General features: G+C 44.6%; 1 protein-coding gene and 1 pseudogene across 1 annotated transcript; one reads left to right on the top strand and one right to left on the bottom strand.

Moving 5' to 3' along the window:
• Nucleotides 1-18186: 18186 nt before the first annotated feature.
• LOC126458718 (U2 spliceosomal RNA) lies at nucleotides 18187-18315 on the top strand (annotated as a pseudogene).
• Nucleotides 18316-35129: 16814 nt separating this feature from the next.
• Nucleotides 35130-142229, bottom strand: LOC126455431 (odorant receptor Or2-like). Its single transcript, XM_050091180.1, has 5 exons — nucleotides 141418-142229; nucleotides 139729-139828; nucleotides 105626-105727; nucleotides 99725-99880; nucleotides 35130-35265 (listed from the first exon to the last, which is right to left on the bottom strand). Exons 1-5 carry the CDS (start codon nucleotides 142227-142229, stop codon nucleotides 35209-35211), a joined length of 1227 nt encoding a protein of 408 aa, XP_049947137.1. The 3' UTR covers nucleotides 35130-35208.
• Nucleotides 142230-144179: the final 1950 nt, after the last annotated feature.

The raw sequence follows: 144179 nt of genomic DNA, 5'->3' as shown, positions 1-144179 counted from the left end.
CACCTCGTCATCCAAATTACTGCCTCCTTTTCCCCACCCATCTCCCACAACGACAGCCCAGAAGTGGGAATTCCTTTGCTGTTTGTGTTCAGTCGCTTCTTACTGAACTGTGCTCTTCCCCTCTACCACCTTTCCTGTGGGTCCATCCTCCTTACACCTCCATGGTCCATACCTCAGCCATGGCTTCAGCTGGACATATTGCAAAACTCAAAAGACCCAGTTCCACCTGAGGCATTCTGCTGGCGATTTTTCTCTGTTCCCGGCGACTTCCAGGGCTCAGAAATAGTTTACACCGATGGATCAATGGTCGATGGTCTTGTTGGTTTCGCTTACATTCACGTTGGACATACTGAACAGCGCTCGTTGCCAGATGGCTGCAGTGTTTTCACTGCTGAGTTGGTAGCCATCTGTCGCTCTCTTGAACATATCCACTCCTGCGCCGGTGAGTCCTTCGTCATCTGTAGTAACTCCTTAAATAGCCTACAAGCTCTCGACCAGTGCTTCCCGCGAAATCCTTTGGTAATGACTATCCAGGAGTCTCTTTATGCCCTTGGCAACGGTGGACGTTCAGTGACCTCCATTTGGACCCCAGAACATGTTCGGACACTGGGATATGAACTTGCTGACTGCCTGTCCAAACAGGCCACCAGTAAACCAACTCTGGCCTGCCACAGACTGATTTGTGATCGGTCTTCTGCATCAGAGTTTTCGCGACTTTGGATACTGAATGGTGCACCCTCAGAACACAGAAGGAGACGACGACTGTGTGGCAGTCATCCATGCGAGCCACTTGCAGGGACTCTGTTGTCCTTTGGCAGCTCTGCATCAATCATACGTGGCAAACACATGATCACGTCCTCAGTCGCAATGACCCACCTCGGTGTCGCTGTGGCTCCGCTATGACTCTCATCCACATCTTGTTGGACTACCCAATTTTAGCCACTCTACGGTGGACTTTAACCTTCCCAGCACCCTACCTACAGTGCTGGGCGACAATGTCTCATGGCCGATTTAGATTTACATTCTATCCCTCAGGGTTTTTTTAACATACAACCTAAAGGTGGTTCCCGGCGGGGTCAGGGATTTTCTCTGCCTCGTGATGACTGGGTGTTGTGTGCTGTCCTTAGGTTAGTTAGGTTTAAGTAGTTGTAAGTTCTAGGGGACTGATGACCCTAGATGTTAAGTCCCATAGTGCTCAGAGCCATTTGAACCTAAAGGTGGGCGTCTCGCCTCCTCTCCACTGTCACCATTTTACCTCTTCTTCACTCTTTCTTTGCATTTTGTTTTCCTTGATATTTTTCCTATGTGTTCATCTCCACGTATCGTTTAGGCTCGACATTTTAGTGTGTTGCAGAGTGGCTGGCTCATCCCTTTTTATTCTTGTGATCAGCCAGCCCAAGCCAGCTGCTCTATAATTTTAATATCTTCATCTACTTTTCCTTGTGGTGTACGTTTTACCCTTTTTTGTTCGCTTCCTTCGTTTTCTCTTTGAGTGTGGTTCAATATTACTTTTATGCCCTATTACTTTCCCAAACTAATTGTAGGAGATGTTTTATTCTGAGAATTGTTTACACGAGGAAAAAGGGACTGGTGAACCTGTAGTTTGGTACACCCTTCATACCCCAAACCAACCATCCAACCAATGTGGAACGTCGACGAACGTATCCTGTAGGACGGTGCGGCGAAATCTGGCGTTAATGGGCTCTGGCAGCGGACGACCAATGCGAGTACCTTTGGTAACGAGCACGACATCGCTTGCAGGGCCTCTCCTGGGCTCGTGACCAATCACTTGGACCCTAGACGACTGTAAAAGTGTGTCCCAGTCAGATAAGTCCCGATTTCAGTTAGTAAGAATTGATGGTAGGATTCAAGTGTGGTGCAGACCCCACAAGCCATGGACCCAAGTTGTCAATGACGCATTGTGGAAGCTGGTGGTGGCTGCTTAGTAGTGTAGGCTGTGTTTACATGGAATGGACTGGGTCCTCTGGTCCAAACTGAACAGATCATTGACTGTAAATGGTTATGTTCGGCTACTTAGAGACCATCTGCAGATATTCATGGGCTTCATGTTAGCAAAAAGTGGAATTTTTGTGAGTGACGCTACGCCATGTCACCAGTTAGCGATTCGTTTGAAGTACACTCTAGATCATTCGAGCGAATGGTCTGTCCACCCAGATCGTCCAATATGAATTCCATCGAACATTTACGGGACATAATCGACACGTCAGTTCATGCACAAAATCCTGCACTGCAACTGTTGTAACTGCGACCGGGACGGTTGCACGGTAGCAATGAGGGAAAGCGCGGCGGAACCCGCAGAGAGGCCCGCGCGCAACAACACAACGGGAGAGGACGGACACGGCCAACGAAGGAAAGAACGGACAACAACAACAAGATGGAACAACGGAGTCACAAGCAAACAAACATGTCCACTCGTACACAGAATAAGGACGTAAACTGTCTAACGTGAGGCGAGGTGTCAACCGACGTACACGTGATTAGACTGGCTGGCTGAGCGAGAAGCAGGCGCTTAAGTACGCTATCGGGGGGCCGCTATTGGCCGCTGGAACCACGTGTTCCACTGTGGCGCCCTCACTCTAAATGCAGGCCAGGAGGTGCGCGCCACCACAGCTTACGGCGCGATGGTGCAGAGACCTTTATGGGTCTTCGACGTCCATGACGTCTGGCGCGGATTCAAATTCCGCGGCGCGTGGTACCAGATCCCTCCTCCCAGAAACTTGCACGTAGGGCCGGAAACGCCCCGGACGGTGAGGAGAACGGACGCCCGAGGTATCCATGACAGCTGATCCAGAGTCCAGGGCGGGGCAGGGAGCCACCGAACCACCCGGAGACGGAGAGGGCCAGCGGCAGGCCCACGGGGTGACGGCAACCGGGGGCTGGGACGGTGACTCGAGGACCACGTCCGTACCCGAAGGAGGTAGGGAGAGAGGCGGCGGCGCGAGTCCCACGGCAGCACGAGGACGGAGCTGATTATGATGGCGGTGCTCCAACCCTTTCGACGTCTGCACCGACGTCACACGCCGCCCATGGGCCGGGACGACCGTGGTGGGTGTCCAAGTCGCCTTGCGCCCGTACTCGCGGGCCCACACGGCCGTGCCAGGGGCATACATCTGCGAGGGCCGGGAGTGGGGGTGGGAGGAGGATGGCAGCAGCAAATGGAGCAGGGTCCGCAGCTGCCGTCCATGAAGGAGCTCCGCTGGACTGCGACCGTCAAGTAGCATAGTGCGATATGTGCTCACAAACAGGGTGAGAGCCGACGTGGTTGGAGATGTGTCGACCGCCTTAGTCAACTGGTGTTTAAATGTGCGGACAAGCCTCTCCGCCGCGCCATTGGACAAAGGGTGGAAAGGGGGACCACGGATATGTCTGATACCGTTGGCCCGATAGAAGTAGTGGAAGGAGGACGCTGTGAATTGCGGACCATTATCGGAGACCAACGTGTGGGGCATTCCCTAAATGGCTAGAACCTGGGCCAGGGCCATGAGTGTAGCCTCCGTGGTGGTGGATGCCATGCGGACAACATATGGGTATTTGGAGTAGGCATCAACGATGAGTAATCACTTGCACCCCAAAAATGGACCCACTAAATCGATATGGATGCGATCCCAGGGCCGAAGAGGCACAGGTGCAAACGACTGAGGGGGGCTTGCCTGGTAACACGCACAGACAGTGAACCCACGGACCAGGCGCTCAATATCGCCATTGATGCCAGGCCAATACACATGCCAGCGAGCCAAAACTTTCATACGGGACATACCCCAGTGCCCACGGTGTAACAAACTGAGCACCTGAAGCCGCAATTCCAGAGGTATGACCACCCGGTGGACATCCGACTCCATGGCCAACAGAAGGACATCATCAACCACAGAGAGCCTGTGGGACAGGTGGCGCCAGGGGCTGAAATTGGACTGCATCCGACGAGTAAGATAGGATGGCCACCCGTGGACCACGTAGTTGAGATCCTGCCCCAATACAGGGTAGTGGCGGGTAGCCGCAGCAACGTGAGCAACCATAAGAGGCCGTCTGTCCAGCGCATCCTGGCAGGCGAAATCAATGTGAAAGCAGAGGACCTACTGTTGGTCAAAGGCAGGATCGGGGTTGGCTGGGAGACGTGACAAAGCATCCTCATTAGCGTGGTGGGTGGTGGGTTTATTCCGGATGGTGTAAGCGCAGTTACGTAAAAACAATGCCTAGCGCTGGAGATGCTTAGCTGTCTGCTCGGGAAGGTGAGAGTGGGGTCCAAAAAGTGTAACCAAGGGTTTATGGTCCATCAGGAGGGTGAGATTTGCTCCAAAGAGATAAATGTGGAATTTTTGGACGGCGATCACGATCGCCAGGGCCTCCTTTTCAATCTAGGAGTAAATCCATTGTGCTGGGGTCGACGTCTTACAGGCATAAATGATGGGCTGTTCAGAGCCATCGGCATCCCGGTGTGCCAGGACGGCCCCAATGCCTTATGCCTACGCATCAGCTGCCACAACCAAAGGGCAGTCCGGAGAGAAGGGAGTAAAGCAAGGGGCGGACTTCAGCATCGCCTTTAAACGGAGAAAAGCCTGGCCACAGGCAGGAGTCCAAACAAAAGGTACCCCCTTGCGACGCAAGGGATTGAGGGGATGAGCAATGGAGGCAGCCTGGGGCAAGAACTTTAAGTAATAATTAACCTTTCCCAAAAACACCTGCAGTTCAGATAAGTCCTCGGGAGGAGGCAGGGCATCAATGGCTGCGACATTATGACCCAAAGGGCAAATGCCACCTTTGCTAAGCCAGTGGCCTAAGTATTCCACTTCCGGTTGAAAAAAACAACACTTGTCCAGTCGACATCGGAGACCAGCAGACTGCAGAACATGAAATAAGGCGCTGAGGTTTTGCAAATGTTCCTGGCGGGAACGCCCGGTGACCAAAATGTCATCCAGATAATTCACACATGCAGGGATAGGCTGTGTAAGCTGCTCCAGGAATCGCTGGAAAATGGCCGGTGCCGAAAAGACACCAAAGGGAAGGCACTTGTACTTACACAATCGGAAAGGCGTGTTGATAACCCTGATGTTCTGAGATTCAGCATCCAAAGCCAACTGGTGGTATGCCTCAGCCAGATCGATCTTGGAAAAATATTCTCACCCGGCAAGCTTGGCAAGAAGGTCTTCCTGTCAGGGAATGGGGTAAGTGTCAATGAGGGACTGAGCATTGACTGTAGAGCCGAAGTCCCCACACAGCCAAAGGGACCCATTGGGTTTCCGTATGACCACCAGTGGTGTCTCCCATGCACTGTAAGTTATAGGTTCCAGCACGACAGCGGCCTGGAGCTGATCAAGTTCCTGCTTGACCGCAGGGCGTAGGACCACCGGAAGGGGCCGGGCTGGGATAAAGCGAGGCTGTGCATCTGGCCGTAGGGTGATGTCCACCTGAAAGCCTGAAGCACATCCGGGATCAGTGCAAACAACGACAGAAAAGCGGAGCACAGATCGTCCAAGTCCTGAAAGGGAACAGCATTGGAAACCAGCTTAATTTCGTCGGAAATTGAAAACCCAAACAGTTGAAACGCATCCAGGCCAAAAATATTCGAAGCCGACGGATGGTCGACGACAAAGAGGGTAAGGAGCCAGGGAACACGCTTGTACATCGCCTGGACGATGAACTGCCCACGAAGGGGAGTGGAACCGTCTCCGTAGGCGACCAAACGGCGAGAGGGAGGCGACAACGCAGGAGAGCCCAGCCGAGTATATGTCGCCATATTCATCAGGGATACGGTGGCCCCAGTGTCGATCTGAAAACTGACATCCTCTGTGAAAATGCGGAGCGTGAGGAAAAGCTTCCACGCTGACGGGTCATCCCGTGGGACGACCGACTGCAGAGCATGGACGGTATCTTGAGGCCCAGGAGGGGCAGGACTGGATAGAGTCGAGGGACTACGACAAACCGATCGGATGTGGCCCTCCTTGTTACACAGCGTGCAGGTTTTCCAGCGGTGGGGATAATCAGCACACGAATGTGCAGTAAAGCACTGTGGGCAAGATGGAAGTGGGCCGCGCGACCGGCGACGAGGGCCGACCGAAGGCGCCGACGCCATAGAAACGTCGGAACACGAGGAGTTCTGACGGCGCTGGCCTCTGTCGGCCGGGCCACGTCGACGTCGCAAGGGCGGAACCCGCCGCGACAAGGAGGGGTTGTCGAGTTTCAACGCCGCAGTACGGAATTCCGAGTCGGGAGCCAGCTGAACCACCACATCCCGGATCAGGGAGTCCGCATACAAGGCCTTACGCTGCTGATTGGTGCACACAAAATCGCATCGACAGCTGAGACCCTGCAAGTCCGTGACCCAGGAACGATACGATTGACCAGGCTGTTTATGGTACTGGTGGAACTCCAGCCGAGAGGCGACCACATGGTAGCGTTGCCAATAATAGTTTGTCAGCAAAAGGCAGATCTCCTGGAAAGAGAGAGCGACAGGATCGGACAACGGTGCCAACTTGAGGAGAAGAAAGAACGCGTCCGGAGAGGCCCAAGACAAAAACGACAGCTGCAAGGAGTCGTCCGTGACTTGAAAAGCCGTGAAATGTTGTTTCAGCCGATGTAAGTAGGTTTCCCAGTCCTCTTTAGCGTCATTAAAGGGCGGAAACGACGGCGGACGCGGGAAATCATCGGACATCCGAGGACTCTGAAGCTGTTGCGGTAACGCGTCCCGGGCATCTATTTTGTCCGTTAGCAACTGCAGCGACTTTTGTAAGATGTCTCAAACTGGAGCTGCTGGTGCTGCATAAGCTGCTGCTGTTGCTCCAGCAGACAGAATAACTTCGCCTCCATACCAACAACGACCACCGTTTACCTCGTCGCCAAAATGTTGAAACTGCAACCGGGACGGTCGCGCGGTAGCAAAGACGGAAAGCGCGGTAGGAGCCGCGGAGAGGCCCGTGAGCAACAACACAACGGGAGAGGACGGACACGGCCAACGGAGGACACAACGAATACAAGACCGAACAACAGAGTCACAAGCAAACAAACACGTCCACTCGTACACAGAACGAGGAAGTAAACTGTATAACGTGAGACGAGGTGTCAACCGACGTACGCGTGATTTAGACTGGCCGGCTGAGCTTTTTTTTTTTTTTTTTTTTTTTACTTTATTGTTATTTTAAAACCTGTACAACAGGCAGGCTGTCAGCAGCACACTACGCTGCTCTTCAGCCATAGAAGACACAAGCAGCAAAAACAGTGAGAAGACACATAAGTCACAGAGCGGTGGGCAATAAAACAGGAGACACATAGAGACAATCACGGAGCCGTTCACACTCGTCGATAATCCACACTGCTAGCTGATGAGACGACGCACAACCACTGAAGATGATGATGGCACTGGTGAACGATGGAGGGGACGGTGAACACTAAACACTAAACACACAAAACACTGATGGCGGCGACCTCCGGCGCGCGAATGTCCACGTAACGTGTGCGAGTCCGGGGACCTGCCAAGAGGGGTAGAAGGGGGAGGTGGGGGAGAGGGGAGAAAAAGGATGCCAATGGCTGAGGAGTCGGGGGCAGGAGGAGAGGAACAGGGGAGGGGAGGCCCGGGGGAGGAGGGGGGGAGAAAAGGAGGAGGGAGGGAAAAGGGAGAGGAGGGAGGGAGGGCGCACGGAGGAATAAGTACAGGAGGAGGGCGGGAGGATCAAAGTTGGTAGGAGGGGTAGATGGAAGGGAGGAGGGCATCATCAGGGAGGGGGAGCTGGCGGAAGCCACCTTGGGAGAGGGTAAGGAGGGTGGAGAGGTGGAGACCGGGTGGGATGTGCGAATACAGGCGCGGCAGCGGGCGGGGGTGGGAGAGGATCGGGGAGACGAGCGGGTGAGGAGGATCGAGTTTGCGGGAGGTGTACAGGATCCGTATCCTTTCAAGGAAAAGGAGGAGGTGGGGGAAGGGGATGAGATCGTAGAGGATCCGCGTGGGGGAGGGGAGACGGATGCGATAGGCGAGGCGGAGAGCATGGCGTTCAAGGATTTGGAGGGATTTATAAAAGGTAGGGGGAGCGGAGATCCACGCTGGATGGGCATAACAAAGGATAGGGCGGATGAGGGATTTATAGGTGTGGAGGATGGTGGAGGGGTCCAGACCCCACGTACGGCCGGAAAGGAGCTTGAGGAGACGGAGGCAGGAACGTGCCTTGGCTTGGATTGTCTGGAGACTGGAGATGGGGAGTCCAGGAGAGGCGACGATCGAGGGTGACGCCAAGGTACTTAAGGGTGGGAGTGAGGGCGATGGGACGGCCATAGACGGTGAGACAGAAATCAAGGAGGCGGAAGGAAGGGGTGGTTTTGCCTACAATGATCGCCTGGGTTTTGGAAGGATTGACCTTGAGCAACCACTGGTTGCCCCAAGCAGTGAACCGGTCAAGATGGGATTGGAGAAGGCGTTGGGAGCGCTGTAGGGTGGGGGCAAGGGCAAGGAAGGCGGTGTCATCGGCAAACTGGAGAAGGTGGACGGGGGGTGACGGCGGCGGCATGTCCGCCGTGTACAACAGGTACAGAAGGGGGGAGAGGACGGAGCCTTGGGGCACACCGGCGGAGGGGAAAAAGGTGTAGGAATCGGTGTTATGGATGGTGACATAGGAAGGACGGCGGGAGAGAAAGGAGCCGATCAGACGGACGTAGTTAATGGGAAGGGCGAAGGTTTGGAGCTTGAAGAGGAGACCGGAATGCCATACGCGGTCATATGCACGTTCGAGGTCCAGGGAGAGGAAGATTGCGGAGCGACGGGAATTAAGCTGTTCAGAAAGGAGATGAGTGAGGTGAAGGAGAAGGTCGTCGGAAGAGAAGGACGGCCGAAAGCCACACTGGGTGACGGGAAGGAGGCGGTGCTGGCAGAGATGCTGGTGGATGCGACGGGTGAGGATAGATTCCAGGACCTTGCTGAAGACCGAGGTAAGGCTGATGGGACGGTAGGAGGAGACGGCGGACGGTGGTTTGCCAGGTTTAAGAAACATGAGGATACGGGAGGTTTTCCACAGGTCGGGGTAGTAACCGGTGGACAGGACGACATTGTAGAGCCTGGCCAGGGTGGAGAGGAAAGAGACAGGAGCTTCACGAAGGTGACGGTAGGTGACACGATCGTGACCACGAGCGGTGTTGCGTTTGGTGCGGAGTGTAACAATGAGATCCTGTGTAGTGATAGGGGCATTGAGTTCCGTGTGTGTAATGTTGTCCAAGTACTGGAAACCAGGAGCGAGGGGAGGGACAGAGGTGTCAGTTCGATCGCGGATATCCGGGAAGAGGGAGTAATCGAACTGGGGATCGTCGGGGATGGAGAAGACATCGGAGAGGTAGGAGGCAAAGTGATTGGCCCTACTAAGGGTGTCAGGGAAGGGGTGATCATCGTGGAGAAGAGGATAGTAGGGGGAGGGTTTAGTTCCGGTAAGGCGACGGAAGGCCGTCCAGAACTTGGACGAGTTGATTGGTAGGGTTGCATTTAAACGGGTGCATGTCTGTCGCCAGTCCCGGCGTTTCTTAGCCGCGAGCAAATTACGAACGTGTCGCTGGAGTTGCCGGTGGCGTCGTAGTGTGTCCGGGTCACGCGTGCGGAGGAAGGCACGGTAGAGACGACGGGATTCACGGAGGAGGAGAACGGCCTGTGGGGGTAAGGTAGGACGGTGGGGGTGGATGGCGACAGTAGGAACGTGGGCCTCCACGGCCTCAGACAAGGTCTGCTGGAGAAAGGAGGCGGCATGGGTGACATCGTCAGGGCGGTGGTAGGTGAGAGGGTGGCTATCGACCTGGGTGGAAAGGGTATCCCGGTAGGCATTCCAGTCGGCTCGGGAATAGTCGTGGACATACTTAGGGGGAGGGTCAGTACGAGGGTCGGGGCGAGGTCGACGACCGTCTGAAACGGTGAGGAGGACAGGGAGATGGTCGCTACCAATAGGCTCCAGGACATCCACCGTTATGCGGCCAAGGAGGTTGGGGGAGGATAGGACAACATCAGGAGTGGAGTTGGATTCAGGACGGGTATGCCGGGGGATGGGGACGAGGTCACCTTGAAGGGTGGAGAGGAACCGATGCCATCGCCGTAACTGGGCAGCGGAACGACTATGGATGTTGAGGTCGGCGGCCATCACGTAGGAGGAAAAGGTACGATCGACGTGGGAGAGGAAGTCGAAGGGAATAGGAGCGTTGGGGCGGACATAGATGGTGGGACAGGTAACGGTAAGGCCGGGGAAGAAGAGACTAAGGATCAGGTGTTCGGTGGCGTCGGGAAGGAGAGGTTGGAGCCGAACGGGGATCTGGCGGTGGTGACCAATGGCAACTCCGCCACGCGCAATTGGGAGGGGATTATCGGAGCGGTGGAGGAGGTAGGGCGAAGTGTGAATGGTGTGGTGGGGTTGGAGGAAGGTTTCATTAAGGAGGAAGGTATCCACGCGGTGGGTGGCAAGGGTGTGCAGGAAGAGGTTCCTGTTGGCGGGTAGGGAGCGGATGTTGTTGAAAAGGATACGTTGCTGTCGCGCCATGATAGGGATTTAGACGAGGGTGTCGAGGCGGGAGAAGGTGAAATGGGCCTGGTTGTTGGAGTAGGTGGCGTACATCTTGAGTTGGAATATGGAACGGGCGGCGAGGGAGATCTGTTGGAGGGTGTGTGGGCGCTGAAAGGGATGAACATTCTGGAGGACGATGGTAAGGAACCTGATGATGTCCTCAGCGGTGGGGGGGGGGGGACGAAGGGAATTGCCAGGAGGGGTGGGGGCTTCCAGGGGACGGACAGGGACGGTGAGTTCAGGAGTGGTTGGAGGGGGTCGGGCTTTACACTTTTGGGAGTAGGTGGGATGGGGGAGATTGCAGGTATTGCAGGAAGGAGGGGATTGGAGGTTGGGGCACTGCCTGAGGAAGTGCGTTTGCCGACAATGCGGGCAGGTGGGGGCCTCGTGGCACTCAGCTGTGGGGTGCGCGTTATAGCGCAGACACCTCTGGCAGCGCAGGGATTGAGGAGGGGAACGGGAGGGGTCGACCTTGTACCGCTGGTTAAAAAGGAGGGCACCCTCCTTCAGGAGACGGTCAATGGAGGGGGCGTGCTCAGAAAAAACCCGCATAAGGCGGGTGGGGCCGGCAGCGTTATGTATGCGGCGAACCGCACGCACCTCCAAATGGGGATGCACCTGGAGCTCCGCCAACACCTCCTCCTCCGTGATCACTGGACTAGGCCGAGTGATCACGGCGGTGAGAGTTGGCGGGCGACGCGGAGGTTGGGGTTGGCGGGAGGGAGGTGGTGAAGGAGCAGGGGTGAGAGAGGCATGAGGGCCAAAGCGGGTGACAGGGATGCGGGAAAGGAGGTAGGTGTGGAGGGTTGGGCTGGGGGAGGAGATGAGGACCGAATCTCGGCGAGGAGTGAGGAGGGAGATGGGGGCACCAGGACAATGCTGGCAAAGGAAGAGGGTGAGGTTCCGGGCTTCAAGGAGAGAGGGATCAGGACGGGAGAGGAGGTAGCGGTAGGAGGAAGGGGGAGAGGAGGAGGATGAGGGGGCAGGGACAGGCGGGGAGACTTCCATGGCATCATGGGTGGGGGAAGGAGGACGAGGCGCAGCCTTTTTGGAAGCAGAGGAAGCAGGAGTGCCACCGGGGCGCTTGACGGCGGTGGAGGAGGTGTGGGGGATGGGAACAACGGGAATGTGGCGGGGAGGGGCAGGTCCCGGGGCCGGAGTCGGCGCCGGAGATGGTGACGGTGACGGTGAAGGCGAAGGCGACGGCGACGATGACGATGAAGATGACGGTGGCAGTGGCGGCGGTGATGGCGAAGGTGACGGGGAGAGCTGGGCGTGGGCAGTGGCCCGACGGGCCACCACCCGAGCCGGAGCTGCAGTGACAGGCTGGGGGAGTGGGGGGAAGGGATCAGAACGAGAGGAGCGGGAGGAAGAAGCGGGAGAGGGGGCGACAAAGATAGAGGGTGAAGGGAGAGTGAGGAGAGGTGGAATGGAAGGAGGGGGGTGGGACTGGGCACACCAAGTTATAGTGGTGGAGGCGGCGGAAGGGGAGGTATAGACAATGGCGGTGGTGGTAGTAGTGACAGTGGTGGTGGGGGCGGACATGACGGGAGAGAGAAACAAGAACGAACAGAACGAAGAGGAGAGGACAGAAACTGGGGACAGACAAAGACGAAGACGGATGAAGACGAAGACGGCCGGAGACCAGGGTCAGGACGGCGGCGATGGCGGCGACCAGGCGGCACCGGACGGCGGCGGCGGCAGGCACCGGATGGCGGCGGCTGCGGCGGGCACCGGCGGCGGCGGCTGCGAGCCCCGGCAGGCGGCGACGGCGGCGGCGGCGGCGGCGGTGATCAGCAGGCGGCGGCGGCGGCGGCGGCGGCGGCGGCGGCGGCGGCGAGCACCGGCAGGCGGCGACCAGGCGGGGGCGGCGAGCCCCGGCAGGCGGCGACGGCGGCGGCGGCGGCGAGGACCGGAAGGCGGCGACCAAGCGGCGGCGGCGAGCACCGGCAGGCAGTATGAACGGCAAGCAGACGACACGGCAGGGATCTTCCACGTCGAAGGCGCACCCTGAGAGTAGCCCAGGCAGTGAAACTCTTCGATGAAGAAGAGAGGGAATCCAACCCTCGAATGGCCGGCTGAGCGAGAGGCAGGCGCTTAAGTACGCTATCGGGGGCACCGCTATTGGCCGCAGGAACCACGTGTTCCACTGTGAGTGCCCTCACACTAAAAGCGGGCCAAGAGGCGCCCGCCGCCACAGCTTAAGGCGCGATGGTGCAGAGACCTCTATGGGTCTTCGACGTCCATGACGCGTGGCGCGGATTCAAATTCCGCGGGGCGCGGTACCAGAGCAACACCTTCAAAATTATGGATGTCTATAAAGGTGTAATATTTCTGGCTTTCCAGCCATCATATTTAGCTACAATAAGCTCTTTTAAAATCAACTGAGAAGGCATCAGTTGCGAGATAATTAATGTGTTGTGAGGTACCGATGACAGGTGGTTTGCTACGTACGGGTGTTGTAAGAAAGTCCGCCTAAATTGTGCTCCTTCTCAGCGATTGTTTGCTGCGTTCAGTGGTTGGGCGCGAAATGTTAACTTTCTATTATTAGTATTGGACAAACTACGTAGCGCATTTACTTGGATTTCATATTTAAAGCATCTCTCAATAGCGTGCTATCTTTCCATTATTTCGCAAGTATTAATATCTTGCAGAATAATAAACAACTGTAAAACGAAAAGGCAGACGAAGCACTTCGATGATCTTCGGATCGCGCTTAACTTGGATGGCTGTAAGACAAGAGATCGTTTATAAGTCTCGGAGGACGGATCTGTTGTCCGCCGCGGTATCAGTTAAGCCTTAGTTAGCAATGCCGAATGTTTAAATCAGAGCTGATTCTGCAGTGTGGCAGTGTTAGATAAGACTTTATTAGCAATGTACAGTTATTTGGACATATAGGTGAGAACAGTGTGATACTAATTAAGGAAATATACAGTTAATTAATTTGCTGAAGAATAAAAATCAATTGTTGCTCTAAAAAGGACTGTAACTGTGCAATTTCTCGTGTTCTGCCAATTAAAAGCGAGTGGCATCCCGTATAAACTAACTGAATGGAAATTTAATCATCTCTCAAAGAACAGTTCCTCTCTAAGAGTTTCTTACAACCTCAAGATTACGGATTTACGACCCATGTGCTGTTTTCTTCGCTGAGGACAACGACTATAGAAGTCTGCATGTTGGTGAACATTGGTTAGAACTTTTGTATTCCGCTCAGGGCGGTGGAAGGAAATAAGCAAATGGTTCAAAATGGCTCTAAGCACTATGGGACTTTGCATTGTATTAAGCCGGGGACCTAGAAACGACGGCGACGCTTCGTCCCGCCGCAGCCCTCAGTGGTTCACAACCCCACAACAGGCCACAGCAGTCCGTCCACCCTACTGCCGCCCCACATCGAACCCAGGGGCCGGCCGGGACGGCCGAGTGGTCCTAGGCACTATAGTATGAAACCGCACGACCGCTACGGTCGCAGGTTCGAGTCCTGCCTCGGGCATGGATGTGTGTGATGCCCTTAGGTTGGTTAGGTTTAAGTAGTTCTAGGGGACTGGGGACTGATGACCTCAGAAGGTAAGTCCCATAGTGCTCAGAGCCATTTTTCTGAACCCACGGTTATGGTGCGGTTCGGCCTTCAGTGGACCCTCCACCATTCCCCGGGAACGTCTCATACCAGACGATTGTAACCTCAAGTGTTTGCGTGGTAGATTAATTATGGTGTACGCGTACGTGGAAACGGTGTTTGCGCAGCAATCGGCGACACAGTGTAACTGAGGCTGAATAAGGGGAACCAGCGCGCTTTCGCCGAGGCAGATGGGAAACCGCCTTAAAAGCAATCCACACGCTGGCCGGCACACCGGACCTCTACACTAATCCGCCGGGCGGATTCGCGCCGGGGTCCGGTACCCCTTCCCGCTCTGGAAGCAGCGCGTTAGACCGTGCGGCCAGTCAGCCGGGCTAGACCCACAATACTGATATGGAAATGTCATAAAAGACATAAACGTAATAAATAAGGTTTCTTAGAACGCCACAATATGAAGTACAGAGGGTCGAACACACACTGGTTTTAGATGTGTAACGAATGTGGAATACAGGTTCAGCTAAGAATAAGATAATTAGCCCCTACATATTACAAAGTCACACCATATTCGTATATGAAACTCAGTAAACATTTTTGCTAAAGCCCGAGGACGTTCTTGGTTCACTTTATAGGAAATACAAAAAGGTAGTTATATGTGGTGACTTCAATATTAATTGTATAAGTGATTGTGCAACGAAAAGGATGCTGGTAGACCTCCTTAATTCATATAATCTTACGTAAACCGTATTCTTTCCAACGAGAGTACAAGAGAACAGTAAACCAACCATCGACAACATTTTTGTTCATTCCTCATTACTAGAAGGCATTCTGTTAGCAAAAAAGTGAATGGCCTTTCAGATCATGATGCACAAGTTTTAACTCTAAAAGATTTTTGTGCTGCAACTCATGTTAAATATAGTTATCAACTTTTTAGGAAACCTGATCCAGTTGCTGTAGAGACCTTTGTAAACCTTAACAAGGAACAAGAGTGGCAAGATGTTTACAGTGCTGTTACAGTAGACGATAAATATAATGCTTTCCTCAAGACTTTTCTCGTGCTCTTTGAAAGTTGCTTTCCGTTAGAACTTTCAAAACAGGGTACTAGCACAAACAGGCAGCCTGGGTGGCTGACTAGAGGGATAAGAATATCCTGTAGAACAAAGTGGCAATTATATCAAAACGTTAGTAACAGTCAGAATCTAAATGCGGCAGCCCATTACAAACAGTATTGTAAGATGCTTAAAAATGTTATTAGGAAGGCAAAAAGTATGTGGTATGCAGATAGAATAGCTAAGTCTCAGGATAAAATTAAAACCATATAGTCAGTCGTAAAGGAAGTTGCTGGTCTGCAGAGACAGGTCGAGGATATAGAATCAGTGTGTAGTGGGAATGTACTTGTTACTGATAAGTCGCATATATGTAGAGTATTTAAAAATCACTCTCTGAATATAGCAGGTGAACTAAATAGAAACCTAGTCCCAACAGGGAATCATATAGCGCTCTTAGAAAAAAGTGTTCGGAGACTGTTACCTGAAATGCTCCTCCATGATACTGACAAGAGGGAGATTGAGATAATAAATAAATCACTAAAGACCAAGAACTCTCATGGATATGACGGGGTATCTAGCAGAATACTGAAGTATTGTTCTATGTATGTTAGCCCAGTTCTCAGCCATATCTGTAACTTTTCCTTTAGGAGTGGTCGGTTTCCTGACCGATTAAAGCACTCGGTAGTGAAGCCACTTTATAAAAAGGGAGACATTGATAATGTTGACAATTTTAGACCTATTTCTATGCCATCGGTGCTTGCTGAAGTTATCGAGAGGGTTGTATATACAAGGTTACTGGAGCATTTAAAATTCACATAATTTGCTGTCAAATGTACAGTTTGGTTTTAGAAATGGTTTAACAACTGAAAATGCCATGTTCTCTTTTCTCTGTGAGGTTTTGGACGGATTAAATAAAAGGTTGCGAACGCTAGGTGTTTTCTTGGATTTAACGAAGGCTTTTGACTGTGTTGACCACAAAATATTACTGCAGAAGTTGGACCATTATGGAGTAACGGGAGTAGCTCATAATTGGTTCGCGTCTTACTTTAAGTACAGAAAGCAGAAGGTAATTCTCCGCAATATTGAGAGTGGTAGTGATGTTCAGTCCCAATGGGGCACTGTTAAGTGGGGCGTTCCCCAAGGGTCGGTGCTGGAACCACTGCTGTTTCTTATTTATACACTCCTGGAAATGGAAAAAAGAACACTTTGACACCGGTGTGTCAGACCCACCATACTTGCTCCGGACACTGCGAGAGGGCTGTACAAGCAATGATCACACGCACGGCACAGCGGACACACCAGGAACCGCGGTGTTGGCCGTCGAATGGCGCTAGCTGCGCAGCATTTGTGCACCGCCGCCGTCAGTGTCAGCCAGTTTGCCGTGGCATACGGAGCTCCATCGCAGTCTTTAACACTGGTAGCATGCCGCGACAGCGTGGACGTGAACCGTATGTGCAGTTGACGGACTTTGAGCGAGGGCGTATAGTGGGCATGCGGGAGGCCGGGTGGACGTACCGCCGAATTGCTTAACACGTGGGGCGTGAGGTCTCCACAGTACATCGATGTTGTCGCCAGTGGTCGGCGGAAGGTGCACGTGCCCGTCGACCTGGGACCGGACCGCAGCGACGCACGGATGCACGCCAAGACCGTAGGATCCTACGCAGTGCCGTAGGGGACCGCACCGCCACTTCCCAGCAAATTAGGGACACTGTTGCTCCTGGGGTATCGGCGAGGACCATTCGCAACCGTCTCCATGAAGCTGGGCTACGGTCCCGCACACCGTTAGGCCATCTTCCGCTCACGCCCCAACATCGTGCAGCCCGCCTCCAGTGGTGTCGCGATAGGCGTGAATGGAGGGACGAATGGAGACGCGTCGTCTTCAGCGATGAGAGTCGCTTCTGCCTTGGTGCCAATGATGGTCGTATGCGTGTTTGGCGCCGTGCAGGTGAGCGCCACAATCAGGACTGCATACGACCGAGGCACACAGGGCCAACACCCGGCATCATGGTGTGGGGAGCGATCTCCTACACTGGCCGTACACCACTGGTGATCGTCGAGGGGACACTGAATAGTGCACAGTACATCCAAACCGTCATCGAACCCATCGTTCTACCATTCCTAGACCAGCAAGGGAACTTGCTGTTCCAACAGGACAATGCACGTCCGCATGTATCCCGTGCCACCCAACGTGCTCTAGAAGGTGTAAGTCAACTACCCTGGCCAGCAAGATCTCCGGATCTGTCCCCCATTGAGCATGTTTGGGACTGGATGAAGCGTCGTCTCACGCGGTCTGCACGTCCAGCACGAACGCTGGTCCAACTGAGGCGCCAGGTGGAAATGGCATGGCAAGCCGTTCCACAGGACTACATCCAGCATCTCTACGATCGTCGCCATGGGAGAATAGCAGCCTGCATTGCTGCGAAAGGTGGATATACACTGTACTAGTGCCGACATTGTGCATGCTCTGTTGCCTGTGTCTATGTGCCTGTGGTTCTGTCAGTGTGATCATGTGATGTATCTGACCCCAGGAATGTGTCAATAAAGTTTCCCCTTCCTGGGACAATGAATTCACGGTGTTCTTATTTCAATTTCCAGGAGTGTATAAATGATATGCCTTCTAGTATTACAGGTTTGCTGATGACACCAGCTTGGTAGTGAAGGATCTTGTGTGTAATATTTTTGTTGAATGTCAGTTAGAAACTGTAAAAATGAGTCTTACTGTGATTTAGCATCAAATTATTTTCCACAAGCCACGAACTTATTTCATGAACTACATTATTTGATAATGTTTCAAAATTTTATTTTCAGAGATAATTCTTAATATACATTATTACGAAGTATAAATTTAGGAAAAATATTCAAGACTCTATACAATTCGAGTGTTACAAATTTAAAGAGAGTTTAAGTTAATATATATTAAGAATTATCTCTGAAAATAAAATATTGAAACATTATCAAATAATGTAGTTCATGAAATAAGTTCGTGGCTTGTGGAAAATAATTTGATGCTAAATCACAGTAAGACTCAGTTTTTACAGTTTCTCGGCCTTTTGGCTAAGATCAAAGTGTAGTATCTGTTCTTATCAGCTTAATATGGGCTAATATGATTTCTGCACCGGGAAGCGGTCGCGCTTATTTTCCTGTTTCAGGTCCACGACCTGAACAATGGAGCTCGTGGTGACGCTGCCGGCGGAGGTCTTCCGCTGCCGGATCTGCTTTGTCACCAAGGCTGCTGGGAGGCCAACTTTTGGCGAGTACAAGGACCACGCGGCCCCTCTCCGCCAGTACGGGAGGCTGCACGACCCGGAAACGGTCCCCGTTTTCGAGTGTCAGTTTTGCGGCCGACGCGGCCCGCGGCTGAAGACGCTGCGGCTACACCAGCGGCTCTGCAATGCAGAGTCCGCAACCCCCGGCGCTGCCAGTCGGGGGAGAGTGAGTATGGGACACGATGCCGTGTCTGGCTCTCTGGGGCACCCAGAGAGGTCGGCCGGCGGGAGGTCACAGGCGAGGGCCCCCGAAGCTAGTAGGACAGGCCCTTCGTCCTTAGTTAGTGCTGGGCGAAAGCCACAGGCGAAAGCGGCCCGGGAAGCTAGTACCACAGGCGGCCTAGCCTTAGATAATAGAGAGGGGCTATGGCCACAGCCCAGTCCGGTCCCCGAAGCTAGTAGGACAGACCGGCTGGACTTAGGTTTAACTTACGCGGCGGTACTGACCCGCAGCAGCGTGGTGGGCTCACAGGCTGCCTTGCCCTCACCTTGTGTGAGTGTGCAGGCGTCTGCGACGCCCAGGACGGCGGTGGTTGCTACCCCCGCGTCGTGCGTACTGTGTGTGCGCACGCCGAGGAGGTCTGGCATCCCCCTGCCGATACGCTCCGCGACGTCAACCGCGTCGCCACGAGTGCCGAGCGCAAGTTCGGGAGGCGAAGGCAGCACGCTGCCGACGCCTGCCGCCGAACGCGTCGCTCCGGCCAGAGGCGCAGTGTCCGGCAAAGGCCGCGGCTCGCCGCTGCCCGCGCCGGCCATTGCACCCAGTGGCGTACGCTGGCCACGTCGTGCGGGATCCCCAGTCGAGTTCGCGATGCCGACGAGCGAGGACGATGCGCGCGCGGCCGGGGCAGCCGCCTCGGACGAGCCGGAGTCGGCCGCTGGTCGGTCGGTTGGGCCTGGCCCGCCGGACGTTCCAGCGGCCGCTCCACACTGGACGGATCCCAGGTTGACGACCCAGGCTACGGCACCGGTTCATGACAGGATCGAACGACGATCGACAGGCGCTATTCGACCGCAGAAGACTACACACCACACGACGAAACCGTATTCGGACGTCGGACATACGTCACATCACGACGGACGCAGCAATGAAGACGACCGCCAGGACTACGCCAGAAGACTCGATATATGTCGGGAGGAGGACAAAGAAACGCTGAAGGACATACAACGCCTAATCCGCTATTCACGGGACACGCAAGAGCAGGATAACGACACCTGTCTGGCATCTCCATCTGTGGACTCAGATGTCGAATCACAGCACTCCCACCAAACGGTCGACGACGCGGAGATGGCAGCGGCCTTTCCAGCAGAAAACGACAACGACTCCCCACACGCAGAGGGGGACTTTACGCTCGTATACAACAAACGGCGCAGAAGCAACGCATTAGCCAAGGACTTAGCCCACCCGGCTAAGAGACGAACGGAGACCATCCCCACAACGAACCGATTCGCCCCACTGGCACCTCAAGCTGCGCCTCCATCAACCACCAACAAGCCGCAGGCACAGACTTCTAATGCCGCAGAAGCCGTGGACAGAGACAAGAATGTGCTTCGCAAAGTGCCCCCAGTCACAATTTATTACACAAAGGATTACGTTCACCTCAATGAAACGCTCAACGGACTTCTAGAGGGCAACCTTAAAGCTATATACCAAAAGGACCGCATCAAATACCACTTTGAGTCCTTCGAAGACCAAAGGCGTGCAATAAAATTTTTCACGAACCACAGCTTCTCCTATTTTACGCATCAAGCACCAGACGACAGGGAACTGAAAGTAGTTGTCAAACGCCTTCCGGCGGAAGTTACCGAAGAACAACTTTACTATGCCCTCAAGGAAAAAGGCTTCAAAGTGCTACAAGTCTACCAATTTAAGGACCGCGACGAGAAGACGAAACAATTGATACCGCAACCTGTGTACCGAGTCACCCTCCCATCCGGAAAAGACAGTGACAAGATCTATGACGTCAAATACCTGCTCTACACACGAGTGATAATAGAAACCTATAACAGTAAAGAAGGACCAGTCCAGTGCCGACATTGCCAACGTTTCGAGCATACAGCGAACTACTGCAGCATGCCAGCACGCTGCGTCCGCTGCGGTGGATCCCATAAATCATCGAATTGTACCCATCCTAGGACGGCGCCCCCAAAGTGCGCCAATTGTGATCAAGAACATCCAGCGACCTTCCGTGGCTGCCCCAAATTTCAAGAACTCCTACGGAAATATACTAGAAGGACACCAAAGAAGTCGACCCCACAACGGCCTATAATTGTTAAGAGCTCGGCCATGGCAGCGATTCCGGCCACCCAACAACAAGCGGCACCTCTCCCTGTGGAAACAATCGCCTCTCGACCACAACCGGCACCCAGAGTGACTCTACGACAGACAAGACAACAGCGCTCGTACTCCGAAGCACTACATGCCCATCCGCCGACGCCAACACCAGCGGAGACATCATCTGCCTGGTCGACCACCTTTACACCAGCGTTAACAGATATTCTTCAACTACTCACCGCCCTCCAGCAGAAGCTGGCGTCTATCCTCTCGCTTGTCGAAAGCGTACTGACAGCTTTTCAAACACCCTAAATGGATAGACGGCATCACACGAGGAATCTTAACTTCTGCATTTGGAATGCCAACGGCCTGAAACTGAAGAAAATAGAATTCACGGACTTCTTACATCGCCACAAGATAGACGTAGCATTTGTCTCCGAAACACATCTCCGTGAGTCAACCGACCTCCGCTTGAGGAACATGCACATCTACCGGACGGACAGACGGGACCGCAGTTCTGATCAAAAAATGCATTCGTCATCACCAAGAACGTTTACCCCAACTCCAGACTTTAGAGGCCACGGCAGTAACAATCCACACGACGCTCGGAAACATTACCTGTATTGCGGCTTACCTTAGCCCAAAGAAGCCTCTCCATCCCGAAGATCTTTACGCCGTTACAGAGGGTTACGACAAGATCCTCCTTGGAGGGGATCTTAATAGTAAACATGTTGCCTGGAATTCCCGTAAGACTAACCCAAAAGGACATATGTTGTTTGCACTGGCTGAGAATTTACATGTTTCCGTCCATGGACCACGGGAACCGACGAGGATACCTTACGTCCAGACACAAGACCCTGATGTTCTAGACATCGCCATAATCAAGAACATCAACCCGAATCTCCAACTGCGGACGCTGGATGATCTTTCGTCGGACCACAGACCGGTGTCAGGACTCATAGAGAGGGCTACTTTGCAACTCCCACTGCCGACGACATGAACTTACGACTGGCAGCAGTTCCAAGCGTACCTCAACAACAATGTGCGACCAACCCAGGTTGTTACTACCAGCGAAGCGATTGATGTGGCAGTCGCAGTACTCACGAAGAAGATTAACAATGCGAAACAACGAGCACTCATGGAGCACCTGCAACCAGAAGTCAATTATGACGAGTTTCCACCACCACTGCAGGAACTTAAGACAAGGCGCAAGCGATTTCGGAAACGATGAGTCCATTACCGCCATCCGGATGATAGACGGGAGACTCACAGACTAACCCGAGAACTCCGGCGGAAGGTTCAGGACTGGAAGCAACACACGTGGGAACTCAAAATGGACAACTTTCTATTACGCACCAAAGATGAATGGCGAATAGTTAAAAGTCTCAGACAGCAACAGCCCCCCAAAAGGGCAATTCGAGGACCCCATGGCCTCTTGTACGACTCACTGGCGCAGGCGGAGCTGTATGCGGATACATACCAACAACAGATGACTACGCCCCCCACAGAGGATGGAGATGATGCACTCCACCGTGCAGAGGAGGACACAGCGGCGGAATGGGAAGCTATTCGGGACGCCCCGATCAACACTATGCCCCGGCTGACAACGCCGGAGGAAATTCGGAGGATTATCAAGTATAGCAAACACACCTCACCTAGAGCAGATAGAATCAGCAATACGGAATTGAAACACCTCCCGAGAAAGCCTGTTGTGCTTCTCACCCGGATAGTGAACAGCTGCCTCAGGACTGGATACTTCCCAGAGGCATGGAAGATTGCCAGAATAGTGCCAATACCAAAACCGGGCAAGGATCTCTCACACCCTGACAGCTACAGACCCATAAGTTTACTGCCAACGCTGGGAAAGGTCCTGGAACGTGTCCTACTGAAACGCATGCTGGACATCCTTGTGCACACAACATCATCCGACCAGAGCAGTTTGGCTTCCAGGCGAAGCTATCGGCTGAGTTACAACTACTGCGCATCACGGAATCTATCCAAGACAATTTCAACAAGAAACGACATACTATTGGAGTATTTCTCGATATAGAGAAGGCTTACGATAAAGTATGGCGACGCAACTTGATCGTCAAGCTCCGACGTACCACTCCCCTACCAGACTGCTACTTAAAACTTCTCGATAATTTTCTTCAGGATCGCAGATTATATGTTCACATTGACGACAAGAATTCAACAACACGGCCTGTCCTTGAAGGACTTCCACAAGGATCGGTCATATCTCCACTGGTGTTTAATTTATATATTAACGACCTCCCGACGGTGCCACATGTTACTGCCAGTTTCTATGCCGATGACACAGCGCTCCTGACTGCAGGCACCAGAATGGACCACCTCGTCACACGGATGCAGCGCCAACTAGATTTAGTGGACCACTGGACCCACATGAACAAAATAACGGTCAATGCAGAGAAAACCAAAGTTATTGTCTACACACGTCGGGGACCCATCGTCAATGCACCCCTACGGATATCAGACCAGCCACTCCCCTGGGCAACAACTGTAAAATACCTGGGAGTGCATCTGGACGCCAAACTGTTGTATAGTCATCACATTATGGAGAAGAAGACGTCTGGCCTCAAAATGCTGGGAGCTCTCCTCCCATTTCTGAAGAGCTTATACCTCAGCCAACGCACGAAACTCCAGTTGTACCATGCCACAGTCGAACCATCTATTTTGTATGGATCGACCTCTTGGGGTACTACGTGTGCCACTAACTACAAGAAGCTACAGGTTGTACAAAGCAGATGCCTACGATGGATCACAGGAGCCCAATGGTGGATCCGAAATCATGACATTCATCGAGCCTTAAGCGAATCTTACCTCTCAGGCAAGGTCAAGGAGAAGGCACGAACCTTATTTCGGAAGTTGGACATGACACGTGACAGTACACCGCAACTCACCACAGTAGGTGTGGTAGAACCATTACACAACCACAAATATAAAGTACCGAAGGCGATAGTATTTGAGCCGCCGTAAATGATATCCCTACGTAATTCTCCATAATTTAAGGACATATCGTTCTTTAGCACTTCTACACACGTTTTCAAACACACACCGAAAGCAGCGAGTTAAAGGACCCTTTTGTGTGCCCAAACTAAAGCTGAAAGAAGGATAAATAAATAAAGAGAAAATTTTTACCCCTTCCATTCCCTACAGAAGTAAAAATCAACGAAGTTGATCAGACTTCAGCACCACAAAGAAAAAAAAAAAAACGTCGTGCGGCTGCCGCAGGCGTCTCCCGCCCGCCATCTGTCGGGAGCGTGGGTACCGGCCTGGGGCTGCCGCCCGCATTCGCTACGCCGCCAACAGGTGGCTCTGCGATGCGGGTGGACAGTGGCAGGCAGGCTGCCTCGCTCGCCGCGGCCGGTGGTGTTGTCACTCACGGCGCAGCCGCGCCGTTGGCTGACGCACCAAAGGCCGCGCGCTCGGCGGATGCACCGGACGGTGTGACGCTTGTGCGGTCGCAGACGTATACGCGCCGCGTTTCCTCTGCCCTGGCGGCGGCTACGTCGATCCCCGCTCAGGCAGGGAGTGCTATTAAACAAAAAGCTCCTGTTTCAGACAATGAGTGGCACGTAGTCACCCCACGGAGGGACAGACGCCGTGCTGCAGGACGCAGACCACCGCCTCCGGACCGACGGCGCATTATACCGCCCAGTCCGCGTAGCAGCGGTCCGGCGCGAGTCAACGCGGCTGAGCGGCCGGCGCGAGCTACACCTCGTGTTTCACGCGCCGGCGGCAGGGCGCGGGCGACCGCTGGGCCATCTGTTGGCGGCGTGGCAAACAACAGCCGCGGGGCGCCGGGCCCGAGAGGCAGGTCTTCGCGAGCTACACCTGGAGGCGCCCGGCCGGCGCGGGCTAGCTACACCAGCCACCTCAGCGCCATCTGGTAGCGATCGTCGGGCACCCAGTCCGCGTAACAGCCGTCCGGGGCGAGCCGGCGCGTCCGGTCTGTCGGCGCGAGCTACACCTCGTGTTTCTTGCGCCGGCGGCGGGCCGCTGGCGACCGCCGGGCCATCTGTTGAAGGCGCGGCGAACACCAGCCGCGGTGCGCCCTACCCGAGCGCCAGGCCAGCGCAAGCTACACCGGCCCCTGCTGCTACCGCTGCGCTACCTGTCAACGGCGCGGCGACCGAAAGCAGCACTGCGCGGCCCACGCCAGATGGCAGCACGGCACCACCACCGACGCAGACGACGGAGCGGCGCGACGTGAATGGAAGGGCTGCAGCTGCATCTCCGAGACATGGCAGCAAGAAGAGGAGATGCCGACGCCGTAACAACCGTCCCAGTCCCAACCCTCCGCCGCAAAACTCCTGTCCTCCACCAGACTTGACCAACCCTCCTGTACCCTCCGAACAGGGCACAACCGAGGCAGCTCCGCCCTCCCCTCGCCCGGCCGACGCTCGGCTAACGGAGAGGCAGCGGCGCTGGCTGGCGGCCCCGGAGAGCGTCCACAACCAGCCGTGGGACGCATTCGTCGCGGCCGTCGGGGACTTCATCTCCGAGATCGCCGAGACGAAGCCACAACGCCAGGCAGCCGGAGATCGACAGGATGGGCCACCTGCAGCAGCGCACCGCGGCCAGGGCCGCGCCGACGCTGCTGCCAATCCCCCTCCCCCTGCCCTACACGCGGCCGCGGTGGGCAGCGCGGTGGGCGTGGCGCACGGCGCGCGGCGGCCGCCGAGCGTCGGTACGACGCGAGTGCAGCGTCTGAGATTCAGAAGCTGTACCGCGCGGACCGGCGCAAGGCGATGCAGCGCGTCCTGGGCGAGACGTCGCCGTACTGCCAAATCGGTGGCAACGTGCTCACGGAGCACTTTAAGGAAGTATATTCTAAATCCGACTTTTCTGTTTCAGATGCACCAGCTGCTGTCCCGGACTTTGCCGCCACCACGCCTCCTGATGTCATCGAGGAGGTCCTGCCGCCGATCACCCCTTCAGAGGTGCAACAGCGGCTCCAGAAGGCGAGCAATACTGTTCCTGGGGCAGACGGAGTCACCTACTCGGACTTGCGACGTGAGGATCCTGGCTGCCATGTGCTAGCTAAGATCTTCTCGCGCTGCTGGAATGAGCGGAAGACTCCGGTGCAGTGGAAAGTATCCACTACCGTCCTCATCCACAAAAAAGGGGACGTCTCGGACGTGACGAACTGGCGGCCTTTAGCATTGAGCTCCACCATCTCTAAGCTCTTTGCTGCAATTGTGGCGGATCGTACTACCCTCTGGGCAGAGCGCTTGAACCTGCTCTCCCCAGAACAGAAGGGTTTCCGCACTTTTGAAGGCTGCTATGAGCACAACTTCATTGTACAGACGGCGATTGATGATGCAAGGCGCAGGGGAGGCCAAGCATGCTTTGCTTGGCTTGATCTGGCGAATGCTTTCGGTTCAGTGCCTCACGCTCACCTCCTTGGAGTACTGAGCAGGATGGGACTGCCAGAGCAATTGCACCACCTAATTACCGATATGTACAATGGTTGCTCCACCCGCGTCCGTACATCTGACGGACTAACGGAGGAGATTGAGATCCAGGCGGGGGTCAAGCAGGGCTGTCCACTGTCGCCCATCGTCTTTAACCTCGCGCTCGAGCCGGTACTTCGCGCCGCAACCTCGCTCAGAAATGAGTGTGGTATTCCGCTTAGCGGCGTCAGTGTGAGCGCACTGGCGTATGCGGACGATATCGTGCTTCTGGCGCGGGATTCAGAGGCGATGCAGACGCTCCTCAATGTTGTGGGTGAGGCGGCGACGTGGGCCGGGCTTACCTTCAAGCCGTCGAAGTGTGCCACGCTTCACATCCGCCGTCGGCAGACACTAGGCTCGGTATTCGCCCTGCAAGGCGGAGAACCAGCCGTGCTCGGTGCGGGTGACGCCTACCTCCATCTTGGCGTTCCCACCGGGTACAAAGTCTCGCAGACGCGAACGGATGCGATCGCGGCAATTCGACGCGACTTGCAGCACCTGGACGCTTCCCTGCTGGCTCCCTGGCAGAAGATTGACGCTGTGCGTGTCTTCCTCCTCCCTAGGCTTGACTTTGTCATGCGGGGCGGAGCGGTACGCAAGGGGCCGCTATCTGGACTCGACAAGGCAGTGAAAGCGGCTGTCAAATCGTGGCTGTTCCTTCCACAGCGTGCGTCCACCGAACAGCTGTACCTCGCGCTGGGAGAGGGAGGATGCGGCCTGACGTCGCTCGCGGACGCTGCAGACACCTCCACCATCGTCCACGGCTTCCGCATGCTGCACTGCGACGACGCCACCGTCCGCGACATCGCCTGGGCCACTCTATCCACGGCCGCGCGCCGCCGGCTGGGGAGGGAGCCGAGTCGACCCGACTTGGCCACCTACCTTGGCGGCAGCACTGAGGGTGACCTCGCACGTGACGGAGGTGACATCCAGTCACTGTGGACGCGCGTCAGGAACGCCACAAGGCGCCTAGCGCCGCGTGGCGTCACCTGGCGCTGGAGTGAACTGCTCTCTGAGTGGCAGGTGGAGGTCAACGGCCGGCCCGCCATCGCTGACGACGCGGAACACGGCGGCATCGGAGGGGTGACGCAGCCGGCCACGGGAGGGGGCGGCGCCTGGGACTACACGACACCTCGAGGATGGCGGCGATGGACCGCAGCACGATGATGACAGCGTGGGACGCACCGCCAACACTGGCGTCGAGCATGTCCGGGTGGGAGGCGGCGCCAAACGTCTTCTCTCGCGGACGCTCCGCGAGTGTCTGAGGCAGCGCCTGCGCAACATCCTACTCAGGAAACCGGACCAGGGGAAGGTGTTCGAGTGCACCAGGGAGTCCACAGCGTCCAACCACTTCATAGCGAGAGGCAAATACACGCGCTTCGCAGACTGGCGCTTCATCCATCGCGCCAGGCTCGGAGTCGTGCCTCTCACCGGCTGCCGCCGTTTTGATGGGCGGGCAAACAACAACAAAGCCTGCCGACGCTGTGGCCACGACAACGAGACGCTCCCACACGTGATTAACGCGTGTATGGTGCACTCAGCAGCCCTGCAGTATCGCCACAACGCGGTCCTCAACCGCCTCGCGACAGCAGTCGCTGGGCGGCCAAGGAGAGGAAACACTGCTGCTCCTGACATCAGGATCAACCAAGCCGTCATAGGGGACAGCAGTGGGCTGCGTCCGGACCTCGTAATAACTGACGAGGCCGCGAAGACTGTGACCATCGTCGATGTGACGATCCCCTTCGAGAATAGGCGGATTGCGCTCGACAACGCTCGGCAACTGAAGAAGGTAAAGTACGCCGACGTTGCGCGCGGATTAGCCGCTCGCGGCTATTCCGTCACTGTCGACGCCCTGGTTGTCGGCAGTCTGGGGGCGTGGGACCGCCAGAACGATGCAGTGCTTCGGCACCTAGGCATCGCCAGCCGCTATTGCCAACTGATGCGGCGACTGATGGTGTCCGACACCATCAAGTGGTCCCGCGACATTTACGTGGAACACTTTACTGGCCACCGCCAGTATGTGTCCCCCTAGACTGTGGCATGCTCTGACGTCAGGCTGTGAGACCCTCGAGACTGCAGTCGTCGGAGAACTTCGAGGTCGGTGCCTTCGTGACGTCGGTGTCGAGATTCTCCTCCACGACGCGGGACCTGTGGCGCTACACCATCTTCGCGCCGCATTGCAGCAGTGCCGAGTCAGTAGCGGTGCGTGCGGCGCTGCCTGGCGCCCCTCCCTCCGTGGTGACCGCCGAATATGGCCGCCACCTCGGTTGGCGCGGTGCTGGGCGGCGCCAAACGTGTGCCTACTGCCCGGCAGTCTCCAGCCAGCGTGGGCAGCAACGCCCTCCTGCCACGACACCCCAGTGACGTCTGCCGCAAGGCGGACAGAGGGGAGGAGTCCGGCTGTGCGTGGCACACCTGCCGCTGGCAGCTGTGCATGTGCAGTGTGCTGTCAGGGCATGGAGAAGAATGGAATAAAACAAAATGGATCCTAAAACTAGCTCCAAACCTTCCCCGGTCTGAAATAACTAAGGCCGCGCCTTCCAATATTTAAGTAGTGGGCTTAACCCACGAGTTAGAATAAGACTCAACTACTTAAGTGCGGTTTGAACCGCTTACTATATATTAACTTAAACTCTCTTTAAATTTGTAACACTCGAATTGTATAGAGTCTTGAATATTTTTCCTAAATTTATACTTCGTAATAATGTATATTAAGAATTATCTCTGAAAATAAAATATTGAAACATTATCAAATAATGTAGTTCATGAAATAAGTTCGTGGCTTGTGGAAAATAATTTGATGCTAAATCACAGTAAGACTCAGTTTTTACAGTTTCTAACTCACATTCAACAAAAACTGATATTTTGATCAGACAGAATGGGCATATTATAAGCGAGACGTGACAGTTCAAGCTCCTAGGCGTTCGGATAGATACAGAGCTGCTGTGGAAAGCCCATGTTCAGGATCTTGTTCAGAAACTAAACGATGCTTTATTTACCATTAGAACAGTATCTGAAATAAGCGACAGTTCAACACGAAAAGTAGTCTACTTCGCATATTTTCATACGCTTATGTCATATGGTATTATTTTTTGGGGTAATTCTTCTGATTCAAAAAGGGTATTTTTGACTCAAAAACGGGCTGTTCGAGCTACATGTGGTGTAAGTTCGAGAGCCTCTTGTCGACCCCTATTCAACAGTCTGAGAATTCTGACATTGCCCTTACAGTATATATTTTCTTTAATGTCGTTTGTTGTTAGCAATATTAGCTTATTCCCAAAAGTTAGCAGCTTTCACTCAGTTAATACTAGGCAGAAATCAAATCTGCATGTGGAATGCACTTCCTTGACTCTTGTGCAGAAAGGAGTGCACTATTCTGCTGCATCCATTTTTAATAAGCTACCACAAGAACTCAAAATCTTAGCAGTAGCCCAAACGCTTTTAAAGTCTAAACTGAAGAGTTTCCTCATGCCTCACTCCTTCTATTCTGTCGAGGAGCTCCTGGAAGAGCTGAAAAATTAAGCAAATTCCAGTGTTACATTGTTGATTTTCTTTATTTAAACTTGCGAATTGTTGCCTGAATAGGTTTCTTGTATTTCATTTTATCTGTATCTACTATCGTGTTATAATTTCATGTATTGACTCGTTCCATGACCATGGAGACTTCTCCTTAATTTGGTCCCACGGAACAATAAAAACATAAAAAAAAAAAAAAAATAAAGTAAAAGGTACACTGTCATTACATGAATAGAATTTCACTAGTAGTTTTTGCTGCAACAATGAGAAACAAATGTAGAAAGAATGATGCCTGGTAGTGTGGAATGAAGCAATGATTTGGTAAATGGATGTTTGTGCATTATGTTTGAAGCAAGAACTTGAAAGGTTCTCTCGACGTGCTTGAAAAACGCAATTGTAAGCCTCCGTAGGAAAATTTAAGGACAGGTGACCCCCGCTGACGGCGTGACTCGTTAGGGAGCTGGGTCGGTAGCAGCAGATAGTGCGAGCAGGCACAGAGCTCACTAAGAATGCGAAGGGCAATGACCTAGCTTCGTGTAGCTACAGCTGTGACCAAATCAGAAACACTGATGATCCACTTTCGTGGTACGGTGTAAATAGTGGCATTGTTCACAGCACAAAATCAAAACAAAACAATACGTACTATGTATTCATATTGTAACAGTGTATGGAAATATGTTTACCTAAAATTTATTTAAAATTATTAGGAATTTAATTTAAGGTATTTTGTATTGTTTCATGGAATTGTACTGAAGCTGTATGCTGAGGTTGGAGATGTCTGGAGTTTCACAATGCAAGATCTCATAATGGACAACAGTATGGGTAGCTGTTGTGGGCTGCTTGCGTATGTTCTGGTAAAAGGTGTGAGTGCAAAGTTTGTCCGTCTCCATGTATTTGTGAAATGAGTAGGTGTTGTGTTTATTTCATTTGTAACCGTGTGAAGCGGACGTCTTTACGGCGCTTTCATATAAATAAGTGCAGAACGGCATGGTGTCGACATAACACTAAAAAAACGTAAAGTGTAGAGAATGGTTGCATCGAATTTAATGGACGGCGCGCCGATAGTAATTGTGTAGGACTGTAACAGGTCGAGAAATATTTTGTTGAATTTAATGGACGGCAATGCGCTGATAGTAGTGGCGCAGCAGTAGGTGAGTTTAAAGAACAGCAGTGTGCCAGAAGTTAAAATATAACTTCTTACAATATATTTCAGATAGATTATATAGTATAATGGTAAGACAGAGATTTAGGATCCAGGTTTTAAATTGTAAGACATTTCCAGGGACAGATGTGGACTCTGACCACAATCTATTGGTTATGAACTGTAGATTAAAACTGAAGAAACTGCAAAAAGGTGGGAATTTAAGGAGATGGGACCTGGATAAACTGAAAGAACCAGAGGTTGTACATTGTTTCAGGGAGAGCATAAGGGAACAACTCACAAGAATGGGGGAAAGAAATATAGTAGAAGAAGAATGGGTAGCTTTGAGGGATGAAATAGTGAAGGCAGCAGAGGATCAAGTAGGTAAAAAGACGAGGGCTAGTAGAAATCCTTGGGTAACAGAAGAAATATTGAATTTAATTGATGAAAGGAGAAAATATAAAAATGCAGTAAATGAAGCAGGCAGAAAGGAAAACAAACGTCTCAAAAATGAGATCGACAGGAAGTGTAAAATGGCTAAGCAGGCATGGCTAGAGGACAAATGTAAGGATGTAGAGGCCTATCTCACTAGGGGTAAGATAGATACTGCCTAGGGGAAAATTAAAGAGACCTTTGGAGAAAAGAGAACCACTTGTATGAATATCAAGAGCTCAAATGGAAACCCAGTTCTAAGCAAAGAACGGAAAGAAGAAAGGTGGAAGAAGTATATAGAGGGACTATACAAGGGCGATGTACTTGAGGGCAATGTTATAGAAAGGGAAGAGGATGTAGATGAAGATGAGATGGGAGATATGATACTGCGTGAAGAGTTTGATAGAGCGCTGAAAGACCTATCCCGGGAGTAGACATCATTCCATTAGAACTACTGACAGCCTTGGGAGAGCTAGCCCTGACAAAACTCTACCATCAGGTGAGCAAGATGTGTGAGACAGGCGAAATACCCTCAGACTTCAAGAAGAATATAATAACTCCAATCTCAAAAAAAGCAGGTGTTGACAGATGTGAAAATTACCGAACTATCAGTTTAATAAGCCACGGCTGCAAAATACTAACACGAATTCTTTACAGACGAATAGAAAAACTGGCAGAAGCAGACCTTGGGGAAGGTCAGTTTGGATTCCGTAGAAATGTTGGAACACGTGAGACAATACTGACCCTACGACTTATCTTAGAGAGTAGATTAAGGAAAGGGAAACCTACGTTTCTAGCGTTTGTAGACTTAGAGAAAGCTTTTGACAACGTTGACTGGAATACTCTCTTTCAAATTATGAAGCTGGCAGGGGTAAAATACAGGGAGAGAAAGGCTATTTACAATTTGTACAGAAACCAGATGGCAGTTATAAGAGTCGAGGGGCACGAAAGGGAATAAGTGGTTGGGAAGGGAGTGAGACAGGTTTGTAGCCTATCCCCGATGTTGCTAAATCTGCATATTGAGCAAGTAGTAAAGGAAACAAAAGAAAAATTCGGAGTAGGGATTTAAATCCATGGAAAAGAAATAAAAACTTTGAGGTTCGCCGATGACGTTGTAATTCTGTCAGTGACAGCAAAGGACCAGGAGGAGTAGCTGAACGGAATGGACAGTGTCTTGAAAGGAGGATATAAGATGAACATCAACAAAAGCAAAACGAGGACAATGGAATGTAGTCGAATTAAATCGGGTGATGCTGAGGGAATCAGATTAGGAAATGAGACGCTTAAAGCAGTAAATGAATTTTGCTATTTGGAGAGCAAAATAACTAATGATGGTCGAAGTAGAGAGGATATAAAATGTAGACTGGCAATGGCAAGGAAAACGTTTCTGAAGAAGAGAAATTTGTTAACATCGAGTATAGATTTAAGTGTCAGGAAGTCGTTTCTCAAAGTATTTGTATGGAGTGTAGGCATGTATGGAAGTGAAACGTGGACGATAAATAGTTTAGACAAGAAGAGAATAGAAGCTTTCGAGATGTGGTGCTACAGAAGAATACTGAAGATTAGATGGATAGATCACATAACTAATGAGGAGGTATTGAAAAGAATTTGGGAGAAGAGAAATTTGTGGCACAACTTGACTAGAAGAAGGGATCGGTTGGTAGGACATATTCTGAGGCACCAAGGGATCACCAATTTAGTATTGGAGGGCAGCGAGGGGGGTAAAAATCGAAGAGGAAGGCCAAGAGATGAATACACTAAACAGATTCAGAAGGATGTGGTTGCAGTTGGTACTGGTAGATGAAGAAGCTTACACAGGATAGAGTAGCATGGAGAGCTGCATCAAAGAAGTCTCTGGATTGAAGACCACAACAAAAATGGAATCTTTTAATGTTGCTTGATTGTAGCTGCTAGATTCGAAACAATACGAGCTGTGACCAAAACATACGGTGAATGAGTTCTTTCAGCAGCAAACTTCTTCCCAGACTTTTGAGTGGTGAACGCAAGGAAAATCATGTCATTTTCCACGGTGTTGAAGGATCGTCTTCATTCAGATCCGCATTTGATATCAAAATTTGTAACTGGGGATGAAACTTGGGTCTATACGTATGACACTGAGGCGAAAAGTCAAGAGTTCCTAATGGAAAACCAATGAATCTCCTAGCCTTAAAAAGACATGTCCAGTCAAAATGGAACATCAGTGACATGTTCACTGATATTCTTCTTTTTTTTTCTCGATGTTGAGGGCATAGTACGACCAGATTTCATTCCAAGGGGAACAACTGTACACGCCGAATTTTACAAGGGCTTCTGGCAGTGTTTGCGATGCGATATACGAACGAGGAGTCCATAAAAATGAACCGCTGTCTTACTTCTTCATCGTGACAAAGTGCCGTGCCCATGTCGGTTTTGATTCATAAGTTTTTGACCGAAAAATGTGTTACTGTCTCTCCAAATCTGCTTTTAGAGTTTTAGCACCGTGCAACTTCTGGCTCTTCGCAAAAATAGAAAACGTGCTCAAAAGAAAACGTTTTGACATCATTCCTGACATTAAGAGGGCAACGACACAGCAGCTGAACGCCCCTCCAAAACATCCATGTAAGCTTACTACTTTGTTTCTAATAAAATTATTCACAGTATTTTTTCATCCTAATCATATCTAGCATTAAGTCTCAAAAACTGGATGAACGACAGCAAGGCCGACCCATCTGCATGCTCACAACACTGCTTTCACAATGCAGCCTTCGTTGAAGTGTTAAAAATATTAGTATGTGTATAAATTAATTTGAAATTACCATATTTAATATTTTCTCGCTTAAGCACATAATACTATAGTTATCCTTAATTTTCTAGAGTTTGCTCTAAAACAGCTCTTCAGCAAGATGTGAAACCTGCAACATTTTTGTACGCATGGTAAATAATAGATTAAGATTGTGTGCCTAGTAAAATCCCCTTTTAGATACAATAGCACTTCGTTTTAACTGTGACCAACTCTGTAAAATATCTTCAATAAGGAAGTAAAGTTGATCCTTCAAACTACGCCATGTTTCATAATTTTAATCCATGTTCATCACTGAATAAACTATTTGTGCATAAAAAGTAATATTTGGAACGCTACTGACCAATGTCGTAACTCATACTGTGAAAGATGCAAGAAAACTAAATCAACGTTACTCCTGGCAGAAAAAGAATGATACTGATTATTTAAGAAGAATTATACCAGTAATAATATTTTTATCTACAGGATAAGAGTAATTAATGTGATTAGAAGTTGGACATAACCGATACATTTTTCTTACTTAATTTTATTTGAACTACAAATTTACTATCCGACTAAAATATGTTACTAAACAACTATGAACTGCTATATTATGAAATCTGATATAATACTTTTGAACAAAAAAAATGGAAAGTAATTAGACTCAAAGTACTAAATAAGGAAATCCTAGTAACGGAAATGAGTAAGGTATCAGTTGACCTATTCTTGATAGTATGGTCATTCAAGGTTTTGCACACATTCGGTTGTACAAAGATGGGGAAGAAACCCAGCTGCGTCCTGTTTAAATGTAAGAAATTGAGCCTGTTTCGAATTTAATTACAATATATTCATGACTGGCTGATTTGCTAAATAAATTGTGAGGCATTTGGCAGTGACAAGTTACAATTCTGTAGATATAAATGAAAGATATATTGTCTAAGTTTGTGGTGCTACAATGTAATTTTTATTTTACAGATTTATTTCTTAGGGTCAGAGTAGCCAACAAATGTGAGAGTGCTGCCATGTTTATGAGGCCGTCTTTCCCGTCTTGCAGTGAACTCTGTGCTGAGAGTGTTGGACAGCGCTGCCACCATCAGAGAGGTGGGCTACAAGCTGGACTCTATGCCGGTGTGTTTTGTGAACAGTGCTCTGTCTGCATCTTGGTCGTGCCACTCTCCCTGCATCTTTCTTTCAGTCGCCGTCCAGTTGTCTCAACAGCGTGTAGTACGAGTAGGACGCCTTCATCAGCTGCAACACAGCACAACGGCAAGGGTTAAACGGTTAAACACGAGAGCAAGTTTACTACTCTGGGTCACTCTGCATTTGAGGATGATACCACTAGAGCAAAGTGTTACGTCGATACATAAAACCATCACGTCATACTTTCCGTACAAAATTACGCAAAAAAATTTTAGATTGTTTAGAAGAGATAAAAGGAAATATTTTTTACGCAACAAAAATGTCACAAATGGCCCGTTTCTCTCTAGGGATACATGAAGAATTTGAAGATATGATGAGACTGTGTTCAAACTGCCGTTTGACGAATATTGTTTTAGAGATGTTGATGAAAATGTCGTCCGTTTACATCAATGCTCAACTTGCAGCTGTGTGCTAATGATTTTCTAACACAATACAGTACTTTTCACGGCCATCTGGCAGGATCAGACCCTTCGTTTCTGTAACGCGTTCAGATGAGGATATTGTCCTACCTGTCAACCACCAGTCGAGCAGAGATAAGGTTCCAACATGACGAGGTCCTACCACACATTGCTGTTGACGTGAGAGAACATTTAGACATGTCTTCCCCAATTATTGTGTGTCTGGGAGAGGTGAGCCAGTACCGCGTCCACCACCACGTTCTTCAGACTGCACTCTTATATCTTTATTTTTGCACGGTGGGGGGTGGGGGTGGGGGGAAGAAAGGGGAGAGGAGCAGACGACCTGTTTTCGTATGAGACAGCAATAGATTCTCTAAAAACTCTGGTAGCCATTTAGCTGAAGCCGCAGCCATTATTCGTGGACCACCTGCTTGTTTTGAGCTTGTTAAACAATCATGAGGACGCAGGTGCCATAACGTACATCCACATGCAAACGGACGACATTTTCAGCAACATCTCTAAAACAATATTCGCCCCAAGGCAGTCCGAACACCATCTCTGAGCATAACTCTCGTCAAAATTTTCTTCGACCGCTTGCGATGAAACGGTGCACCTGTGACATTTTTATCACATAAAAATGTGTGTTTCTGAGGGTATTTTTACAACTTCAAGAAATGCGTTTTTTTTCTTTTTCTCTAGCTTTGTTCAGGTAAAACATCGTCAGTTAAAGATATTTACAATTTGATTTGATTTGTTTTCTAAATCGTCGGCCGGTGTGGCTGAGCGCTTCTAGGCGCTTCAGTCTGGTACCGCGCGACTGCTACGGTCGCAGGTTAGAATCCTGCCTCGGGCATGAATGTGTGTGATGTCCTTAGGTTAGTTAGGTTTAAGTAGCTCTAAGTTCTAGGGGACTGATGACCTGGGATGTTAAGTCCCATTGTGCTCAAAACCATTTTTTTGTTTGTTTTCTAGATCGAAAAACAGTTCGTTGACAAATTGTTCGTTTTTTCGCCAACATTAGGAAGTGCCGTCTGCTAGCGCGTTTTTGGTTTCTTTCTTCGTTAGGGACTGATAATTGTGATCTAATTTTGCGCTGCTTTTCAGAACTAAGTGTTTCTGAAGTTTAACACATCACAATTTCGTACATCACTGTTCACTGTTTATTTGTATACTTCTAAGTGTATCCCGGATTTGGTAGTTTAGCCAACATTACCACTGGTCTTTTTGTGATCTATGTTTGTTCCTCCCTCTGTAGTCATTATATGTGTTTTATTCTGTTTCATGCGGGAGGGAGAGGAGCGAACATGAGTGGATAGTAAGTCATCAAGTGCATAGTAGTGTCATGAAGACTGACTTACAAGAAAAAGATGAAGGACTACAGGTGAAAAGATACTTTCGGTAGGAAGGGGGGGGGGCAGTGATTACTTCATTTATGTTATATAGCGACTGGTTTCCAATATTTGTTTAGGCATTAAGTGACTGTCTTTTAGTTTTCATGCGTTCTGTATACGCAATTCTGTTTGGAAAGGGAGAAGGTGCCTGCATTTACTGATTCTTATGATGTTTCTACCTTTTTCAGTAGTGCTTGGTCTGCTGCCATTCCCACTTAAGATGATCTACAAATGATGAATGGTCTGATGTGTTCTTTATATCTTGCGTCAAGTGTCCTGCCACTCATCCCAATGTACGTTTTCTTCCAGTCTCTGCAACTGAGCTGATACATACCAGATTATTGGTATCTGTCTGGAGTTGATTTCAGTTTCAGGATGCGTTTTTGTATTGAGTTGTTGTTTTGCGAGCAACGTTTATGTCTAGTTCTTTGAATATGTTATCTATTTTATGTGCGAATTCGTTATGCTGGATCACTGTATGCCATTCTTTTGTGGTTAAGCAGGTTGTAGGTGTTGCTGCGGTTTGGATAGTTTTTTCATTATTTATATCTTTATTTTTCTGAGTAGTTTGTCCTCCAGTCTTACTTAGTGCCTGTTTTTAATGCTGTTTGTTTTTGTAATGTCCAGCTCTTTTTGTAATCAAAAGTGTTTAGGGGGATACTGTTCAGTCTGTTTAATACGTATTTGATTGCGACCTATTACTGATCCTGCAGGTGGTTTGAGGATACATTTAAAAGAGTTTCACTTGCTGTGGGTTTTCTGCATGTGTCAAATATTCAAATAAAAGTGTCACAGACACTTATAAACATTGGAAGCCAGACACTGTATAAAATAATTTAAGTAATCACGTTTAAAAAGGTCTTTCCCTTCCTTCGCCCTCTCTCACTCAATCTCCCCCCCCCCACACACACACCACACAAAAATTTGAACTCAAATCACTACTCCTTCATTTCTCTTACACAGTATATAAATACACAATAACATAATGAAATAGACTAAAACACATAAAATGAACTACGGAGGGAGGAACAAATGTTGATCAAAGAAAGACCAGTGGCAATGTTGGCAACACTACGAAACCCGATACAGACTTAGAAGTACAGAAATAAACAGTGAACAGTGGTGTACGAAATTGTGCTGTATTAAACGTCAAAAACGCTTAGTTCTGCAAAGCAGCGTAAATTTGGCGGAAAACCGAGCAGAAATTACCGTAAATAAAACCAATAATTTGTTAAATAACTGTTTTTCGATCTAGATAACAAATCAATATCTTTAATTACACACCACCGATGATGCTTCACTTGAAAAAGCGAAATGTGCATTGGGAGACAAACACGCAATTTCTTGTAGTTGTAACGATGGAAATACCCTCAGAAATTGTAAAGCAACTACGGACAATACGGCCACAGAAATGAAGAAAAAAGTATATATTTTTTATTCTTCTTAACACACTAACATTTTGCGTTTTTAGCTTCACTTTACGACATTTAAAAGCAAAACGGCCTATAGTCATACAATGAAACAGTGTCATCTGCAGACCCATTAAATCATATTATCTGTTGAAAATCAGTGTTCAACGTTAGAATGAAACCATTTTCTTGCATAGGTTGCTACTTTACTTGGAACAAACTATCACTTTACATGAGTGGCCAATTTCCACATTTAATCCATCTTGCAAGCAACAAAAATGAAAGTTTGATTATATGGATCAAAAATATGATTTAGTACCAAAACATTGATTATTTCATAAAGCCTAACCTTACTATTTTCGATCCATCTTTCATGTTTAACTTCAGCCAGATCAGTAGATGCTCCGAACCCATGCAACCTCGCCGGATATTATCAAATTCTTTACTGTTAGAAATACGCCACCACCACTGGCGACTAACCTACGCTTACAATAAATATTACAATATGAATTTAGGATTTCACTGCCATTCATTTCCGTTTTCCATCTGCGTCCTGTTCTTAATACTATGAAGGTTACAATGTCTACATAGTATTAGGAACAGAATGTTGATTGAAACCGGAAGTGAGAAGCAACGAAATCCTAAATTCAGATTGGAATATTTATCGTAAGCATCGGTTGGCCGCTAATTTGATATCTAGCGAGGTTATCAAGGTCTCCGAACTTGAATTAATCTACGTGAAGCTAAATATCAAAAGTTGGTTGAAAATTGTAATCGGATGCCGCCTTTATAGATCACATGCGTGAGGGGTTGTAGTGGTAGAGCACTTCAAAGAGAACATTTCAGAATTTCGTGAGTAAGTTTCCTGATCATGCTACTGTAATTGGAGATGACTTTAACATAACTGGTATAGATTGGGAGAGTCATGCTATCAACTGTGGTGTCAGACACAGGGATTCATGTGACTTCATTGTGAATGTCTTGTCCGAAAATGACTTCGAGAGTATGTCTAGAGAACCAATTCCTGAAGGTAACGTCTTAGATCTCCTAGCAATAAATAGGCCTGAACCTATCAACTCACTTGACGGAGAGGAAGATGTGAGTCATTATAAGGCTCTGATATCATCTATAACTACAATTATTACAAGGAATGTTAAGAAAGGCAGGAAACTATTTTTTCTTAGCAAGAGTGAGAGGATACAAATTGCAGAGTATTTGAGTAGTCAGTGACAAATATTCAGCGCTGGGGACGAAGACGTGGAGCAAAAATTCAAAAACATTGTTCAATATTCCTTAGACAAATACGTTCCGAGGAAAGGCTTTAGGTATGGAAAAGTCTCACAGTGGTCTAATATTCGTGTCAGAAAATTGTTCATAAAAAAGAGAACTTCATTTCAGATTAAAGAGAAGTCAAAACGTAGCTGAACCAAACAAAATGACAGTAAGAAGAGCAATGACAGAAGCGTTCGACTTTGAAAGAAAAATTTTGTCAACTCATCTGATAAAAAACCGTAAGAGATTTCGGTCTTACGTAAAATCAGTAAGCGGTCCGAAATCATCTGCTCAGTCACTCAATGATCACAATGGCCCCGAAACGGAAAAAGAGAGAGAGAGAAGATCGAATTACTCAATTCAGTCTTCCGAAATTGTTTCACCGCGGAAGATCGCAACGGTCATCGTACGAACTTCAAAATGGCATATATTGAGATAATTGACCTCACAATACAATAAACAACTACAATCGCTTTGTAATAGAACGGCACCTGGACCAGATGAGATATCTGTGAGATTCTGCAGAGATTATGCGAAAGAACTTGCTCCCCTTCAATCAACTGTTTATCGTAGGTCGCTGAAGTAACGAAGGGTACCTATCGATTGTAAATAAGCGCAGATTCCCGTTTTCAAGAAGCGCCGTAGAACAAATGGACATAATTTTAGGCCTAAGTCGTTGATGTCAAACTGTTGTAGGATAATGGAACATGTTGTATGCCCATGTATTATGACGTTTTCGGAGAACGAAAATCTACTCTATAAAAATCAAAATGGATTTCGGAGACAGAGATCTTTCGAAACTCAGCTCGCCCTGTTCTTCTATGAAATTCGCAGCGCTGTTAATATCAGTTCTCAGGGTGATGTCGTGTTTCGCGACTTCAGGAAGGCATTTGACGTTGTCCCGCACTGCTGTTTAGAGAAAATCATTCGAGCTTACCGAGTATTGGATCATTTTTTGGCTGTATCCAAGACTTCCTTGCAAATAGATTTCAACACGTCGCTTTTAACAGAACAAAATCGACAGGTGTAAAGGTAATTTCAGAGTACCCCAAGGAATCGCTACTGTTTACAGTGTACATAAGTGATCTAGTAGAATGCGTCGAAAGCTCTTTAAGGATGTTCGAAGTGATGCGGCTGTCTCTTAAGACAGCAGGTATTTGCAGAAAGGACTTACAGATGATTCATGAATGGTGCAGGCTCTGGCAGTTAACCCTGACCGTAAACAAATGAAACATGTTGCGCATACAGGGAAGAAGAAATCCACTAGCGTACAACTACACTATTGACGACCAGTTGCTAGAAACAGTAACCATCGTAACATATCTTGGAGTATCTAGCCGGCCGGCCGGCGTGGCCGAGCGGTTCTAGGCGCTACAGTCTGGAACCGCGCGACCGCTACGGTTGCAGGTTCGAATCCTGCCTCGGGCATGGATGTGTGTGATGTCCTTAGGTTAGTTAGGTTTAAGTTCTAGGGGACTGATGACCTCAGATGTTAAGTCCCATAGTGCTGAGAGCCATTTGAACCATTTATCTAGCCAGAATGATCTTAAGTGGAATGACAATATAAACAAAATACGTAGTAGGAAAAGCAGATGGCAGACAGAGATTCATAGGAAGAATCTTAAGGAAATACAATTTATCTAGTAAAGAAGCGACTTACAAGGTGCATGTTCGACACATTTTTGATTGTTGTTCATCATTCTAGGATCCTTACAAGGTAGGACCGACAGTAGAGAAAGAGAAGTCCAACGAAGAGAGGCGAGTTTGGTCAAGGGATCGTTTACTCGGCGCGACAGCATTACAGAGATGCTCAACAAAGTCGCAGACGCTACAAAAGAAGTCCTGTGCTTCACAGATAGGATTACTATTCAGCTGTCGAGAGAATACTTTCCGGGAAGAGTCGGATAATATAGTAGTTCCTCTCATATACGCCTCGCGAAATGACCACAACGAGAAATTCGAGCAATCAGAGCTAATACAGAGGTTTTCCGGCAGTCGGTCTTCCTACGTACCATTCGCGAATGGAACAAGGAAGGGGGAGGGGGTGAGTTAATGGTACCAGAAGCACCCTTGGCCATGCACCATCAGATTGCATTTAAAGAATTGATGTAGATGTAGATTTCAGAGTAAATCGACTATTGTGAGCTACAGTTGCCAGTCCTGCAGATTTTGGTAGAAATACTTTGTTAGGAAAATTTTTGACCTTACTTGCTGTGTAGGAAGTGAAGTGGTTAGTACGTTATTTCTGTACTCTTCTTTTTACTATCCAGTTTCTCCTAAATAAGTGTTCGAAAGTGCGATATCGATCTAAGAATAGTCTTATCAAATCGACTGATGTGTTTCGTGTGTATTATCATTGTCATCCTGAGTTCCATGTATTATCATTGTCATCCTGAGTTCCATGCAGTTACTTCAGCATCAGTGTATATTGTAAATTTTAGCTGTTTTAGAGTTTGCTAGGTGAGTTTGCTCGTGAGTATACCCTTGAGAAAAGAAAAATTCTACATTATGAGTAGTTTCCGAATATTAGTGCATTTCATCCCAGGTTTTTCTTTTTTATAACACAATACACATTCTTGTGACGTGTTGGCGTCATTTCGTAAAGGAGAACTGTAATAATTGCAGCGTAACAGAATCTGAAGTTAAAAAGGAATCAGTTAGGTTAATTTTAAGTTATTCGTTTGTTGTTCAGGAAAACGTTGCATCGGACTCTCTGGAGACCAACTGGTGTATCGCATCTGTTACTTACTGTTCACGTTGTTGTTGTTGTTGCTGTTGTGGTCTTCAGTTTGAAGACAGCTTTCATGCAGGTACCTACGCCAATCTATCCTGTGCAACCTTCTTCACCTCTGAATAACTACTGCAACCTACATCCATTTGAACTTGCTTATTGCATTCATACCTTGGTCTCCCTCTACAATTTTTAGCCACCATAATTCTCTCTATTACGAAGACGACGCTTCCTTGATCCCTCAGGTTGTGTCCTATCAACTGATCCCTTATTTTATTAACTTGTGCTAAGGTTTATTTTTCCCCCTATCATTCAGTACCTGCTCGTCAGCTACTCGACCTATTTGTAACACGAAGTAAGTTTGTATATTATGTAACTGTGTATCTGCAATTATGGAGAGTGTATTCATTGTTAGTTAAAGTCCTTGATTTGTGACAGGAAATTAGTGTCTCGAAATGTACAGTCGTGCTCAAAAGTATCCGAACGACCTAAATTGCATTTCGCCTAATTCACATGCAACCCACATATCGCAGCTGTCTAGCAGGTGCTCTAATCGCCCCTCGGTACAGTCGTTTGACTATTGAAAATGGTACTAAAAAGTCACCACTAGAAAACATTGCTCTATATTGCAATAACTCAAGATGTAAAGTAATACCACGAAGCTTTGCGTTGGACAGGGATTCGCACACAGGTCCTAATCGGATTGATATCGAAGCACAATCAATTGTGACATATCGGATTTTCTCGGCAGTAGCTAGATGTTTTCACTGAAATGACGAGACGAAACATTAATTTTTTCTTTCCCAGGATTCCCACCCGGCACCAATCATTGTTATATTCTAGACAAAACGAACGTCAAATATGGGTTTGTTACGCCAGCAGCGACATATGAGCATGTTTGAACTAGAAATAATGTGACGAAGAGTTCAGTGTTGACTGGGAATCGAACCCCACACATATCGTTGTTGACTATACACAAAGAAACATCAGCTACCGAATTTTTCTCCACCAGCACCTCGGAATAACATCCTTGAACTTATAGTGATCTCGCAGAGAGTTCTGTGTCTCACTGGGAGTCAAAAACGTGACATATCATTAGTCTTGACAACGAATGAAAATACATTGAAAAACAAAATTACTATCCACCAGCAGATAGGTATTCTCATGCTAGAGCGTGATAATACATAATGAAAACTTTAGTGCCGTGCCAGGATTCGAACCCATTCTTGCGCAATATGTGGAGATGTTGAGGAATCTGCAGTTTTGAACAAACAACAAATTGTAGTCGAGCTGTATTGTCCCGAACGGATCTGACGGTCTGACTTGCATTCCCAGGTCAGAACCAATTATATCGACACACAGAAGCTCAAATAAAAGATGGGATACGTGTTCTGTGACCATACATAGCGTTTGTTTCGTCCCTAGAAATAAATAACTAGTGTAAGAAAGGTTACTGGTGATAGAGGTTCTACATGTCGCCACTCCTAACGTCTACTTCGTAGAGAAGGAATATCTCGTTTAATGTGAAATACAGACCACAATGCCATTAGAACGTCTTCACTTGGACTTCTTCACTTGGCGTAGCCAGTAGAGAATAGAATCTGTCTCTACTTATAAAAAATCATCGGCAGATGTTGACATCGAACCCAGACCGCAGAAATGCGAACCTTACATCAATCCAACAGACCACCGAACCATTTTCCCTGCGACTCATTCTTCTACCATAACGCCGTTGTGCCACAGTGGATGAGAATTCTGATACGCAGACTTGCTGTAGTTGTTTGCAGCATGTTCAATAAATTCATTTACTTGGTTGACCGAATCGCCATGACCTAGCTGCCTCGGCTACCAACTGCATACATTCGACTCTATTTTGTAATCACCCAAATAAAATTATTTAACTGCCACCTACACAGAGCTGCCAACAGTGTAGGATGCAGAAATTTAATTAGGAAGTGTTCCTTTCCACTAGAGCTATTCTATTGCGCTATCTGTTTGTTGAAAAAATCATGCAGCGCAAATGAAAAGCTGTAACTGTCTGTCTCTCAGAAGTCTAGATCTGGCTATAAGCATTATCTGACAGCACTATGGAATGCAGAAGTTCTGAAGGAACTGTTGTTGACTTCAGGGGCTGCTGCAACTGCAAGTAAGCTAGTTGGTAAGGATAAGTGTCGTACACTGTATATACGCTGACGCGAGTTCGAGTACACTCACTGCTGCATTTTTTAAAACGCGATTCTGCTGCCCGCTGATGTAATCAATCTAATGGAACTTTGAACATAATTCCCTTCACTTCTCAAACCAAAATAGTCGCATGTGGAAAAATGGCTAACGTCTGCGACATTTTGTTCTTTTCAGGTTTAATAGACGGCCAGGCAGCAGAAGCATCTCGAAACTTTTGTGTTATGTATGGGGAGAGCGCATCGTGCCAAAATACCTTAGAAAAGTATTTTCTACATTAGCCGTCGTGTGGTAGTGCCTTTTATTCTTAACTGCATGTGCAGTGTCAGGCTGTTATAGATAATATCAGAGAAATCGCATGTATCGTTGATGATTAATTTCTCTCTCATGTTTACCATTGTTTCAACAACACTAAAAAAAACTTACGAAAACTGTAGACTGTATTATAAGAAATAAAATAAAAGTACCCACGTTAATCTCATGACGAATGTCTGTTTTAATAAAACTTAGTATCTGTACACAAGCGTGCCTCTATCGGCACGAATTAGTGAAATACTACTCACTTAGATTTCGATTGGGTCTGTGTTTAATTGGTATGCTGTGTCATACTCAAGAGATATGCAAATGTGGCATTTCATAAATGAAGTTATGCATTCCTAGAAACCAAAATTTACTTGCCAGCAGCTGAAAAAGGCGTTACATGTTGTGCAGCATTGTAAGTTTTTCACCATTTCACTATTAGCCGAAAGTATTTTCTTGCAATTTTACTATCGATGTTTGATCTGACTGCTTGCAGCTCTTTCACGGAAGGGAAAGTCACATATACTGGAACTGCGAACCATAGCAGAAACTTTTCAGCAGGTCAGCACATTACCACAGAGCTAGCAACGACATTTAAGGCTTGGCTTCGTCTTATGAGACAAATAGTGGCTAGAACTCGTAAACCGCTATTTAAAGAACGAGATTAGTTGCGATTTCCACGTGCAACGACTTTCCTGACCTGAAAACCGTGAATTTACAATCTTTTGCTACACCTCAAGCAATAACAACTCAGATTATTCAATGAAAATGACATGAAAAATCAAGTGAACTTTGAGGCTTAATTCCGTCCACACCAGGAAGTAACTCGTCGATCACAGCGATGAGTTACAATACCAGCAGGAAGAAGACGAACCGATGTGATCCTACAGCGGGCCGGGAAGTGACCATAGCTGATGTCTCAAAGACGCGGCTGCTACGGCCTGGAATACGTACTCCGTCTGATTCATACTGCTGTAACTGGGTTTAGGGACTGGAGCGTAGTTACTAATAATACTCAGAACTGACTGCAAACTAAGCTTCATAAATCAGTAACTCTCATAGTTGTTTTTATATTTCTTTCATAAGTGTACTCAAAACCAAGAAACTCATTCACTGGCGTTTTCGTGCCTCGCCGATAGTCAAGGAAAACAAACAAATCAAAATAAAAAAAGAGTGTGTGTGTGTGTGTATGTGTGTGTGTGTGAGAGAGAGAGAGAGAGAGAGAGAGAGAGAGAGATAAAAATAAAAAAAAAATGAGTAAGAGAGTAAAAAATTGTTGTAAAGAAATTGAATCATGGTATGTAAAGAAATCTTTCATTAAAATGAAACTTTCCACATCATTACGAAATGTCCTACTGTGGAACAAGTACTAATCTAATTAAATCTAATCTAATCATATCATATTGCTGACTAGCCATTAAGAGTCACGTATTACCGAAATTTTCGCCAATATCAGTAACCAAATATAAACTTGAAAATAAAAGACGACGGGTTTTGTAATAAACCGGGACTCCCATAAAGACCCTTTTGTCCCTGTTAACTAACCACGAAAGATGTCTGATATACTACCATTCAGAAGTAACAGAGATGCAGCGCATGATGTGAACTTCTGTGACGGAGATACAAAACCAACACGTAATCGGATTGTTAACTAAGGAAAATCGAATGTTACGTACCGGTTTTTCTTACCAGCTGCTATGTGTTTGGATCTAAAATATGGATACAAATTTTTGTGCCTGAGCGACAGTCGTACAGCACACCTCCTTTATCATCCACGAATATAAATTAAGTATGAGTTACATACTCACCAACAGTAAGACGATTGCGTGTTTGACCAAAATAACAACAACAATTGCTATTGTTGGGAACACATGAACACACATTAAAAACGCACGTTAATTTTCACTAGCAGGCCGGTGTGCACTTGATGGGGCTTGAAATGAAATTATGAATATTTTTGTACTGGATCAGGATTCGGACCCACATACTTACATTTGGAGGAGACCTAGAGAAGATTGCAGTCTTGGGAAAAGGAACGAAATTATTGAACTATACTGTTCCGAGAGATTGAGATCCTCGAAAGAGGAGATACGAATTCTAATCACAGTCCAGCACCAAATTGTTCAATGTCTATAGTCCAAACAAGTACAAGTAAAATAAGAGCCCTCTTCTCTTAAATGGTTATCGGTTCATCAAATAAAATAAAATTTTCTAATGTATGTAAGTTTACTGGCGACAGAATTCTGTTTACCATGACTTCCGCCTATGTCATTTGCCAACGTAAACCGGCTCTGCCTACTTGGTAATGAAGGAATGTGATGTTTAATGCGGATTCTGGATTATAACGTCTTTGTCTTGAGGTTACCAGTGGTAAAGTAAATCTGTTTGTGCTTCTTAAAAGTAAATGCCTGAACCCGCGCATTGCACCTGTGATAGTTCGTTCCCTCAGACCACTGTGGCCACATTTCCCAGCCCCAGGAGTGTGCTGTAACTGATTATGTGCTTAGCTTACAAAATTAGTCACGGTGGAAAAAATGCGAGTCTATTAAGTGGTCAAGAAAAAGCAAGCCTCGGACGCGGAGATTATGCTATTCTCATGTCAGCAGGATGTAAGGACTCTTCTAGGCATCATAGCCTCGATGTGAAGCCATTTTGAAATTTTCACTAATTCAGCTAATTTCTTAGTTCGAGAACATCTACTGTAAATGTGAAGTTACCGGATAATTCGATTATTACCGTCATTATTACTATCATTTTCTTCATACTGCTGCTGGAACACATGTGCTTGAAGATCATTTAATGTCTTTTGGTTATTATAGAAGCAGTTGCGCAAGAATAGGTTCTTTCCCTGTCTATGGAATCCTTTTCACGTTAATATCAAACATAAGCAATTACTCGTAGATTACATTAAAACTAAAGTAATTGTTGAAGACGTTGCCTGATAACAAAAACGCGCTGCCTTTCTTAATTTACTTGCGCCTAGAAATGGCTGTCGAATACTGCCAAACCAAAAGCCAGGGGGTTTTACTGCCTTCCGATATACGTCCTTCCATATGAATTGTTCGACGCGACCTGTTTCAAGTTGTGTATGACAGAATGTTTTAGAAGATCAATTGTTTTCTTTTGCAATAAACAGAAGGATTTTCATTCCAAGCTATTCAACTTCAAAATTTTCGCAATATAAATTCAAATTCAATACATTTGCTTCTATAATGTAGGAAAGTATTTCGCAGTTGGAAAACCCGCATCCGACTCATTGACCTTACACTTAGTCGCTGACCATAAATTCTAGCTCAGAGTGACACCAATTTAAATAACCTAATGTATTTTTGGTCGGCAAGAGTGGCCGAGCGGTTGTAGGCGCTACAGTCTGGAACCGTGCGACCGCTACGGTCGCAGGTTCGAATCCTGTCTCGGGCATGGATGTGTGTGATGTCCTTAGGTTAGTCAGGTTTAAGTAGTTCTAAGTTCTAGGGGACTGATGACCTCAGAAGTTAAGTACTTAGAGCTCACAGCCATTTTTGAAGACTGTTTGCCAGTGCTCTTTCTCACCGGAAAATACTCAATTCACTCACTGAGCTCCATAATTGTACTGTAACAGTATTTTATGTGTGTATACAATGAATACGGATGGTAGAATTTAGTGGTGCTCTCTCTTACACTTCTTTATACAATATTCCTGACCTAAACGGGCCCTTTATCAGTCAGATTGATCTTTTCGTCTGATAGCACTGCGTAAGCGTTTTGTCTAAGAGGTATCACAAGTAGTGTTCCTGTAGTTATGGAAATCATTGATTGAAAATGAGTTTAACACCAATGGGTACAGAACTCCTAAATATTCCAAATGGTTATGAACCTGAGTTCATCCACAAACTTAGGCGTATTTATAATATTGAGGCTAGACTGTGTATCCTTATCTTCCTTGACTGGGCATTGGAAGGTGTTTACACACACATACACAATACTATGAATACTTCGAACGCTATAGTTAACGTTGCTGTCATAAAGTAATTTTGTTTTCTTAATTCATCTGTGTCTTCAGTGTGCAATAGGTGTTGTAGATACAGTCTTAGACAAAAATTTGTCCCGGCGGAGGTTCGAGTTCTCCCTCGGGCTTGGTTGTGTGTGTTTGTCCTTAGGATGATTTAGGTTAAGTAGTGTGTAAGCTTAGGGACTGATGACCTTAGCAGTTAACTCCCATAAGATTTCACAAGCATTTGAACGTTTTTTGAACAAAAAATTTGACCGCCGAGGAGTTCACGTAGACAATACGGTCGTGCTCCCCTCAGAAATCTATGTCCGGCAATATGGTCCATCTGGCAACATTGTAGACTGCAGCACTTCCCAGAGGAGTTCTTTACTGAAGTCTGAGTACATCACTCTTGAATACGACCTTAGGTTTGAGGTAAAACGCGAGACTAGCTAATACGACGTCAGGCAACCGAAAGCACACATCGACAAAATTTTTGTCTCCCCTTTCCTCTCGGTGCTGAAGCTAGGAGTGTAATTGAAGTGATTCTACAATATATTTAGCTTTCTGTCACATTGGTCATTACCCATATTTGAAGCTACCCAGAGAAAAAGTAAGTTGCCAGAATCGCTGTTAGCGAATGTCTACAGAGAGTTCCTAATTGCTGTTGTGGAAATTTAGCATACAGGTCTAATAGTAATCAAGAGGTTCATTTGCTTGATAGTTATCACCCTGGCATATCAGTCTTAAGTGAAGAACAATATTGAAATTCGTATCGTTGACAGTAGTTTCGAACTTCTTCAAAGCCGCTTGTATTGTGAAGTACCTTGGCAGACAGAGAGCCGAGATCTATGACCATTAACACAACTTACTGAGTCGAGCTACCAAGAGGACTTGATGTGTAAAGGTTTTCTTCCGATTTCGTTACAGAATTTTTTCTGGAAATTCTCAGCTCCATCAAATTAATAATAATAATAGAAAAAGCTCGCACACGCTGGCCTCTACCACGGTTAGAACAGACGACTCTTTGAGCCATTGCAACGCGAGACACGGGAGGTACCACGGGTCTACGGACACACTTCTGCCAGCACGCCACTCTCATTATGATGTTGGTCGCTCAGCCTCATACTGCATCGTGAAAGATAATAAAAGTCATCACCTACGTGAAGAATAGCATTTCTTTAGCCAAAAAATTAAATTTCCTGTCACAGTGCCTCAGTTTACATAAGGATTATACAGCATGAGTCATTCAAATGGAAGTGGAATATCAAGTGAGTTTTGCGAGTCAATTCAGTACCATACGCGGAAGTGAATGTACTGTCAAAGTGTTGCAAATGTTTGTAACGATGTTGCCAATTCTCAGCTGTGCTAGGAACAGCTCTGTAGCAGTATGCGAGGAGAATCCCGTGCTCGTGTCATAGGAGGATACGGATAGGAGTAGCGGGGTTTGGTTAATATGCAGCATTTTCTCCTACCAGTTGTGTCAAACATTTATGTGCATAGTCTTCCATCACGATTACAGCTTTCCACAAAATACATACGAGTAAAACACTTTCCTTGTTACTTTGTGACAAAATATTATTTCAGTACAATAGTAAGTCTTTGGAAATCAACTTTGCCTACCTGTCACGAAAAGTAAGATAGCAAACACTTCGCACCTCAAAATCGTTTGCATCTATGTGCAGTCTTGTGAAAGTACAAGTAGAATTTAAGGAATTGCATGAGAATGTAGAAAAATGTTGGTGCGAATGGAAGCTACACAGTTAACTAATTATTATGTGTTACATAACAGCCGGCCGAAGTGGCCGTGCGGTTAAAGGCGCTGCAGTCTGGAACCGCAAGACCGCTACGGTCGCAGGTTCGAATCTTGCCTCGGGCATGGATGTTTGTGATGTCCTTAGGTTAGTTAGGTTTAACTAGTTCTAAGTTCTAGGGGACTAATGACCTCAGCAGTTGAGTCCCATAGTGCTCAGAGCCATTTGAACCGTTTTTTTTGTTACATAACAATCAATTCATCTGAAAACTCAGAAGAGAAGAAACTATAAATTATGCCCATTAAGACAGATACTAAAGCGCAGATGCGGGCACTGTGCAGATCTGCGCTTTTTCATCTTCAGATCTACACAAATAATCCATACTAAGCAGCTTACTCATTGCTTTCGTAATGGGTCCCTCTTGTTTAGTCTTCCAATGATGAACTGGATCCACACCCATGAATCTGATTTTTTCTTTGTATCCTTCTATCTACTATCTTTGTATGTTATTGCTCATTGTTCAAAAAGCAAAATATCATGTCTGCTCCCACGAGGTATTAGAACGAGGTCGCAAGACGGCTAACGAATTCTAATCAAAATACACTGAGACGCCAGTTGTCATGGTGTTAAGTCACCAGAAATAGTTGAGTATTATTACCTGCATCACCGGCATCCCATTGTCGTCTTCTCTTACTGAGATTTAAGTATTACCCTGAATACAAGACACCGAGATAAATGTGTATACTCTCCGTGACGAAACATCCCACATTCCATTCATCCTGATCCATTCGTTAAGTGCATCGGCAGCAATAAGTGATAGGATAGCTGTTTTGACGAGACGAATAACAATGGTAGTAATAACAAATCAGTAATCAAGGATGGTTACTGTATTACAGACAATTGTTAACTATTAACAAAATATTCAAGAAAGGTTGAGTGTTTAATTGGCGCACTGCATAGGTGTTCTTACCACTTTGTTACTGAATTCTGTTCTGATTGTTTGCAGAGAAAAAAGAAAGAACCCTGTAGCTATACATATCGCTAGTATAACGAGATATTACCTGTGGTGTCACCGCCAGACACCACACTTGCTAGGTGGTAGCATTTAAATCGGCCGCGGTCCGGTAGTATACATCGGACCCGCGTGTCGCCACTGTCAGTGATTGCAGACCGAGCGCCGCCACACGGCAGGTCTGGAGAGACGTCCTAGCACTCGCCCCAGTTGTACAGCCGACTTTGCTAGCGATGCTACACTGACAAATACGCTCTCATTTGCCGAGATAATAGTTAGCATAGCCTTCAGCTACGTCATTTGCTACGACCTAGCAAGGCGCCATTACCAGTTTATATTGATATTATTATTAATGTACCGTCAAGAGAGATGTACACCGATTATGGATTAAAGTTAAGTATTCCAGCAACAGCGTACCTTATTAGCTATATTAATTACATTTAACTGTTCCAGACCTCACGCCAGTCTGCGTGTAATTAAACGCGTGCATTTCGGCCTCCTCTAGCAACACGGTGTTGGCTCTTCTGCCAACACAGCATTACCTATCAACTATCCTTGCTTTTCATCACTAGACAAACATGGCGTCACCGAGCTGATATTTGAAATACATTTCTGTTTTGTAGAATGAAGGCTTTCACGACCGGATGACATAGCTGTTGATATACTTTTCGGGATGTGAGGTCGTGGTCCAAGAACTTTTCTGCTCCTTACGTTTCGTCCAGGCTGCGCTGGACTTCCTCAGAGGCGCTGCTCCGCTGAGTCTTGCCGACTGACTGGTCGGGTGTCTGAGAGCGACTTATATATTGTAAGAAAGGGGGCGTGGTTCAGGTGACACGTGATGAGCAGTGAAAATCCACAGCAAAGATAAGGTTGACTATCGATTACCACCTTGTCAAAGATAAAAATTGTTAGCAATTTTGTAGAGCCACTGTCCATATATCGCTAAGTTTCATAGCCTCCTCTTTCCTATTAAAATTATCGTGATATTTATAAATTTCAATAGCTTCTCTATATAGCCGTGGATAGTAATTTAACGTTGTAGATAAAACTTCGTTATCCGAAAACTTCACTTGGTGGTTGCCTGGTTGAAGAGCATGCTCCGCTACAGCTGATTTTTCTATTTTTCCAAGTCGACAAAGACTTTTATGCTCTTTCAGTCGTGTGTTTACGCTTCTTTTGGTAGTACCAATATAAACTTTACCACAGGTACATGGAATTTTATACACACCACATGTCGACAGGGGAGGGCGTTTATCTTTCACAGATCGTAGTACTTGACCTATTTTCATTGTTGGTTTAAAGACAGGTTTTATGTCACATTTTCGTAAAATCTTACCGATCCGATCTGTTACTTTTTTAATAAAAGGGAGAACTACTGTATTTTTCTGTCGGTGTGGTTGATTCTTATCTTTTAGTCTTCTATTCCTTGGACGCAAAATTCTATTTATCTCTTTTCTTGAGTAGCTCTGAGGAAGTCCAGCGCAGCCTGGACGAAACGTAAGGAGCAGAAAAGTTCTTGGACCACGACCTCACATCCCGAAAAGTATATCAACAGCCATTTCTGTTTTCTCCCTCTGTCTCTCTCTCTCTTTTTCTCTTTCTTTTTATTTTTTGAGAAAATCATCGAGAAGCGCGGGTAATAGCAAGTAGGCATATAATCTATTTACATTTATTTTCACTGGAATACACAGTGCAAAAATAGATCTTTTATGTGTATTATTGCGTAATTCCAATTATTGACAGTCTGTTCGTGAGCTTGTTCGCGTTCAGTGGGGTAAAACCTATCACAGAAACAACCAAAACACAAATATTTCTTGCACCATGCGCAACACACAAAAGGAATCTCGCTGCCCTGACATGTTGTCCGATATATTGCTCGGAAAATATATCTGATTCATGTTGCTAAATACAACTCTATCAGATATCAATTTGGATGCGTACGAAGTGTATAAATGTATATCTTGAAATACACAGAAAGGCACAAAGAGGTATTCGACTGAAACATAGCCATGACCAAGATTGTAAATGGGGTCGACAGCATCGTCATCTACCAGCTTGACAACTCGAACGGTGACAGTGCTCCGCCGGTTACCTACGTTTACTGGTATCAAAGTTACAGCATGAAAACACAAAAATGTTAATAACCCGAAGATCATTAACTTTGGAACCCGTAGTAAATTAGTCATCAGTCGGAAGACTGGTTTGAACCCCACAGTGCTTTAATAGGCACGGTCGTGTTGGAGGTGGCATGCCGTTGCTTTCCTCCGACCTTTGAGTTGACTTACCTAGCCAGTTTAACGTGGCTTTCGGACCACAGTGCAACTCGGTATTTTTCACATCAACAAACAATGCCCGAGGGGAAATAAGTGTAAAATGCCACATAAAAATAGTGTGACTGACCAGGGATCGAACGCGATACCTTTGTGTGCGTAGTCTTCGTCTTTGGCACTTTGCCACAACGTAACAGATAGAACCGACAACGGACTAATAAAATGTTTTAGTTGTAGTCGCTCTTTAGGTGTACAACATTGCAAATAAGATTGTCCAGCCTCAGTTTTGGCCTGGATTTTTTCAAAAGCTCTAAGGAGTGTCAAGCTGAAAGCTAGAAGGTCCATGCAATATTTGATCAAAATCGGTAGCGCACATGTCAGAATCTCTCCTTGTGAGACTTATTTACAAATCGTAAGTTTGTGGTGACTGTTTCCCCCCAGTTCCCCACAATGCGCGTTCTAAGCGACATACAGCAATGTATGCAAAATTAGTTTCTGAGAGCAACGTTAACTATAGCGATCGAAGTATTCATAGTATTGTATACGTGTCTGTAAACGCCTTCCAATGCCCACTCAAGGCAGACAAGGATACACAGTCTAGCTTAAATATTGGCTTGCTCTGAGCACTATGCGACTTAACTTCTGAGGTCACAAATCGCCTATAACCTAGAACTAATTAAACCTAACTAAGCTAAAGACATCACACACATCCATGCCCGAGGCAGGATTCAAATCTGCGACCGTAGCTCGGTTCCAGACTGTAGCGCCTAGAACCGCACGGCCACTTCGGCCAGCTAGCTTCAATATTATAAATACGCCTGAGTTTTTCGATGAACTCAGACTTAGGTTGATAATCATTTTGAATATTTAGCAGTACTGCACCCATTGGTGTTGAACTCGTTTTCAACCAATGATTCCCAAGCTACAGGAACACTACTTGTGATACCTCTTGGACAAAATACTAACGCAGTGCTATCAGACGAAAACATCAACCTGACACGAACTGGGGGAAGTTTGTTTTACAACCTTCGTACCTGGATAAAGAGCTTCTCCTATTTGAGATATCTGCGAACGTTGCTGCATAAGACGATTTAAAAAGAAACTAAATTCCTTCAGCTATGACAGTGTTTAAAGAAATCGTCTTAACGGCACTAAATCGTGGTTTGTGATTCGTTTAACGACCGTACTCTGCCGCAGTTCGCTGATTGGAAGGCAAAAAGCTTACTGAAAAAATCACAGAAGGAAAAGGGGGACGAAATGTCTCCCACTGGAAAGTCATGTTGTTTTATTTAAATGATTACAAAACCACGTAAAACGAACAGTGAGGTTGTCAGTATAAGCACACTACTGTTGTCAGTATCAAGTTGCACTGCCCAGAGCATGTAATGATAAAGGGCCTGTTTAGGTCACTCATTTTGTATACAGAAGTGTAAGAGAGAGCACCACTAAATTCTACCATCCGTATTCATTGTATGCGCACAGAAAATTGTAGAGCCCAATGAGTGAATTGAATATTTTCAGGTGAGAAAGAGCACGGGAAAACAGTCTTCGCTACATTAGGTTATTTAAACTGGTGTCACTCTGAGCTAGAATTTATGGTCAGCGACTAAGTGAAAGGTCAATGAGTCGGATGCGGGTTTTCCAACTGCGAAATACTTTCCTACATTACAGAAGTTGGATACCTTGGAATGAAAATCCTTCTGTTTACTGCAAAGAAAAACAATTGATCTTCTAAAACATTCTGTCATACACAACTTGAAACAGGTCGCGTCGACCAAATCATATGGAAGAACTGACAGCAACGTATATCGGAAGGCAGTAAAACCCCCTGGCTTTTGGTTTGGCAGTATTCGACAGCCATTTCTAGGCGCAAGTAAATTAAGAAAGGCAGCGCGTTTTTGTTATCAGGTAACGTCTTCAACAATTACTTTAGTTTTAATGTAATCTACGAGTAATTGCTGATGTTTGATATTAACGTGAAAAGGATTCCATAGACAGGGAAAGAACCTATTCTTGTGCAACTGCTTCTATAATGACCTAAAGACATTAAATGATCTTCAAGCACATGTGTTCCAGCAGCGGTATGAAGAAAATGATAGTAATAATGACGGTAATAATCGAATTATGCGGTAACTTCACACTTCACAGCGGATGTTCTTGAACTAAGAAATTAGCTGAATTAGTGAAAATTTCAAAATGGCTTCACATCGAGGCTATGATGCCTAGAAGAGTCCTTACATCCTGCTGACATGAGAACAGCATAATCTCCGCGTCCGAGGCTTGCTTTTTCTTAACCATTTAATAGACTCGCATTTTTTCCACCGTGACTAATTTTGTAAGCTAAGCACATAATCCGTTACAGCACACTCCTGGGGCTGGGAAATGTGGCCACAATGGTCTGGTGGAACGAACTATCACAGGTGCAATGCGTGGGTTCAGGCATTTACTTTAAAGGAGCAAAAACAGATTTACTTTACCTCTGATAACCTCAAGACAAAGACGTTATAATCCAGAATCCGCATTAAACATCACGTTCCTTCGTTACCAACTGGGCAGAGCCGGTTTACGTTGGCAAATGACATGGGTGGAAGTCATGGTAAACAGAATTCTGTCACCAGTAAACTTACTTACATTAGAAAATTTTCTTTTATTTGTTGAACCGATAGCCATTTAAAGGAAGAGGGCTCTTATTTTACTTGTACTTGTTTGGACAATAGACGTTGAAAAATTTGGTGCTGGACTGTGATTAGAATTCGTATCTCCTCTTTCGAGGATCTCAATCTCTCGGAACAGTATAGTTCAATAATTTCGTTCCATTTCCCAAGACTGCAATCTTCTCTAGGTCTCCTCCAAAGGTAAGTACGTGGGTCCGAATCCTGATCCAGTACAAAAATATTCATAATTTCATTTCAAGCCCCATCAAGTGCACACCGGCCTGCTAGTGAAAATTAACGTGCGTTTTTAATGTGTGTTCATGTGTTCCCACCATTCGCAATAGGTGTTGTTATATTTGGTCAAACACGCAATCGTCTTACTGTTGGTGAGTAACCAACTGATACTTAAGCTATATTCGTGGATGATAAAGATGCGCGGTAGATGTGCTGTACGGCTGTCGCCCAGGCACAAAAATTTGTATCCTTATTTTAGATCCAAACACCTAGCAGCTGGTAAGAAAAACCGATACGAAACATTCGATTTTACTCTGTTAACAATCCGATTACGTGATGGTTTCGTATCTCCGTCACAGAAGTTCACATCATGCGCTTCATCTTTGTTACTACTGAATGGAGGTATATCAGACATCTTTCGTGGTTAGTTAACGGGGACGACAGGGCCGTTATAGAAGTCCTGGTTTATTACAAAACCTGTCGTCTTTTATTTTCAAGTTTAGATTAGCTATATGATTAGATTAGATTAGATTTAATTAGATTAATACTTGTTCCATAGTTCATGAATTGGACAATGGTTCAAATGAGCACTATGGGACTTAACTTCTGAGGTCATCAGTAACCTAGAACTTAGAATTACTTAAACCGAACTAACCTACGAGCATCACACACATCCATGCTGGAGGCAGGATTCGAACCTGCGAGAATAGCGGTCGGCCGGTTCCAGACTGTAGCGCCTAGAATCGACGGCCACCCCGGCCGTTATGAATAGGACATTTCGTAATGTTGTGGAACGTCTCATTGTAATTTGTTTGTTGCGCTCGACTATCGGCGAGGCACGAAAACGCCAGTGAATGAGTTTCTTGGTTTTGAGTACACTTACGAAAGAAATATAAAAACAGTTATAAGCGTTACTGATTTATGATGCTTAGATTGCTGTCAGTTCTGAGTATTATTAGTAACTACGCTCCAGTCCCTAAACCTTGTTACAGAAATGCGAATCAGACGCACTGCGTATTCCAGGCCATAGCAGCCACGTCATTGCGACGCCAGCTATGGTCACTTCCCGGCCCGCTGTAAAAACATCGGTTCGTCTTCTTCCTGCTAGTATTGTAACTGAGATTTGGCAACAAGCCAAGGTATGTTTGGCATCGCTGTGATCGACGAGTTACTTCCTGGTGTGCACGGAATTAAGCCTCAAAGTTCACTTGATTTTTCATGTCATTTTCATTGAATAATCTGAGTTGTTATTGCTTGAGGTGTAGCAAAAGATTGTAAATTCACGGTTTTCAGGTCAGGAAAGTCGTTGCACGTGGAAATCGCAACTAATCTCGTTCTTTAAATAGCGGTTTACGAGTTCTAGCCACTATTTGTCTCATAAGACGAAGCCAAGCCTTAAATGTCGTTGCTAGCTCTGTGGTAATGTGCTGACCTGCTGAAAAGTTTCTGCTATGGTTCGCAGTTCCAGTATATGTGACTTTCCCTTCCGTGAAAGAGCTGCAAGCAGTCAGATCAAACATCGATAGTAAAATTGCAAGAAAATACTTTCGGCTAATAGTGAAATGGTGAAAAACTTACAATGCTGCACAACATGTAACGCCTTTTTCAGCTGCTGGCAAGTAAATTTTGGTTTCTAGGAATGCATAACTTCATTTATGAAATGCCACATTTGCATATCTCTTGAGTATGACACAGCATACCAATTAAACACAGACCCAATCGAAATCTAAGTGAGTAGTATTTCACTAATTCGTGCCGATAGAGGCACGCTTGTGTACAGATACTAAGTTTTATTAAAACAGACATTCGTCATGAGATTAACGTGGGTACTTTTATTTTATTTCTTATAATACAGTCTACAGTTTTCGTAAGTTTTTTTTAGTGTTGTTGAAACAATGGTAAACATGAGAGAGAAATTAATCATCAACGATACATGCGATTTCTCTGATATTATCTATAACAGCCTGACACTGCACATGCAGTTAAGAATAAAAGGCACTACCACACGACGGCTAATGTAGAAAATACTTTTCTAAGGTATTTTGGCACGATGCGCTCTCCCCATACATAACACAAAAGTTTCGAGATGCTTCTGCTGCCTGGCCGTCTATTAAACCTGAAAAGAACAAAATGTCGCAGACGTTAGCCATTTTTCCACATGCGACTATTTTGGTTTGAGAAGTGAAGGGAATTATGTTCAAAGTAACATTAGATTGATTACATCAGCGGGCAGCAGAATCGCGTTTTAAAAAATGTAGCAGTGAATGTACTCGAACTCGCATCAGCGTGTATACAGTGTATGACACTTATCCTTACCAACTAGCTTACTTGTAGTTGCAGCAGCTCCTGAAGTCAACAACAGTTCCTTCAGAACTTCTAAATTCCACAGTGCTGTCAGATAATGCTTATGGCCAGATCTACACTTCTGGCAGACAGACAGTTACAGCTTTTCTTTTGCACTGCAAGATTTTTTCAACAAACAGATAGCGCAATAGCGTAGCTCAAGTGGAAAGGAACACTTCCTAATTAAATTTCTGCATCCTACACTGTTGGCAGCTCTGTGTAGGTGGCAGTTAAATAATTTTATTTGGGTGATTACAAAATAGAGTCGAATGTATGCTGTTGGTAGCCGAGGCAGCTAGGTCATGGCGATTCGGTCAACCAAGTAAATGAATTTACTGAACATGCTGCAAACAACTACAGCTAGCCTGTGTGTCAGAATTCTCATCCAATGTGGTGCAACGGTGCCTCGGGCATGGATGTGTGTGATGTCATTAGGTTAGTTAGGTTTAAGTAGTTCTAAGTTCTAGGGGACTGATGACCACAGATGTTAAGTCCCATAGTGCTCAGAGCCATTTGAACCATTTTTTCCTGGGAAGGAAAAAATTAATGTTTCTACTCGTCTTTTCAGTTAAAACATCTAGCTACTGCCGAGAAAATCCGATATGTCACAGTTGATTGTCCTTCGACATCAATCCGATTAGGTCCTGGGTTCGAATCCCTGTCCAGCGCAAAGCTTTACCTCACGGCGTTTCAACTAGGTTACTTGTGAAGAAGCAATATTTAACATCTGTCGTAGTTCGTTAACAGGGACAATAGATGCTGGGTAGGAATTTGTGTCTGTTAAAATGTTTGTGTTATGTAATTTAATTTGATATTTATTAACTGATACTAAAATCGAGGTATAGCACTCTCTTTATGCCTAGTCCGGAATGAGTTATAGTTTCCATCAGTTACGAAATTTTTGCGTAGTCTGCATGACCTGGGTTTGAATCCATATGCACAACGAGACGCTTCGTCGTGTTATAAAGTTCATACATATTCTCAACTAGCAGCTCGTGGGTAACTTAAATTTTTAATATCATGTTGTGTTAAATAAAATGAACGGTGAGTTACTTTGAAGAGAAAATCATGACTACGACGAACTTACTACGTGCATTACCTATCTGACGTAATAATGAGAGTGGTAACATTTCAGGTATGTTATTTATTGCAGTAAATGTGAGCATTGTTTTTTAGTGGTAACTTTTTAGTACCATTTTCAATAGTCAAACGACTGTACCGAAGAGCGATTAGAGCACCTGCTAGACAGTTGCGATATGTGAGTTGCATGCGAATTAGGCGAAATGCAATTCAGGTCGTTCGGATACTTTTGAGCACGACTGTACATACGGAAAAAGCAAAAGGAATTCTTAAAATGATAAATTATTACAGTTTATGTATGTTTATAAAAATGACAATGTTTATTGAAAGCTGTTTCATGCTTAGGGCACTTGTATTTTTAACACATAAAAGACGTAGGGAATTCCATCCGCAACGGAAGTGGCATGGCGCGATGTAAAAGGTGGTTTTGGCGGTCGAACTGGGCGGTTCCTTGGCGTGAACGGTACGATGTGGCTAGCCGTAGCACGGTACACTTCGACGGTACCAAGAGAGGCAATTGGAAGCTGCTTTGCGAAGGATTTTTGCCTCGAATGTGGATCTGGCTATTATTTCGTATTCTCGGCAAAAAAGAATCGCTCTAATATGTTGAAAATCCGACCGCAAGAAGAGATTTTACAGAGCATTCGAATATCAAGAGCCGTGAGTACAGTTAACCGCCATGTCTCTTGCCACCAAATCTTCGCCACTGCTTTACTAACATCATACATCCAGCTATGCAACTATGTATATGGTCATGGACCAGTTAATTTGTGTGTATGTGTGGTTTTAATAATAGTCCAAATGCTATAAATCTGTGTGCGAAACCATATCTTCTATCCTGGTGACGAACCTATGCAGGTTACTCTCCCAAGTGCTACTAAAACCGACTATCATGATTTAAATGAACAGTTCTTCAAAAATGGTTCAAATTGTTCTGAGCACTATGCGACTTAACTTCTGAGGGCATCAGTCGTCTTGGAACTAAATAAACCTAACCAACCTAAGGACATCACACACATCCATGCCCGAGGCAGGATTCGAACCTGCGACCGTAGCGGTCGCTCGGCTCCAGACTGCAGCGCCTAGAACCGCACAGCCACTCCGGCCGGCGATAGTTCTTCCACTCAAATGTTTCGAAGTGGTTTTTTCGTTTGTCAGATGTAAAAAGAGTAGCAAAAGTTAAAGTTAAAACTACAAAAGTGAAGTTAGATAGGGTTTTGCTAAAGTACTCTTAGTTTATTGCAAAGTGTAGTTTTGCACGAATACAGTGCCAGATTGTGTAAATGTTACTATCTAAAATACCTGCTTCACAGGCGATAAAAAACTTGGTACAAATTTGCTTTCTATAATTAGTGGTGTGTGCGTTATTGATACCTGCTATGGGTGTGTGTGTTTGTCCGTAGGATAATTTAGGTTAAGTAGTGTGTAAGCTTAGGGACTGATGACCATAGTTGCCAAGTCCCATAAGATTTCACACACTTTTTTTTTTTATACCTGCTGCTACACACAGCTCAGAGTGCCCTGTGTCAGTTGGTATTCTGTGCGCTATTCAAAGGGAAATATCAACGAAAGTAGATTTAATAACCAATGTTCAATTTTCTTAAAAATATATTTCCAAATTAATGTGCCTAACTGGGTTGCCGACAGTTCATTTTTTTCATTCACAAGTGATTTTAACCACTTTCATTATTATTATTATTATTATTATTATTATTATCTTATGCATCAATTACAGTAACACACATTTAGCAAAACAAAGAAACATATATAAAAATGAACATGTGAAATTATATACAGCACACAAGTTTTAAAACGGCTCAGACTACACTCGGATGTTGATGGAGTCGATCCAGCGGAGTGTCTCGTGGGATGCTTGATGGAGCTTCTCAATGCCACCAGGGAAGCGTCTGATTGGAGATTCATTCACAATGTGGCTCATTATCTGGGTGTCACCACTTTCATTAACTGCCAAGGTTAAATTCCGTTTAGTTTTTCTGTTAATTTCACCATACTTAAAATTATAGTCCGATACCTTTGTCCATTAGATACACGCGCGGTCAAAATTCGAAATCCACCTAGAGGGTAATGTTAGCTTGTTTGACGGTACGCTTGTGCATCATACGTAGCAAGTTAGTGTTATATGTGGCTTTTCCCGCGACAGGACTAAAGGTTCAGTTAGTAGGGAAGGGTAACGTATAACAGGACAAGTTAGCGTTATATACTTATCTAATCTTCAGTAGTTTTCTCGACAGCTGCGTATCAAAAGTTTCCATTCTCTTCTTATTTGAACTGTTTATCGTCTACGTGTCACTTCTATAGAAGGCTTCACTCCAGACGAATACCTTCAGAAAAGACTTTCTAATACTTATATTTTCTTACTGTCAAACTCCAATACCCCATCGTAATTAAATTTTCATCTCTTTTATCTATCTGAATAATTTCTTTTACCTATCCATGTATTGTTTCAGTCTCGTCATCAAGTACGAAGCTAACTGACATATAAACCTGCGCTATTTTGCTGGGTGTTGACATATCTATCTTTGCTACAATAATGCATTCGCTTATGACTATCCACGTTCCTATTTTCTTATTTATTAATAAAACTGATCTTGCATTCCCCCCTTTTTTGGTTTAGCGTTCTCAGCTTTGTACTCAGTTGTTCAGCCTGCCACTGCACGTCAGTAATTTCTACTATATCTAACTTCAACCTGTTCACTTCCCTTTCCAAATCCTCAAACTAATATACCCGGTTAAGGGAACTAAAATACTACGCTCCGAACCGTGGAGTGAGAGTATTGTTTTTCCTTTTCATAAGGAGATTGAAACTGCTATGAAGGCTGTGACGGTCAAACTACGATGAGCCACGTATCAGAAATGCCAAAGATAACCTAAGTGAATACAGGACTTGCCACAACTACTCGTTTCCGTGGTCGGCCTAGGAGCCCTGTTTGGGAGAGGCGGAAACCACTAAGCCTGAGGTGTTGCCTCCTCCAACTACAGCTGGTGGCGAGCCTGCACGGCACATTCCACCCGCTGGGAAGCCTGCCCTGTCCCCTGTCAGGGGGAGGAGAGCACAGAAGGTGGGTGGCTTGCTAATCGTGCAGCTTCAAAAGCACAGAGTTTGATGGTACCCCTTAAGGAAGGCTTAAGGAATGGGAAGGATTACACTGTGCACTCAGAGCATATGCCTAATTGTGCCCCCATCCAAATGTTCAAGGGGCTGTTTGGACAGGCACTGATCGTAGAGCCCATTCGAAAAAACATTAGCTACCGTTTTATACGCTAAGGTTATTTTTGAATCATTACAACAACTGGCAGGATAGGTTGAGAAGACCAGCCTTCCTCAAAGAATAATAAGGAAGACGACAGCCTGCAGAACTGTTCCCAGAACTGACCGTAGCCACCTCTTTCCGAATCTTGTGGAAAGACTGAACAAGAGACTTCAGAGGTTATGTGACAATCTAGGCTGTGACTTCGTAGACTTGTGGCACAGGATTAAGAAGATTAAGAACTGTAGAGCTCTCCTAAATTACTCAGTAAGGCACTACACATTAGATTCTGCTTGTAAGGAAGCTTACTGTTTGCGTGAGGAGTACTAAAGGTCTTTTTTCTAATTAGGCGACTTACCATTCATACCAGTTAACGAAAGCTGCAGGGGTCGTAAAAGAATTGGTATAATAACGAAAAATTGCCCCTCCCAGTAGATTAGACCATTAAATTCCTAGTGGTCTGCTGCTAGACTTTACAGAACATTGTGTCAATGTTTGAAGCCCTCCTAAACAGCAGTAGAGCCCACATGTTACTTGCTGGAGGAAGCCGACAAAAACCAAAAAGACAGTGCTCAGTGAGGTTTTTGAGTCGCATCTAAGTGTATATCGAAAGGATAGTATAATGCGAATGGAAGTGGTGTATTAAACGTAGCAGACAAGAAATTCATTCACCGAGATAAAAGTAGAGACTGCATGTGACACTATTTGGGCAAAAGGCAGTATAAAGAGTGGACACAACTTTATAAGCTGATGTTCCTATTGACCAGTAGACTCAACACAAATGTAACCGAAAACTTCAAAGAGAACGTCAGCTCACCAGTACATACACTATTGAGCCAAAACACTATGAGCACTGAGACTGATTCTAGCTTTGTGTCGTTGTGACATGTAGCGTACTAAGCAAACAATATAAGCGCAGCAGAGACGAAAGGAGGATCAGCCTAACATCGAAAGAACTGCAAAAGGGGAAATCCACTGACAGAAGCGACTTTTAGAAAGAAGATATTGTTACATACCGCCTAACATTGCGCAAAAATACGGAAAAAGTGGCTACAAATTAAAAAAAAAGTTCGAAATTAAGAAGTTTCGTTTAATGGGTAGGCTAGAATAATGTTGCGGCTATCGAAACCCGGTCTGTTTCTTCCGAAGGTTGAAATCCGTTCTGATGAAATATTTTTGTTCAGCGAGATCAAAGCAAAATTTTTAAGGACGCTATTCTAGGAGGTATGTACTAAATAGCGAGCAATTAATTCATTGTTTAATCATTAATTAACAACTGGTTTTTGTTAACTAACTTCTTACCCGAATGCAAGCAAAAAAATTGTAAAATGCTAGCGAAAAAACAGAGATAAGTTTTAGATTTCACGACATTCCGCCTTCTGTTTCATTCCGTCCACAAGTATGTACTATTACCTATTACATTCACGAATCAGCCTTAGAATCCAGCTACCTTTTTTTTTTTTTTTTTTTTAAGCACAGTTGCAAAATGTCGATATTTATACAGTCAAAATGTGTTTGAAAATTTTACTAAAATAAGAATAGAACACTTATCCACACATAAACATACAACCTGTTAATTCTATAACAATGCTAATAAGCTTTCACAAAACAAAAACATAGTTACTAAATATAAGAACATATATTTTAAGTGGAAAAAGTACTCGTAAAATAATTATATTACTTCATATCTTTCATTTTGATAAATTTAATTTTGTTGCATTATATTTTACAATTACATATTTATCCTTTGAGGAAGCCATCTCCGAGGAAAGTGAAAACTTTGCTGTCGGAAGCTGTTGCCTTCTTAGTACCTCTTACAAAGGATTACAAGGAATCAGATGCTGAGTATGATAAAGAGGATACAAACGTCGCTGAGGAAGAAGATGACAAAGGAAATGGAGATGAAGAACAAGAAGCACACGAGAAAGAAGATTAAGAAGACTTATAAAATTCTTAACTTTATACTAGCATATATTTCCTGTAATAAAATCTGTAATAGATACAGTTTTGTAACAAAGTTTGTTATTAAAATAATAAATGTTCATCGAAAAAAGTTTTTTGTCCAATTGTTTTCGTTCCAGATTCTTTTCGCCACTTTGGAGACACCATATGAATTTTTCAGTTGTCATAAGCCCACTATACTCTTTTTTGGCCATACTGGACCAGATTTTGCAATTTTTGACAGGTTTCCAGGATTCTGGCCCACTGTGTGTTGCCTGGGCGCGGGCATCTCGGATACGACAAAGCTGTTCAGCTGTTTGAGTGCTATTGTCGTAAATGTCGTAGCGGTCCCTTATTAGTTAGAGGGCCCACACAACCGACACGCTAGATGGGCTGCCGACCTCACTGCAGGAGCGCGGAAAGAAACATTGCCGGAGGATATCAACAATAACAGGTTTTCCAAATAAACACGGAACTACTTCGCCAGACAACATGTGACAGTGTTCTACCAATTGGAACTCTTATGACTCATATAGCACTCCGCCGATCCGGCTTTATAAGCACACCCGGAGAGTGAGACCGGCAGTGTTTACCTACCGCTAGGAACAGATCCGGCCAGTACTTATGCCGGCCCTACCGGTGTATACACTCGCCGTAGCATAGTAGCAACACGTTGTATTTCGTAATTGGTAGAGTAGATTTTCGTCAGTATTTTCTTCCATTGTCTTGTTTCCTTATCTGTTTTGCCACCATAAGAATTGTGGGGTTTTCTTGTTCTTCTTGCGTGTAAAATTTTCTTTAATTATAATAACGCGTCTTCAAATTGAGTGTTTGTTCTTTCCTTCCGACCAAAGGACACTACAGTAATTAACCAGGGAAAGTGAATGAAGAACAGTGAAACCAGGAGTAGGCTACAAAGAGACTGGACGCCCATGCCTCATCAGAGAAGTGGAGGCTTGAGCTTGCCCGCTCCATAAAACAGAATAGGCGACGATCTGTGGCATATGTGACTGGATGGTACAGTGCTGGTTCTGGCACAAGTTTTTCGTACAACATGGTTCAGTGCACGTTGTTGAAGACTGGGCCCAGCAGAAGATGACCCTACTTGTTCCCAAGTTGGTCCAAGGATAACGTCGTTGTGCATTGGGATGGACAGGGGGATCACCGAGGTAGAGCCATGGATCACGAAAGCGCGTTTCCTGGTACACCAGGCCGACAGTCACACGCCGATACGCCGTCATCCAGGCGACGGCTGCTCGAAACACGCACCACGCTATGGACGCAGGCCGCTGGAGGCAGTATTATGCTGTTGGGGAAACACGTCTGGTCTTCTGAATGTGACAGAAGCCTGGACACAGAAGAGACAGTGCAGTGTTACGAGCGGCACACGATTAACGTGCTGTAATGATACAGAAAAAAGTGTTTATGTAGCAGAAGGATGCCAGAGATCAGTAGGGTACGAAGGAGAGTTCAAAGAGAGTGCTGACCAACTGTCACCCGACTCGCACATTTGGCTACTTGTCCTATGCACTAGAGTCAGACAGTTTTGGCTTCAACCCCCAGCATGTTTAGACATTAAAATTTTTTACAGCACGACAGTACGATGAAATCTTGTTGTAGAAATAGTAAACAGTCAGTCAGTTGCAAAATTGACGGTTTATTAAAACCATTTTACCATGTTTTAAACCTTTAAAAACGTCTTCTTCAGAAGGAAATATTGACAACTGGGTTACACGTGGTGCCAGAGGCACGTTGAAATACAGCCGAAAGGCGTCGCTGAAATATGGAATTAAACCTCCGTAATATTAAAACATGCACAACATGGTTGTTAACATTTGGTATTTCGTCACCAATGTACAACTTGCGCACTAGCTATACACTGGTGAGGCAATACCAAATGGCAACAACAATGTTGTGCATGTTTTAATTATCACGGAGGCGAAATTTTATATTTGACTGATGCCTTTCGGCTATATTTTAATGTACCTCTGCCACAACATGGTATCCAGCTGTCAGTATTTCCTTCTGCAGGAGACATTTTTACAAATAATTAAACCATGGTAGAGGGATTTTACTAAACCTTTCATTTTGCAACTGATCGGCTGTTTTTTGTTGCTCCCGGCGTGTGCAAAATTTTAATGTCTAACATACTGGGGGTTAAAGCCAAAACCGTCTGACTCTAGTGCACAGCGCAAGTAGCCAGATGTGAGAGTAGGGCGAAAACATGATCAGCACTCTCTTTGAATTCTTCTTCGTACCTACTGATCTCTGGCATTCTTCTGCTACACAAATACTTTTTTGCATCATTACATTTTCTTAAAATTCATCTGTTTCCCGCGAATTTCGAAACATTTAATGTGTGACACGTCCGCCTTATGTTTAAACAATTACCACCCCGCCTCCACCGACGCCTTTAACACCGACGCCACCACCGTCGCCTACTGTAAACAATTTTGAAATGCTTACTGTAGTAGAAAGCTAACCTTAAGTAATTCATTGACACCAAACCATACAATCACTTCACAACTTAGGACCTTATTCAAATAATTAGCGCAGCACTTTCCATAGCAGATTGCTAAATGTATGTGATGACCTATCATTTAAACAATTACACTTTCTGGAAATGAACGGTAAAAACTATACACTCTACAGCACAGAAGCTTGTCATTTAAACAGTTTCACCACTTTATTTAATCACAATTCACGGTTGTAAAAATTTCTGTTGTTCTATAGTAGCGCAATTATGTTATTGGAGTAATGCTTGAATACAGTTAATGATTCTTTAACTTTATTTAAACAGTTCATTGCTTGTTCTACATACATATTTGAAATAATATACAAAGCACAATTCGACTAGCAATCGCACGGTGTCAGGTTTATTTTTCAGTCCATTTAAACAGTTCGTTGTCCACCCTTATGTCACAGCACATAGACTGCTTCGCTATGGAACAACTCTGGCATTTCAGCAGTTGGCGTGACAGCGCACAATGGATGACAATTTAGCCCTTGAATAAGCAGTAACTTGCATACGGCGGGTGTGCCAGCGACCAAGATACCACTAATTATCCTGCATTCCGGCCATGGAGCTGGTGCTGCAGACCATAAGCTATCGTATGGCTGCTCTATGCGCGTAATTCGCGAAGTAACAGTTCTAGAATTTAAACAATAACTGCGTATCTAACTTACACCGCATGCATAGCGATAGTTAGAAAGCATTTCATCTGTTTTAAATATCTAGTTACCTTACTTTGTTGTCGCAGAAAACGACTCTTAAATCTTAACCAATTGTGCACTAAGTGTGAAGTTTTTATCGGCAGATTATACTACAGAGGAAGAAAAACTTATTCATTGTCCAATATCTCACATTTTCAACAACAGATAAATAATTTCAATACACAACATATCTCGTCGATTTAGGTGGGATGGCTATTTTGAGCACTGGGCATGTTGAACTTACCAGATTGCTATAACATTTCATAACAACGCAATAATTCCTATGACATATACATCACAATGCGACAGTGGTGTGTATTATTATTTAAACAGGTTACAGTGCACTTTTTCCTGTGGAGAAATCTAGAATTTCTGTGATATCGAGAAACAAAGTCGCACTTGCGTCAAGAGTCGCACTTACGTCAAGGATGCGCCACTTATTATTTGAACCATTGTTACGGAGTGTGACTGCATATTAGTATCTATGCCATACCTGCAAGGGTGCAAGCATTGCCTAAACGTGATGCCGTGGCTAAAGTCTACCGTGCATGGCAAAATGACGCCATCCGACGTTGGCGTGCAGGCAACTGTGGTGCACCACGGGCCATGGGCGACAGGGAACGACAGTTTCGGAGACATGTATGGACGAACAGACGTGCAGCAAGTGACCGCCCAGATGACGCAAGAGGTTACCGTCAGCGTCTCCTGAACGGCCACTCGACGAACATTGCTGTTTTCCCTTCGTATGATGGCATCTACCAGCAGGACAACGCAACATGTCACACAGCTCAAAGTGTACATGCGTGATCTGAAGAGCAGCAGGATACGTTTACTGTACTCACCTGGCCACCAAACTGCCCGGACTTAAATCCAATCTAGAATCTGTGTGACACTTGTATCGCAATGTTTACGCCATGGATCCTCAATCAAAAAATCAAACGCAGCTGGCCACGTACAGCTGGCCACATCCCTGTCGATAACTTACAGAACATCACTGACCCTCTTCTTGCTCGCCTAGCAGTGGTTCACGCTGTAGAAAACGGCTTATCAGACTTTTCACAGCTGGTCTCACATTAATGTGACTGGACAGTGTATATCGTTGTGTGTATACTTTGGACTAGAGACGTGAACGTAGTAGTATATCGATGATGCTGATTTATGTTATTTCACACGCACACTGCATGTGAGCAGACACCCAAAATTTTTAACATTTAATCGAAAAATTTAATCAGACTGTTACTGATACTTGGCAGCAACTGAGATGTTTTTTTCCAGCATTATTTCAGCGAAGGGAAAGAATACAGTAGTTAAACGACTCGAGGAAACAGGCCTTCATGTTTATTAGCGATGACAGGACCTGAAAACTCAATGGAATGACCAGTCAGTTAATGCAACGTCACGGGGAAGGACATAATAAACATGAGCCATCATATCTACCCTGAGTACACATTTTCCTTTGCATGAAAGTGAACAGCTGACTCTGAAAAGAGACAGCACTGAACGTCATTTAGCTCTATTACAGTATATTGGGTAGTCTCTGTGAGTAAGGTCTTCCTTAATTCTGTATACCACTCACAATCATCATACTCAACACCAGCATAAACAGTCTTCTACATGGTGGGTAAGTTCAGTTTGGGATGTTCACCATAAAGTAAACAGTATTATACTTGCCACACAGACAGCATCACAGAATTCCTAATTTCTGACAGGCGACTACCAACAAGTGCTTCACGTTGCACAAAAACAGTTCATCAAATTTAACAGAGACAATTGAGATAATCTAAATTTATCAAGATACCCAGCCAGTGGTATTGAGACAGCAGGTGCTCTTAGCAAAAGTAAAATCCAGTTAAAGCATACTGGACAGCAATAACTCAGAGCCAAATTGTACAAGTGACATCACACTCCAGCAACCTAGTGTCAGAAATAAAACTACTTGGGGAATAGGACTTAATTTGATGTCTAACACAGAAAAATAAGATCCCATTAACCAACTGTTGACAGAATGAGATTATCAAATGGTTCAAATGGCTCTGAGCACTATGGGACTTAACATCTGAGGTCATCAGTCCCCTAGAACTTAGAACTACTTAAGCCTAACTAACATAAGGACAGCACACACATCCATGCCCGAGGCAGGATTCGAACCTGCGACCGTAGTGGTGGTGCGGTTCCAGACCGAAGCGCCTAGAACCGCTCTGCCACACCGGCCGGCAGAATGAGATTATCTTCTCTGCAGCGGAAAGTGCTGATATGAAACTTTCTGGCAGATTTAAACTGTGTGTCGAACCGAGACTCGAGCTCGGGACCTTTGCCTTTCGCGGGCAGTTACTCTACTATCTTTTTTTTTTTCCTGTTCGGTATTGCTCGTTGCGTTTGTTCTGGGCGGACGTCGCAGGACATCCGTTCAAATTGATCGTAGATTCCTTTACAGAGAAACCAACCTTATGACCAAAAATGCTGGGCTACCGTGGCGGCAAACTCATCTGAGCTATCCAAGCACGAGTCACGCCCCGTCCTCACAGCTTTACTTCCACCAGTACCTCGTCTCCTACCTTCCAGACTTCACACAAGCTCCCCTGCGAACCTTGCAGAACTAGCGCTCCTGGAAGAAAGGAGACGAGGTACTGGCAGAACTAAAGCTGCGAGGACGGGCCGTGAGTCGTGCTTGGGAGGCTCGGGTTTCAGTTCCGACTCAGCCGCGCTAGCGAGTGGACGTTGTTTACTGCTGCGCTGCACTTCCGTGTTTTCATCGCTGTACTTGTGCTTCGCCGGGTGCTGTCCGTCCGTTAATCTCCGTGCTTGTTCATATTCCTTGTGATCCGATCGCTCCTTCTGGTCTTGCTGCTACTAACTGGAATTTCGGTTGTTTAACCAAAATTGAGTCGCTGGATTAACCATGGCTACAAACCTTAGGAAGAATACTCTGGTATTTGCTTTTGACAAGGAATCCCGTCCTGTTCAGCAGAGATCCCTGGAAATAGACGACTGAATTACACAAGTAATTGGTCTAAATTCTCAAACAGTCCATACCTGGCAATTGCATCAGGAAAAATACTGTGTTTTTGTCAAGTTATTCAGTGCTGCGACTGTTGATAAAGTGTTATGAAAGTGAGGCTATGAAGTAGATTTTGTGCACAGAAATGGTTATAAAAGAAAGTATTCCATCTATAGAGCTGTCATTGATTACAAAACCGTTCGTGTTTTGAATCTTCCCATTGAAATTGAAAGTGATAAGATTAAGGAAGCTCTTCCACACTACGGGGACGTTAAATCAGTCGCAAACGAAAGATGTTCGCCTCGCTTTAAACTGTAATGATTCAATGGGGTCCGCTGTGTAGAGATGGACGTTAAGACGAATGTTCCGTCTCACGTAACTGTGTGTATGAGGCAGAAGTTGTTTATACAGGTCAGGTAGCTACATGTCATATATGTAACGAAACCGGCCGTTTCAGACAGGAATGTCCGCGGCGATCTGTTGTCCTTAAAAGTACTTTGATACAGCATCAAAAACTTACCTGATCTGTTACAAAATAATAGCCCGGATGAACTGGTTGAGGATGTTAACGCAGCTGATGTCCTCCTTCACGATAACAGTAAATTTCCCCCGTTAACAACAAAGGGAAACCCTGTTACCACTACTCGTGAAACTGAAATGCAACCGAAAAAACGATCTCTGGAGACAAGTGATAGTTGTTGAGAGAAGGAGCTGTCCTGTACAAATCCCTCAGTTCGCAAGCAAAAACAGTGCGATGAGGAGGCAGAGGAACTGGAAGGCAGAATGCGAATAGAAATTGATGAATAGGAAGACAATGAAGAAAATGAAAGGGGTGTAGTCAGTATTAATTTGCAAGAATCATCAGGTGAAGTAGCTCATTGCAAAGATCAACAGCTATCTGTTAGTAAGCAAATTCAGGGAGAGGTTGCACAGCTGCCGTCTCCATTTGTTTCCCTCGGTCAGGAAGTAAGTGATTATTAATAAAGAACAGGGAAGTGGTGACCAAAATGAAATCACGGTCAACACCTCAGGGCAGGCGCCGGCAACAGAACTTGCGAAAGCGTCTGCTGCTGCTCCAGATGACCCGCGAAGTAAAATAAAAACGCAACCAAATGTGAATGTAGCTCGTACCTAAGGGTAGGGAAAATCCGGAAAGGGCGACCCAAGCCCAAAGAATGTTCGGTATGAAACAGTCCTACACGAATCACTGGAGGAAAAATCAGAAAGTTTACAAGGAAATCGGTCTGCTAGCGGTACAAGAGAAAACCTCAGAAGTAGAAGAAAACGGGACAGTAACTAATAAACTGAGAAATTAAATGCTCTATAGAATATTACTATTCCGTTTTGAGAGATCTATATTATCTGGTCTCAGCAGGTTCTTCACTTCGGATAGTACACATCGGAAAAGTCAAAGCCAAGTTACTTAATATCAAGAGAAATCAAATGGAAGGGTTGAAAACAAAATCGAAGGCAAATTCGGTGTCAGAAGACGGAACTACTTCTCTGTATCATTTAGTAAAGCGTACGAAAAACGGAAGAAGAACTTCTATTGATGAAATTCGTACAAGAAACGGTACGATTCTCAGAGCCCAGCAGGATATCATGGACGAGATTCATCGCTATTATTGCGAGCTATATTCTGTGAATCAAAGTAGTGATGCATCCTTGGAAGAATTCCTTGACATACTAACCCCACAGCTGACAGAAGATGTCAATGATAATTTTCTCGAGGCAGTCAGTGAAGAGGACGTGTATGAGAGACGCTGCGCGCCTCACCACCAAAAAAATCCGCAGGACCGGATTGTCTGCCAGCAGAATTTTACATCCGTTACTGGACAATAGTGGGTGCGAAAATCACGGAGATTGTAAACGAGTTTATTCGGGGTAAAATGATTCCGGCTCAGGTTAAGGAAAGTACATTGTTCTTGTGCCAAAAAATAATGGAAACAAAGATTTAAATAATTTTCATCCTATTCCTCGCCTGAATTCTGATTATAAATTAATAGCTAGAATAGTAAACAAGAGAATTTCATGCCTTACAGATAAACTTATTAGTAAACATCAGAACTGCCACCAAGGCAGAACCATTTTTCAGAATCTAGCAGAATTCAGAGATATCATTGCAATAACTTCTGTAACAAACATAAAGTATGTTTTTTTTTTTAGATTTTTATAAACCCTTCGATGTAGTAAATCATGAATATCTTCTACAGACGATGAAGAAAATAGGTTTCTACGATAAGGCCACACAGTTGATAAAGAACATAGCAACTGGAATAAATGCAAAAATGGCGGTGACTTGTCAACAATCCATGCCGATACAAATAAAACGGGGTGTTCCTCAAGGAAATGATCTGTCCACATCACTTTTCGCCAATTCACTGGAACCTTTCCTCCGATATGTCCATGCTAGATTAAAAGGTTTAACATTATCAGGAAACAAGACAGTTATAAGAGCCTGTGCTGACGATACAGGAGTCATTATATGGAATAATGAGGAGCTAACCACGCTAACAACAGTGGTTGATATGGACTGTAGAGCATCCGGAGCAAAAGCAAACGAGAAAAAAACGGAGGATGTTAAACCTGAGAAGTTTTGATAATATCAACGTCGAGTGGGCAAAATTATTCCGACAACATAAAACACTTGGCATCACCCTGACAGTATGTCCCATGAAAATGACGGCTTTAAACTGGAAAGACGCAGCAGATAAAGTGCAAGGAGCCATTATAGAGAATTTAACTCGATATATGAACCAAGTTCAAAGAACAAAGTATATCAACTCATGCAACCTTGCGAAAGCTTATTGTACTGCCCAGATACTTCCAATACCGAGAAGCGGGCGAGATGGCGTAGTGGTTAGCACACTGGACTCGCATTCCAGAGGACGACGGTTCAATCCCGCGTCCGGCCATCCTGATTTAGGTTTTCCGTGATTTCCCTAAATCACTTCAGGAAAATGCCGGGATGGTTCCTTTGAAAGGGCACGGCCGACTTCCTTCTCCGTCTATCCCTAATCCGATGAGACCGATGACCTCGCTGTCTGGTCTCCTCCCCCAGGGCAACCCAAACCACTACTGAGAATGATAGCGAGGAGAATAGTGTCCAAAATCACAAACTTTTTGTGGAAAGGTGCAGTGTTTAAGTACCTGCTAAAAATCCTAAAAATGGTGGACTAGGATTAACTGATATAACGGATAAAGCCACTGCACTTTTCATCAAAAGGCTTGTTATTTTAATAAGAGGCTCGTGAGAAAGCATAAGCAGCCAACTTTTCGAGATCATTGAACCTCGAAGCCAGCTTCCCCCCGATTGATGTGCAGAATATCAACAGTCGTTTACAGCATGTGAGGGTTTTCTATGTTGAGCTCACTTATGTAAGTGCTGAAATCAGACAGTCACGACACCAAACACCAAGATCCATAATGCGGAAACGAAAGAAAAGTGAAGGTTCAAAATGGTTCAAATGGCTCTGAGCACTATGGGACTTAACATCTATGGTCATCAGTTTCTTCCCTTAACCTGTCTCTCACGGAGACGATTTCCTTGTGTACATTAATATAGTAAAAATTATCCCACAACTTGCTGATATCCTTCATAAGGTGCTATTTATGCTTCTGTAAAGATTAGTGCACATGTAATTCAAAGTGCAGTTTTTAATTTGTTCATGTTTGAAGAAGTTTGAATGTCTTTAAAAAACTTTTCTTGATGTTCAAATTAATTCTTTCTGGTAATTTCGTCAGTAACACAATCTTCTGTTGTATTTCTTTAACATCAGCATAACTGCAATGATCAAACCGTTTTTCTTTAAATCATGTAACATATATCACGTGCGCATGGTTAGTACAAGCACTTAGTATGTCTATGGAATATGTAAAATTGTTCCTGCTATATATATAAAAGGTCATAACGTAACAATTAAAATTCTTTGCCTTTGGAAGACGAACATTGTAACTGTGATAAAACCTGGTTTGTACACCCATATGTCAGAAACCACAACAATTCTTACTTTTTAATATTGTCCTGATTTGAACATAAGGTAGATGCAATTGGGAAAAAAATGCCGAGGAAATAATATGAATATTTAAACAAAAGCTACGGGCCTTTTCAGGAGTTATCGCTTTAGTGATCAAAAATATAATTACAACGTTAAATAAGAGTTCTGTATGTAATACGACTAACTTTATTGCACACTTCGGTCTTAAAGGAAGAAGTTACACAAATTCATAATCACCACAGAAGCCTGCACAGCCCTAAGAAGAATAAAATTCGTGCAGAAGGTGGATACTGCCTCTCATAGCGAATATATCAGTACGACATATGGAAGAATGCTACGCAACAGGCCTCTGACTGAGAAAGCAAATGTGTAAAAGTGGACAACACTCTTGACCAAGAGGATGAAGTGCGTCATACACAAACGTTAGACTTCACAGCAGCATCAACATGTCGAATTCTTTACAACACAGGAAAGATAAGACATTCAAATTATGATCCAAATTACGAAGTGCATGGATTGAATAACTGATGTAAACACTTGCAGCGAAATTACAATGTAAGCACGAGATGACATCGTGTTACTGTACTTTAACAGATGTCATTTATCTTCTTTTTCATCAGGTGTTGGGGCTTTTGGTTTGTTATGTCTCCTTCAAACCGATCTAGTCATCTTTTATTGAGCTTCCTAAACTTCTTTTGCATCTGGGTTTATACATTTTTAGTGATTCTTGTACCTGGCATACGGATTTTGTGTTCTTTCCGTCTTACCTGATATTATTTTATTGTGTCAATCATGTTTTGCATATTCAGTTCAGTTCGGGTGTCATCATTTCTCTTTTTATCCATTAAAGTATACCAGCCATATATCTAAGGAAATTCATTTCACATGTATCTATTCTCTTTGCATCTCATGTTAAGGGTTCAGTCTTCACATCCACAGAGCAGTGCAGGTATAGCCATAATCTTACAGAACTTCCTTAGAGTGTCTCTGTGGATTTCTTTCCCAACATCCTGCCTATATCTTCACAGAAGTTGTTGAGTATGCCTAACTTTCTTTGTATTTCATTATTTATGCCATTGTAATAATGTATGCGGAATATTTAAATGGATTAACTTTCTCTATTATCTGATTATCACTTTGGATTTTAAATCAGATGGGCAGGCACCTTCAATGTTCTGGCGTAACCACAAGCGCCGGAACGAAGATGCGGAACGCACGAACAGAGAAGGAGGTGAGGAAAATGCCGGCCAATGGTGTGCGGAGTTGGACTGCGCAGCGTCGCTCCTGGTAGCATTGGCCGCTCATATTGCCCCAGTCTGCAACGAACATTCGTGGTACGCTATCAGATTGTCGTGATCCGTATCAAGTGCTTACTTGGACTTTGTGTATAGCAAGAAATTTACTGTTTTCATGTCGCCCCTCGCTTGCGACTACTACCTGTAAATCTCCAAAATTAAGAATTGTCAATTTGCTTCCTAAAAATAAAACTACTAATGCTATTTGTTTGAATTGTTGTATAGCATTCCGAGAACGCAACATCCTCTAGGCACACTATTGGTGACGAGTGAGTAAGACACGGCATTGAAAACGTCACTGAGCATGTCTTCATAAAGGAGATGTTCGTATTGTATTCTCTGGTTAATTTATTTAAATTGGAAACAGCCTCATAAACCATAGACCTTGTCGTTGGTAGGGAGGCTTGCGTGCCTCAGCCACACAGATAGCCGAACCGTAGGTGCAACCACAACGGAGGGGTACCTGTTGAGAGGCCAGACAAACGTGTGGTTCCTGAAGAGGGGCAGCAGCATTTTCAGTAGTTACAGGGGCAACAGTCTGCATGTTTGACTGATCTGGCCTTGTAACACTAACCAAAACGGCCTTGCTGTGCTGGTACTGCGAATGGCTGAAAGCAAGGGGAAACCACAACCGTAATTTTTCCCGAGGGCATGCAGCTTTACTGTATGGTTAAATGATGATGGCGTTCTTTTGGATAAAATATTCCGGAGGTAAAATAGCCCCCATTCGGATCTCCGGGCGGGGACTACTCAGGAGGACGTTGTTATCAGGAGAAAGAAAACTGGCATTCTACGGGTCGGAGCGTGGAATGTCAGATCCCTTAATCGGGCAGGTAGGTAAGAAAATTTAAAAAGCCAAATGGATAGGTTAAAGTTAGATATAGTGGGAATTAGTGAAGTTCGGTGGCAATTGAATACAAAGTTATAAACACAAAATCAAATAGGGTACTGCAGGAGTAGGTTTAATGATGAATAAAAAAAATACGAATGCGGGTAACCAACTACAAACAGCATAGTGAACGAAAGATAGATACGAAGCCCATATCTACCACAGTAGTACTAGTTTATATTCCAACTAGCTCCGCAGATGATGAAGACATTGATGAAATGTACGATGAGATAAAAGAAATTATTCAGATAGTGAAGGGACACGAAAATTTAATAGTCATGGGTGACTGGAATTCGATAGTAGGAAAAGGAAGAGAAGGAAACGTAGCAGGTGAATATGGAATGGGGTTAAGGAATGAAAGAGGAAGCCGCCTGGTAGAATTTTACACAGAGCATAACTTAATCATAGCTAACACTTGGTTCAAGAATCATGAAAGAAGGTTGTATACATGGAAGAAGCCTGGAGATACTGGAAGGTGTCAGATAGATTATATAATGGTAAGCAGAGATTTATGAATCAGGTTTTAAATTGCAAGGCATTTCCAGGGGCAGATGTGGACTCTGACCACAATCTATTGGTTATGAACTGTAGATTAAAATTGAAGAAACTGCTAAAGGTGGGAATTTAAGGAGATGGGACCTGGAGAAACTGACTAAAACAGAGGTTGTAGAGAGTTTCAGGGAGAGCATTAGGTAACGATTGACAAGAATGGGGGAAAGAAATACAGTAGAAGAAGAATGGGTAGCTTTGAGAGATGAAATAGTGAAAGCAGCAGAGGATCAAGTAGGTAAAAAGACGAGGGCTAATAGAAATACTTGGGTAACAGAAGAGTTATTGAATTTAATTGATGACTAACACGAATTCTTTACAGACGAATGGAAAAACTGGTAGTAGCCGACCTCGGGAAGATCAGTTTGGATTCCGTAGAAATGTTGGAACACGTGAGGCAATACTGACCCTACGACTTATTTTAGAGAGTAGATTAAGAAAAGGCAAACCAACGTTTCTAGCATTTGTAGACTTAGAGAAAGCTTTTGACAATGTTGACTGGAATACTCTCTATCATACTCTGAAGGTGGCAGGGGTAAAATACGGGAAGCGAAAGGATTTACAATTTGTACAGAAACCAGATGGCAGTTATACGAATCGAGGGGCATGAAGGAGAAGCACTGGTCGGGAAGGGAGTAAGACAGGGATGTAGCCTATCCCCGATGTTATTTAATGTCTATATTGAGCAAGCAGTAAAGGAAACAAAAGAAAAATTCGGAGTAGGTATTAAAATCCATGGAGAAGAAATAAAAACTTTAAGGTTCGCCGATGACATTGCAATTTTGTCAGAGACAGCAAAGGACTTGCAAGAGCAGTTGAACGGAATGGACAGTGTCTTGAAAGGAGGATATACACTCCTGGAAATGGAAAAAAGAACGCATTGACACCGGTGTGTCAGACCCACCATACTTGCTCCGGACACTGCGAGAGGGCTGTACAAGCAATGATCACACGCACGGCACAGCGGACACACCAGGAACCGCGGTGTTGGCCGTCGAATGGCGCTAGCTGCGCAGCATTTGTGCACCGTCGCCGTCAGTGTCAGCCAGTTTGCCGTGGCATACGGAGCTCCATCGCAGTCTTTAACACTGGTAGCATGCCGCGACAGCGTGGACGTGAACCGTATGTGCAGTTGACGGACTTCGAGCGAGGGCGTATAGTGGGCATGCGGGAGGCCGGGTGGACGTACCGCCGAATTGCTCAACACGTGGGGCGTGAGGCCTCCACAGTACATCGATGTTGTCGCCAGTGGTCGGCGGAAGGTGCACGTGCCCGTCGACCTGGGACCGGACCGCAGCGACGCACGGATGCACGCCAAGACCGTAGGATCCTACGCAGTGCCGTAGGGGACCGCACCGCCACTTCCCAGCAAATTAGGGACACTGTTGCTCCTGGGGTATCGGCGAGGACCATTCGCAACCGTCTCCATGAAGCTGGGCTACGGTCCCGCACACCGTTAGGCCGTCTTCCGCTCACGCCCCAACATCGTGCAGCCCGCCTCTAGTGGTGTCGCGATAGGCGTGAATGGAGGGACGAATGGAGAAGTGTCGTCTTCAGCGATGAGAGTCGCTTCTGCCTTGGTGCCAATGATGGTCGTATGCATGTTTGGCGCCGTGCAGGTGAGCGCCACAATCAGGACTGCATACGACCGAGGCACACAGGGCCAACACCCGGCATCATGGTGTGGGGAGCGATCTCCTACACTGGCCATACACCACTGGTGATCGTCGAGGGGACACTGAATAGTGCACGGTACATCCAAACCGTCATCGAACCCATCGTTCTACCATTCCTAGACCGGCAAGGGAACTTGCTGTTCCAACAGGACAATGCACGTCCGCATGTATCCCGTGCCACCCAACGTGCTCTAGAAGGTGTAAGTCAACTACCCTGGCCAGCAAGATCTCCGGATCTGTCCCCCATTGAGCATGTTTGGGACTGGATGAAGCGTCGTCTCACGCGGTCTGCACGTCCAGCACGAACGCTGGTCCAACTGAGGCGCCAGGTGGAAATGGCATGGCAAGCCGTTCCACAGGACTACATCCAGCATCTCTACGATCGTCTCCATGGGAGAATAGCAGCCTGCATTGCTGCGAAAGGTGGATATACACTGTACTAGTGCCGACATTGTGCATGCTCTGTTGCCTGTGCCTATGTGCCTGTGGTTCTGTCAGTGTGATCATGTGATGTATCTGACCCCAGGAATGTGTCAATAAAGTTTCCCCTTCCTGGGACAATGAATTCACGGTGTTCTTATTTCAAATTCCAGGAGTGTAGATTAACATCAACAAAAGCAAAACGAGGATAATGGAATGTAGTCGAACTAAATCGGATGATGCTGCGGCAATTAGATTAGGAAATGAGACGTTTGAGTCCGTAGCTCGTGGTCGTGCGGTAGCGTTCTCGCTTCCCACGCCCGGGTTCCCGGGTTCGATTCCCGGCGGGGTCTGGGATTTTCTCTGCCTCGTGATGACTGGCTGTTGTGTGAGGTCCTTAGGTTAGTTAGGTTTAAGTAGTTCTAAGTTCTAGGGGACTGATGACCACAAATGTTAAGTCCCATTGTGCTCAGAGCCATTTGAACCATTTGAGACGTCTGAAGTAGTTAATGAGTTTTTGCTATTTGAGGAACAGAATAACTCACGATTGTCGAAGTAGAGAGGATATAAAATGTAGACTGGCAATGGTATGGAAAGTGTTTCTGAAGAAGAGAAATTTGTTAACATCGCGTATAGATTTAAGAGTCAGGAAGTCGTTTCTGAAAGTATTTGTGCATGGAAGTGAAACGTGGACGATAAATAGTTTGGACAAGAAGAGAGTAGAAGCTTTCGAGACGTGGTGCTACAGAAGAATGCTGAAGATGAGGTGGGTAGATCACATTACTAATGAGGAGGTACTGAATAAAATTGGGGAGAAGTGGAATTTGTGGCACAACTTGACTAGAAGAAGGAATCGGTTGGTAGGACATGTTCTGAGACATCGAGGGATCACCAATTTAGTATTGGAGGGCAGCGTGGAGGGTAAAAATCGTAGAGGGAGACCAAGAGATGAATACACTAAACATATTCAGAAGGATGTAGGTTGCAGTAGGTACTGGGAGATGAAGAAGCTTGCACAGGATAGAGTAGCATGGAGAGCTGCATCAAACCAGTGTCTGGACTGAAGACCACAACAACAACAACCGATAATTAGTTCGTCGTCAGTAAAATGCGTTTTATTAACATCCAGTACTTGGGTTATTTGAGATATTATGTCCGCTGTTCGCTTTTTTTATTTGATTTTGTTACATATAAACCCTATGCAGTTCTTACCAGACGAGATAGGACCCCTCGATTTCTTAAACTTTCCTGCAGTTTATTTCTATTTACTTTATAAAATGCCTTTTTGTAGTCAATCAAAGCAAGAAAAAATGGTAAACTGAATTCACGATGTTTTTCTATTAGTTGTGCCATAGTGATGGTGCAGTCCAGGGTTGATGTGCCTTTACGAAAGCAGGTTTGGCATTTGATAAGTTCAGTGATTGGCGATAGTCGTTTTTTTTTTTTTTTTTTTTTAGAATTCTGGCATATGGTATACTTCATAGCATGCATACCTCTGTAGCTCTGAGATCCATGTCTATTTTGCTTGGCATATGTGGGATACATTCCATTCCAATTTAGATGTTCTAGAAGATGATGATGTACACAGGACAAATTGGAATTCCAATCAAGACAATCATTACGTGAGATTGTGAAGCCTTTAAGAGCGATAGAGAAAATAGTGATGCAAAAGTTATCATTAGAGTTTGAGGGCCTGTGTAATTATCACGGTTCTTTACCAGCAACCCCAGCGGCGCTACACTGAATCTGAAATGGGAATGAATCTTCTGTGTACCATAAGGTATATCAGATGTTTCATCACCTATAACACATAATGTAGTTCATAATTGAATGTGTCATTGCAGGAAGGTACCTAAGTCGCTTTTGAAGGGGAAGGAGTGGGAACTGAGATATTTTCATTTCCTGTATCCATGCAAATAGACACACATTCTAAATAGAAAAGTGCCTATGACATTGATATCATAAAGGTGACAAATCCTGTACTTGTAGGTGCAACAATAAGTACGTTGCATAAACCAAATACGTTGTTTGTTATCTCTCAAACTAAATAATTTAAAATTCAGTAATAGGTAACTGCGAGCCATATGGCGATGCCAGAGGCTCTCCAGAGGCATGTACTCAGCTTCCTCCACCAGGGACACTGGGTCATGGTGTGCACAAAACAATTGTCTTGCAGAGAGTGCTCTTGGTTCGGCATAGATGCTCAAACACAACAGCTGACGGCACAGTGCAATGGTTGTGCAGAACACCAGGCAGCACCGCCTCAACGTTTCTTTGATTGGACAATATCGGAAGCGCCTTGGCAGCGCGTTCATTTGGACTTTGCTATACCCTACTGCAAAATTCTTTGGTTGACTGTCGTCGACGCATATATCAAGTTAGCTTTTGTTGTGCCCATGAATTGAACACGGACACGTTGCACACTCCTGGCTTTCTAGTCCATATTTCGCACTGAAGGTCTAGCAGAGTTGCTAGTGACTGACAACGGGCCTCAATTTATGTCGGCAGAATTTGATGACTTTTGTGCAACCAACGGCATTCCTCAAATCACCAGTGCATCTTTACACCCCCAATCAAACGGAGAAGGGGAGCGCTTTGTGGGCACTTTCAAAGAGCAGATGGACAAGCCACACACCCACCACACGTGGGAACGAACTTTGCTGTTCTTCCTCCCGTCATACCGCCCTCCAATCCCGCAATGACCCTTCGCCAGGGGAGTTGCTCCATTGACGGCGCCACCACACACTGCTTGACCTGCTCCACCCACCACGGCGCTGGCGCCTACTGTGCCCACTCAGGCAATGGATAAAGCTAATCAACAATTTTTTTTCAATTGTACAGCAGACAGGACTGGAAGCGCGGCAGTATCGTGAGAACTTTAGGCAGATTCTTATTTCTTGTACGGGGCACATATGGTTTGCAGCGGCACCACTGGAACAAACTTCGTCCTTGTACTCTGTGCGATCTTGCCTCCGAGACTTCATTTACACATTCGTTGCCTGTCCAGATGATGCAGCCTGCACTCCATCCGCCGACCTGGGGTGCTGTGTCGCCACTACCACGCCTCGAACCCATGGACCTGAACCCGGCGCCTCAGCCAGCACCGAGTGGGCAACAGACATCTTCCTGGGAGGACCCATTCCACACCGTCGCCTACAAAGAGGCCACCATCCAACATTAAAACGCCGTTGCGGGTCAACACCATGAAGTTTGCGCTCCATTGTCAGGTGGTCGCATACAGCCTTTACATAGAGACAAGTGTTTACTGCAGTCATTGACGGTCTGGCACCATGGACGGACACAGTCCTGTTGACTCTGTATTCAGCAACACATGCCTTGACAGGCCACTTCTTAGTTGTTTATATCTGCAGTCACATCCAACGAGTTGCTGTAAAGCTTTAGTTCAGTACTGCAGCGCAATACAGCGTATATCTGCGTGTCAATAATTTGTTTGCACTGTGACAGTTCCTCCATCTACTTGGGGCAGCTAATCCTAATACTATGCGTGCGAAACGTTCTACCCAAACGACCCATACACATCATTATCATCAGCTACAGGTAGCTGAAGAAGAATGGGTAGCTTTGAGGCATGAAATAGTGAAGGCACCAGAGGATCAAATAGGTAAAAAGACGAGGGCTAGTAGAAACCCTTGGGTAACAGAAGAAATATTGAATTTAATTGATGAAAGGACAAAATATAAAAATGCAGTAAATGAAGCAGGCAAAAAGGAATACAACCGTCTCAAAAATTAGATCGACAGGAAGTGCAAGATGGCTAAGCAGGGATGGCTAGAGAACAAATGTATGGGTGTAAAGGCATACATCACTAGGGGTAGGATACACATTGCCTACAGGAAAATTAAAGATACCTTTGGAGAAAAGAAAACCAATTATATGAATATTAAGAGCTCAGATGCAAATCCAGTTCTAAGCAAAGAAGGGAAGGCAGAAAGGTGGAAGGAGTATGTAGAGGGTCTAAACAAGGGCGATGTACTTGAAGGAAATATTATTGAAATGGAAGAGGATGTAGATGAAGATGAAATGGGAGATGTGATACTGTGTGAAGAGTTTGACAGAGCACTGAAAGACCTGACTCGAAACAAGCCCCGGGAGTAGACAACATTCCATTAGAACTACTGACAGCCTCGGGAGAGCCAGTCCTGACAAAACTCTATCATCTGGTGAGCAAGATGTATGAGACAGGCGAAATACCCTCAGAATATAATAATTCCAATCCCAAAGAAATCAGATGTTGACAGATGCGAAAATTACCGAACTATCAGTTTAATAAGCCACGGTTGCAAAATACTAACGCGAATTCTTTACAGACGAATGGAAAAACTGGTAGATGCCGACCTTGGGGAAGATCAGTTTGGATTCCGTAGAAATGTTGGAACACATAAGGCAATACTGACCCTAAGACTTATCTTAGAAGAAAGATTAAGGAAAGGCAAACCTACGTTTTTAGAATTTGCAGACTTAGAGAAAGCTTTTGACAATGCTGACTGGAATACTCTCTTTCAAGTTCTGAAGGTGGCAGGGGTAAAATACAGGGAGCAAAAGGCTATTTACAATTTGTCCAGGAACCAGATGGCAGTTATAAGAGTCGAGGGGCATGAAAGGGAAGCAGCGGTTGGGAAGGGAGTGAGACAGGGTTGTAGCCTCTCCCCGATGTTATTCAATCTGTATATTGAGCAAGCAGAAAAGGAAACAAAAGAAAAATTCGGAGTAGGTATTAAAATCCATGGAGATAAAAACGTTGAGGTTCGCCGATGACATTGTAATTCTGTCAGAGACAGCAAAGGACTTGGAAGAGCAGTTGAATGGAATGGACAGTGTCATGAAAGGAGAATATAAAATGAACATCAGCAAAAGCAAAACGAGGATAATGGAATGTAGTCGAATTAAGTCGAGTGATGCTGAGGGAATCAGATTAGGAAATGAGACACTTAAAGTAGTAAAGGAGTTTTGCTATTTGGGGAACAAAATAACTGATTATGGTCGAAGTAGAGAGGATATAAAATGTAGAATGACAGTAGCAAGGAATGCGTTTCTGAAGAAGAAAAATTAGCTAACATTGAGTATAGATTTAAATGTCAGGAAGTCGTTTCTGAAAGTATTTGTATGGAGTGTGGCCTTGTATGGAAGTGAAACGTGGACGATAAATAGTTTAGACAAGAAGAGAATAGAAGCTTTCGAGATGTGGTGCTACAGAAGAATGTTGAAGATTAGATGGGTAGACCACATAACTAATGAGGTGGTACTGAATAGAATTGGGGAGAGGAGGAGCTTGTGGCACAACGTGACGAGAAGAAGGGTTCGGTTAGTAGGACATGTTCTGAGACATCGAGGGATCACCAATTTAGTATTGGAGGGCAGCGTGGAGGGTAAAAATCGTAGAGGGAGACCAAGAGATGAATACACTAAGCAGATTGAGTAGGATGTAGGGTGCAGTAGGCACTGGGAGATGAAGAAGTTTGCACAGGATAGAGTAGCATGGAGAGCTGCATCAAACCAGTCTCAGGACTGAAGGCCACAAGAACAACAACAGGTAGCATCAGAGGACCATGTTAGCCATAGTTCCTTCGGATCACTAAAAGTAAAATCACATGCCATTTGGATTAAAGAATGAACCGCCCAGTGCATCAGTGTTTCTTGGACGGTGTTCTGAGAGGATTAAAAATAAAGCAGTGTATGGTGTATCTGCAGGATAGCACTGTTTTTATGAAAGATATGGAAGAGCAACTGCAGCGACTGAGGGAAGATTTATCAGATGACATGCAGCGCAACTAACTGTTCATACAGAAAAGCGTTACTTAAAACATGTAATTATTCATGAATAAGTATGAAAAGGTCCTATAATGTCAAATGCTGTACACAATTTTCTAATGCCTCAGAGAGAGTTTTAGCCTTTTTTGTACTCAAGCGAAATACGATGGGAAATCTGTTCAAAAATCTGCGGAAATAGCAGGACCTGACATGCACTTACTGAAAAAGATGTGAAATCGCTTGGCACATTGGCATGTGAAGCTGCATTCAAAATGCTAAAAGAATGATTGACAACTAGTCCTTTATTCATCTTTCCAAATTATGAAAAGAAGTTTGTATTATTGAATGATGCTAGTAATCATGTATTTGGCTGTGTTAAGAAGTAGAGAGGAAGGAATTTATGCTGCCCTATACATCATGACAGTTAAACAAAGTAGTGAAGAACTATTACACCACAGAAAACGAAATGCTGAGTCTAGCATGATGCCATGACGCACCCCTCTTGTTATTTGAACAATAAAAAGATTATGGTAATAATAGATCACACAGACCTGGAATGGGTACAGGGACTGAAAGATTCATTTAGAACCGCAACACGCTGGATGCTAAAATTAAGAGAATTTGTTCTGGAAGCACTCCATAAACCCGGTAAAAATCACAGTAATGCAGGTGTCTTCAGTAGCAAAATCAGTGTATTGCGGAAAGTAGATCGTACCACTGCAGAGCGGCAAAGAGCAGACGCTGCTGACGCCGACTGCAAACTTTCTGCATCGTAGTGACAGTTCGCCATGCATGGCATTGGATTATACAAGACGACAAAGCTTGTGCTGCATGTTGTCAGAAGAAAAGCTAAGACAGGCACATGATCATGTATTATCTGGTTATGAGAGCCATAGAACCACAGAACGGCAACGAGACGAAAATTAATAGTGCCATACATGTATACAAGATGTGGAACAGTAAGTCAAAAACCATGTACCATAAGCACTGCATATCGAGTTGAACCATCACCATATTTCACTACAACAGATACTGAAAAAGACTGGCATGAATGTGTTGAAGATTGTTAGTGTTTTAAAGGAATGTTAGATGATGAGGATAGTGTAATCCTTTCTTAGGTTGCATGGTGTGTGAGGAGTGTAAATTATTGGAATTCACTTAAATTCATATTCTTGAGGATTGTCTTAGAATTATTGTGTAATTCTTAAGTTAGTTGGGTTGAGGCATATAGAAGCTTCATTTCTATGTGTTTTTGAGGTGTAGTTGAGTAGCCATCCAGTCGATTTCAAATCATTACCTCTCGATTTATGCATCTCATTATATGTCAAAATGATAAGGATGTTGCATAAAATTTGAGCTACTGCACAAGGAATAAGTTTCGTTTTACTCAGCAGCATAAATATCCGACACAATACTTCACACATAGCGAACAATTTGTTAAGATTTAACAGTGTGTCTCTCCGACAACAAAGCATAGACATTCGCTTTATCGTACTGGTGATGGCCTTCCTAACTATCGCCATGTGTGTGATGTAAGGCTAGATCTGCCGTAATTGTTTAAATTCTAAATTACTGCTTCGTCACATGTATGCCCAGAACTGCCGTATGATAACTTATGGCCTGTAGCAGTAGCTGCATGGCCATCATATAGGAGAACTCTGTTATCGGTACACTTTCCACGTGCTTGTGGTGTGTTTATTGCTTATCCAAGCGCTAAACTGTTATCCGTAGTTCACTGTCACCCAAAGTACTTAAATTCCAGAATCGTTGCGTGTGAGAATACGAGATGAATTGTTTCAGTAAAGTGAAAAACAAACCTGACTTCGTGGTACTGGTAGTCCCACTGCACTTCTCAAACTGTATGTGTAGAACAAACAAGAAATTGTTTAAATAAAGTGAAACAATCGCCAGTCCTATGCTATACCAGAACTACTGCAAAAGCCTAGTTGCGCTAGTACACTGTATTCAAATAAAGAAACTGTTTAAATGACGGTGGTAGGAAGATAATATCGACAATATGTTAACGTGTGTGTCACAGAGCCTACTGTTTTTAAATATAATGTAGCTGTTTAAGTCAGTGGTCGTCAAACGTTTTTGCTCAAGAGCCAACTACAATGAATTATGTTTAATACTGACATTATGGGGCAGCAGCGGTATCATTAATTGTTAACTTACATAAATTAGTACGTTTTGGCTACAATAATGGCGTAAAAAATTGGCCACTGTCGCCCCCCCCCCACACCCCCCGAGTACTGACTGTCAAAAGTCAGCACCATTCGGAAGACTTCGTGTCGATTGCTCCTTATTTCAGATTCCTGCCATCCTCAGCGTCACCAAAGTTGTGACACTGTAGTTGCCTGACGAAGTGTTCCTGTGTTGTCTTTGTGAGCGGATGATTAATGGATTAATAATGATAATCATATTTACATTTATATGAATTATGCAGAATAATAGTAATAATAATAACAATAATAATAATAATAAATAACATGCAGAGTGATATCCGATCACAAGTGCTTACTAAAAAATTTGAATGTAATTTTTCTTCAGCTCATTGTGTTATATTACAACAGCCTTATCTTAATTTCATACTCCTTGCTACAAAAATGTACAGTCGTGGACAAAACGAGCGAACCCCTCGCCTTTTCGTTATGCTGATCCGCACAGCGTTAAAGTCTGCCACACAACATAACAGGCAAGGCGACTAAGTGCTACCAACATACTATGCACAGGCGTGAGATTGAAAAACTATCCCAACTTTGTCAGACTGTTTTCAATCATGTGTAAGACTATATTAATGCTGATTAGTGTGTTAAACAGAACACGTAGCCGGCCGGTGTGGCCGTGCGGTTCTAGGCGCTTCAGTCTGGAACCGCGTGACCGCTACGGTCGCAGGTTCGAATCCTGCCTCGGGCATGGATGTGTGTGATGTCCTTTGGTTAGTTAGGTTTAAGTAGTTCTAAGTTCTAGGGGACTGATGACCACAGATGTTACGTCCCATAGTGCTCAGAGCCATTTGAACCATTTGAACCACAACACGTAAATAGAAGATATAAATGAAAGAAGAAACGCTAATTAGTATGCGTTGTACTAATAAAAATGAATTTCAGCTTATCCAGATAATATAACTGTTTTAGTAAGACGAAATACCCCAGATCGTTACGAATTAGCAAAATATTATGAGCATTCGGCTGCGAAACGGTCTGTGTCAAAGTTCAGACCAGTCATACCGGTTTCCTTGTGTTGACCTACCATGAAAGTGTGCAAATTTACCAGTGCGTGAAGATTCATAACGAAATTCAGTTAAAAATCATTCAGTACCACACTTAAGTCAATTCAATTATTGACAGAAGCGGAAAAAGTAGGCAGTACACTGTATGAAATTCTACAAGAGTTTCATTTGACATCCACAGGGCACCAGTATAGTATAAAGGTAGCAATAAAACTATTGGGGAGTGATAATTTCATAAAATTGCTTTACTGCTATTCTATGTGCCTCCATCGAGATTAGAACCGAAAACAAACCAGACCTCCCTTGCAGTAGCAAACACCTTTCACTACTCTAGCAGAAAGCCCAGGCAAACAGCCCTCTATTATTACCCCAGACATGAATAAGCCGGCAATTTCGCAATGAAAATGGCAAAATGATCTGCAGTTTCTGATGCATAGAGCTTTCTGGACTCAAAAACATGAATTTTCTACCTTTACGTCACCGCTTATGTGACACTCATTCGGAATGTTTCTAGAATGAGATTTTCACTCTGCAGCGGAGTGTGCGCTGATATGAAACTGCCAGTACCTCGTCTCCTACCTTCCAAACTTTACAGACGCTCTACTGCGAAGAGGAGCGAGGTACTGGCAGAAGTAAAGCTGTGAGGACGGGGCGTGAGTCATGCTTGGGTAGCCCAGATGGTAGAGCACTTGCCCGCGAAAGCCAAAGGTCCCGAGTTCGAGTCTTTGTCCGGCACACAGTTTTAATCTGCCAGGAAGTTTCATTCGGGATGTTTAACGAAATAACAAAATAGTTACTAGCGAGTAAGTTTAGCATGATAATTCTACGCCACCGCAGGAAACAAATGGCTACATAACTGCCAAACGTATTTTATAATGTTTCAAATTCTCCATTAGACTCACCACAGCCAGAACACGTTCATTAGCCGAAGTGTTTCTTAAGCTAGCTAGCAACGGGAATGCGCGCACTTTTAAAACGCTGTGCAATTAATACTGGGATCTGAATTACCACGTGTATAGGGAAATAGATTTTATTTGCATTTCTGTAAACGTGATTTGGATTGAAAGCATAGCTACAATTAGTATGCTGATGTATCGACTGCAAGTAGAACATTTCGAATAAAGAGTAGGGAGAATTATTTATTCGGCGCTCTTCTTCAGTAACAGTCGTGGCTATTTTCGTTGTTAGGATTTTGTCACCTAAATCGGTAAAAATGGAACCCCACTAGTCTTACATCCCTGACCGTCTATCTGTCTACCCAACCCTTAAAAACCCGTTTACCTCGAGTACGGGTAGACATAATAAGCGGAAATGTATCGCACTTCCTGCGGCATACGGTCCCTTGGTGGTGTAAAAAAGTGAGCTTCTGTGCCAGCGCACTCTAAAGTTACGGCCGTTTATGTAAAGAAAATTAAAGCGAAAGGTAAAAAAATGTTTCTAAGAACTATGCGACGAAACTGCTTAGGTCATGAGTCCCCTAGACCTAGAACTACTTAAACCTACCTAACCTAAGGACATCACACACATCCATGCCCGAGGTAGGATTCCAACCTGCGACTGAAGCAGCTGCGCGGTTCGTGACTGAAGCTCCTAGAACGGCTCGGCCACCGCACCCGGCGAAATCCTTTTCACCTCATGTATAATGATAATATATATTGTCTAGTGAGGATAAACTGTATTCGCCAGCAACTCAGATCGTTTGATCATGGAACTTTTACGAAACTACATTCTAATTTTGTTCGAAGTCGTCTGCAATATCCACTTATAAGCACCCTAGGAAAGTCGTATGAGATATCCACTTCTGAAGACGCTGGCAGATGCTGCAGTACCATAACAAGTATTTAAAAATTTATTGTTATTGGTCCAAGCATGAAACTTTATTTCAGTACCAATTTAACGCAGTAGACGGTCAAGAATGTGAGACTAGTAGGGTTCCATTCTTACCGATTTAGGTGAAATCCTAACAACGAAAATAGCTACGATGATTGCTGAAGAAGAGGGCCGCTTAAATAATTCCCCCTACGCTTTATTCGAAATGTTCAGTCGATACATCAGCATACTAATCGTAGCTATGCTTTCGATCCAAATCACGTTTACAGGAATGCAAATAAAATCCATTTGCCTATACACGTGGTAATTCGAATCCCAGTATTAATGTCACAGCGTTTTAAAAGTGCGCGCATTCCCGTTGCTAGCTAGCTTAAGAAACACTTCGGCTAATGAACGTGTTCTGGATGTGGTGAGTCTAATGGAGAATTTGAAACATTGTAAAATACGTTTGGCAGTTACGTAGCCGTTTGTTTCCTGCGGTGGCGCAGAATTATCATGCTAAACTTACTCGCTAATAACAGTATTTCGTTATTTTGATAAACATTTCTAATGATTGTCACATAAGCGGTGACGTAAAGGTAGAAAATTCATGTTTTTGAGTCCAGAAAGCTGTATGCAACAGAAACTGTAGATCATTTTGTCATTTTCATTGGGAAATTGCCGGCTTATTCATGTCTGAGGTAATAATAGAGGGCTGTTTCCCTGGGTTGTCTGGTACCATAGTGAAAGTCCTTTGCTACTGCAAGGGAGGTCTGGTTTTGTTTTCGGTTCTAATCTCGATGGAGGCAGATAGAGTATCAGTAAAGCAATTTTAAGAAATTCTTGCTTCTCCAATACGTTTTATTGGTACCTTTATTCTGTACTGGCGCCCTGTGGATGTCAATATGAAACTCTTGTAGAATTTAATACTGTGTACTGCCTACTTTTTCCGCTTCTGTCAATAATTGAATTGACTGAAGTGTGGTACTGAATGATTTTTAACTGAATTTCGTTATGAATCTTCACGCACTGGTAAATTTGCACACTTTCATGGTAGGTCAGCACAAGGAAACCGGTATGACTGGTCTGATCTTTGACACAGACCGTTTTGCAGCCGAATGCTCATAATATTTTGCTAATTCGTAACGATCTGGGGTATTTCGTCTTACTAAAACAGTTATATTATCTGGATAAGCTGAAATTCATTTTTATTAGTACAGTGCCTACTAATTAGCTCTTCTTCTTTCATATATATCTTATATTTACGTGTTATGTTTAACACACTAATCAGTATTAATATCGAATTACACACGATTGAAAACAGTCTGACAAAGTTCGGATAGTTTTTCAATCCCACTCCTGTGCATAGAATGTTGGTAGCACTTCGTCGCCTTGCCTGTTATGCTGTGTGGAAGACTTTAAAGCTGTGCGGATCAGCATAACGGGAAGGCGAGGGTCACGCTCGTTTTGTCCACGCCTATACATGGGAAGATGACCATCTGTGTAATGCGCATTCACGAGTCCACCTTACTTCCATTTGAAATTTGCACCGTAGCAGTTTATTGGAACGAGTCACGCCGGCCCGAGAATTTTCAACGGTGCAAGACAAACAAAAAAAGATTCCCTCTCTCTCATATCTTCTAACCACGAAGTTGTCGCGCTACTTACCCCTTCGTCCCTGAGGTAAGAGGTAAATGGCCAACTCTACTTGGCTGAAGGCCGATTTCACAGTTATCAACAAAAATTAAGGACACAGGGCCGTGAGTCGTGTTTGGGTACCCCAGATCGTACAGCACCTGCCCGCAAAAGCCAAAGGTTTCGAGTTAGAGTCTCGGTCCGGCACACACTTCTAATCTGCTTGCTGCAGAGTGAAAATCTCATTAATTCTGAAAGTTAGACATCTTAAAATACTGCTCTCTCTGTAAGAATTTTGTTTGCTAATGAGCAGAAAAAGTACCCTCTTAAGAGGCTTTTAACGTTAGTTGATGTTTTTGGATTCGGTTGTTTGCTGGTAGGTGCGTACGGCTGAGAACCGCGACCCGCATGGACACTTGATTCAAGCTTCACAAATGCTCACATACCCTAGTTACAAAAATTAATATTACAATTCACACTTGTTTACCCAAAATACTTAGACCTGTTCCAAAAACTATGTTAGGCTCTGTCGTTGATGACCAAAATGTCATTAAATGTTTTTCTGTCTGTTGACTCGCTATTAATGCCCGCGCCTCATGCTTTCCACTAGTTTATCGCTTTGGTGTGCGGCTTCGCTTTCATAGCTGTATCCATTACTATGTAAGTATCAGCACTTCCCAGTACGTTACGAAGGAGAGTTCAATGAGAGCGTGGATCTACTTTCATCCCACTTTCAACCTGGCCACTTGTCCTGGGCATTGGGATCAGAAGGTTTTGGTTTCGATCCCCGGCTTGTTTAGTTTCTTATAATTCTTTTAGTTTCCTCGAACTTCGTCACATTTAATGTGCAACACGTGTACATTATTTTTAAACGATTACTACCCCACCACCGCCGCTGCCACCACCTACTCTGAACAATTCTGAACTGCATACCCTAGTAGATTGCTCATTTTAAACAATTCATTGTCGAGAAACCAAGCGAGGTGGCGCAGTGGTTAGACACTGGACTCGCATTCGGGAGGACGACGGTTCAATCCCGCGTCCGGCCATCCGGTTTTGGGTTTTCCGTGATTTCCCTAAATCGCTCCAGGCAAATGCCGGGATGGTTCCTTTGAAAGGGCACGACCGACTTCCTTCCCCGTCCTTCTCTAATCCGATGAGACCGATGACCTCGCTGTCTCCTCTCCTACCCCAAACAACCCAACCCATTGTCGAGAAACCAAGAATTTTCTTGTTTAATGGCTTGTTTAGTTTGTAGAGTTGCAAAGTCTGGAGGATAGACATTTTGTTTAGTTCTTTATTTCTGATTCTATAGAACGCAAAAATGTAGCTTCCCATGTCATTTTTAACATTCCATGCCATTTTATGTAAATCATTAAAGAAAAACTGAGAATCGCAGGGGGTGTGAGGCGTACCAATATACATCGCCAGCAACGAATTTGATAGAAGCTTCCTTGTCATACGCCATGAAACATCGCAATAGGAAACGGTTTTGCGGACTGCAAGTATTACATATTAAATGACATCATTTTCGTTGGTTTTGTCGTCTGAGTGAATAAGCGCGTCAATGTAGCAGGTATGTGAAGTATGAGTCGTTGAAACTGTTAAAACTAAATGTCAGTCACACACATGGGGTTGAAACTGTTAAAACTAAATGTCAGTCACACACATGGGGAAGATGATAAATGTAAAATAGCCAGAGTTCGGTACTTCAATAATATAATATTTACTTCGGTCCCTCAGACGGCATAGATGGGGCTAATTCGATTTTATTTGCTTTTTGGAAGGTATCAGTTTGAAATTACCGGGACTCGAACCCGTGATCTCCTGATCTCCTGCTTACACGGCAGACGCTCGACGCTCTTCCGTAAGACCCACATTCCCAACTTATTGTCCCTCACTATATACATAGTATCCGTGCCCATTTTACTCATTGCTCGCGGCTTTTTGCCGATTCCCGTAAGAGTTCGGGCACTGTTTGTGCATCCGCGCAGAAGAAGATGATCAAATGGCGAAGATGGTATCTGGACAGATACCATCTTCATATATATGTATCAGTTTGGTAAAATTATTTCGCAAGTGAGGCTGCTCGACAGACGGAGATTACGGGGTTAAGTGAATCTAAATAGGATCCTGATTGACTATTACGTTATTCGAAGAATCAGAGATCTTTCGCGCTCTTTGGTACCGGGAGAAGACTTTCGTGCATGAGTCTTGTCGAATCGGTGGTCAGCCTTCGTGTGTGCGATCATTTAGCCCAGACCTCTAATCATTCTTCTGAAAGTTGGCAATAACTGTTTTTTGAAGAACTGTATTTATATGTAAAAGCCGAAGATGACGTCCATGGAAATTTCGAGTTTTTTGTGGAAAATTAGACTTTTTTCGTAGAATAATAAATTCTGGGTGGCATACTGTGCAGTCGTGAAAGTGAACTCCCAAGAGTTTTAAATGGGAAGAGTTGCTCGATACTTGAGCGAGCATTGAAAAGTATTATACAGCGTATGTTTCTATAAACTGATAAAATGTGCGCTTCTTTCGATAACATGTCGTCATTTCAGATGTTAATAGCACTACTAGAGAAAGAGTGTGTACTTTAAGTGTGACGGGATTAGTCCAAACTGTGCTTATTTTCGTACTTTCGTTTCTGGAACTTTGTGCTAGACCGCACTTCGTAGCAAGATTTTTGAACTCAAAATGACTGTACAGAGCCGGCCGGGGTGACCGAGCCATTCTAGGTGCTACAGTCTGGAACCGCGCGACCGCTACGGTCGCACGTTCGAATCCTGCATTGGGCATGGATGTGTGTGATGTCCTTAGGTTAGTTAGGTTTAAGTAGTTCTAAGTTCTACGCGACTGATGACCTCAGAAGTTAAGTCCCATAGTGCTCACAGTCATTTGATCTGACTGTACAAAACAGACGTTCCTTGCAGGGATTTTTCTTCATTTACTCGTTACAAACAACGAAATTAACTCAGGAAACATGTATAACACAGTTATATATCCCTACACACTGTCGTCATGGGCATCTTTTTTTGTGTCCTTGCAGCTTTTTCAGCTGTGGAACATTAAACGCCGCGTCATGGCAGGTAGTATTTCTGAAAAACTCACCAAGCTGAGTACTTTCGACGTTGAAGGAAGACAAAGGTGGCACAAGGCACTAGGGTTAGTTGGTATACTCACACAATAAACTAAACTCCGTCCGAAAGACGCTAAGGGTACTGACCAACCGCCGTGTCATCCTCAGCCTATAAGCGGCACAGGATACGGATATGAAGGGGCGTGTGGTCAGAACACCGCTCTACCGACCGCTGTTAGATTTCGTGACCACACCCGCTGCTTCTCGCACGCACCCTGCTCGCCAGCAGCGCTCTGCAGACCGGACGGTCACCCATTCAAGTGTCAGCCACGCCGGACGGCACTTAACTTCGGTGAGCCGACAGGGACCGGTGTTACCACTGCGACAGGGCCTATGACCATAATCATACAGTACACATCCAAAATTTTAATTTTGATGTGGGACAGTGGACACCATTGTCCTGTCTGATGAGGTTCCCGTGGGTTTCCTTTGGCCATCACACGAATGCCGCACCTGGAAATCATTTACAGTTGGGGTCCCCTCGGCCCCTCTCCCAGCCTGTTGGGCTGTTTGGCTGATACGAACCAAGTCCTTCAACAGACCGCCAATCTATCACGAGGTGAAAATAAAAGATGAAAAAAAAATTGCATGAATTTTGTGATCCAAGTAGTGCTTGGTGTTCCTACCGTGCGGCTGCCCGGCGGCGTACAGTTTCCATCAACATGCAGTGACTGGAGCTATTGCACTGATAGGCCCGAACGCGTGTTGTGTGTTTCCAAATAAAATAATTTCATACACCTGAAGATGGGATTTGAAAATCCCGAAACAGGTCGTGGTTTGAATAAATATTAGTACAACTGAATCAGATCTCTCTAAATTAATTATCATGCATCTCAGATGCGGATATCCTATGTACCAAATCTTGTGATTCACAGTACGTAGAAACAATAATTTGTAGAGATATTTCAGTCACAGCCTTGTTGACTATAACAGCTGATTGCAGGCAGTCTGACAGATTCGTAACCATATTCTTACCCGAGAGAGCAGCAAAAATTGATTTTACGGACATCAAAAACTGTACTTTTGAAATTTAATTTATCCAACTACAATAATTACATCATCAAAATCCGTGACGTGATTAAAAGTTAACAGTCATTGCGGTTCTGAACACTGCACGTAGACAGTAATCGGGACAACTGAGACTATTTCAAATAAAATGATCATCTTCATACATTGATATTACACTTTTGTCAGCTCACCTACAATACGAGTGAATTACATTTGCGTTGCAAGTATACACCTACCCGTGGCAACAAGCAACGAAAATGGTGTGTATAATGCGACAATCTTAAGTGAATTTTTTGAGCCCTTTCAGAGCATTCATGACCTTCTCTTGGATGCTCTGCAGCAGCCTAAATTCGATTTTCTTTTAAAAATTTCTGGCAGTACTTTTCTGCAGTCACAGAATTCGAAGCGAGGCGGTTCTTTTGCTTTTACTTGACTATTGCACAGCAAATGGTTGGTCCCTTTCGACAGCGAAGCAACGGATAGAAATACTTGTTTTCTAGCGTTATTCTACTGAACCACACCTTTATAACGGTAGATGCCTTTCTAGGTGCCAGTGTTTACACTAGCATAAGTCGTTACATTTCAGTAAGACAGTGTTCGTCAAAAACACTATTAAGCCACAGCACCAGCGTATTACCTCTGGAGGCTAGCTATCACAGTGACAGATGTACATTCATATTTACGGAATGTTTATGTGTGAGATCTGTTCGATTACACACGCACCCAGACACGCACACACACACACACACACACACACACACACACACACACACACACACACAGGATAAAAATTAACAAGAGAGACTAGAAAAAAAAGATTGGAAAGGACGCATCCCAGCGTTAATTTTTATTGCTTTTGGGAAACCATACGGCACGTAAATTAGAATTATTAGATAGTGATCGCTGCCCCACTGTTTTCGTATGAATGCTAACTGTTGTGCCATGATGTGCCTCCGTCATCACCAAGGTGAGAGGGCTGCCACTCACAAGTAGTTAAGTATCTTGTAGCGGGACTTTGAATTTCGCCGCGCTACACTCGTTCCTTCAGATATACGTTATACCGTCGCAGCGGTATGAGCGCTCGACGGCAGAGAAAATACTAAAATTGTAATTTTATTGTTTTCTATCCGTTTTTTGTCTCTCGAGAGCCGAAGCTTAATTCAGACGTAAAAACTTATTAGCTAGTCTTGGTCGGATTAAGACGAAAAAACTCATTGATGTGCAGACGTGTTGTGAAAGTTTGTATGAAATTTGGAGGTTGAAAGCAGCAACGTAAAATATATTGCATTCAACACCAAGACGGTTTAAGTTTGTATACATTAGTAATTCCTGGACAATGAAAATTTATTGCAAGATTTCCGAGCAGCTATGTCTTTTCACGCAGAAATGAAGCAGGAGATTTTTGAAGAACGACCTGGACGCCGCACAAGAGAAGACATGTTAACATGGTAAAGGATGAACTCTTATCTGCGCCATTTCCCCCAGTTAATCACATTTTGTTATTCTCTGTTCTTTTTCAAATAATTTTTGTAGTGGAAATTGGTTTGACTTTTGCTCAGAAACGCCAAAAGGACCACCCCAACAATAGCTTTTCCGAATCACGAAGTCCGATAACTTTTCTGTAATACGAAGTCCGATTTGCATTTCATTCTTTCCCTTTCTCACGGTCATTAACGATTTTAAAACCCCCTTTTTATTACCATTTCTTCCCACATTTTCAACCTTTTCTTTTCTTCTCTTTTTCTTTTTTATTAACCACTACAATCTGCAATTAAATACACGTTCCAGTCACGTTAATGTTATAACAGTCTATATTCGACATCAACGCGCAGTGACCACTCTCAGACGGCAACTGGCAGCACTAGCAGTGGAAAGTATATAAAGATTGTCGGAAGAAGTGCAGTTGTTGTCGCAACGTGGAAACAGAACAATTTCTCTGACGCCCGAAAAGGTATGTTCATTGGCTTTCGGGCCAAGCGTGGAAACAATTCCGAAACGCCTACGTTTGTAAACTGTACGTGTGCGTGGCAAAACTGCATTATCCAGAACTGGCACCGAGGCAACTGTGGTGAACCACGAGCGTTAGATTACAGGGACGAACGAGAGCTGAAGAGATGTGTAAGGGAAAATAAACGGACTACGGTTGAGCATCTGACACCCCGGGTGAACCGAGGTGATATCAACAGTGTTTCTTCAACGATCGTTCAGTCAACGTTGCTGCATATGGGCCTCGGCATAATGGCATCTATCAGCAGGACAATGCAACGTGTCACACAGCTCGCGGACTATGTGCATGGTCCTAGGAGCTCCCAAAGTCCCCGGACTGAAACCCAATCGAGGGTGTGGAACCATCTCGACTGAGCTATTCGCACCTTGGATCCCCTATTGAGATACCTAGTGCAGGTGGCAGCGGTGCTGGAGTCGACATGGCTCCACATCCTCTTCAGTCTCTTCCAGAACCTGGCTTACTTTCTTGCTTCACGTTTCACAGCGGCCCGGACTGGAAAAGGTGGTTGTTCAGGAGTGTGAAGGTTCGCAAATTAATGTGAGTGAACTGTGTAGCCCACCAGTTCTCGCACCATATTTGATGTAGCCCGCATGAGCTTTGCTTCTTGGGTTAAGGCGTTAAACAGAACAACGACAGCGACAGGTCTAGAGAAACTGGACTGACCGCTACGAAGGCCGCCGTGTTGACGGGGTAGAGGTGTCCCGCCGTGATGAGCAGCGGCTTGTGGGCGCGCGCCATCACGATGCACAGCGCCCTCTGGAATCCAGTACCGGCGCCGACCCAGTGGCTGCTGTACGCTGCCTCAGACAGCGCCTCGCCCTGACAACAACAGCAACACGGTGGAGCGCACCCTCTGAGATTTGTCCAGACTGCTGGAGGTGGGTCAGTCTTTTTGCAATCTGCGTAAAGTGGTTTGCGATCGGAGGCTACTGAGTTGGCTTAGAGTTTAGCGACTTTTTTCGTGGAGCAGATATTTTCCGGCAACTGTTGGAAATTAACTTGTGAGAAGCTGGGAGGAAACAGCACTCTCCAGAGAAGTGTTATTAGTAGAAGGAGGAATTGTTCAACGAGAACGTCTGCGTTCTGCTCCTCAGGATGTCTGCCACAAAACGTGTGAAAACAGTTTGGTGTTGACAGCGGAAGCAGGCGATCTGGCAGAAACCCTTCTGGCTGTAGGTGGCCGGTCGTGGAGGAAGTGATCTGAGAGTGTTCAGTGTTTTGGCAGCCAATAGCGTCCCTCAGAGATCAAAAAATAATTGTTCAAATAGGAAAGCATACGAAATTTTCAAAGTGCGTACCCATTTACAGGTGTCTCATTCTGAGCAATTCTTTTCGGTTTTCTAGGAAAGTGTGAAGATTTAGTGCAGGTGCTCTGCTCGGTGGGCAGAGTCCTCCTATTAAGTCGTTGAGCCATTACCCAGCTGGATGTGATGCAAAGAGACCGAGGTGACAATGCTTTGGATGGTGTTCACATGAGGAAACACATAGGAGCAACATGGCCTGACTGAAGTGTTGCAGACATAGTAGCTAGCAATGGCTAACGATAATGTTGCTGGGACTGGAGCCTCCTATTGACGTATTTTTTTAGTGTCTACAATGTACACTCGGATTTTTAAAAACCCACCTTCCTCAAAACACAATATATTTATTTTTATGTTCTTTATCCACACATGTTTTGACGCCTATCCATCATCCTCAGTTAGTCTCATTTATTTTTGTAAAATATTACAGAGTAGGTTGGCATTCTGTTTTAGGTCTAAAAAATTTAACATGTGTATTTTGTTCTGATGCCTCTCCTGCAACTACATTGATTACAAAGATGCCATCGTACAGGTTCGTTTGCTTTTATGATTTGATAGCACGTCATCTGCAAGGTAGTGTGAAGATTTTGCTTAAAGAGTTATTATTTGTTAACTTTTTTCCGAGAGTAATGACGTTGCAAGTTCTGGATTTTCCACTTTATTCTCATCCGGTATCACACGTCGTCAACCACAAAATTCTGTCTACTGTGATTATAACTTTGAATGTTAAGAGTTCAGGAGGTGTGTGTGTGTGTGTGTGTGTGTGTGTGTGTGTGTATGTTGGTGTCAGAGGGAGAAAGGGAGAGAGAGAGCGAGAAACACAGAGAGAGGGAGAGAGCGAGACGGATAGAGAGAGAGAGAGAGAGAGAGAGAGAGAGAGAGAGAGAGAGAGAGAAGAAAGGACGAGTGGCTTAAGAAGCAGATGTTCTTGGATAACAGAGGATATAGTACGTTTTCATTAAGTAAATGTCTTTGTGAAATTTATTACTCCTCCAAACGTTGTTTTCTTGCCTAGTGTTGTGTATTCGTTCAAAACGTTCTTCCCTTGTACTATTGTTTTTTCAGTGCGAAAATTATGCTCTATTGGAAGTTTTTGGTAGAGACTGCCACTTTTTCTCAGGACCTTGAGATAACTTGTAATGTCATTTGGACGATGAATTTTCCCTACGGCAGGATTCTGAAAAGTTAAGTGTATGCTATTACCTTTTTTAGGTCCTGAGGGGCTCACAATGTAACGTTTTTGCAGCGCCAACTGGTTGATGTATTTTAATTTTGTCGTTAAGAATTAGAGCCCCACTATAGTTTCACGTATGTTACTACGTGTTAATAGTTTTTTCGACAGCATATTAAAACCGAATACTCTGGGAGTGAACAGTCGACTGCTCACTAAAGTTGAGACTAGATGAGATAGCATTGTTCAATAGAACACTGTTACACAGAACCATTGAAGTGTGGCCAGAATATTACGACGTGGCTGAACTTCGTTATCTTCTGATTATAATAGTAGCAAAGTGCGCTTCTATTTTGCCCTAGATTCTCAGTTACCTAAGTTGTGAATGTGACAATTTTTTGTGAATTGTCCAAAGTCCGTGGGTTTGCTTTCTTCTTTAAATAATTTTATGAAGGAGGAGACCAGAAAGCGCTTTCCTCCTGCCGGAGAATTTTTGGTAAGCTGAGATTTTATTTTGTATATTGGTGGGAATATAGTTAGCGCCAACGACAGAAGCAGCAGTCGTTTTTTTTTCCACGCATCTGGTGGTCTAGCGGTAAAAAGAAGAGATCGAGTAGTGGAACCACTGAGACTTTATTTATTTATTTTTAAGTATGTATTTATTTAACCTTATCTGACTGTGAAATTATAAAGTAAATACTGGCAGTATTTCCGCTACCACTGCTGCTGCCATTAATAATGATGATAATAATAATAATAATAATAACGTCAATAATAATGACATTAATAACAACAATGACAGTGGCAGGTATAAAAAGAATTTATAGGTGCACAAAATAAATGCTTTCTGATATAGCGAATTCTGGGGTAAGCAAATTTAAGAAGACTGCACCAGCTAAGAATAACGAAAAATGAGGAACTTCTGGATGGAAAGGAGGCTGTACACGTGTAACGACTGTGTAGTCATTATTGTCGCTACAGTAGGTACGTCATTTATTGTCTTCTGAGGCTGGAGACGTTACCCAGTTCTCTAATAAGATGCGAGAGGTTATTCCAGAGTCGGGTTCCAACTGCTGATAAGAACTTCTAGAAAGTGCCTGAATGACGGAGTGGGGACAGGTGTTTCTGTCGTGTTGTTCAGAATAGAGCGTTAACGACGAGAAGAGATATGAGGGACAATGTACATTGATAAGACAGTAGAGAAGACAGAGGAAACCGCTGTGCTTTTCTGCACGCTGACAGGATAGCTGTGCATATGACGCTGAAATATGATCAAAGAGTCGAATATCACAGATATAACGAACACGGGCATTCATAACCAGTTACAGGCACCGTGAACTGTCCTGAGAAATACCTTGCGGGATAAGATCGCTGTAATCAATAATTGAAAATGTAAGTGGTTTCCCTTTGACATCGTTCAGAGATGCCAATGTCTTCTTGCACATCCCGTTTACTTGCTCAGTCCAATTTAGATTTTCATCTTATTACTCCGACAATCTTTGCTGATGGAGATAAGTAGCTATTTGTCCCTTTTAAGATTGAAGGTGGTAACGATTCTCCATATTTCGCTCTATCAGCCTCGAATGACCAACCAGCAGCACTTGGTTTTTGGATTGGTTGAGCTTTAACCCCATATTCTGTGTCCATCTTCATGGTGCACACAGGTCATTATTGATACTCTCGATAGCTGCCGTCAGGTTTATTGCTTTTTGCGCCTGGGTACAACTGGAGGTGTTCAGCGTACATTTGGTATTTACGGTAAGACAAAACTGATGACACACAAAGTCTAAGGCCTTGGATAGTGAAGGAACAATGCAACTAGATCGTTAATCCGTGTGTGCTCCGGCAACGTCCTTTTTAGATACTGGCTTAACTAGTCCCTGTTTCCACGCTTCAGGGAAAACATTTGTAGCTAAGGAGTGGTTGAAGATGTCTGTTATTGTAGGCACTAGTGCGCCGATAATAAACTTCATCACTTAGAATATGAGTTTCACTCTAACTTCAACGTAATCTTCACCTCTTTTGTTTTTGCTCTATAGTTAAGATGCAGCTGACACAACAGTGCGTCTGTTTAGTAATTTTAAATGTTGAACCTGAGTAGAAAACCTTGGTTCATCATTCACTGCAAGTTTTGCAAAGGACAAAATAAATGTTTTTCGTAGCAATAACTGATTCTGATTTTTAAAGTAGGTCGAAGTCAAAATTAATGACCTTATCTTTCTGTACATGATTATCAATTAGCTATTACAACGAGTCAGTATCTCGTTCTCGCTAAACATTAACAAAGCCAGTTAACTGATTTATAGTCACTCGCGTCATGAGCGCGCTTTCATTGGCAGCGGCGTGGCTGCAGCGCGCGGGTCGCTCGAGTCGTTGACTTCACTCTGTATACAAGTAAAAAATTATATCTCTACATACACCAGCCTTTGATTTTTTTAGACATATTTTCCCAGATTTAAATTAAAAATAATTCCCTTCCTGGGCGAAGATTACGAGAGGTTTTCCTCGGATGTAAGGCAAATATCTGAACTGGAAATCCTCTGACATGTTCCCAACTGGGACTCCCTTTGTTGCCTCACGACCAAACTGCGTATACTAGCTGGGAAGCCCTGGTCTTTACCGGAAGAACTCGCTCTGCCTTTTGGGATAGGGAATGAAAAGTATTACAAAATACAGAGATCATGAGTAATTTTTCACAGAGAGCAAAAAATATTACTTTTATAATTATGGTGGACGGAAGGCGTTATGCAAGTACTGCACGGCAAATTAGGAATCTGGGTCGGACGGAAAACGCACTCGGATAGCCCATGTGGTTAAGGCGACCACTCACATAAAGTGCAGAAATCCACCTTCTAATCTCGATCTGGCAGAAATTTTCACTTGTCGTCATTAAATTCATGTCAGTGCCCAGTTGCGGCCGACGTCAGAATTTATTTCGTTTCACCATCTATATGTACGTCTGCAGCATCAGGAAACAACAGATATCACACATATGAAATATTACTTTTATTTGATTTGATGGCGATCCCGGTATATATCTTAAACGTTTTGGGTTTACTTAATTCAAACTATGAGATCACTACACCACCAGAGTCGGTGGGATTGATTAATTAACAGTTCACGATGCTCTCGCATTGCAGCAAGCAGAAACTGGAACAATTCAATCATTATTTTTTAAAAATCGAATTTGATACACTGGTGTTGCACTTTTGTAGGCTCCTGTACGAAATACGGAAACTGAATTTATGTAGTGAGATTTGCACTTGCCGCACCTAAGTGCGTAATATAATCATTTATCTATATTACGACAGTTTTGAGAATAAGCCTTTGCTAAGACAACGTCCGTTAGAAAATGTTTCATTTACCCCAGCGTCTACTGATCAATCGTATCATGTCTGGAGTCGTAGAATATGGTATTTGATCATTTATTCTTATTGACCACACTTTTTACGTCTGAGTGTAGCTCCGTTACTACATCGTGCACGATGACAACAGAACAGCAGCTTCACAACTGCGGTGTATGCAACAAAGTAGCAGTAGGGGTCAATGACAGTGTTGGTTATCGCCACAGCTGACTTTTCAATTACCTGTCCTACGGATTCCAATCTTTGGCTGACGCTAGTCTTCCTCATCTACTGACCCTACTAGCGCCAGAAATACAGTATTCAACACGAACTGATTCCTGAGGCCGGAGGAAACAATAGGCTGTCAGAAAATATAAAGAAAATAATATATCGACCCACAATCTACAATTAAGCACTTTAATTCATCATTTTTTGCAGCTGGCTTCGGATTCCTTTGCCTACTCGTACGCTGTAATCGTACGCTGTGATCTGGCTAGCCAGATAGGTGTGTGACCTCACAATGGGTCTAATCCGTGTGCTGGACTAGTGACCACCAGTGCGATACACCAGTCCGTTTCGGCGGTTTACCACGCCTGCTCTCGGAAACTGAATCCGAGCTCACACAATAAAGCATACATTATGTGTAGACAACTAGCCTACTCGTGTCCTCATCGCTTTCACAGCGACGACATCGCAGAGCCAGTATAGGCAATGAGCACAATTTGCTAGCAAGATAGTGCAGTCCTACCTGTTGTGTGATGATGTCCGCCGTCCAGCAGTAGAAATATATCTGGGTGCTGTGGAAGGGCAGGACCATGGCGTACTGCAGGGCTGTAAGGGCGTCCTTAATCTGCACACACACATACACACATGTATCAAAGACAAATGTTCCCTAATGTCTCGCCTGCACGTATCATTAAAACAACAGAGGCACGCATGTTTACCAGGGCACAGTACCCCAATGAAGTTGACTACTGTAGATGTATAAAGAACAGATTGAAAGGAATCTACTGTATCCTTTACTGCTTTCATCTTCTGACACATCTCTACAGCAATCATGTATTAATGCTTGATGGGTTTTTTCACAGCTGAGCTATCTGGCTTGATATCGTTTGTCGCTCCGACGTGCTATCTTCTCTGAGATGCGAGTTGTCCTACGAGTGATCAAAAGCACCTGGATGCGTAACTCTGGTCTCAGAGTGTACAACCAGCGTGCCTACAAATTCGTGCCCGTCAAGTCGCAGTCAGGTGAATTAACTCCATTGCTATGTAAAGTGATTAAAGGCGATATACACATTTCAGATTATAAACCTAGTGCCACGGACTACATCGGTGACAAACAGGAAATTGTCAGATCAGCACGATATCACTTACCTGTCACATTGTGCAAATATCTGTGTTGCAAAACTAGAGTACTCTACGCCATTAAGCGACAAAACAAATGTTAGTGGGGAAAGCATCACTTCAGATACTAGGTGTGCGAAAATGTATTTCGGGATCCGCATCAAGTGGGACTGATGGATGACATCGAAAAAGTTCAAATAAGGGCGGCTTGTTTTGTACTATCGCGAAATGGGGGAGACATGATACGTGCGACGGGATCTTCTCATGAAATTTCAATCACCAGTTTTCTCCTCCGATTGCAAAAACATTCTGTTGGAACTCATCTGCATGGGGAGAAATGATCATCACGCTAAAATAAGAGAAATCAGGGCTCGCACAGAAAAATTTAAGTGCTCGTTCTTCCCACGCGCCGTTCGAGAGTGGAACGGTAGAGAGACAGCTTGAAGGTGCTTCATTGAACTCTCTGGCAGGCATTTTACTGTGAATAGCAGAGTAATCACGTAGATGTAGATGAAGATGATTAGTCTTTCAAAGCCCGGTTCATGTGAGACTTTTAAAATGGTACAACAGTTCACCATGTTCTTCACCAGAAACCTTGATCATGCAGAGTAATAGATTCATTGGTTTGGTTTTGGTTTTGTTTTGTTTTAGGGCGCAAAAACAACTGGTGTCATACTCGCCCAAGTCAAAACTATAGAACACGAAGACAGAGAGGAGATGAAAAACGACTATACGTCAATCCCAATCGACGAAAGAGAAGACAGCTAAAAACAGGGACGTGGAGAAACGGCTATAAAATACACCATAGAGAAACGGAGGTTCATAACTAAAAATTACATTGCCTTCGGCATATTGCCTCGACGGATAAAAAGTAAAACGCGGTCCACAGACCGCGCGTCGTTTGCTAAAATGGACGATAAATCAGACGGCAAACCCAAACGGGAACGTAAACGGTTAAAAAATGGGCATTCTGTCAAGAAACGGCCGACAGTTAAAACTTGAACACAATGTGCACAAAGTGGAGGGGGAGCGCCACTTAACAAATGGCGATGGCTAAAAAGGCAGTGCCCAATAGGCAACCCAGTTAAAATGACCTCCTGTAGGCGGGAAGGCTGAGCGGAGGTCGTCCGAGCTGCTGGGAGGGGCTTAATAACCCGGAACTTATTCCCATGAAGGGAGGACAAATGGCGATGCCAAAGGGACACCACCTGCTGACAGAAGACAACACACAGGTCATCGGTGGGAATATAGGATCTAGTGGGCTGAGGTACGAGGACTGCAGCTTTGGGAACAGCATCAGCAGCCTCGTTTCCTCGCAGACCGACATGACCAGCAACCCAATTAGACATCACAGTGGCTCCATCAACAGCGACAAGTGACAGTTTTCCTGGACCCGTTGTACTAACGGATGGGGAGCAGGAATACAAATTAATTTATTTTGCATTCAGGCGACACTTCACAGCCACGATGCAGCAGATGAGCAACATATACACTACTGGCCATTAAAATTGCTACACCAAGAATAAATGCAGATGATAAACGGGTATTCATTGGACAAATATACACTCCTGGAAATTGAAATAAGAACACCGTGAATTCATTGTCCCAGGAAGGGGAAACTTTATTGACACATTCCTGGGGTCAGATACATCACATGATCACACTGACAGAACCACAGGCACATAGACACAGGCAACAGAGCATGCACAATGTCGGCACTAGTACAGTGTATATCCACCTTTCGCAGCAATGCAGGCTGCTATTCTCCCATGGAGACGATCGTAGAGATGCTGGATGTAGTCCTGTGGAACGACTTGCCATGCCATTTCCACCTGGCGCCTCAGTTGGACCAGCGTTCGTGCTGGACGTGCAGACCGCGTGAGACGACGCTTCATCCAGTCCCAAACATGCTCAATGGGGGACAGATCCGGAGATCTTGCTGGCCAGGGTAGTTGACTTACACCTTCTAGAGCACGTTGGGTGGCACGGGATACATGCGGACGTGCATTGTCCTGTTGGAACAGCAAGTTCCCTTGCCGGTCTAGGAATGGTAGAACGATGGGTTCGATGACGGTTTGGATGTACCGTGCACTATTTAGTGTCCCCTCGACGATCACCAGTGGTGTACGGCCAGTGTAGGAGATCGCTCCCCACACCATGATGCCGGGTGTTTTTCCCTGTGTGCCTCGGTCGTATGCAGTCCTGATTGTGGCGCTCACCTGCACGGCGCCAAACACGCATACGACCATCATTGGCACCAAGGCAGCAGCGACTCTCATCGCTGAAGACGACACGTCTCCATTCGTCCCTCCATTCACGCCTGTCGCGACACCACTGGAGGCGGGCTGCACGATGTTGGGGCGTGAGCGGAAGACGGCCTAACGGTGTGCGGGACCGTAGCCCAGCTTCATGGAGACGGTTGCGAATGGTCCTCGCCGATACCCCAGGAGCAACAGTGTCCCTAATTTGCTGGGAAGTGGCGGTGCGGTCCCCTACGGCACTGCGTAGGATCCTACGGTCTTGGCGTGCATCCGTGCGTCGCTGCGGTCCGGTCCCAGGTCGACGGGCACGTGCACCTTCCGCCGACCACTGGCGACAACATCGATGTACTGTGGAGACCTCACGCCCCACGTGTTGAGCAATTCGGCGGTACGTCCACCCGGCCTCCCGCATGCCCACTATACGCCCTCGCTCAAAGTCCGTCAACTGCTCATACGGTTCACGTCCACGCTGTCGCGGCATGCTACCAGTGTTAAAGACTGCGATGGAGCTCCGTATGCCACGGCAAACTGGCTGACACTGACGGCGGCGGTGCACAAATGCTGCGTAGCTAGCGCCATTCGACGGCCAACACCGCGGTTCCTGGTGTGTCCGCTGTGCCGTGCGTGTGATCATTGCTTGTACAGCCCTCTCGCAGTGTCCGGAGCAAGTATGGTGGGTCTAACACACCGGTGTCAATGTGTTCTTTTTTTCCATTTCCAGGAGTGTATTACACTAGTTCTGACATATGATTATATTATCACGCAGTTTGGGTGCATAGATCCTGAGAAATCAGTACCCAGAACAACCAACTCTGGCCGTAATAACGGCCTTGATACGCCTGGACATTGAGTAAAACAGAGCTTGGATGGCGTGTACAGGTACAGCTGCCCATGCAGCTTCAACAGGATACCACAGTTCATCAACAGTAGTGACGAGCCAGTTGCTCGGCCACCATTGACCAGACGTTTTCAATTGGTGAGAGATCTGGAGAATGTGCTGGCCAGGGCAGCTGTCGAACATTTTCTGTATCCAGAAAGACCCACACATGACCTGCAACATGCGGTCGTGCATTATCCTGCTGAAATGTAGCGTTTCGCAGGGATCGAATGAAGGATAGAGCCACGGGTCGTAACACATCTGAAATGTAACGTCCACTGTTCAAAGTGCCGTCACCAATGGCACTCCATACCCGTAACCAATGGCACCCCATACCATCAAGCCAGGTCATACGCCAGTATGGCGATGACGAATACACGCTTCCAATTAGCGTTCGTCGCGATGTCACCAAACACGGATGCGGCCATCATGATGCTGTAAACAGAACCTGGATTCATCCGAAAAAATGACGTTTTGCCATTCGTGCACCCAGGTTCGTCGTTGAGTATACCATCGCAGGCGCTCATGTCTGTGATGCAGCGTCAAGGGTAACCGTAGCCATGGTCTCCGAGCTAATAGTCCATTCTGCTGCAAACGTCGTCGAACTGTTCGTGCAGATGGTTGTTGTCTTGCAAACGTGCCCATCTGTTGACTCGGGGATCGAGACGTGGCTGCACGATCTGTTAGAGCCATGCGGATAAGATGCCTGTCATCTCGACTGCTAGTGATACGAGGCCGTTGGGATCCAGCACGACGTTCCGTATTACCCTCCTGAACCCACCGATTCCAGATTCTGCTAACAGTCATTGGATCTCGAGCAACGCGAGCAGCAATGTCGCGATTCGGTAAACCGCAATCGCGATAGGCTACAATCCGACCTTTATCAAAGTCGCAAACGTGATGGTACGCATTTCTCCTCCTTACACGGGGCATCACAACAACGTTTCACCAGGCAACGCCGGTCAACTGCTGTTTGTGTATGATAAATCGGTTGGAAACTTTCCTCATGTCAGCACGTTGTAGGTATTGCCACTAGCGCAAACCTTGTGTGAATGCTCTGAAAAGCTAATCATTTGCCTATCACAGAATCTTCTTCCTGTCGGTTAAAGTTCGCGTCTGTAGTACGTCATCTTTGTGGTGTAGCAATTTTAATGGCCAGTAGCTGCCATTGTAGCTGTTGCAAACCAATCCTTGGATTGACCACTACAGAAGAAGAAGAAGAAGAAGAAGAAGAAGTGCAACTTATGAGGTTAGCAGGAGTGCAATGCTGATTATGGACCAAACACTGAACTCAGTCATTGACCTTGAATGCATGTCATCTCATAAAGCCCGTCTCTGTCCTAAGCTACACTACGCTCCCGTACTTCGACTTCCGTCCTCTACCTTCCGCTCTCCTAAGTCATGTCCCTACCCCTACACTCTTACCCTTCACAGTCCAATATTTTACTGACAATTCAAGTGAGGCGGCCAATCACATCCCGGTATTTTGATGGACATTAGAAAACAAAAAAAAAGGTCAATCAGTGTTTAGCTGCCATCTTGGACACGCGGCAAGACCTCTCTTCGGACTAGGAAGCGCCAGGGGTTCTCTGGCGCGGGGATCGGTGGTTGTTGACTGGAGTGACGCAAGCCAGAAACGTGGCGGGCGAGACGTGGCTCCTGTGCACAGAGAATTGGCCAGGAACAAGTGGTGTGCTCGGTGGCCTGCAAGGCAGTGCTATTGCATAAAGCATAAATGCATTTGTGGCGATGTAAGCAAGACGAAGCCGACGTTCAAATTAAGGTATGATGTTACTGTGCCTCTGATGAGAGTACTGGAGAAGCCTCGTAGTACTGTTCACTGCTGCCGTCACGGTCTATCAGTTGCGAGTACTGCACACATCAAAAAAAGTTTTGCATCAACCCGGTTCCCAGAACTCCTGAAGACAGACGTTGACTGTGGATATCGTATCACAGACGCAGTCCCTTTGACTGTTTAGTGATCTAAACCGCCCAGAGATGTAAACAACCACCTATTGGACGGAGGGGGTCCGACAGCCGATCAGTTAAGAGTCATTCCATCGGGCAGGAGGTACACGGATCATGTTGTCTGTAGTTCAACCATGCCTAGACCGTAAATACCGTGGTTCAATCGCTTCCGCATTGTTACTTTGTGCCAGGAAGGGCTCTCAACAAGGGCAGTGTCCAGGCGTCTCGGAGTGAACCAAAGCGATGTTGTCCAGACATGGAGGAGATACAGAGAGACAGTAACTGTCGTTGACATGTCTACCTCAGGCCGCCCAAGGCCTACTACTGTAATGGATAACCGCTGCCTACGGATTATGGCTCGGAGGAACCCTGACAGCAACGTCACCGTGTTGAATAACGCTGTTCGTGCAGCCACAGGACTTCGTATCACGACTCAAACTGCGCGCATTATGGGCAACTTCACTCCTGACGTCCATGGCGTGGTCCATCTTTGCAACCTCAACACCATGCAGCGCAGTACAGATGGTCCCAGTAACATGCCGCTGAGGCTTGGCATCACGTTCTCTTCAACGACGAGTATCGCATATGCCTTCAACCAGCTGTTAATTATGATTGTTTGTTAAATATAGGCATACGTGCAAATGGGGAAGATTCTTGCCAGATTCCGGAGAGTACTGGACGGCAGATGAAACAAATTTAAGGGCGAGAGGGTGCTGGAAAATTTGCCTAGTAGATAGATACGATGGTGACAGAAAATTTAGCTGCCAATTGCATCCTCGGAACCGTTTGGATTACTAAGGCGGGATTAATTCCCAATTTGTCTAATTGCCAGCTTTGTTTTAAATTTTGTCCCAAAGGATGTTCTACTTTTGCCCTCATGAATAGAAGACTGGTGTGTTTCTCACAGGGTAAAAAAGGGAGTCAACGTGGAATTGATTTGTTGGAAGTACAATTGGCTCACTTGGATGATGTAATAATGGAGAAAATCAAAGGAGTTTGCGCCGAGTATTCGGGTGTTCATACAGATAAATTAGGGTATACTGGATTACTACAATACTGGGTCAAGCACCGGTAAAGCAGCCACCTACTAGATTATTTTCACCTAGGCTGAAGTTTTTAAGAGAGCAAGTGGACAAGATGTTACAGAAGGGTGTCAGTCGCTTCTCACAATCACCTCACGCTGCACCTTTGTTTTTGGTGCCGAAGGCCAGTGGCGGACAGCGAACAGTGGTTGACTACCGGGAGCTTAATGGAAAGGTCGTGTTACGGTCAATACCTCTTCTTGACTTGCACTGATTTAACAGAGTTTACATATTCATCATGCTTGACCTCACCATCTCAACCCGGGCTATAATCACAAATCGCTGGATGAAGCCAGTAAACAGCTTGTGCTTGTGACTGGAACTTATTCGAGTTTCGTGAAATCCCATTCGGCCTAGCGGCAGGTGCGGCTGTACTTCCCCAATTAACTGATGTGGTATTTTCGGATACCAACTTTGAACATGTGTTCCATTTTCTGGACGATCTTGTCGTTTACAGTACTCCTATACCAGAGAAAATTCAACATCTACATGATGTATTTGAACATTTCAGAACGGCTGGGTTAATGGTCAATCCCACAGACGTAATATCTGTGGGACTGTCTGTGAATTTCTTGGATATATTGTGATGGCAGAAAGTTTATCTATTGATCCCGCAGAGGTACAAGCAACTGAGGAATTCCCAACACCACGCAATATAAAAAAAGTTCCCAGATTCGTTAGGATAACATTTTTTCAGGAAATTCATTGGTGGATTTGCTAAAAAGGCTGTCCCACTCAATGAGCTTGGAAAAAAGGAGTGTAAATTTAACCGGGTGGCATCTAAGCAGGCAGCATTTGCCAGTTTGGAAGAAGCTTTAAAAACTTCGCTAGTAGCGGCACTATCCTATTTTAATATGGACTTTATATTACAAACAGTTGCATCAGCTTTAGGATTGGGAACGGTTTTGCTGAAGAGCAGGGAGTGGACATCAAGGTGATCGCCTATGCCTACCAAACATTCAACGAATCGGAGAAAAGATATTCTTTCTGCGAGCTGGGGGCATTAGCGGTTTTATTTGGTATTAAAAGGTTTAAATACTACCTTGAACATAGTAAATTTTCGCTCGAACTGGACAACGAAGTCCTCAGGCTGGTATTAGCCAGGTCCCAGAAAACTGGATACATTGCGAGGTGGGCCACAAAGATTTCGATTTTTTAATTCGATCTGCATAATATTAAGGTGTCAGCAAACGTGATCACTGATAACTTGAGACGAATGTTTGCAGAAGAAGAGAAACAACAAGCGAATGAGAAGGGTTCTGCAGATGGGTATGAGGAGCCTATTCTGCCGTCTATTTTAACTCAGATTCCGTCTCTTTTCAGGAATATTAGAGGGTTTCAGGATCAGGGCCAGGATCTATTCCTGGTCAAAGAAAACCTGAGAAGAGCTGAAATGATAAAATACACTCCTGGAAATGGAAAAAAGAACACATTGACATCGGTGTGTTAGACCCACCATACTTGCTCCGGACACTGCGAGAGGGCTGTACAAGCAATGATCACACGCACGGCACAGCGGACACACCAGGAACCGCGGTGTTGGCCGTCGAATGGCGCTAGCTGCGCAGCATTTGTGCACCGCCGCCGTCAGTGTCAGCCAGTTTGCCGTGGCATACGGAGCTCCATCGCAGTCTTTAACACTGGTAGCATGCCGCGACAGCGTGGACGTGAACCGTATGTGCAGTTGACGGACTTTGAGCGAGGGCGTATAGTGGGCATGCGGGAGGCCGGGTGGACGTACCGCCGAATTGCTCAACACGTGGGGCGTGAGGTCTCCACAGTACATCGATGTTGTCGCCAGTGGTCGGCGGAAGGTGCACGTGCCCGTCGACCTGGGACCGGACCGCAGCGACGCACGGATGCACGCCAAGACCGTAGGATCCTACGCAGTGCCGTAGGGGACCGCACCGCCACTTCCCAGCAAATTAGGGACACTGTTGCTCCTGGGGTATCGGCGAGGACCATTCGCAACCGTCTCCATGAAGCTGGGCTATGGTCCCGCACACCGTTAGGCCGTCTTCCGCTCACGCCCCAACATCGTGCAGCCCGCCTCCAGTGGTGTCGCGACAGGCGTGAATGGAGGGACGAATGGAGACGTGTCGTCTTCAGCGATGAGAGTCGCTTCTGCCTTGGTGCCAATGATGGTCGTATGCGTGTTTGGCGCCGTGCAGGTGAGCGCCACAATCAGGACTGCATACGACCGAGGCACACAGGGCCAACACCCGGGATCATGGTGTGGGGAGCGATCTCCTACACTGGCCGTACACCACTGGTGATCGTCGAGGGGACACTGAATAGTGCACGGTACATCCAAACCGTCATCGAACCCATCGTTCTACCATTCCTAGACCGGCAAGGGAACTTGTTGTTCCAACAGGACAATGCACGTCCGCATGTATCCCGTGCCACCCAACGTGCTCTAGAAGGTGTAAGTCAACTACCCTGGCCAGCAAGATCTCCGGATCTGTCCCCCATTGAGCATGTTTGGGACTGGATGAAGCGTCGTCTCACGCGGTCTGCACGTCCAGCACGAACGCTGGTCCAACTGAGGCGCCAGGTGGAAATGGCATGGCAAGCCGTTCCACAGGACTACATCCAGCATCTCTACGATCGTCTCCATGGGAGAATAGCAGCCTGCATTGCTGCGAAAGGTGGATATACACTGTACTAGTGCCGACATTGTGCATGCTCTGTTGCCTGTGTCTACGTGCATGTGGTTCTGTCAATGTGATCATGTGATGTATCTGACCCCAGGAATGTGTCAATAAAGTTTCCCCTTCCTGGGACAATGAATTCACGGTGTTCTTATTTCAATTTCCAGGAGTGTAGTATGTCATGAGGGACAGAGACGTATGTTGCAGAGAATGCAGCTCAAAACAATTGACGGTTGTCGCTCCTATGGAACAGCGCCCTTTGGTCATCTGTTATTTCCATGACTCACCCGTGGATGGGAATTCGGGAATCTGGAAGACCAGGGAAACGGTCTGGAATCAGTTTATCTGGAGTGAAATCCATAAAGAGATACGCAGTGCAGAAGTGGCCTCTGATGTCTGTGCCATTAGTAAGCCAGCACAGAATAGTAAGTTGGGATTCTTAGCATCCAAGGCAGTGGATAAATCTTTCCAACGATTGCAAATTAACTTTATGGGTCCTCTGCCTCGATCAGCTAGTGGTAATAAATATATTATCGTGTGTGTGCGGATGCGTTTACGTGATTTGTTTTGTGGCTACCGACTCACGCCGCTAACACACAGATAGTTATTCAGAATTTACAAGGCATTTCGGGAACATCTGGATCACCCCAATCTTCAGTGACGGATAATGCTACCACCTTTACGTCTACCAAGTTGAAACAATTTTGTCTTGGGATCGCAATCCGTCATCTTGCAATCCTTTGTATGCAGAGTGAATGAATCCCCATTTGAAATCTATAAATAGCACACCATTGCAGCAGTCAATGCTCACGATGGCCTGCAGTAGCGCTCGACACGAAAGTGATAACACTACTCACGTTGGATATTAGGTTATCCACCCCTCTCTGCAATTTGTGTTCCATTGAGGACTTGTTACTGGATAATACAGGTACTCGTCAAGTGATTGCAAACTGGGGGTCGCCAAAAAGGAATATAAGAAAGAGAACGTAAACGCTATAATCAAGGGAGGAAGCCGAATACTTATAGACTTTGGGACTGGGTGTTCATAAAGAACTATTAAGGCTTTAGTAGGGTATCACAGAGGATAACTTAACAGTTGCTGCTACTTTTCAAGGGACCCTTGGAGGTAATTGGATATCTAATACCCGTTACGGTGAACTTAAGGGACGTGAGACCTTTAAACCGACACACAGATTGAAGCTCACCTCTCCCAAATAAAATCGGGTCATCAGGGCAAGTATGGGAGCTTTGGTGCTGGCAAAAATCGTGGGGTGGGGAGGGAGTATGTGGCGTGGGGGCACTTACCCACTTATCGACAGTAGCATCAAGGGCTAACGTCCTCTCTTTAGACTGGGAGTGGCCGGAGGTTCTCTGGCGCAGAGATCGGCCATGAGTGAAATTGTAGTTGACTGGAGTGGGGGAGGGGGGGCGGGCGAGGAGTGAGCGGTGGGCCGAGAGACCTGGCACCGGTGTGCACGGTGCCTTGTTCGAGCAGTGTTACTGAAAGTGTCAGAGCTTCGTCGGAAAACGTGATAACTGCATGTGTGCCGATGTAAGCACGGCGAAGCCGACGTTTGAAAGGAGCTGTTATTGCACTGTGCCTCTGCTGAGAGTTTGCTGAAGAAGCCTCTTGGAACTGTTCATTGCTGTTGTCACAGTCTATCTCTTGTGAAATACCAAGTACTAGTTGTGGTTCGGAGACAAGATGCTCAATTTAATACTGGTCACTCCTTCACAACGTGTCAAAAACTTTTGTCATCTTCTGCTAATGATGTTAACTTACACGCTATCACACAGTGAAAACTATACGAAACTATGCACCATCTATCACTAGTTTCCAGCAAGCAGGGAGGGATGGGAGGGATGCTGCCTTTGTGTGACACGGGGAATGCTATGCTGCTGTGTGCATCTATGCTTAGTCGACAGTCTCACCTTGATGCGTTTTGCTTGTTGGAACAAGCCCTGAAGCGCTCTCGTCGACAAGTCTCAATTTGCTGACTAATCACTTTTTCCTGTTGGAAAAAGTCACAAACTGTAGGAACAAGTCTCAACTTGTTTAGTCAGCTACTTATAAGGTTATGTTTTACAATTTCACCTAATAATGGTGCTGTATGTGGCAAACTGTTACTATTTTGCCGTAAGATAGTGATGTATGGGGCAAATTTCAACAGTTTTACTGTAACATTTTGATGTATGAGGCAATTTGTAACACTTCTGCTGTAACATTTTGATGTATGAGGCAATTTGTAACACTTCTGCTGTAACATGATGTATAGAGCAAATTTTTACAATTTTGCTATTACATGGTGATGTATTTGGCAATTTTTCACAATACTGCTTTAAAGTGGCGACGTATCAGGCAATGTGCGACAATTTTGCTGCAAAATTTCGATTTATGAACAGAAGTACCATGTAGCTTCCACAGTGTGATAGTGTAAGACAGCATTATTAGCAGAAGTTGACAAATGTTTTGTACAGCAAGATAAAGTTAATACCCTAGTGGAGCCATTTTAAATTTTGGTTGATCTGGAAAAGTAGTTGGAAAAGTAGTAATAACAAGTTTTGTTCATTAAGCTATTTCATCAAAGTGTCCCGCAGTTTCCAATGTGAGATAATAGCATTCACCCTATAAGCTAACTGTAATTGCCCAAACTGCATTCAGTGTGATGATAGTCACCATAATTGGGGTGACTGCAGTCATTGCTTGACTGTAACATTGTGGTTTATGGGGTAATTTGTTACAATTTTGCTCTAACATGGTGATATATGGAGCAATTTCTTACAAGTTTTGCTGTTAACATGGCAATATGGGCGAATGTGTTACAATTTTGCTGTAACATGGCGGTGTGGGGGGGCTGAAGTGTCACATAGTCTACATTGTGCATTAACATAAATTAGCACTATCAGCAGAAGGTGACCAATGTTTTGTACCGTGTAATTTAGTTTTACCTAGCTTGGGGAGGGGGGGAGTCACTATAATATTTATCGGTTTAGCTGATCTAAAACACGTTACTGACAAATGATACAGCCAGTTAAGACATAGGCATAACATTGTTTTCTTTGGAACAAATATCAAACTATTCTCGTCGACCTGTGCGTTTTAACCAGAAAGTTAGGTCAGCAGTAGTGCTATGCATGTCATGTAATGTTACAGGACAGACATTTACATATATTAATAAGTCATACATACGTTTTTGGTTTCTTTAAAATTTGGCACAGTAATCGAACTATACTCATCAACAAATGCAGCTTTACCAGTATGTTACATAGGTAGTACTTGCATATTTTTTGTAATATTATCGCACAATTTGTTATATATTTCGATAAAAAACTTTTTTGATCCTGTAAAATGTAGTACAGTGGTCGATTTGTTCTCATTGACAAGTGCATCATAAACTTTAAGTTAGATGAGCAGTAGTGTTATGTGTGTTATGTAATGTTATAGAGCAAATCTTTACATTTTTGGATAAACGATATAGACACTTTATGAATTCTTTAAAGTATGGTAAAAAGACTGAAATAAGTTCATTGATAAATGTGGTTTAACCTGTAAGTAGTGCCTGCACTCAAGCAACGCATATCTTTTTAAAAATCGTATAGAATACTACAGTTATGACAGCACTGAAAATTACACACAAGTTTGTGGAAGCTGGTACCATAGACCTTAGGCTACTGTTGCATGTTATTAGGGCACGCAGCAATGCTATCTTTAATCCAATAGTCCGTCTCACAGCCTGTTTATCGGCACATCGTCTGCGATGCGAGAATTTCAGAACCACTCTGAAATAAAATCACCGAAGCGTACTTCTTAGGCTTACAGAGGCCATCGATATAAAACCTGTCGAAACTATATTGGTAATACTAAGGATCTGGTTCTTCGACAAAAAATGGTTCAAATGACTCTAAGCACTATGGGACTTAACATCTGAGGTCATCAGTCCCCTAGACTTAGAACTACTTAAACCTAACTAAGCTAAGGACATCACACACATCCATGCCCAAGTCAGGATTCGAACATGCGACTGTAGCAGCAGGTTCTTCGACATTCGTTATGATATTGTGCAGTGCGCTATTAACTCGAGGCAGACTTAACTGTGTGCAAATGATTGCAGTGGTAAATAACATTAACAAAATTCAACTCCATATGAATGGCAGCGCGACTGGAACAATAGGACTATCGGTTCATGTGTGTATGACTTTTTTCCAAGTGTTAAGGACAGATTATGAGCATACCTAGACAACCTGACTAAGGGATGATGCACTTTATTACTGGACATGGTACTTAACCTGTCTACTTACAAATATTGGGAGAGAGGCAACAGCTGTCTACAATCGCTGAGAAGCTGGGATGCCTGAATAAGTAGCGCTCCAATGTAATTTACACCCTCTGTAAAGGAGGAGGTGATTGGACGATTTGAATTAGTTAAGATAACCAATGGATGGAGTTACTTTAATGTACTGCCAACAGAATATCAAGAGCCCTTTGTTTTATAACAGGGAGCAAATGGAAACTGATGATGAAGTACGGCCTAATATACCTGGTAACGAAATGGATCAATGCCTGTGACGTTTGGAGCACATCCATAGAATCACACCAGCAGCAGGACAACCTTACAAAGTAGTTCAGTCATGGAACAGTGAAGGGGAAACTTCATCAGAGAGAAAGAGATGGTAATGAATCAGAATGAGATGCTAATGAGTAGGCTAATTAATGATGTAATGTGTTAAATTAGAGTGTGGACCTTGCCGTTGGTGGGGAGGCTTGCGTGCCTCAGTGATACAGATGGCCCACCGTAGGTGCAACCACAACAGAGGGGTCTCTGTTGAGAGGCCAGACAAACATGTGGTTCCTGAAGAGGGGCAGCAGCCTTTTCAGTAGTTGCAGGGGCAACAGTCTGGATAATTGACTGATCTGGCCTTGTAACATTAACCAAAACGGCCTTGCTGTGCTAGTACTGCAAACGGCTGAAAGCAAGGGGAAACTACAGCCGTAATTTTTCCCGAGGACATGCAGCTTTACTGTATGATTAAATGATGATGGCGTCCTCTTGGGTAAAATATTCCGGAGGTAAAATAGTCCCCCATTCGGATCTCCGGGCGGGGACTACTCAAGAGGACGTCGTTATCAGGAGAAAGAAAATTGGCATTCTACGGATCGGAGCGTGGAATGTCAGATCCCTTAATCGGGCAGGTAGGTTAGAAAATTTAAAAAGGGAAATGGATAGGTTAAAGTTAGATATAGTGGGAATTAGTGAAGTTCGGTGGCAGGAGGAACAAGACTTTTGGTCAGGTGATTACAGGGTTATAAATACAAAATCAAATAGGGGTAATGCAGGAGTAGGTTTAATAATGAATAAAAAAATAGGACTGCGGGTTAGCTACTACAAACAGCATAGTGAACGCATTATTGTGGCCAAAATAGACAAAGCCTATGCCTACTACAGTAGTACAAGTTTATATGCCAACTAGCTCTGCAGATGATGAAGAAATTGATGAAATGTATGACGAGGTAAAAGAAATTATTCAGGTAGTGAAGGGAGACGAAAATTTAATAGTCATGGGTGACTGGAATTCGTCAGTAGGAAAAGGGAGAGAAGGAAACATAGTAGGTGAATATGGATTGGGGGGAAGAAATGAAAGAGGAAGCCGCCTTGTAGAATTTTGCACAGAGCATAACTTAATCATAGCTAACACTTGGTTCAAGAATCATGAAAGAAGGTTGTATACCTGGAAGAAGCCTAAAGATACTAAAAGCTATCAGATAGATTACATAATGGTAAGACAGAGATTTAGGAACCAGGTTTTAAATTGTAAGACATTTCCAGGGGCAGATGTGGATTCTGACCACAATCTATTGGTTATGAACTGCAGATTGAAACTGAAGAAACTGCAAAAAGGCGGGAATTTAAGGAGATGAGACCTGGATAAACTGAAAGAACCAGAGGTTGTACAGAGTTTCAGGGAGAGCATAAGGGAACAATTGACAGGAATGGGGGAAAGAAAAAATACAGTAGAAGAAGAATGGGTAGCTCTGAGGGATGAAGTAGTGAAGGAAGGCAGAGGATCAAGTAGGTAAAAAGACGAGGGCTAATAGAAATCCTTGGGTAACAGAAGAAATATTGAATTTAATTGATGAAAGGAGAAAATATAAAAATGCAGTAAATGAAGCAGGCAAAAAGGAATACAAACGTCTCAAAAATGAGATCGACAGGAAGTGCAAAATGGCTAAGCAGGGATGGCTAGAGGTCAAATGTAAGGATGTAGAGGCTTATCTCACTAGGGGTAAGATAGATACTGCCTACAGAAAAATTAAAGAGACCTTTGGAGAGAAGAGAACCACTTGTATGAATATCAAGAGGTCAGATGGCAAACCAGTTCTAAGCAAAGAAAGGAAGGCAGAAAGGTGGAAGGAGTATATAGAGGGTTTATACAAGGGCAATGTACTTGAGGACAATATTATGGAAATGGAAGAGGATGTAGATGAAGATGAAATGGGAGATATCATACTGCGTGAAGAGTTTGACAGAGCACTGAAAGACCTGAGTCGAAACAAGGCCCCGGGAGTAGACAACATTCCATTAGAACTACTGATGGCCTTGGGAGAGCCAGTCCTGACAAAACTCTACCGTCTGGTGAGCAAGATGTATGAGACAGGCGAAATACCCACAGACTTCAAGAAGAATATAATAATTCCAATCCCAAAGAAAGCAGGTGTTGACAGATGTGAAAATTACCGACCTATCAGTTTAATAAGTCACAGCTGCAAAGTACTAACGCGAATTCTTTACAGACGAATGGAAAAACTGGTAGAAGCGGACCTCGGGGAAGATCAGTTTGGATTCCGTAGAAATGTTGGAACACGTGAGGCAATACTAACCTTACGACTTATCTTAGAAGAAAGATTAAGAAAAGGCAAACCTACGTTTCTAGCATTTGTAGACTGAGAGAAAGCTTTTGGCAACGTTAACTGGAATATTCTCTTTCAAATTCTGAAGGTGGCAGGGGTAAAATACAGGGAGCGAAAGGCTATTTACAATTTGTACAGAAACCAGATGGCAGTTATAAGAGTCGAGGGGCATGAAAGGGAAGCAGTGGTTGGGAAAGGAATGAGACAGGGTTGTAGCCTCTCCCCGATGTTATTCAATCTGTATATTGAGCAAGCAGTAAAGGAAACAAAAGAAAAATTCGGAGTAGGTATTAAAATTCATGGAGAAGAAGTAAAAACTTTGAGGTTCGCCGATGACATTGTAATTCTGTCAGAGACAGCAAAGGACTTGGAAGAGCAGTTGAACGGAATGGACAGTGTCTTGAAAGGAGGATATAAGATGAACATCAACAAAAGCAAAACGAGGATAATGGAATGTAGTCAAATTAAATCGGGTGATGCTGAGGGGATTAGATTAGGAAATGAGACACTTAAAGCAGTAAAGGAGTTTTGCTATTTAGGGAGTAAAATAACTGATGATGGTCGAAGTAGAGAGGATATAAAATGTAGACTGGCAATGGCAAGGAAATCGTTTCTGAAGAAGAGAAATTTGTTAACATCGAGTATAGATTTAAGTGTCAGGAAGTCGTTTCTGAAAGAGTTTGTATGGAGTGTAGCCATGTATGGAAGTGAAACATAGACGATAACCAGTTTGGACAAGAAGAGAATAGAAGCTTTCGAAATGTGGTGCTACAGAAGAATGTTGAAGATAAGGTGAGTAGATCACGTAACTAATTAGGAGGTATTGAATAGGATTGGGGAGAAGAGAAGTTTGTGGCACAACTTGACTAGAAGAAGGGATCGGTTGGTAGGACATGTTTTGAGGCATCAAGGGATCACAAATTTAGCATTGGAGGGCAGCGTGGAGGGTAAAAATCGTAGAGGGAGACCAAGACATGATTACACTAAGCAGATTCAGAAGGATGTAGGTTGCAGTAGGTACTGGGAGATGTAGAAGCTTGCACAGGATAGAGTAGCATGGAGAGCTGCATCAAACCAGTCTCAGGACTGAAGACCACCTCAACAACAACAACAACAACAACAGCAAAGCAAATGGTAATGCGCAGGCTCAAGTGCTGCTGAGCCATGCAGAATTATTTTAATTTATCTTAAGGATAAACTGAAATGTAATATATTGTATGGTACATACTCCTGAGTAATTCCAAGTTTGTAGATTACCACTGTAACAGTTTAGGGACAGAGGGTCATGGCAGTGGGTTTCCCCTTACTTTCACGTCACTATTACTGCTTTCTTTCGTAAGTAATTTTTTTCTGTTAATATAGCTACAGAGTTCAGTTGTATATTACGTATTCATTATCAAACTGAAACGTATAAAATTTAACAACTTGCCTTAGAAAGCAAAACTGCGAAGTCCGATGTGTAGCAATAGACAAAAACATATTTGTACTCGAAATAATCATGTTTCTACGTAAATAATAGAGACAGTTGTATTTTGATGCAAATCTCAATTTTTTCTCAGCAATGAGAGAGCTGTAATTATACTTCAGTATATGATAAGCAATATGTGTGTTTTTTATTCAAAAACTTTATGGATTTTGATAAATAGTTGTATTTCGTTGTACAGATCATATTTTTGAGACACTAAACTTTCCTCTGTTTGCGAAACCTTGGCCATTATTGTCTTTGACAATGTTTTGTTGTGTTTAAATTTCGTATTTGCAGCATTAGTTATGCTTGTGTATTATAAAAACAGATAGTTTAAGTTATACAAAACATTAAAGATTTCATAAAGCAAGATTTGTTACTCTAAAATGTCAGAAAATCCTGTGGCAGATGATAAATATGCTACCACATGTATGTTAACGATGAAAAGTAATAGAAAAGGTTCATTAGTCAGTTAATAACGTTAATCACTATTTATTCATGCATTGCATTCTTTCTCCATCAAATGGTGCCTGGCCACTTCCTGTACTACCAGTAACATCACAGGCGCCGACTCCATAGGGCCTGAGGGGGGCCCAAGCCCCCTCTAAACTTCGTTTTGTGGGTGGAGCCCCCTCAATAATTTAACAAAATTAATAGTTTATTATGCTGCGTAAAATCACAAAATTATGTCGGAATTTTTTATTTTCCTTGTTTGAGGATAGTTACCTTTTAAAATACATTCCGTAATGAGTTAAAACAAATAATTATTATGGTAGTAAGCAGGTTAACTGAAAACGAGTGGTGTGAATTATGACAATTTATGGTGCTGCAGGCACACTTAGAATTTGTCCCGGTGCGCGAATCTTCGGGTAAAGTCTGGTGCCGGTGGGCCAGCCGGCCAGCGCTGCGGCCGCGGCGACATCAAAAGGACTGGAGCAGAAGCGCCTGGAACCCTCCGCCCCGCATCGCCTTGACGCTTTGAGACATTGCGGTGCCACCGCTATATAAAGCCCACGGTGCTGTCGCAGTTATTCAGTGTGGACTCTTTCATTCAGTGCATGCTGCAGACGTGTTTAGTGTACTGACTTTAGTGCCTAGTGAACTATTTTATATGACTTGCTTTATTCGTTTACTTTAGTCTTTTAGTGTATTGTGAATTAAGTTTGCATGGATAAATTTGTTAGCAAAAGAGGCGCACTTGGAAGATGATGACACTGCAAGTCAACCTCCAATAATTACTGCGTCGTCAATTGCATCGTCGTCTTCAGGCAAGAACCGATCACAGCCGAAACCTGGACAATCCGGTAAGGCAAGATCGTTTCAGAAGCCTTGGTTGATCAAATGTACATGGCTAGAGTATGAAACATCTACCGAAAAAGTTTTTTGAAAAACCTACAAAGAGGTAAATGCCAAAAATTTATTACAATTTTCTTAAAAAATGCATTTACTTCTGTACGGTTTTCTAACTGGAAAAAGGCTTTGGAAAAATTCAGTCTTTATGAAAATACGTTCACGCAAAAAGAAAGTATTCCGAAACTAAATTCTATCACCAATCGAAGTGTGGCCTCCCAATTGGTTCAAATGGCTCTGGGCACTAAGGGGCTTAACTGCTGTCATCAGTCCCCTAGAACTTAGAACTACTTAAACCTAACTAACCTAAGGACATCACACACATCCATGCCCGAGGCAGGATTCGAACCTGCGACCGTAGCGGTCGCGCGGTTCCAGACTGTAGCGCCTAGAACCGCTCGTCCACTCTGGCCGTCGGCCTCCCAATTGAATGAACAGTTAGATAGTGTTACGAAGAAAGGCCGTTTAGCTCTTGAGACAATTTTTCCCACCGTGTAATTTCTATGCCGACAAGGACTAGCAATTAGAGGGCACGAAGATGTAAACTCAAATTTTTTTCATTTGTTGGAACTCTGAAAGAATAACATAACTGAGTTTAAAGATTGGTTACGGTGTTCGGGGCAGAAGTGGACGTCCCAATATTTTTAAAACGAGATCATTGATCTCCTAGGAAAGTCTGTGTTGAGTAAGGTATTGGCTTCAATCAAGAAGACTTAACATTTTTCTATTGTGATTGACGAAACAAGTGATTCTTCGATTCACGAACAAATGCCATTTTGTATTGGTACTGTCAATGATTCCTTAATCATCAATGAAGACTATTGGCTTATACGATACCCCCAACACTGAATCACAAACTCTGTTTTAAAAGACTTTTTTCTTGTCTTGATTTGTCAATGGATAACTTAAGAGGGCAGTGGTATGATGGTGCCTCGAATATGAGAGGTAAGTTCAAAGGACTAAAACATTTAGTTTTGGATATACAACCAAACGCACGTTATATGTACTGCACTGCTCACAATTTAGACTTGGCAGTTGTAGACAGTCTCCGTCATCTTACGTCTATGATGGATATGGCTTTAGCCAAGGACTTTACAAACACTGTAAGGGAATCCAACATAGGGATGGGACTTTTCAGAAACATACGTTGTGAGAGCGCCAACGACCAAGCTGGTCTACGACCCCTTTGTCCGACTCGATGGACTATGCGAGTTTCTAGTATATTGAGAATATCGAAAAACTTTGAAGAACTTATAGAGTGTTTTGAAACATTTTCTGCAGATGACAAAACAGAGGCAGGTTCCAAATGTGCACGCTACCTTGAGTCAATGTTACAATTCAAGAGTTATTTCTGTTGACTTCTTTATTGCCATGCAATGAACCCTGTAGAGGATGTCAATGAAAAAATGTAATGCCCTCAACTAAGTGTTGCTGATTTGGAAAAAAAATATGAGGTCTTGATTTGTATATTGAATGGAAGGCGTGATAGTTTTGAACACTTTTGGGAATTGTGTTTAAAAGCAAAACCTTCACAAGTTGATGATCCTTCACTTCCTCAGAATCGAAGTATACCAAAGAAGTATGAAAACAACGAAGCCAATACACCGCACACTTTCAAAACCCCAAAGGAATACCAGAAAGCTATTTACACTGAGGTTTGTGAAATGGTGCAATCTTGCATTACTGAGCGGTTTGCTTCAATTGGACTTACACAGATCATTGCAGTTGAACAAGAGTGCTTGCTTTTAGTAAACAGAGGTGAAACAAATTTGGAAAAATCAACTGCGTTTTTCAAAAAAACCTTGACGTTGAGAGACTGCGCTTACACTTCAATATGTTAGCCGATATCGATAATTAAAAACAACTGGTCTTAAAAAACATGCGTGATGTAAGAAAGTACATTACACAAGAGCCTGGAGCTGGAAAAATGTTATGTGAAGTAGTGAAAAGCATTAAGCTTCTCCAAATAGTTCCAATCACGACAGCAACAGCAGGACAGTCATTTAGCGCCCTTAGATGTCTGAAGTCATATCTCCGATCAACAATGGGACAGAAGTGATTGAACAACTTGGCTGTTCTTCATGCCCACCGAGTTGTTTTGGATGAACTGGATATCCGACCAGTCATCAACGACTTCATATTCAGTAATGCAGTCAGATGGTCGACATTTATACCTTTCTAAAGACACTCTAGCCGTAATAATGGCATTTAGAGCAATATTAAAAATTTTCATAAAAAAGAGAATTAAATACATAATGTTAAATTTTCAGTTTCGAAATGTTAGTACTAGTTTAGTACTGTATTACTATAGTACTGTATTAGTTATTTTCAAATACTTAAATATTTTTAGGGTGTAAGATCGCATTAAAACCAGCTATTTACATACTTTTTGACGGAAAGTATATTGTATTAACTTTATTAACTGTATTAAAGCCTTAACTTTGAGATACTGTTTTTATTTAATGAACCCTTATTCAAAGTTAGCTATTTCATTTATTAATGTAATCGCTATTACTTACGACAACAATATTTTATGTTTTATTCTTTTAGTGATAGTTTTGTATTTATTTGAAAATAATTCAATCTTTTCAGAGCTATAATTCACTGCTCTGTAATAGTCTATAAGCATGATTATTACTGCAAATTAAATTAGCTTTTTACGAAAATATCGTGCGCGTTTATGTTTTGTTTCTTTTTTCAAAGCCAAAAATTGTGTCAGGCTTGTCGAGTTTCCCAGAGTGTCGAGTTATTGAGAGTCCAGTTTTCGGGGTTCTAATGTTGATAATATGACTCTAAAATTATTAAAAAACTTTGAAATTCACTATTTTTCATCTAAAATTTAGAAAATTCCCCGGGGCAAGACCCCCAGTATGCCCCCCCCCCCCAATATTTTTTATAAGTTGGCGCCCCTGGTAACATAGTCTTACTTAGACCTAGGAGGAACTTCCAGCTCCCTGCTAAGCAAGTCATTTTAGGAGAGCCATTTGATTTGTACAGTTATAGAACAATTTATATACAACAATACTGTAAGTTACCTGTGCAAATGTAACAGTCAGCCAACAGGTTCCACACGACTTTTTTTGTTGTTGTAAAAGTCAAGTGCAACCGGTTGGCTTACTATTACGTTTTTATATATTGGCATATACGGTTGGTGAGCGCACAGCCGAAAAATGTTTAAAATATCAAGATTTTTACCTCTAAGTTACTCCCTTTACATATTTTCGTAGATATTTTAGGCGTGAAAACATTGTGACATTTGACGTAATACTGTGTTAGCTTTGTTGACGTATTTTTGTAAACATTTTAAATGCAGGAGTACCATAAGTTACACCCTTTAAGTATTTTGACAGACATTTTCGATGTGCTAATAACGCTGATGTCACCATTGTGTGTCTGCAGATGTATTTTTTTGTAAATTCATAGCGTCATTTAGGCCTAGCAGAGTCTGTAAAATTTGACTGTTCTAACTCTGTAATAACATAGACATAACTATCATGTGTGTTTACATATTGCATAATAAATACAGTTTAGACGCGGAAATATTTAATATGAGGGTCCATTGCACCTTACACAAAGTGAGGTGCAGTAAGTGAACTATGCGCGTTCTAAGTGCTGATCTACCAGTAACTTAAGACATGGAAATGACGTTGAAATAAACATTGTGTGTGTGTGTGTGTGTGTGTGTGTGTGTGTCGGTGTGCGTCCATGTGTGACGCAATATATTGACAGGGCAGAATTTCAAGTACAGTATTTGACACAAATACTTTTATTAAATAATACGGAGCTGGAAACATTGGAGCTTACACCAGTATTGTCAATATCTTTACACGTGTTTCTAAAACAATCGAATACTTTTAAACACCATCCAAAATACAGGTTGTTCTGATACCTGTGTACATGGCGAAGACTGCATTTACATACTGACTGGCCTGTTTGGTTTTAATGGCCGTTAAAACACTGGGCTGTGATTGGCTTTTTTATTTATTTATTTTTTACTGAGCTGTGATTGAATTAGAGAGCAGAGGAAGGGTAGCGTTACGACTCAGGAGAGAGGAGGAGGAGCGGAGAAGGATAGAGTATCAGGAGAGAGGTGGCAGGGTATGATGATAGACCACGTTTCACTCCTACTGAGATTCTTTGGCTGGCATGCTTACATGGCCAGAATTTGACATCCACTTTAGACAGACAAAACTGGTTGCTCAAGTGCTCTCTTCGGTGATGGGTTTCCAGATGTTGCTGAATGAATTAGCCGTGCGTTTTTGGCATTCATTTTCCGGGACCTAGTTGAGGTCACGTCGCCCTACACGGTCTTCTGTCATATGGTTGTGAAGTGTAGGGTCGCTCTAAATGTATCGGGCGAGCAATACACATCAGAGGCGACTAGCCAGGTGGCTGAGTGCGTACAGGTTTTATTTTAGATTAGGCGACTCACTTCTAGTCAATGATAGCTCTACGGGGCCCAGAAATATAAGATCTAAGGAAATGTCCTCTAACGGCGGATGTATGAAAATCATAGTGATTAACTAACGAAGCATTCGCAAAAAGTGTCAGAGTTCTAAGCGGTCCTAAAAAGCGATAAAGTTCATATAAAACTCGATTGAGAAGGCTGGTTAAAAATGAAATTGACAGCAGCGATATTTTTTAGGGATAATTTCAGCGTGTAACAAAAAGATATGCTAATGATAAACGGAGATTGCGTATCTGTCGCATTAGACGGCAACTCAGTTCCAACGAAATACAAATTGAAACTACGTCCGAGATTGGGCAAAACTTAATACCAAGAGTGGGTGTAAACTTGTAATCAGAGCCTTCCATTGACCACTAGACTCACCTCAGGACAGAACCGAAAGTTTCAGGCAAAAACGGAGTTCACTAATATTTTAGTTCCCCAGTCACACTAATCACCACTGTAGGAGACTTAAATAATCCATCAGCCAACTGGTAAAAATCAGTTTTGTAAATGGTCAGCGTGACAAGACTATCTGCAAAGACGAAACATTACCAAATGCGTTCTCAGAGAACTACCTAGAACAGATTCTTGGAAGCTCAGTAATGATGGAAACGTACTGGAACTAACGACAACAGACAGATCTATCATCTTTGAGAAACTGTAGTGAGTGACCATGAGGTAGTTGTAGCAACAATAATTAAGCAAGTACAAAGGGCAACTAAAAAAAATTAGGATTTATATCTTCAGAAAATTGGATGAAGAGGCAGTAGTATCGTACCTCGATAAAGAATTCAAAACGTTTAGCTTTAGAGAGGACAACGTGAATGAATTTTAGCTCAGCTTTATAAGAATAGGTGAACATGCTCTTGATAGCCAAATGAGAACAAGGGTATAGGGTCCAACGGAACGCCTATCACATTCTATGCCAAATCTCCGAGTTAGTCCCTCTTTTAACCATAATGTACTGTATTTCCCTCCAGCAAAAAGAACTCTTCTCCGTAGTTGAAAAGAAGCAGAGTTCGCGCCCATTTACAAGAACGGTAGCAGAAGTTGTTTGGTTGGTTAATACGGGGCAGAGGACCAAACAGCGAGGTCATCGGTTCGATCGGATTAGGAAAGGAACCATACCGGCATTTACCGGAAGCGATTCACGAAAATCACGGAAAACGTAAATCAGAATGGCTGGACACGGGTTTGAACAGTCATCCTCCCGAATGAGAGTCCAGTGTGCTGACCACTGCGCCACCTCGCTCGATGAATCACAAGTGATCCAAAAAACTACAGTCTAATAGCCTTGACGTTAATTTGTTGTAGAATCTCAGAAAATATTCTCAGCTCAAATATAATCAGGTATCTCGAACAGAATGACCTCCTCCAGGTCAGCCAACATGGATTCCGAAAAATATCTATCATGTGAAACACAACTCACACTTCTCTTGCATGACGTCCTGAAAGCCGTGGATCAAGGCAACCAGGAAGATGCAATATTTCTCGAGTTCCGAAAACTGTGTGACTCAGTGCCACACCTACAATTACTATCTTAAGTACGATCTTATGGGGTATTAAGCGAAATTTGTGACCGAGCTGAGGACACAGAATGTTATCCTTTGTGGAGACAGATGTAGAGGTAACATCAAGTGTCCAAGGGAAGTGCGCTGAGGCGTTTTTTGTTCATGTTGTATATTAACGACCTTGCAGACAATATTAACAGCTATCTCAAACTTTTCGCAGGTGATACAGGTATCTGTAAAGAAATATTGAGTGAAAAAATCCACACAAATACTCAGTCAGATGTTGATAAGATTTCATAGTGATTAGAAGGTTGGAAAACTGCTTTAAATGTTCAGAAATGTAAAATTTTGCAGTTCAAAAACAAAAATACAAACAAACAAAAAAATAGTATACAATGGAGGCGATATTCACAAGTCAAAATTGGAATCTGTCAGACCATACAAATACGTGAACGTGACAATTTGCAGAGATATGAAGTGAAATGATCACATAGGACCAGTTAGTTTTTTGCTTAAGTGAATGGGACCCCACACCAAACAGGGCTAATGAGGGGTATTTAACGTAAACATAGGAGGGCAGCACGATTAGTCACAGGTGTGGTGACCAGTAGGAAAGTGTCACAGATATGCTGAAGAAACTGAACTGGCAGGCACTTGAAGAAAGATGCAAACTATTCCGAGAAATCCCGTTTACAGAGTTCAAGAACAACCTTCAAATGATGACACTAGGATTGTATTATACAATCCCCCATATATCACTCTCATAGGGATTGTAAGGGCAAGATTAGACGCAGAGAGGAATTGAAACCGTCATTCTTCCCATGTTCTATAGGTGAATGGAACAGGAAGATGCTCTAATAACTTGTAGAGTGGCAGAGATGGGCAAGATAGTTTATTAAAAGTATCTAAATTCAAAATACAAATAATTATTATTTTTTCTATTTCAGATGTAAATACTAAATGGTTTGAAATAAAAGCATTTAAATACAAAATGCAAAATACGTATTTTCAAAATATATTTATTCAAATAAAATACCTCTAGTTAGTGAACATTTTAACGCCAATTTTCACTGATTTTAACAGCAATAATTGTTCAAATATTTCATCTGCTATGTGTCGTTCATGTGGCCTCATTATTATCCCACCAAAAGAAAATAGTCGTTCAACAGGAGCAGGTCTTGGCACTTATGGAAACAAATTTTACAGTTGGTTATCTGTTCAAGGAATCTAAACCATTGCCATTAACTTTTAACTATTGTAGTGTTCCCAGATCTAGTGTAGGGTTTCCACTATCACTGGCTGCCGAAGAATCAGGATCATCGACAAACAGGTAATGAGATTCACTGTGTTTTTTATCAGAATGTTGAAAGTTCTTCCCATATTTTTCGTCTACTTCTTGTTCTTGTTTCATCTTCTGCGCTTCTCAAATAAACAATTCTTTAACTATTCTCTGCTAGCCTGTGGTAGCCGTTTCAATCTGAAAAAAGGATAAGATATGTAAGCTAATATGCCATCCTTTGCTTTTGCTTCCTCTAATTTATACATTCTCTCAAAACTCCTATTAAGACTTTCTTTAATAACCTCTATCAGCACACCACAGCACGTAGGTTTATCTATTTGCAAGCTGTTTAGCATTCTTTGCATTTTCATTAGTTCTGGCAGAAGACATACATCGTATGTATCTTGACCCCTTCTAAATTTCTGATAGTATCAGAAATAGATGTTTAACAGCTCATCTATTCATTAAGAAATTGTATTTTAATTTCTTTAAAAGTTGCTAATCCGAGTTTCCTTAATGTTTCATCTAGAGTAAACTTCAGTATGAGTACATCTTGAATAGAATTACGATATGAATTCCATCGTGTGGGACACAGATGAGTACGGCATTTTCCAATTAGTTCCAAATAGGTTTCACAAGTTTTAGGAAACCTTGAAAACAGATTCCAAAATGATTGACACTTTGACCTGGCTGCATCATAAACATTTTTGCATAAATTGCGTTGAGATTTGGCCATACACATACCTCTTGAAGTTATAAATATAATGTGTAACCTCGCTCTCTCGCTCATTCAATTTCTTTGACGCTATCAGATGATTTCGATACGTTTAACATAAAACAAATAGTGTAGGTAAACATACAACGTTCACTCAAGTCTTACTGCTTTTTCTGATAACCAGGGACGTGGCCATCCATATTTACGTGACAGGTATGCTTTTGGAACTTACTGCGGCATCTGTATTCGCCATAGTACTAGTTTTGTTTTTAAAAAACAACTCACTAAATGAATGAAAACTATGAAGCATGAAACAAAAAAGTTCAAGAGGAGCATTTTACATTTTACAAATACAAATTATCTACATTTTAAGTATTTAAAAAAATAGGAAATGCTTTTTGAGAAAAATATTAGAATCCTGTCAAATAGTAAAAGCAATCACTCTTGTAGCGTAAAAACTAAATGATGAAGTACATACATTATTACGTCCCTGCATAAAACAGGTAGAAGACTATAACAGAAAGGATCATGAAGATTATATAACAAACACAGCTCAAATATCAAGTTTACAAACCTAAAGATGAACCAGCGCACGTATAAGGTTTCAAGAACCAACTTTAAATGACGATAGCGAAAACAAGATTGGATTACTTTCACTGCGCACAGATGAGCTTAAGCGACCATTCTTTATTTAATTACTAACCCGTAGATAACTGTCAAGCTTCATAAGCGATCGTAAATACACTCCTGGAAATTGAAATAAGAACACCGTGAATTCATTGTCCCAGGAAGGGGAAACTTTATTGACACATTCCTGGGGTCAGATACATCACATGATCACACTGACAGAACCACAGGCACATAGACACAGGCAACAGAGCATGCACAATGTCGGCACTAGTACAGTGTACATCCACCTTTCGCAGCAATGCAGGCTGCTATTCTCCCATGGAGACGATCGTAGAGATGCTGGATGTAGTCCTGTGGAACGGCTTGCCATGCCATTTCCACCTGGCGGCTCAGTTGGACCAGCGTTCGTGCTGGACGTGCAGACCGCGTGAGACGACACTTCATCCAGTCCCGAACATGCTCAATGGGGAACAGATCCGGAGATCTTGCTGGCCAGGGTAGTTGACTTACACCTTCTAGAGCACGTTGGGTGGCACGGGATACATGCGGACGTGCATTGTCCTGTTGGAACAGCAAGTTCCCTTGCCGGTCTAGGAATGGTAGAACGATGGGTTCGATGACGGTTTGGATGTACCGTGCACTATTCAGTGTCCCCTCGACGATCACCAGTGGTGTATGGCCAGTGTAGGAGATCGCTCCCCACACCATGATGCCGGGTGTTGGCCCTGTGTGCCTCGGTCGTATGCAGTCCTGATTGTGGCGCTCACCTGGACGGCGCCAAACACGCATACGACCATCATTGGCACCAAGGCAGAAGCGACTCTCATCGCTGAAGACGACACGTCTCCATTCGTCCCTCCATTCACGCCTGTCGCGACACCACTGGAGGCGGGCTGCACGATGTTGGGGCGTGAGCGGAAGACGGCCTAACGGTGTGCGGGACCGTAGCCCAGCTTCGTGGAGACGGTTGCGAATGGTCCTCGCCGATACCCCAGGAGCAACAGTGTCCCTAATTTGCTGGAAAGTGGCGGTGCGGTCCCCTACGGCACTGCGTAGGATCCTACGGTCTTGGCGTGCATCCGTGCGTCGCTGCGGTCCGGTGCCAGGTCGACGGGCACGTGCACCTTCCACCGACCACTGGCGACAACATCGATGTACTGTGGAGACCTCACGCCCCACGTGTTGAGCAATTCGGCGGTACGTCCACCCGGCCTCCCGCATGCCCACTATACGCCCTCGCTCAAAGTCCGTCAACTGCACATACGGTTCACGTCCACGCTGTCGCGGCATGCTACCAGTGTTAAAGACTGCGATGGAGCTCCGTATGCCACGGCAAACTGGCTGACACTGACGGCGGCGGTGCACAAATGCTGCGCAGCTAGCGCCATTCGACGGCCAACACCGCGGTTCCTGGTGTGTCCGCTGTGCCGTGCGTGTGATCATTGCTTGTACAGCCCTCTCGCAGTGTCCGGAGCAAGTATGGTGGGTCTGACACACCGGTGTCAATGTGTTCTTTTTTCCATTTCCAGGAGTGTAGTTACATACATATGTGTCACACCTTTTTAAATACAGGCTGTGTTTGGCATACATAAATGCACAAGAACGTGCTGATACAGGAATGGACCCTTTTAAGTTAAACATATTGTACATTGGCGAAATTTAACTACACTATTCTTAATTGCTATACACACACTCTCAAGAATAACTGATAAAGGTGTTGTTTCGCAATTATTTACAAACTCTTTAACGGGATATGAAGCTTTCTTTTTCAGCCAGGATTATATTGCCCTTCGGAACAAATGGTTCAAATGGCTCTGAGCACTATGGGACTTAACTTCTGAGGTCATCAGTCCCCTAGAACTTAGAACTACTTAAACCTAACTAACCTAAGGACATTACACATATCCATGCCCGAGGCAGCATTCGAACCTACGACCGTAGCAGTCGCGCGGTTCCTGACTGAGCGCCTAGAACCGCTAATGAATGTCGTCTCATTTGGTTCAGCCATGAACCACAGTTCTGCAGTCACGGATGAACATCGTTGGCAAGTACGGCGGCGACCTAGAAATAACGAGACTGATCATACTGTTTGATGTTTTGAGAAGAATTAAGATAAATCTAGGTCAAAGATTCGTGGATCATATAGATCGGTGACGTACATAATGCTTCTTGGGGCACTTAGTAGGCTTATCAGACGTACAAGTAAGACTGGAGAGGCGCATCTGCCAACCGTGAATCTGTCCATCAGAGCAGGGGTGTTAAGTGATGTCGGCATAGCAGCTGAGCGCAAACCGTCACCTTGCCCTCACTGAGTGGATAAGCCTTCGTTTATAGCAACCTATCCCTTAAGGTGCAAGCACCTCAAGGTGCATCCGCCACGGTGCTCGAGGCTATACCATCGCCTAATTCCCAAACATTTAAAAATGAACCATATCAACTTGGCCGCGGGAGAGAGAGAGAGGGGGGGGGGGGGGGCGAGGATGGGGAAAGGGATGGAATGCCAGGTCGCACCAAACTACTACACTTTTGAGTTGCACATAAATACTGAGAGGTTCCCACAGCTTCAGCAACAAACCTCGGGAAGAACTATGGTTAACGATTACTTATGAAATGCCAGCTTTGTAGTGAGTGAGTAGATAAAAATAGACAGCTGGTAAACCTTGCCCCATGCTGAAAGTTCCCTAAGGCAGGCATGTAAGTCATGCAGTTTTCTTCATACAACATACTGCAAAAATGCAGTTGCCTCCAGAAGGAATATAATGAGAATTCTGGCCCACAGTTCATAAACTTAATGATGCTCACACCCAGGTTGCCTCTATGCAGGTTATGGGGCGAGGGGAGCATGGGTGAACGGCACGGGAGTTGGCACAAGCGCACATGCACACGCAGATACGCGCACTCACGCACACCCACCCAAACACACACACACACACACACACACACACACACACACACACTGTCACTTCTAATCTGCAAGACAAATTATACGGAAAAGAACTTCAGTGAGTATGTGAAAGGCTTGCTGTACTTCTACTAAGAGTCCCAGGAGTGGTAATGTCTTTGAAAAGGTTTCACACGAAACTTCCAGGCAGATTAAAACTGTATGCCACACTGAGACTCGACCTCGGGACCTTTGCCTTTGCAAGCAAGTGCTCTACCGACTGAGTTACCCAAGCACAACTCACGACCCGTCCTCACAGCTTTAAGCCCCCCAGTACTTCGTCTCCTACCTGGGTAGAGCAATTCCCCGCGAAAGGCAAACGTCCCGAGCGGCGCAGCTCACACTTTTAATCTGCCGGTAAGTTTCATATCACTGCACACTCCGTTGCAGAGTGAAAATTTCATTCTGAAACGTTTCACACATCTCTGTACCACAAACGAAACTTCGATCTCTGAACCATGGATGCCCGCACCAAAATTAATATAGCACTTCAAAGTTACCAAAGAGTATCTGTATTGTTAAACATGTAAAGATGTGTTTTATAACAGTACAATGTACATGTGACTTGCATTATTGGCACTACTGGTGTAAGTTACAGGCTGAGGTACACTTGGCGTCCAGAATACAACGATGGCTCGATCTTTGTATTCACTTGGTGCCAGACACAATGGGCCCTCAAATTAAGTGCCGCAATGTTACTTCGACGTGTGATATAGGTAAGAAACGGTGCATGCAACGCTTTCAGCTACTCACCTTCGGTTACTTTCCATATACGTACGAAAAAGGCCATGTGATGCTTTCAGCTCCCCACTTTACGCTACTTTTCAGAAACGAGGGTTGGTATTCTTTAAATTACCTAGTTTCAGCTAATTTTTAGCGTCACCAGAACCAATAGAATAGATACATGTAAAAGTAATTCGATTGCAAATGCTGTAAAATTAAAGTTATGTATGGAAACTCCGTATTAATGTGGAGGAGCACGTATAAAAGAAACGTATACTGAGATCTGTCATCATTTTGTTATTATTATTCTACAGCTCCATACAGATAAGAACCAAGGGTTGACATGCTTTCAACTACCCACTTTCAACTATTTACGAAAGTCATATAGATAAGGAACCATGCTTGTGGTGATTTCAACTAACCGAGCCGTGTCGGTTTCCTTTCCATTAACAAATTTCCCGCCTCGTCCCCATGAGTTTGTATCCGCGCTGTTTATGTAGGGGGCATGGTGGCGGTGTCGCAATCGGGCAAGGCAGATGCTGCCGCGGGGAGTGGTGAGCTTGGACCGGGGGCCGGGGGTGTGTGGGCGGCGACGTCCTCCTCCTTTAGTGACGAGACGGTTCGAATTAGTGACGAGGCGTACTGACTCCGGTCATCGGGAAGTTTACGTGTCCACGACGGTTTTGTGGGGTCTGACCCTTTCTTAGCCTAGGGCTCAGTCAACTCTTCCTGACTTGATTAATTTATCACGTCGTAATCAAACTGCGCATGGGACTGATTCATAGCCGCCGAATTAAGCTCCCTTATTGCTTTTTCGCCGAGTGTGGAGTTTGGCTTCGAGAAACCCACTTCCTGTCTGAAAGCATAGCTCGAACTTCTGCAACTGAGCGTAATTGTTCCAGCCGTGTCAAGACTCTCACTGCCTCGCCTGTCTCGTTCTCAGTTCCTCTGTAAATCGGAGATGAGCCGAGTTGATTTGCAAATTTGTGGCTGTTTCAGTTTCTTAGTACATGCTCTGCAGTATTTCTGGAATTATTTTTCTATTCTGATATCTTATTTTGTGACACCCACAGTGTGTGTGTGTGTGTGTGTGTGTGTGGTGTGTACTGTGACACATTTTCTCAGCTTGAGCCATCGTACTGAGCGGTGTAACCGCGGCAGTTGTTGAGGGTGCAGCGGTGGGCCCTCAGTCTGTTCCAGCGTCACGGACAGCGTGCTGTGCCGCCTTATGGGACTCTTGGACCACAGAGCCTTCGCAGCAGTGCTTCTACACACCACGGCGGCCTGCACCATCTTCGCCGAGGAGGTCTCCGCTCGCTAAGTTATGTAATGGTAATCTAGTAACTCTTTCACGTAAGTGTTGTTTTCCTCGTTCTAATGGACTAAGCGGTCAGTGGAGGTCGCCGGTCGCTAATTTATGCAATTGTCTAACCGATTGCTTAACCCTCTTAAGTTGGACTTTGTGCAAAAATCGATCATTTGACTATTGGCTGGATCTTACATCTACATGCTAATTAAGGTACTGGTGTTTTTCATATTCATACTTAAACTGTATACACTGTGACTTCGATACGAGTAAATTTATATATTTTAGTGAAACTGTCATTGGTTGTTACATAGCCACCTTTCGAGAAACCGTCAACTTAGGGCATGTCCTGCAACACCAGTGTCTGCCGTCACAACAGAATGGTGATGAGGAATTTTGGCCGTGATCGCCGTCACAACGAAATGTCGACAAGGATCTTTGAACATCAGTGATAATTTACATTTCCAGTTGTGGCTACTCTGCAGGTTGGAAGGTATGAGATGAGGTACTGGCGGAAGAAAAGCTGGGAAAACGACTTTTGAGTCGAGCTTAGGTAGCTTAGCCGGTAGAGCAGTTTCCTGTAATAGGGAAATGTCCCAGGTTTGAGTCCCAGTCTGGCAGGTGTAAGTCTTGCAGGAAGTTTAAATGACAGGGTGTTTGCCGCTGCATTCCTCTGGGGACAACAAAGACGGGTCCTTGGTCGAATCATCAAACTGTTGTGTCACTCTATGGTTGAAGTACAGATAGACTGTCCTGCCTACGCCAGGAAACACCTCCTCAGTTAGCTAAATCCACGAATCCCCGTCAGGGTTTGGTTGAAAGACGAAAACCCGTTTTTTTGTTTTTCAGATCAGCTAAATTTGGGAGTCTCCAGCTAGAATACACACAGCATCCGCAACCGGATCCTCCACGAGCTCAAGACCATGTTACTAGGGACGGAGATGAGACTGCCAGATTCATCTCAATTCTTATAGATGTCAGTGACGCCGACCCAGAGACGTCTCACCCCGCTGAGATGACCATCGAGACGATTTTCCGTGACATCAAGATGCCTCCGCTGTCTCTTCCCTATTTGGATAGGGGTGTTTTATCCTAGAGGCTACACCTTACCGCAATACAGTGAGGCCCATTGCTTTTTGTACCCAACAGATGTCAACACTATGGGAATAAAATGTTCACGTCCTGTACTGACAAAGGCGGCCTCAGTGTGGCACAGGTGGCGACAAAGTCGCTTCACTGTTTCCCTACACGCATTAAGTGTGCGCAAAGCGAGTGGACACGTAACCTTCTACACAGCTGTTATTTAGGAGCTTTGAAAGTGCACTTGGGTTTGCTTAAAATAAAATTATATTTAAAGAAAACAGGCCTCATACGTATTTTGTCCTCACCTGAATCTGCTGATAGAGACCCATGCAGAGGCAGATCATGTTGGTGGAGAGCTGCACCAACACCATGGTGCTCATGGCAGCCTCCAAGTCGCGCAGGTACCTGCAGCACATGCAACAGAGACTGAACCCTGGCCGATTACATCCCCACTTAGCAGACACATTCACATTCATTCAGAGGTTGAATTTACTGAACTCTAAATCTGTATACTCACCCGGAAAGTCCTCTCCAGTCAAGGTGGACACTCGTTTATATTAAATTGCAAAAGGTTATATTACTGAGCGCCAACGACCCATGTCGTAATAACATAAAAAACGAAGGACATGAAAATGAAATTGTAGCTGAGCATGGAGTTAGACGATGTTATTGCCTATCTCCAATGTCAATCAACATGTACATTTAGCAAACGCCAACGGAAATCAATGAGAGAGCTGGAAGGAGAAAGAAGAAGTTCCAGGGAAAAGAAATGAAAACAGAAGTTCGTAAATGGTATTGCAGTTCCGTTAGAGATGGCAAAGAATTTTCAGATAAGTTTAACGGAGTAAACTGTTGTTTGAAAAGAATAAAAAGGACAATAGAACGTAGCTGAAACGAAACAGGTGATCCTAATGGAAAAATTAGGAAATGAGACGCAAAAAGTAGTAGATCAAATTTTTTTTTATTTAGGCAGCAAAATAACTGTGACAGACTAATTAGAGCTGATATAAAATTCAGCCTAGGAACAAAAAGACAAATTTTTCTGAAAAAAGAGATTTGTTAAGATTAAATATAAATTTAAATGCTAGGAATTATTTTCTCTGGTATTTATCTGGAGTGTAGTCTCGTAAGAAAATGAATTGTGGGCGATAAGCAGTTCAGACAAGAAAAAAGTATAAGATTTTTCAATGTGATGCTTCAGAGGAATGCTTCAAACTAAATTCATTGGTCGGGTAACTGATGACGAGGTAATGAATCAAATTCTAGAAAAAAGATGTGTGTGCAGAACCACGCAAAGAAGTGATTGGTACACAGGACACCTACAGAGAAAGCGAGGAATAGTTAATCCGGTTATGGAGGGAAATAAGGGGTAACAAAGTTACATCAATTAATTTATTATTAATAAAATATTATAATAATGGGTGCTAGAGACATGTAATTTAATGAATTAAAGAAGAATAGTAAGTTCAATAAACACTAAGAAAACTTATGGAAATGTTTGTTAATAATCCTGAAAGTAATGACAGAGACAGAACTGTATCACCAGCGCTTTTCGTTTTTATTTCGAACAAGCTGAACATTAAACTGCTTATTATACAATGTGCAATGTTCCAGGTGTACACAGTGTTATAAGACGAGCAGTTCTGTTAGAGATAAGAAAGAACTTGCAAGAAAAGTTTAACGGAACTGACTGCTGTTTGAAAAGAGATTGTAAGATGAATATCAACAAAAGAATAAATAGGACAATAGAATGTCGCTGAAATTCCAAACACCACTGTAACATGAGTGAGCACAGCGAGAGTTCCCTTATTAATGCCATCATCAAAACTATATTGCTGGGAAATCTTAACAGTGAGATTCAATTCAATGCAGGCTAGGTCCCATCATGATCTGCATGAATGGCGCCATTTGAAATGCATTGTGGAATGTTTTGCTCTTCCATTCCAATCCTATTCCCTTCCATCAATTGTGAATCGACCTTTATACAGACTTACTTCGTGATCTTCTGATGGTTCACGATGCAGGTACAGAGCTCTGCGTACAGCACTTGCCGCCTCTTAAGACCCACATCGCCAGCCAGGTCCGCGACACCGCCATTGATGAGCTGCAGTTCGGACACGCGCTGCCCCAGCAGCTGCAGCAGGGCTGCCACGTGCAGCATGGCCGCCACGAAGAAGCAGTCCAGGCCGATGACGACGGGCACCTGGGTGAGGAGCACAGCGCACTGCAGGGCGTAGAGCGCGGCGTACGCGCCGGGCCACAGCGACCAGTCCACTCCCTCGATCTGCACCACCGGCAGCAGCTTCTGGTCGCCGCCGGCCAGCAGCGGCGCCGGCAGCCACAGCAGGATGAGGGTGTAGATGTAGGCAGTCAGCGACACAGTCATCCGGCGGGCCCAGCGGCGTGCGGACTCCAGCTCGGGGCGGTCCCAGTCCTCGGACACCATCAGATCCAGGTCCTGCACCAGGCGGTAAAAGGACTGCCTCTTGCTGAAGAAGAGCCCCGCCTTGACCATGCCGGAGACGACCTCGAGCAAATGCATTAGAGTGTGCGATATGCCGTCCACGTCCCCTCTGGCGGTGTAAATGCTGGCCACACCGACGGCGATGTAGGCGATTGCACACAGCTGCACCATCACTGTGTGCAGCAAGTAGCGGGTTGCCTGTGCATGTGGCCACAGCCCGGCCACTCTCAGGTACAGTATATGACCTGCCAGTGTGCACCTGTTGCCGTGTTGCCCATCAACCTCCGACCACGGTTTCTGTGACAGATGGAAGTAAACAGGACTCCGACAGCGGCTCCACATGGTAACGTGGCGCTGGCAGTTTTACATTAGGCCCATAGAAAAATTTGTATACATTTCAGTCGCTCTATACTGAAAGAGCTCAATCACAATAGTAGAAAAAATAAGTTATTGCCAGAGTAATACTCCTTGGGACTACATCTGCTACAATAGAGGGACCTAGGTCCCATACTTATAAACCAAAGAAGAAAATACGTACGTTCCGTAATGCTATGAAGAAAGCGTCGCAGTATGTAACTGAAGTTCTTTGTGTGTTTTAATGCCCACTAGCCAATCCTTTCACATCACTACCTGATGAACGCATAACCAACCAAGATTACAGAAAGCAGCTGTTTCGCCATTATGCCACTTTTTCTGTCATCGGTACGTCAGCAAAACCACCCATTCTTGAACAGGTTGTCTTAATGAAAACCAGGATGCCAATTCATCATGGCTGGGTGACCGTGTGACACCTCGGGTTCAGAAAGCAAAGTACGCTGGGCCAGGCCACACACAAATAGTGCCTGCGAAGCCGGAAACAGACTTCACATCGGGGATCACTGGAGAAAAGGTGACTGCATTGTGGTGTGGAGAAGCGTTGCCACTCAAGCACCATTCACTGGTGCAGCCACTAACGTCAGGCAGTACCATTCAACAGGCCTGATTTCATACAGTCGCGCACTGATGAGCGCGAGGGTCGAACCGAGATCCCACTAACCAACGACCGGCTTGGAAACTGCCATGGAACGTGCAGTCAACGAGACACTGTGGTCGGAGATCACTATCCAGGCTGCATCGCCTTCACTGCCACGCACTGCTGTGTAGGCTATCCATGCAACCGACTCACCTCTTGGCCGTGTATGACGGCTGCATCGCTAGCACTTGCAACGATCATGCATCATTTGAGATATGAGGATAATACTTCTGAATTTTATGTGAACGACAAATGATTGCGACGTATGGTGACATGATTTCTAACGATACAGAACCAGATCTGTTGAAAGAAAGACGCAGAAGTGGGCCAGCGCTGCAAGGAAAGACAAGAAACAGGCGATCTGTGGCACTGCGGACGATAGTGCCAACAAGGTGTCTCGAAAGATAGAGACACGGTTCATTGAGCGTCAGCTGTGTTGCCACACGAGTGCGAAAAATGGCATTAGGGCATTAACTTTAGTAATGTTTACCGTTTACCAATGAGTGAAATGACATAAATGCACCAAATCTTGAAAATGTGCACAACTTACTTTCTCAGACTTGTATGAATAATAAGCAATAAGTCAGAAATGTGCACCTTGAAGCATTGTGGCAGAAGTGCGACCAATGAACGTACTGGATAAAATCAATTTCAAATGATTTCGACACTAATCGAGTGCGGTATTGTGGCCGTGTTCAGTAGGAAATATTCACATCAAAACACTTGTCGATAGAAAGATATTGTTTCTAATGGGAGAGGCTGAAGAACACGCACAGAGGCCAACATACACCGAGGTGACAAGTCGAACATCCTTCTGCCCACCGCAGTGCAGCAGCTCGACGTGGCGTGGACTCAACAAGTCGCTGGATGTCTCCTCAGAAATATTGAGCCATGCTCCTATAACTATCCATAACTGTGAAAGCAATGCTGGTTTAGGATTTTGTGCACGAACTGACCTCTCTATGTTCCCTAAATCTTCTACGGAATTTATGTTGGGCGATCAGGGAGGTCAAACCATTCGCTCAAACCAATCACGAACAGTTGTAGCATCCATAAAAATTCCATCGCTCAATGGCTGCAAATGATCACCAAGTAACCGAACATAACCGTTTCGAGACAATGATCGGTTCGGTTGGAGCAGGCGACCTACTCTGTTCCCTCTAAACACAGCAGAAACCATTATGGAGCCACCATCTGCTTGCATAGTGCCTTGTTGTCAACGTGAGTCCATGGCTTCGTGGGGTCAGCCACACTCGAACTCTACCATCAGCTTTTATCAA

Source organism: Schistocerca serialis, chromosome 2 (assembly GCF_023864345.2).
Source record: "Schistocerca serialis cubense isolate TAMUIC-IGC-003099 chromosome 2, iqSchSeri2.2, whole genome shotgun sequence".
NCBI lineage: Eukaryota > Metazoa > Arthropoda > Insecta > Orthoptera > Acrididae > Schistocerca > Schistocerca serialis.
The sequence above is the reverse complement of the archived record's forward strand: the minus strand, read 5'-3'. Positions and strand labels throughout refer to the sequence as shown.

Excerpts from the sequence above, each read along its gene's own strand:
- LOC126455431 (XM_050091180.1), bottom strand. The coding sequence starts at position 142,229 with ATGTGGAGCCGCTGTCGGAGTCCTGTTTACTTCCATCTGTCACAGAAA. Across the intron at positions 105,728-139,728 it reads GTCTCTATCAGCAGATTCAG|ATTAAGGACGCCCTTACAGC; the intron begins GTGAGGACAAAA and ends GTGTGTGTGCAG. Across the intron at positions 99,881-105,625 it reads CGGACATCATCACACAACAG|GGCGAGGCGCTGTCTGAGGC; the intron begins GTAGGACTGCAC and ends TGTTGTTGTCAG.